The following is a 144,179-nucleotide window of genomic DNA, read 5'->3' on the forward strand; positions in this document are numbered from 1 at the left end:
TTGAATATTGATGGTAATGTAACACTCCTCAATTTCATTGAAAATTATTCTATATATGTCGTAAATATGTCTACAAGAAAGACTGTGTTAACCACTCAGAAAACAACAATGAAACTGTCTATCACTTTTAATGATAAAATTCCGAATGACACACTTGCATATATTGTAATGTATGGTAAAAAAAAATTTGACATTCGATGCACAGTGCAGAATTTTAACTCAGGATTTGTTATAGCATTTCGAATTTTTAAAATCAGTTGAAAAATAAACAAAAAACGATCTATTAAACTGCTTCTCAATGCCCACAAGCGAGAGTTGTAGCTTAACTCCACTCTGTATGAAGCCTCAAGGCTGACTGAATGCTTGAGCTGTGAGCATCGAGTTTCATCTAAGTTTGAAGGTCACACTCCTTGCTATCAAACCGCACCTTCCTGCAGAACGTGCCTGTTATCTCTCTCTCCATCTTATTCATGTGTATTTTGTGTACTGAACAACAGAAGCCTCTGATGTAAGTTCCATTTATATTAATACAGGAACATACTTCACTTCAAATGTAAATTATTCTTTTTCAATACTAATTTCTGTATTGTCACTGACATTTACATGTTGTTTGCAATTCGTGTCTTCCAAAAAAGGGATAATCTGAAAGAAAATAATTTATGTTTCATCCAAAATAAACAGATGAAAATGAGGAAATTAGAATCAACTTTGTCTCTCGAAAACTGACTATATATACAAACTGTTGATCTTTACTCTCTGAAACTCTGCATGAGTAAGTCAACTGAAGGACTGTGGCCATAGATGTGATGAAGTCTTAAATAAGTCAAATGTGGAAAGGGCTAGCCATTTGACAAAGCGTTTTATTTCGTGGCCTGTGTACTTAATAACGACCTGAAAAATACTGATGATCTTGCTGTTTGGTCACCTCCCCCAAATCAACCAACCAACCATCCAACGACCAAAAAAATGAAGAGTTTCAGTTAATTCTGAACTTAGTCTTTGTGATGCGTTGTGTAGACAGAGTCAGAGGCCTGAAACTCGGAAACGACCAGAAGGTGTTCGATAGGAAACGTTTTGCACATTTTAATTTGACTATGTTAATTGTAACCAGAAAAGAATGCTGTATAAAAGTTGTGAGTGAGTGTGTAAATATTAAACTGAGTTCTTCAAATGATTGTTCATGGTTGTTCATGGAAAACACTCCTAGTGCGATCAACCTGCCCGTATACTACTACTATGAGTGTTGTACAATGCCTTTTGGACTGAATATTGCACCTGCCACTCTCCAGTGGTTATTCAATGGAGTTCTCCAGAGTTGTTGTTGTTGTGGTCTTCAGTCCTGAGACTGGTTTGATGCAGCTCTCCATGCTACTCTATCCTGTGCAAGCTTCTTCATCTCCCAGTACCTACTGCAACCTACATCCTTCTGAATCTGCTTAGTGTATTCATCTCTTGGTCTCCGTCTACGATTTTTACCCTCCACGTTGCCCTCCAATGCTAAATTTGTGATCCCTTGATGCCTCAGAACATGTCCTACGTACCGATCCCTTCTTCTATTCAAGTTGTGCCGCAAACTTCTCTTCTCCGCAATCCTACTCAATATAGAGTCTAAAACCCAAAAAGTACATAGTCTGTTTCCAAGATATAGTGTTTTCTAAAGACTGGATTAAGGATGCAGAATCACTAGAAAAAGCGTTTGACAGGTTAAAAGCTGCATGCCTCACACTTAGCATCAACAGGTGTCATTTTGCTCACACACAGTTGAATTGCATGGAGCATATTATCTGCCAGTAGAGATTGAGGACCAATCACCATCTCACTTCTGCTGTACATGACTTTGCAGCTCCACAGACAGTTAAACAATTGCACTCATTAATTGGGTTGGTTAATTATTACCAAAAATTTGTCCAGGGGTTTGTGGATAGTGAAAACCCACTGACTGCATAATTAAAGAAAGGTGTAACTTAGAGAAATTATTCAGCGACTGAGAAGGAATTACTATCAGAAAATACCCCATTAAATGAGCTTATACATCCAATGATTACTAATAACAATAATAAATTCAGCATTATCAGCTTCATGTGTCATCACAGCCTTTTTTGTATAGTATGGTAAGAATGATAAATCTACTTTTCATTCATCATACATAGATTTTAGTGTCACAGAGTTTCATTAAAAATATGTTGATGCTAATCATTTAGGTCCCAGTGATTTGTTTTCTTTTAATAAGCATGAGAAGATGGAACAATGAAAACAAAACTTGGAAGCAAGAAAATATACTCTAGAAAAAGGCAGTAAGCAATTTATAATCAAAGAAATACACCAGTTATACAGTTAAGTAACTGATTTTCAAATTCTGATATTTGAAGCCTCATGGTTATGGGGCATATATGTTATGAGTCACTTTGCTTTTAATGGCTTCAGCGATTTCCTTCAATCCTTCCTTATTTGCCTCTTCAAAGTGGGGTATGTTACTGTTACATCGTTGCAACCACTCCCTTATCTTTGGGTATGCATCAAGTACTACTCCCATTGCCTGAAAAACAGAAAGTAGCTATGTCACTATGCCTTAACAACCAACATATTGTTATAATATTTGTAAAATTGAAACAAAAATGTTACAGTGGTTTTTTGTTGCAGAAAATCTTTACAATATATTTCCAAGCTGTTGCAATGGTGTATTAATTCCGACGCACTGACTAATAATTCATTTGGAGAAGAAACTAAAATTTCATTTTCTTCCTAACTGAATTAGATTTACTAAATGAAATCAATGGAGATGAAATCAGTGAATTGTGAGTACATGAGACGATAGCAGTGAAATAGATTCAGAAATCTTTCAGTAATTAATAGTAAATTGCTTTCCTTTTTCCAAATTTTGCTTTATGTTACACTGAGGTTGCTGAAAGTCATTTCTTAAATAACCAAGTTTCATTTACAGCCAGTCATTTGTTTAACTAGCAACTTAATTTAAATTTAATTTCGAAATTTTGTATTTCAGATTTTCTTGTCATGAACTGTAGTGTTGTGGAAAATCATGAATACCTTTGGCTCTCACATGAGTGATTATTTGCTTGAAGGACATTTTTGTAAAACATTTGGTTGACAGGTTGTCCTGGAGGAACGAATTATGTATGCACGATACCCCTACAGTCAAAACAGCAAATGAATATTTGCTTTGATCTTTGATTTGCTCATTCGAGCAGATCCTCAATTCACCACTTTGTCTCAGGATCGTGTTCAAAAATCCAGGTTTCATCACTTTTGATCACACGACTGAAGCATTCATGGCCATTGGTAATCCTCTCAAGAAGATCAACGTACACATTTCTTCAACTGTCCATCTGCTCAGTGAGGTTTTACGGCAGCTTTTTGGCATAAACCTTTCGTATGTGCGAAACTTCCATCAAAATTTGATCTACGGCGAAAGTGTTTAACTGGTCACCCATCATCCTTTTTCTTAAACGTCGGTCTGGTCTCACAAGAGCTCGCATACATTCGACGTTTTCGTCGCTTTTTGAAGTTGAAGGTCTCCCTGAGAGAGGATCATCTTCATCGTGTTCTCGGCCTTCCAAATTGATTTCAAAGGTCGCACTCGCGGATTCCCCAAGTTTAACACAAAACTTGATAGCATAACGTTGCTCTAAATTCCGCTGTCCCTTTTTCGTAACACGCAACAAAAACACAGCTTCCCTGATGGCGCTCTCAAAAATCACGTGATGGCTATACAGAGCTGAAACGCGGACTGAACATTTAGAAGGGATGAACATACAGATGTAAGCAAGTAGATCAACACAGCGTTGCCAGATCGCTCGCAGTGGTTCTGAATCTCATTACGTCTCTCACACACCTCTTATTTTGTATCATTATACGAGGGTTGCCCTGAAAGTAAGGCATTGCATTTTGTTTCTCATCACGTAGGTATCATTTGAAGTCTCCTGAGTGAGCGCGCCAAGTTTCCGTCACTTCCGACAGATAAGGTAGCTGCAGGACAGTTTCAAAATGGTGTCTGTAGGTGATGTACGTTACAAGCAACGTGCCATCATTGAATCTCTCACTGCAGAGGAAGAAACTGTGGGGAATATTCACAAACGCTGGTGCAAAGTCTATGGAGCGTCTGCTGTCGACAGAAGTACAGTTAGTCGCTGGTCACGGCGGGTGAGATCATCAGAAGGCGGTTCGGCGGACCTCCACGGTTTGCAGCAGTCGGGGAGACCATCCGGGGTTCTCGCATCTGATATGTTGCAGCGAGATGATGTTGTCATTCGCCATTAAGGGACGCCATTCCTTGAAGACATCTTGAGGACGATGAGGAGGTGATTCACTCAGTGAAGCACTGGCTCCGCCACTAGGACAAGCATTGGCACCGTCAGGGCATACACGCCCTTGTTTCGCGCTGGAGGAAGGCCATAGAACGGGATGGAGATTACGTGGAAAAATAGGGAGTGTAGACAAAGCATAATTTTTTCGTGTGTATAATTCCCATTACGTTCAGTAAAGATTGTTGAAGGAAAAACATGCGGTGCATTACTTTCTGGGTGACCCTCGTACTTGCAAAAGAAATAAATGCGAGCTCACTGATAATGCTACTACAGTGGTGAAACATATTTGGGTTTCAACAAACAAAATTGTGTTCTTTCAAAAGAACGGCCCCTCCAGATCATTAGTTATCTTTCTCCGATAATGTGTCGCCTTTCCAGGCGCACCGCCATGGTTTTATCACCACAGATCAACGCCCGTAGGAAACCAGAATCAGCTCACCTGCAGAGTGGCCGTAGTCACAGCGCAGGCGATGTCGGCCACCGTGACGTGGTCTCCAGCCACCCATCCAGTGGGCTCCAGGTACTTCTCCAGGATACCCAGTGCCTCGTATATTGCAGCTTTCTTGTCCGGTTCCACGTCAGTTTTTCCCAGGAACATCAAAGGGGCCTGCAAAACACGACATGATGACATTTGAGGAAATCTTGTTGACTGTAAGATGCGTTAAGAAATACAGAATACTGCGTTTGGCAAAACGGGGGAACACTTAGTAATTTCTTTGCCGTAACATCAAAAATCTACCGACAGGTTATTGTGAATCCATTTCTGACAACTGAACTACTGACTTGATAACTATGATGTCTGGTGATACGTTTGCACGGTAAATCATTTTGAAATAACGTGTCTTAAAAACTTCGCGCATCAAACGGCTAGTTATGTCATTCCACTTGAAGTTTTCTTATTTATATAACAGCTATATGTGTAAACTGAAACTGAGTGCTCGAATGCTACGCTGTTTACAGCGTAACACTGTGCTTTTACGTCATCGTGCAATTTTTCTAATTGGGTGTGTAACTTTTCTGTGTACGTCTATTATGACGAAGGTTCCCAACAATATATTTAAACCGGTTCATTTCGTATTGTATCAGTTTCTTCTTCTCCTGTTTTCGCAGTTCTTGCGTTGTAGTACAACACACTCCTGTTCCCAAAAGTTACAGTTTCAAACATTTTCTCCAAAATTCTGGAGAAATTTTTGTCATCAGTGGATTTTTTTAGTTAAAAAAACGTTCTGTGTTGACTTTTATGGGTACATTAGTTTACATCTTGCGTAAACTTAGTTCCTTAAGAAAATAATTATTTTAAATACTTTTTATCTCATCTAGCCTCCAGGTGAGATTGTGTATTTTAATGCGTGTTCCTGTTTTGCCGCATGTCGTAGTGGTATTATTTTGTAAATTTCTGCAAATGTTTTATTAGTCTGCATGAATCGAAAAATGTTAATATGGATGTTTTGTATGAAAATTTTGTGCTTGTTTGCTACCATGTCCAGAGTTAACTGCCCAAGTCATTCGAAAGAGTCTTCAGCGAAATAGTTGAAAGACTTTTTTATCGTGTCTGGCTCTCTCGGAAGTGTGGAATCTTTTTTTAGAGAAAATTTAAATACACACATCAAAAAAAGTTTTGTGCCACCCCAGTTCCCAGAACTCCTGAAGATAGACGTTGACTGTGGATATTGTTTCACAGACGCATTCCCTTTCGCTGTTCAGAGATGTCACTAAGCCCGCCCGAAGGTGTGAACAACCATGCATGAGCAGCACCTATTAGACGGAGGTGGTCCGACAGACGATCAGTTCCAGTCATTCCACCAGGAAGGAGGTACACGGCTCGTGTTGTCTGTAGTTCAAAAATGCTTAGATGACCAATACCGTGGTTCGGTCGCGTCCACATTGTTACATTGTGCCACGAAGGGCTCTCAACAAGGGATGTGTCCAGGCGTCTCGGAGTGAAACAAAGCGACTTTGTTCGGACGTGGAGGAGACATAGAGAGACAGGAACTGTGATGACATGCCTCGTTCAGGTCGCCCAAGGGCTACTACTGCAGTGGAGGACCGTTACCTACAGATTATGGCTCGGAGGAACCCTGACAGCAACGCCATCATGTTGAATAATGCTGTTCGTGCAGCCACAGGACGTCGTGTTACGACTAAAACTTCACTCCGTACGTCCAAGGCTGACGTCCATCTTTGCAACCACGATACCATGTAGCGCCGTACAGTAGGACCCAACAACATGCCGAATGGACCGCTCAGGACTGGCATCACGTTCTCCTCACCAATGAGTGTCGCATATGCCTTCAACCAGACAATCGTCGGATACGTGTTTGGAGGCAACCCGGTCAGGCTGAACACCATAGACACACTGTCCAGCGAGTGCAGCAAGGTGGAGATTTCCTGCTGTTTTGGGATGGCATTACGTGGGGCCGACGGACGCCGCTGTTGGTCATGGAAGGCGCCGTAACGGCTGTACGATACGTGAATGCCATCCTCCGACCGATAGTGCAACCATATCGGCAGCATGTTGGCGACGCATTCGTCTTCATGGCCGACAATTGGCGCCCCCATCGTGCATATTTTGTGAATAACTTCCCTCAGAATAACGAATAGAGTGGCCAACATGTTCTCCAGACATGAACCCTTCGAACATGTCTGGGATATATTGAAAAGGGCTGTTTATGGACGACGTGACCCATCAACCACTCTGAGGGATCTACGCCGAATCGCCGTTGAGGAGTGGGACAATCTGGATCAACAGTGCCTTGATGAACTTGTGGATAGTATGCCACGACGAATACAGGCATGCATCAATGCAAGAGGACGTGCTACTGGGTATTAGAGGTACCGGTGTGTACAGCAATCTGGACCACCACCTCTGAAGTTCTCGCTGTATGATGGTACAACATGTAATGTGTGGTTTTCATGAGAAATAAAAAGGGCAGAAACTATGTTTATGTTGAGCTCTATTTCAATTTTCTGTACAGTTTCCGGAACTCTGGGAACCGAGGTGATGCAAAATGTTTTTTGATGAATGTAGTTTACAATGCAAGAACACCTAAGGCGGTTAAATTGTCGTCAAGCTGTGGAGAAAGTATATCGATAAACATATAAAGTTTACGTTGAAAATAACACCAAGCTACACGAAAGTATATACACTGAAGAGCCAAAGAAACTGGTACACCTGCCTAATATCGAGTAGGGCCCCCACGAGCACGCAGAAGCTTGGACTCGACTAATGTCTGAAGCAGTATTTGAGGGAATTGACACCATGAATCCTGCAGGGCTCTCCATAAATCCGTAAGAGTACGAGGGGTGGAGATCTCTTGTGAATAGCACGTCGCAAGTCATCTCAGATATTCTCAATAATGTTCATCTCTGGGGACTTAGGTGGCCAGCGAAAGTGTTTAAACTCAGAAGAGTGTTCCTGGAGCCATACTGTAGCAATTCTGGATGTGTGGAGTGTCCCATTGTCCTGCTGGAATTTGTCCAAGTTTGTCAGAATGAAAATGGACTTGAATGGATGCAGGTGATCAGACAGGATGCTTACGTACATCATTACAGAGCCTCCACCAGGTAGAACAGTCTCCTGCCGACATGCAGGGTCCATGAATTCATGAGGGTGTCTCTATGCCCGTACACGTCCATCCGCCCGATACAATTTAAAAAGACTCGTCCGACCAGGCAAGATGGTTCCAGTCATCAACAGTCCAATATCGGTGTTGACGGGTCCAGGCGGGGCGTAAAGCTTTGTGTCGCGCAGTCATCAAGAGGACACGAGTGGGCCTCCGGCTCCAAAAGTCTATATCGATGATGTTTCGTTGAATGGCTTGCACGCTGACAAAAAAAAGAAGGTTCAAATTGTTCTGAGCGCTATGGGATTTAACATCTGAGGTCATCAGTCCCCTAGAACTTAGAACTACGTAAACCTAACTAACCTAAGGACATCACACACATCATGCCCGAGGCAGGATTCGAACCTGCGACCGTAGCGGTCGCGCGGTTCCAGATTGGAGCGCCTAGAACCGCTCATCCACCACGGCAAGCCGCACTCTGACACTTGTTGATGGCCCAGCATTGAAATCTGCAGCAATTTGCGGAAGGGTTGTACTTCTCTCGCGTTGAATGACTCTCTTCAGTCGTCGTTGGTCCCGTTCTTGCAGAATCTATTTCTGGCAGCAGCGACGTCGGAGATTGGACATTTTACCGGATTCCTGATATTAACAGTACACTCGTGAAATGGTCGCACGGGAAAATCCCCACTTCATCACTACCTCGGAGATGGTGTAACCTGTCGCTCGTGCGCCGACTATAACACCACGTTCAAACTCACTTAAATCTTGATAACCTGCCATTGTAGCAGCAGTAACCGATCTAACAACCGAGCCAAACACTTTTTGTCTCATATAGGCGCTGCCAATCTCAGGGCCGTGTTCTGCTTGTTTACATAGCGCTGTGTTTGAATACCCATGCCTATTCCAGTTTCTTTGGCGCTTCAGTGTATACTGGACCAAAGTTATTTGAGATAAATGGTGAGGAATTTCGCCTTGGCAGTTATTTACCGTAAGGGTAGAGTGATATAACATACGTTTTTTCTTGTCACACTGATCTTCGCTCTCACCAGTACTTAGAGGCTACGGTTGCATATTTTCTGGAGCAATTTCTTTGTGAATGAGTCATATACATTCTCTTCCTGCTTTTTATTATCCCTGATACCTTTCGGAGTCGAGTAATGCTCTTTTCACAACAATTACCGCAAACTTTATGTCACTTTGGCGTCACGTACAATACTGACGACCGCATGATCAGCTGTTCACTTTGTTACAAGGCAGAATATGAATATTATTGCTCCTGCATTCATTCGCAGCAATTCAATCTGTCCTCTTAGGTTCTTGCCTAACCGCACACTCGGAAGACGGCACATATTCCGAAATGTCCGCAGCTTGTAGTCTAGTGGCTAGCGTTGCTGCCTCTGGATCACGAGGTCCCGGGTTCGGAATTTTCTCTGCCCGGGGAATGGGTGTTTGTGTTGTCCTCATCATTTCATCATCATTTGAAACGTGGCGAGATTGGACTGTGTAGAGATTGGGAGTTTGTACGGGCGCTGATAACCGCGCAGTTGAGCGCCCCACAAATCAAACGTCATCATCATAGTCGGAAATATACAGCCAAATATTTCTGGAAGGAAGAACATGAATTACGTTGTTGCTCTATTCAGTCGCAGCAATTTAAGCTGTCCTCTTAGGTTCCCGCCTAATCAAATGCTCGGAAATCGCTAAATATTTATTTTATCCTTCGCTCTCAGATCAGACTGAATGTAAATAACATCCAACATTGCAGAACATACTTGTATTACATTCATAAGAAAGTAGCAGAGCATGCTGAGAACGCTAACATGAAAAAAAAAAAGAAATGAATGCATGCAATGGGATGCGAACCAACAACTTTCGATTCCAGCAACCACAACGGTATTCGTTCCCCTTGCACTTAACCACGCGATGTTTATCCCCGTCTTGGTTATCATATTTTATCTTGAAGGCTTGTATCGTTGATACGTTATAAAGTGACATTTAATGATGTTGTGTTTCCGATAAATTTTCACTGCTCCGTTACATTGAAACGGCATACTGCAAATTATAAAACAGGTGTGTTTCATTATTAATTTGTAAATTATTGATGACAATAACTCACTCCTAAGAGAGCACTCTTATATGAAGGCGTTAATCGTCGGTAAATCATTACGTGACATTTTATTGTAGCTATAATTGTAAGATATCGTTCCAAGGATGACGTGTTTTTATAAATCTCCGGTACGCGCGCATGAGACCTTGAGAAAGGTGGGTATCGAATGCTAAGGAAAGCAGATAGTCGATCATGCCGTCGTCGATATTGTGTGTGCCGTCAAAATGACGTCACATTTGCGGGAATTGTTGCGAAAGGAGTGTTACCCTTCAGAGTCGTTAATTGTGCTCATTATTTTGTTACCTAGAATCGTGAACGGCTGAAACATGGAGGTAAAATAGGATGTCCGTACGTCACGAGCTTGAAGCTGATGTCCAGTATCTTAACTAGCCCAAAACATCAGGTTCACCGCGGTGAACCTTCTCCGTGACGTCACTGAGACGTGCCCATTCGAAGTTTCGACAGTGTTGGGTGCATTGATTGTGTGGGGACGTGGCTGTTTCATCAAAAATGCCAGCTTGCGTTGTTTACGCGTGTACCAATCGATCCTATCGTAATCTAAAGCTTAAAGGAATCACATTTCACTCTTAAGTGGAGCAATTCAAGCAATATTTTCTTTTGTATACATGAATTATTGTTTAACTATTTACTTTTATTGTAGTGGTTTTATTTCTGTCATTTGACTTTAGATTTGCCTTACTTTACACAGTGTCCATTCTTTTCTTTCCTGAGTTTTTATTTGCCTTCCAAATCACAAATGCTCCTACATCCGAGCCACACAGTATCAACCGCCCCGTCCCCGCAAAACACAGGGCTACGTAACCGCGGATTGTTGGGGCACCATCTGCTGCCCTAAATCCCTGTCGCCTATAATTATTCAAATTGTTCACATTTCCTCTCCGTTCAAAAAGGATTCTGACTAGAACAGCCGGAAACAGCTGTCATGTGTGCGTGAGTTTTTTCACAGGTTATTTATTCACTCATGAAGGTTGCTGTAAATCTACTGCACTTCAACAGGAACAATGATGTAAATAATTACAATACTAGAAGAAAAAATGACATTCATTATGCCACATTAAGGTAGTGTGTAGCACGAACAGGGATTCACAATGATTCAATCAAAAGTTTTGATTACTGACCCACTGATATAACACGCCTGATACATAGCAGAGTAGCATGAGACATACTTACAAAAAAATTTATGTCAATATAATTATAATGACTCGTTCCATATAATTATGATTTATCGTGAAAATGATACATGGAACATAAAACTAAGTAACTAATGATTTGTATATCACAAAGCATGTATAGACACATATTCTTTGAAAACCACAAAATGAAATTCAAAAGTAAAATCGAGCAGTTGATCAAAGTAGATGTACATGCAAATTGTGCTATGTCTGGTTAGTCCTGAAAACCTGACAGTTACTGGCGAGAAATATTCTGGGAGAAGCAAATAGGCTACTGTTGGAAAGGTAGGCCTACATCTTATACAGGTTAGGCTATCATTACTAATGATGTCACATACATGTTAAAGCAATATATCTATTTTAAGAGGTCTTAAGCATTTATGGTCTTTATACGGCCCATCTTCCACAAAATGGAAACCACTGAAAATCAAAAATGTTTTATTTGCAACAGTTAGCTACAACTTCCAGCTCTTATCTACATAGTTGCCGCTCCGAGTTAGATATCTGTCGTTGCGTTGTAGGAACTTTCCAATACCATCATCATACAAGGCAACAGCTAGTGCTGTCCACCAATTCTCTACACTGGTCTGCAGCTCATTGTCTGTGCCTAAATGTTGTCTTCACAGCCAGCGGTTTATGTGAGCAGTGATGAAACTCAGAGAGAGCCAATTAAAGGATGTATTGTGGTGATCAAACACTTCCCATCAGAAACGCTGCAAGAGCATCTTCATTGCCCCTGCAGTATGTGGCTGAAAACTGTCTTGAAGAAGAAAATGCAAGACAGTTATGTTACGTGGGCTGCATAGCTTCAGGCAAAAATTCTCTCTGGGCCCTCGTATGACACAATTTTCTAGGCACCTTTATGTGCTCAGAAATGAAAAGAGTGACGCAACGCGATCAGCGGGCGTACTAGAGACACTGCCCAACACATCTGTGAAAAGCATTGTGTTTTCACAGTGGTTTCCATTTCACGACCGATCGGAAATTACTTTCCTAATAGCCCTCTTCAAAAAAACATGCAGCATGCAAAAGGCGTTTTTCTTTTGAACTACTGTAATTTACTTTACTGTGTTTCTTAATAAGTGCACCTTAGTGGCATTCTGAGACTTATATTTCAAATAGATTGGCTACTCGTACTTCGCCTTATAATCAGAGGTTACCTGTTTTCGTCTTCCAAAAATCTAATGTGCAGCTTGAACAGCTTCGAGGGACACGTTAACGAGAGAATCACAGAAACAAGTTCGAGGAAATCCCACTCGCCGGCGCATTAAAATAATCCAGGAAGGGATTAAATTGCACAATTTTGAGTGATATGGCATGACCAATTATACAGTACGTCACCTATACCGTTTTGTAAGGACTCGTCGCTAAAATGAGAAATTTTCACGGAGATTTTGCACCACGAGGGTATTTTTGCAGGATTCTAATCACCAGTGAGGGGTTTCAGATGGATATGGCACACCATAATAAACTTGTGGGTTCTCTTCGTCTGCGAAATGAGGCAGCTATCAAGGCTAGAGGTGGTGGTGCGAGGTATTAGCATCGTGACTCAGAGGATGTCCGCTATGCACGAAGGTAAAGATCAGTTAAATGTTGCTCGTAATCGAGACTGAGAGAGTCTTATAAATAATTATCCTAACTGCAGCAACTACGTCAAAACAGTAACAAAGCTGACAAAAATATCTACTTCACGCAGTACTGTCGGCTAATTAACGAACGATTTCAGCCAATTCACGTTTAGACAGCCCATGAACTAATTTATAGTTAACTCAGTGTAGTGTCCCATGCATCAGTTGACAGTGATGAGCTTGCGAGAAAATTCTCAGGAAGAGCGCATGTTGTTAATGTTGTGGTCGACTGCCACGCCAACGGCCAAAAGAAGGTCTGACAACATTCCACTTATGTCCCACGCCCAACAGTTCCAGTCTCTCTACTCATCCATCCATCCCCCCCCCCCCTTCGCCCCCAGCTAATTCTATTGCTCACTATGTATAATCACTTATTACAATCATACAATGTAGGCTTTGACGGCCGGTACTGGCTACACTTGAAACTTCCGGGCCGTGGTCGATGTACAAAACTTTCTCCTAACGTTTCATCTCCAACAGCGGGAGACGTCTTCAGACGTAAAGCGGCGAATTCTGCGACCAGAATTCGAGGGAGCACCGAATATATACGCTGTGTAGAGGGCACCACAGTCCATCACATGACGTCAGCTAAGACATTATATCTGGCATTGCCAACTTTTTCGATTGAAAGTAATCGATCGTCCTTCTTACAGTTGTAACGTTGACATCCAAATTTTATTCAATTTATCGCTTTCCTCTTTTCTGTTAAAATTATTACAGCGTTTATAAATCTCTATAGCTCTTCTAGAAATGTGTGCATGGTAATGCGATGTTTTCTATATGACGCTCGTCTCAAAGAATTATATTTCATGATCACCCTCTTGGTAAACATGTTTCGCTACGGCTGATTTATCCGTATCTCCCAGGCGGCAATTTCTTTTGTGTTCAATCAGACTGGAGTTAACACTTCTTTTCGTGATACCAAAATAAGCCAGTCCACAAGTACGTCGACCAAGGCCTATAAGCCGGAAAGTTTCAAGTGGAGTTGTTACAATGACATAATTCGAAACGTTTGTAGTTGTGTAATTGCGTGTTGGAAGTGGTTGCAAAGGTACTCACAGTAGTGGCTCTCAGACGAGGGAAAAGCGTGGTCGCGTCGAAGTAAAGTCGTTGGTCCACCAACACTCTCTTGGCAGGATCCTTCGGGTACAGAGAGTCGTCCTTCCCGTACTTGGACACAAGGTACGTGGCGATTGCGTGGCTGCCGCAAGTAAAGGCGTCATCAGCACCATGAGATTAAAAGTGGCAAGTAGAAATGCATTGCGGTTCGGGATAGAGTATGAATGTTGGGAACATTTTGAACTGTCCCGAGGCTGATACAGAAAGATCCTTTTTAAAATTTAATTTAATCAGGCATAGCTTAAGCACATACTATTTTATCATTGATGAAATTTTTAATGGTCTTGCCAATTTAAGCACATATATGTATTTTTCTTGCTTTATTTAGAATACATTAATAAAACATCATTACAGTAATTCATTTCTGACAGCTAGTGTGGCAGTGTGTTAGTTGACAGCAACGTTACACTCATACTGCCTAAAAACAAAAAGGAATGTGACGTGGTGCTAAGTGAATACCATTTTTACGCGAATATGATGTGTATGGGTCTTTGTCCTTCGGCACAAGCAGAACAAATTTTTAGTATTTTGAGCGAAATCTAATGGAGTCCCCCAGTGGTAATGCCAGCAGAATTCCGATTTTATCTTGTATGTGCTTTGAAGGATAGTGATGGAGTTCCATTGGCGGTCAGGTCACCGACACTGCATCTTGCACAAGAACTGAGGTGAGTGGATGAGTTAGTTTGCCTACTCAAGAGCACTGGGGTCCATTTTTCTGGTGCGCATCGCCACTGCAAGCAAAATTCCCACCTGCCAGGAACGTCAAAAACCACATTACATACTGCAATATATGTCCTACCATAAATGACTTTGGATTAAACGTCTCTCCATGTCACATTTGCACTTCACCGGGAGTGTAGATGTGTAGAAAGCCGACAGACTTAAGGGTTGGCATGTATTCTAAAGTTACTACTTAGGTGGGAAATTAACTAACAGAACTGTGTTGTAGTGTTCATTGCGGAAGAAAAATTATTGGTCAATCTTAATAATGTGAATTACAACAACACGAAATGGCTATATGAAACATTGTAAAAGGAGAAGATGAAAAATTAAAATCTATAGTATTAAAAGACTTCCAGTCAAAAAATTGAGATGTTCTGGACTGCACGTATTACTTGAGTAGAAATGGCATACATACTGCGTGTGTGCGTCTGTGTGTGTGTGTGTGTGTGTGTGTGTGTGTGTGTGTGTGTGTAGGGCGCCCTTTCCAAATTAGCCCGAGAGGAACGTAATTGAAAATCATTTAGGTAGTATGGCTAGCTGATCAAAAAAGATGAGCCAGCCACTCTGATAACACATTAAAAACCACGCCCTAATTTTGCAAAAAAAGAAAAAAAAAACGAAAAAAATTGGTTCAGATGGCTCTAAGCACTATGGGACTTAACATCTGAGGTCATCAGTCCCCTAGACTTAAAACTACGTAAACCTAACCAACCTAACATCACACACATCCATGCCCGAGGCAGGATTCGAACCTGCGACCGTAACAGCAGCACGGTTTAGGACTGAAGCGCCTAGAACCGCTCGGCCACAGCGGCAGGCCTAATTTTGTAGGGAAAAAGTCAGACATTCCAGGGAGTCTTAAAAGTCGTATAACATACATCTCATCGTCTGCTGAAATAGAGGGTGGATTAGCTGGTCAACTAATTTCTGCCCTCTTGTCAGAATATAAAATACGCTCTAAAACGAAGAAGAAGCCACACCACAAAGGAATTACCCGAATGAGACGGAAACTGGTAGATGTAATGTGCATGTACAGAGAAACAAACGTTTAAAATTTCAGAAAAGTTCGATGATATATTGAAGAATAAGAGCTTCCCTAACTGATTAAGTCAGTAATGCGTTGGTCCACCTTTGGCCGTTATGCAAGCAGGTATTCGGCTTGGTATTGATTGACAGAGTTGTTGGATGTCCTCCTTTTGGATATCGTGCAAAATTCCGTTAAACTGTCGCGTTAGAGAGTAGAAACCCTCACCGTTTATGGACGTACATTATCTTGCTGAAATGGTAAGCCCAGGATGACTTGCGATGAATGACGTATCGTCATGCTGTGATGGTGCCGCGGATGACAACGAGAGGAGTACTGGTTGTCAGACCGTATGGTGGACAACAGTCAGGTTATTGCACCACTGTCCAGGAGCGTCTCGAGAAATATGTTCGGCCTGAAATCTCATTGCCGGCCGAAGTGGCCGTGCGGTTAAAGGCGCTGCAGTCTGGAACCGCGAGACCGCTACGGTACCAGGTTCGAATCCTGCCTCGGGCATGGATGTTTGTGATGTCCTTAGGTTAGTTAGGTTTAACTAGTTCTAAGTTCTAGGGGACTAATGACCTTAGCAGTTGAGTCCCATAGTGCTCAGAGCCATTTGAACCATTTTGAAATCTCATTGACTGGAATATAATTGTCTTCAGTGATGAGCCGCTCTTCGAACTGAGCCCCAACGATCAGCGATGACGCGCCTGGAGACGGACAGCGGAGAGAAGCGGGATACCAACCTAGCTGTGGTGCGCCATACGGCCTGATAACTAGGAGTGGTTGTTTCAGGGGTCATAGCAGGACCCCTCCGTCATCCGCGGCACCGTTACAGCACAGCGATACGTCGATGATGTTCTACGTCTCTTTCTGCTGCCCTTCATGGCTAGCGGACCTGGGCTTACATTCCAACAAAATAATGCATGGCCACATACGGTGAGAGTTTCTGCTGCTGGTCTTCATGCTTGCCAAATCCTACCTTCGCCAGCAAGTTTAACTGGGAATGTTTGGAGAATTATGGGCAAGTCCTCCAACCAGCTCGGGATTCTGACGATATAACGTGCCAACTGGACAGAATTTGGAACGATATCCCTGAGGAGGACTTCCAAAAACTCTACCAATCAATGCCAGATCGAATAACTGCCTGCTCGGAATGTTGACGACCTAACGCGCAACTTGGACGGAATTTGGCACGATATCCCTCAGGAGGACATCCAACAACTCTACTAATCAATGCCAGGCCGAATAACTGCTTGCATAAGGGCCTGGAATGGACTAACGCGTTGTTGATCTGCTCAATTTGAGAAGCTCTGTCTCTTGAATAAATCAACCAATTTTTCAGAAATTGTAATCATTTGTTTGCTGCGCATGACCATCACATCTACCAGTTTCCTTTCCATTCGGATAATTCCTTCGTGGTAAGTACTTTTTTTTTTTTTTGCCTGAGAGTGTACGTTTATCTATAATGTGTACTGAAATCTGTACGTCACCATCAACGCATGTTGGAGAGTTCTCCGTCCGGAACAGGAATCCATGTGTCATCAGACTATGCCCTATCCGAAGTGGAGTGAGAAGTATTTCATGTCCCCTTAGTGGCCGGAAGGAGTTACTCCACAGCCTAGTAGTTGGTTTCACCAGTCTCAAATTATTGTCCCACACTTCCAGTCACTCTTATTCGCATGGATACATACCTGTGCTTAAAATACGAGGGCATAGCACGTAGGGGGCAGCACAATGATCCACTTGATTTAGATTGGACGTGTCCATGGATGCAACATCCGCCAGTTCATTTTTGTCAATCTGCTTGTGCTCTGGTACCCGTGAGAATGACAGCCCCGTCCTTTGCAGGCGATGAACAGACCTGGGTGTTATGGACTTATTTGTCTCCTGAGTACATTCGTTAAATACATTTAAGGGCACTCGGGGAGTCGGAACAAACTTGAAATTGGCTGGTATTAACACATTCCTCTTGATCCAGTAGGTTTAAGATTGCATGTAACTCTGCGTTAAAGTGGTAAATTGTTTTGGGAAGCGAATCTCGAGGACGTGATAAGGGTAAATCGTGGAACAGCCAAGAGGATCCCCTGCTTAGTCCTGTCTCTGAATACAGGTACGTGGTTGTGGACTTCCCTTAAAATTTAATCAAGAATTGAATTAAAAACGTAAGCAGTAGTGCAGTCTCTCCTCTACTCCCTCCTTTTCTTTTTGAGTCATCACCTTCTGACTGGCCTGATGCGCCGGCCACGAATTCCTTTCCTGTGCCAACCTTTTCACCTCAGAGCAGCACTCGCAACCTACGTCCTCAATAATTTGCTGCATGTAGTCTAATCTGTCTTTTTCTACAGATTTTACCCTCTACAGCTCCTTCTGATACCGTGGAAGTGATGTCTTAACAGATGTCTTATCTTCCTATCCCTTCTTCTTCTCGGTGTCCTCCATATATTCCTTTCCTCTCAGATTATCAGGAGAACCTTTACATTCTTTATCTTATCAGTCCATAATTTCCATCACCCGCTAGCGGCTCCGTACCACGAATGCTCTCTGTCACTGCGGTACAGCAGGGCCGACGGCAGCAACTCATCACACTTGCAGTTGGAGCCCCTTCGCTAATTCAACATAGTCCCTGTTTAGCACAGCGGGTCTCAGATATTCTACACACCAACATAAGTTGTTGTTTTGTTGCCTCTTCCCCCAACTATTTTAGAAATTCTGATGGGATGTTATCTATCCCTTCTGCATTATTTGATCTTAAGTCTTCTAACGTTCTTTCAAATACTGATTCTAATACTGGATCCCCTGCCTGTTTCCTGTCGACTCCTGTTTCTTCTTCTTCACGTCACCAGACAAGTCTTCCTCTCGTAGAGGCCTTCAATATGCCGTTTCTATCTCTCCGCTCTCTCCTCTGTATTTAACTGTGGAATTCCTATTGCGCTCCTTTGATTTACTAAGCTTAAAACCAGTTTCTTGCAGACACATGCACAGGGGTCCGCCCTGTGTCAAAACTCAATTCCTTCACATGAATCCTGAATCCTTTACGATACCACTGCAGTGTGAGAGCTATTTTATCCTGTCTTTTTACGTCTGCCTTTATTCTCGTTGCCAGGATTTCAGACGCAACAGTGGAGAAGAGGGACTCATTGATTCCCACCGACAAGATGGTTCCTCATTGGAATCATCATTCAACATTCGTATCAGATATTCTGGTGGCTTTTCATTTATCGTTTTAAGTATTTGTTCATTCTTATTGCGTTTGGCTTTCAGCGGTGATGTTGGTAGTGAGAGGAATTTGGCATGCTGGCTGTTGTATGTTGTGACATTTTTTGTTTCTCAGTGCTTTAATGGTCATATGGCAGACTATGGAACCAAAGGCCTCCTATTCGATTTGCAGTCAGTCACAGGATTTTCATCTAATGCGTATCTATCCTTGTTTTGTGATCTGGCAATGTTTGCTAATGTGAAAAATGGCGAGTTGCACTGTTTTCCAGAATAAACGTTAAGCTTTAGGTCCCCCTATAATCGGTTTGATAAGTCACTTGAAAGGCCTGAATAAAGGCAAACCTTACCACTTCCAATAGGACCATGCTCAGTAAAGCACTATGGTGTTCGTACCAGCCTTCGGTTGATAATGCCTTTACTTTCTTCTACTTTTCTTGTGGTGGAGGTATGTTTTGATGGCCTCTGTATTTTTCGTAACTTTTTTCCTTTTTACCTGAGAGGAAGTAGTGGTTGATGTTTTGTATGACTTTATACACAACGGTATGGAGATGTAGGCTACAGAATGTTGTGGCAACTGTTGTCGTAGGAAAGCTGGACAGAAGTACAAATAATTAGCGAACAAGTTAACACGACAAACAGAAGATTTACTTTTATTTCTTCAAGTGTACAAGGACTCATTACAAATAATGTAGCAAGAAATAGAGTCTACCTATCACAATGTCAACAAGGAGGAGACTCGCTATACTAACCGTAGATGATGGTATCATAGTGATGAGGCTCCAACAGCAAGTGGGGAGAGTTGCTGGCTGTCCTACAACCCAGTGACAGAGAGCACTCGTGAGATGGAGCCGCTAACGGCGTAGCGCAGCGGGCGTGCGCCATTGGGTCTGTCAGATTCTGCCTGGCCTCTATCAGCATCAAACGGAAATTTGCAATTCCATTGCAAACTGATGGCCGTGGGGTGGTACCGATGCATGATACCACAGTTGTCTTGCAAGTACACTCATAGGGGCATGTATCTATGCTTATGCTGCTGATCTGTCTGAGTGAGCATGGAGACCGTGACAACTTGCTTATTTATATATATACTGTCTGTTATTTTGAACATGTCCAAAAGAACAAACACCAGATAAATAATTAAGACGCAGACGACCATTGATCACTTCCGTGCAGATGTACACCACTCTCTAACTCTTATGGGAATCGGAGTAATGTTGTGACTAATGAGGATAATGAGCAAGGGCCACTACATCTGTAGTTTGTGAATAAGCTGAGAATTTTGGCCTGACGCGAGACGTGCTAGCGTAGTCCGTTGAGGTGTAGTGACCCCCGTGTCCGAATATGCCTGAGTATATTAAGGCAGAATTCTTAATTAATGCCATTAATTTCTTTATGTCTTGAATTGGTTTATTAACCACAGAGGCAAAGAATTTCGCCAGTGTAGGCAGCTTCAGCGACTTGTACAATTTTTATACCACAGCACAATGTACTATTTATTTTTATCGCTTGTAGTTTCTTCTTCTCATTAATTATTGTGCAGTATCGATTCCATGATGCATGATCACCAGAGCAACTGTTGCAGAATTCTGGAAGGGAGCAAGTGACTCTGGCTGCATTGGTTGCTTTGTCACATTTGCCACACCTTGCCTGCCCACTGCATGGCAACAGCTGTGTGCTCATATCGTTGACACTTAAAACAACATACGGGTTATAAAATATGGCCCCACTTTCAGTCGAAAGAATTCTGCCTTAATATACTCAGGCATATTCGGCGAGTAAAAAATTGTAATACAACCATCATGCTTTGTAACGTCGCCATTGATGTGGTTAACCATATTTTGTTTATCTGTTACTCCCCATACAATTCCACCAACATTTCCTTCATCGTTATTTTCTTAATATCATGGAAGGAGACAAACCTTTCCTTCGGGGAAGGGAAGCATACTGTTCTGTCACAACAGAGAATCCATTTGATAGATTCCATAACGAAAGTTTGTCCCGAAATGCGGCAAAAAATCCAGAGTCTGTAACACCAATACTCGATAGATTTATGTGTATTCCGTGTAAGTTCCCTGCTGACGTTGTACACTAGTGTATCTGCATAGTCAAGATCTTTCCTTATGTAATATGTAATAATTATGTTATTATTTTACCGTTTTAAGAATTGTATTGTAACTGTACCTCCAATTTTGTATATAATACTCTGTGAATGAGGTAATTTTTAAAAACTGTTTATTTTACTGGACCATACGCAGGGCAGCTGCATGTAAAACCTTTAGTAAAGCCCCGCCGTTACAGTAGTAGTTTGGCTGGACTGGGGGGCAATTCTAGTGTCCGATTCCGCCCGTCGTCTTTGACCAATGACGTAATGTGTGATGTTATTTTGTTTGTGCCATCGACTGTAGTTACGAACGTTAAATGCTTTCTCTGGATTTCCTCGTTACGTGCGTATATTAAAAATTCGATGTATATTGTTTTGTTTTCATATAGTAATTTGTTTTCAGTATCTTTTGTTGATGAAAGTAGTCGTGATTTATAAGATCTGGATTTCCCATGCAACTGCTATTCATTATGATGAGTCAGTTGTGTTTATAGCGAAAATTCTCTTTGAGGAAACGACTGACTGTAGCTAAACTATAAGATTTTTGCAATCATTGGGCATTATTGCAGAATTCTGCAAGTGCAGTGTTTGTGGAAATTATATGGTTTTGACAAAGGTTCCATCATCACAAACTTCCGACGAATACATGTGGAGGTGGAGAAAAAATAATACATAGAGATCTAACGCAGGGGGACCTGGTTCGAAAGATCGAGGTTGAATTTAGAAGTAATAGAGTCATGTTAACCTACTATTTTTGCTATCAATACCCTTGAAAATCTGTCATCCACGAAGCAGGGGTTTCGTGTGGCACTGTAGTTGACTGGTTTTCATTTCGTAGAGAAGTCTGGGAAGAATTTATAAGGTATAGGGGATCATTGATGGCTGGGGGGGGGGGGGGGGGAGGGGGCGGGGGGCAGTTGAAGTAGACGAGTCACAATTTGGACAGAGAAAGTACGAAAGGGGGAATAAGGCTGCTGCGCTTTGGGTTTTTGGAGTAGTAGTTTCTGGAGGGGACTGTGCTGATGTAGTAAATGTCGTACCAAATCGTACAAAGGAAGTGTTGACATCTTTAATAGAAGAATATGTTGAAGTAGCTTCCGTAGTCATGTCGGGTGGGTTTGCTTCGTACAAGGGGTTGGGTGAAAGGGGTTGTCATCAATTGGTCCGAATCATAACATTCAGTTTATGGAGTACAAGACGGGGGCATGTACCAATTCTATTGAGGGGGCATTGAGGGGCTGTAAAATCTGTTGTCGGGCGGGGAAAGAGAAAGATTTCAGTGTTGCAAAGCCATTTGGATGAATACTGTTGGAGGAAGAGTATTCCTAAAGGTTGCTGTGTCTTGTGCCGGTGGTCTCATGTGATTGACTTATGATATCATTTTTTAATTATTATTTTAAAATTTTGCTTGTGGATGAGGGCGCGTGGTAGGGGAGAACTGATTTGGGTGGTGTCTCTTTCGTGCAGGGTAGTTTGTGTTTCTTATTAATTTTTTGATTGGATTTTGCGTATTTCGTTATAGTTTCACCTCCTAACATTATTATTTCTCGTTATGTCCTTATTCTCTGTTTTTGGCAGCCTCGATTTCTCACTGCTTTGGAAGTTCATATGTGGTAAGTTTCGTTTAATGTAGCCACTTTTATGTTTTCATTTTCGATGCTTTTGCTATACTGTTCTTAATTTTACTTTCATTCCTCATGTATCAGTTTCACTGAGTGTTGTTTTGGAGCTACTGCAGCTGATGTGACTTTCGTGTAATACAGTTATCGGTTCCAAGGTTTGCTCATTTTTGCGTTTTATTTTATTTTATTTTATTTTTTGAGTGTGCAGTAATGTTTGTAAATATTTTTATTTTTTCAAAGTCTAGCCGTATTCTGTAGTTCTCTAACAAGATCGTTTTTTAAGCAGGTTTCTCATATGTTATAAGAGTCTTGCGCTTGTAAATGCTCTTTGTACTACCGCGAAACAGCAATATTTGAATCGGTAACTGGAAGTGACCTCCTCTATAGGTTACTTCTAGTTACCGATTCCAACTATTCGATGGTTCATTACTTAGATCCTTTTTTCTGCACTCGTAATTGCTCTCTGAAGTTGTGCGCAAAACTTAGTAATATTGGAATCGGTAACTAGAATTGACCTGTATATGAGGTCCATTCTAGCTACCGATTCAAACTATTCGATAGTTCATTCATTAGATCTTTTTTTTCTATTCGATGGTTCATAAACTGGATCGTTTTTTTTTGGTCTAGTGAAGCAAGCGATACAATCCGTCGGCTTTGACCAATGACGTCATACATTACTCATAGATAATGGTGTCTTCACTTTCTGCCACAGATAGTAAAACAGTTCTGTGTTCCGGATCATGGTACATCAAAATAATTGAATGTGATTTTAAAAGAGATCGCTACACGTTGCTCAAAATATTCTTCGTGAGAATTTATTTAAATAATTGGTTGTTTGCAATTCATTCGGTACTTAATTCCATTCTTAGCGATATTGAGGTAACTTGGACTATTAGTGTCTTAATTTAGGACAATTTTTAGCATCTCATTTTCGTTTGTGGGTATGGATTTATCTGTTGCGATGAACCTAGATGATATGAAAGAGGCTATGGGCGTAGACATGTTGGCAACGATTTGTTTTTCTTAAATGTGTCGTCTCGTTGCTGAGTATGTTCGATGTCGTGAGTGCGGCGGACATATGCGCCTCACAAGTGTATCTCGTCGCTGTACTCACTACTTATTCGTATGGCGCTGCAGCAAAGATCGGTTGTGGCGGTCCATTAGACGAGGGACGTGGTTCGAAAAATCTAAGCTCGCCTTGAGAGACACTATGAAAATCACGTACTGTTGGTGTTTGAGATATCCTGTGTGGCTGTGTGTCCATGAGTGTCTTTCGAGTAAGCTTACAGTTGTGGAGTGGTACTCTTTTTGTAGGGAAGTTTGTGGGGAAGACATGAAATATAGGGGGCCGTTGGGGGGGGGGGGGGGGGCTGTTGTGGTCGAAATTGACGAGCCGCATTTTGGCAAAAGGAAGTACAACAGGGGGGAACCTCCGGCGGGATGGCGGGATTATGGATTTGGGGGGGGGGGGGGGGTGCAGTTTCAGGTCAAGAGTATGACTATGTAGTATTTAAAGTCGTACCCAATCGAAGGAAGGAAGTTTTGGTCAGCTTAATTGGAGATCGCGTTGGAGAGGGCTCCATTGTAATTTCAGATGGTTTTTCTTCATATAGGGATTTAGGGGAAATGGGTTATTAGCATCTCGTAGTTAATCACAATATTGAGTTCAGATCATTATCCACAGGGGCTTGCACCAGTAGCATAGAGGGTTGTTGGTCAGCTGTGAAATCTCTTGTAGGGAAGGGGAAACGCCGGATTTACACACTTCAAAGTCACTGAGACGAATATTCATGGAGGCGTGGTATTCCCCAAACATATTGCCCGTTTAAATGTTTTGTTAAACGTGTTGGGCAAATGTACCGTCCGAAATATGTTAGCTAATTTCACATTAGGATGGAGGTGGGGGGGGGGGGGGATGTATCTCTGCCTGTATGTGTCTGTGTGTATGTGTGTGTGTGTGTTTGTGTTTTCGTAATGTTTTGTTTGTTGTGTATGTGGTTATGTGATTTTTGTTGATGTCTTTCTAGGCAAGCTTCGTTTCTTTTAAGATGTTCCCGTGTGTTAAGTTCAGTTTTCCATTTTTTTTTCTTTTACTGCATTTGACTATTTTGGCGTATTTTATTGTTGTATTACACCATTGCGTATGATTTCGTGTACTCCAGTACGTAATAGAAATTTCGCAACTGTCCTTCTTTCGTTTCCCAGCACTAGTACCAGTAAATTTTTTCCAATCTGTACTAGCAATATTATAGGCAAAACGCCCGACACAACTAAAATTTGTATCCCGTCCTTCAGCTGACCTTTACACTGCCTCTACCTACTCGAAAAGAACGACATACGTAACATCGATGAGATTTACCTATATATGTCAACTGGAGAGCAGAATACAAATGTTGTGTATAGCTATATAGCTCAACTAAGGAATGGGATACTATTGTCACTGCTGTGATCAAAACTATAACTTTCAGTCGATACTATTAGCATCGAAGGCGAAAGAAAACTTTACCCCATAGTGAAGTACGAGATACAAATTTTATATGAGTTGTCTTATTGGCTCTTCGCGTAGTTCAACTGAGGTACAGGTTGCAAATGTAACGTACGTCTATTTCCACGTTTTCGTTAGCAGTGTACATATATATAGATCAACGGAAGTACGGGATACAACATTTTGTACGTAGCTCCTTCTGCTATCGGTAGTACTACTATCTACGTAAGAACAGACTATTAGTGGTAGCGTAGGCGAAAGAAACAACACATGCAAAATCTGCATCCCGTGCTTCAGTTGACCTATATAGTTCAACTGAACAACAGGATATTAATGCTAACGAAAACGAAGAAATCGACGAACGCTAAACTTGTATCCCGTACTGCAGTCAACCAATGAAGTTCGAATGAGGTTCGAGATACAGTCCATGTATATGCGACGTGAGGTATTCTTTGCTATCAATATTTCCATCCATTTCTCCCCCTTCATTTTCCACAGAAATAATACGATACAAACACGCGATATCCTTAACGTGAAAATACTACTTGCCTAGATATATGTCAACTATCTTTTTCGTCTCTCGTATTTCTTTGTTTCGTTACTGGTCAAAGCCGACGATTTGTATCCCGTGCTTCACTAGACCCGTTTTTTTTCTAGCAGGTGTATCAAATGTAATAAGATATTCCGCTAGTAGTTGTTCTCTGATTTACTGCAAAACAGTTACAAACGTTCAACCTATCGCGGTTTCATTAATTAGATCGTTTTTCCAGGTTCTGTGTTAAATATAATACCATTTCTGCACTCGCAATTACTCTCTGAACTCCTACAGTAAAGTTAACAGTATTGGAATCGGTAACTAGAATTGACCTCTTATATAGGTTTAATTTCTCCCCGCCCGAAACCCCTACTTCGCTGCGCTTCTCCCGTTTGAATCAATAATCAATAATAAAATTAACGTAATTTTGCAATAGGATGACTTCACCATACTGTAATACAGTTGTAGTGACCTATTTCTGACAATCGATCCCTACAAGTGTACAGTGCTTCATGAACATTCCGTGAAGTGTTAATTTACGTGTAGTGATATAGTTATTCTTTGACTTAACTTTTGTTAGTTATTCCGTGCTGTTCATGTCTACACAATTCATTCAAGTGTGTAGTGTTAAGTTACTGCTAAATATATGTGGGAATAAAGGAATTGTTTTCTCCAACACCCACATTTGGTGACCCCGACGAACTACGTTAACATCCGCGTCGGCTTCAGCGTTTAACGAAGTTCCGCAACGTTCACGTTTGTAGCTTCCGCGCAAGCCGCGTCGCGCTCGTTTCAGCACGATAATGACCGATTCGCCAGTCTCAATTCAACCTGAAGCCAGCAGTGCAATTAACTGGGTGGCGATAAAATCTCCACCATTCTGGTTACATAGTCCTCTATTGTGGTTTGCCCAGTTAGAAAGCCAGTTCGTCCTCGCACAAATATCGGCGGATGAAACTAAGTACAGCTATGTGGTTGCAGCACTTACAGAAGATCTAGCAGCAGAAATACAAGATATCCTAGCCGCACCTCCGGAAACCGATCGTTATGCATCCATTAAAAACGCATTAATAACGCGTTTGTCACAATCAGAGGAAAAACGGCTAGAGGAGCTACTGCGCACTGAAGAACTCGGAGATCGCACTCCATCACAACTCTTACGACGTTTGCGCACACTGGCAAGTAACACTGTATCTGATGATGTGCTACCATATATATGGTTGTCTCGGTTGCCGTCAGATACTCAAAAAATTCTCACGGTATGTGCAGGCGATTTAAACGCACTGGCACAAACGGCCGACAGGTTAATTGAAATGTATCCCACATCAAGTGTCTCAACATTAACGCCACAACAAGAAAATTCGCCCACAGTGACGCTAGTCTCCCTACAATCACAACTGGCAGAGTTAACCGCACAGGTAGCTGCATTACAAACAACGCACAACCGCCAACGGCCACGCCGCCGACGGTCACGAAGTCGCAATCGATCACCATCACTGCAGAACTTATGCTGGTACCACAAGACATTTGGTAATGATGCACGAAAGTGTACGCCACCTTGCAAGTGGAAACACGAAGCAGACACCGTAGCAGCGATAACTTCCAGTGCAAACACTCGCCGACTTTTTGTGACAGACCGCGAAACAAAACTACAGTTTCTCGTCGATACAGGCGCAGAAGTGTCCGTATATCCAGCAAACCGCCTATCGCGCCGGAGCTGCGACGACTGTTATCTATTCGCCGCCAATGACTCCAAAATTAGAACTTACGTTCGAGTAACATTATTCCTTAGCTTGGGGCTACGCCGTGTGTTTGAATGGCAATTTACAGTGGCAGATATATCACAGCCTATTATCGGAGCAGATTTTTTGTCCTTCTACGACTTACTGCCAGATCTGCGACGTCAGCGACTAATAGATTTGACTACTAGTCTGCATACAACAGGAAAAGTCCGTTGTATCACACCACTAGAGGTACACACAGTCACAGGCGACACACCATATATACAATTACTGAAAGGATACCCCGAGATCACACAGCAATCGCCTACTCTCCCACCAGTCAAGCATACAACCGTCCACCACATTTTGACCACGCCAGGGCCGCCAACTCACGCTCGGCCTAGACGTTTAACGGCCGAAAAGCTAAAGGTGGTAAAGCAGGAATTTCGCAGCATGCTGTCACAAGGTATCTGCAGAGTTTCTAGTAGCAGTTGGACATCCTCAATTCACATCGTGCCTAAAAAGAAGAATGGATGGCGCCCCTGCGGTGACTATCGCCAACTCAATGCAAGGACCATTCCAGACCGGTACCCAGTTCCACTTATAGAAGACTTTTCTGCAAATGTTCACGGTAAGACTATATTTTCTACCATTGATCTAGTTCGAGCTTACTATCAGATCCCTATAGCTGCAGAAGACATTCCTAAAACAGAGTGACAACACCATTCGGTCTATTTGAATTCACCCGAATGCTATTCGGACTATGTAATGCCGCCCAGACCTTCCAACGTTTTATAGATGAGGTTACAAGAGATTTGGATTCTTGTTATGTGTATATAAATGATTTATTGGTGATGTCTGCATCGGAAGAGGAGCACTTACAGCATTTGGCACAAGTGTTTGACCGCCTACGCCCCCATGGACTAGAAATTAATCCTGCCAAGTGTGTTTTTGGTGAGAAAGAGGTCCACTTTCTAGGATATTTGGTGAATGCACAGGGTATTCGACCGCCACACAGTAAAGTAGAGGCCATAAACAAATACCCCCGCCCTGTCACAGTCAGAGAATTACGACGATTCATTGGAGTAGTGAATTTCTACCAACGCTTCATTCGCAATCATGCACTGATAACAGCACCATTGAATGAACTACTTAAAGGCGCACCTAAACCTAAGCACAGTGTGCACTGTACTATCGAGGCGGACACCGCATCACCATCTCAGCAACGTTGGACAACATATGACCGTGAGCTGTACGCCACTTATGCGGCAGTAAAAAATTTCAGACACGCATTAGAAGGGCGACAGTTCACGATTTACACAGATCATAAACCGCTTACCTATGCCTTTAAGGTAAAGCCAGAGAAAGCATCGCCCAGGCAGCTGCAACACTTAGATTATATCAGGCAGTTCACGACAAGCATTGTGTATGTGGAAGGGAAGCTAAATGTTCCAGCTGATGCACTTTCTCGCATAGAAGCAGTGTCCACAGTAGCAGATGACATCGCACAGGTGGAAGCAGTGACAAAGGCCATTGATTACGACGCCCTCGCGCATGCGCAACAATGTGATAGTGAGTTGCGTGATCTATTGCAACAAGAGAAAGGATTGAAGCTACAGTTCGTGACGTTTCCTGAAGCAAGCATTGAGTTGTACTGTGACGTAGCAAGAGGAAAGATACGTCCATTTGTGCCACAACAATTCAGAACACAGGCAATTGCATCAGTGCACAATCTGTCACACCCAGGAGTAAGAGCCAAACTCAAATTGGTCAAACAAAAATTTGTATGGCCATGTATGCACACAGACTGTAAAACATTTGTGAAGCAATGCTTGGCGTGCCAGAGGAATAAAATCACACAGCACGTCAGGGCACCATTAGGCACATTTCTTCCACCAAATCAGCGTTTTGACCATGTGCATGTTGACATCATCGGCCCACTCTCGACATCGGAAGGCAACAGTTATTGCCTCACGGTGATTGACAGATTTACTAGGTGGCCTGAGGCATTTCCAATGAAGGACATCACTGCAGAAACTATAGCTCAAACATTTTTTCGTGGTTGGATTGCCCGGTTTGGAGTTCCACTGAGAATTACAACTGATCAAGGACGTCAATTTGAAGCCTACGTTTTCGAAGCATTGGCTACGTTATTAGGTACGAAACGCATACGCACCACGGCATACCACCCCGCATCAAATGGCATGGTTGAGCGTCTTCATCGACAGTTAAAGGCAGCACTGAGATGTCACGCAACACCGAATTGGACAGAGACACTACCTATCGTACTTTTGGGTCTACGAACGTCATTCAAAAGTGATCTGAAAGCAGCAGTAGCAGAACTGGTGTATGGACAAACGTTACGCCTACCTGGAGAATTTTTGCACAGCATGGCAGATGATACAATCACAGCCTCAGAATTTGCCACAAGATTAAGAGAGCTTATACGCCAATTGAGACCAACATCGTGCGGTAGCGTTCTCGCTTCCCACGCCCGGGTCCCCGGGTTCGATTCCCGGCGGGGTCAGGGATTTTCTCTGCCTCGTGATGACTGGGTGTTGTGTGATGTCCTTAGGTTAGTTAGGTTTAAGTAGTTCTAAGTTCTAGGGGACTGATGACCATAGATGTTAAGTCCCATAGTGCTCAGAGCCATTTGAACCATTTTTTTGAGACCAACAATGCCTAGAAACCAGCTTGGAAGACACTTGTTCGTTTTTGCGGAGCTAGACAATTGCACGCATGTATTCTTACGCAATGATACTGTGCGTAAACCACTGCAGCCACCATATGACGGACCATATCTGGTAGTCAGTAGGGATACCAATACTTTCCGCATAATGATTAACGGTACACCCACCACAGTTGCAATGGACCGTATCAAACCTGCATTTCTGGACGCAACAGACACCACAGCTACCACTGAACACAAACCAGAGAAGACAGGAGAAGCTACAAGATGTGTTTCCTGTACCCCATGAACACCACAACGCTCAGCGAACACCAGTCACTGCAACACCAAGACCGACGTCGAGGACTACTACACCACTCCCTGACACAACAACTAACACACGTGACGCACCGCCCGGTTTCAAGAAAGAAGTAGTTACAAGAGCTGGACGGCGTGTGAAATTTAATCTGCGGTATGGTTAGCATTAAAGGGGGGAGTCATGTAGTGACCTATTTCTGACAATCGATCCCTACAAGTGTACAGTGCTTCATAAACATTCCGTGAAGTGTTAATTTACGTGCAGTGATATAGTTATTCTTTGACTCAACTTTTGTTAGTTATTCCGTGCTGTTCATGTCTACACAATTCATTCATGTGTGTAGTGTTAAGTTATTGCTAAAAATATGTGGGAATAAAGGAATTGTTTTCTCTAACACCCACACAGTTTATGGTTCTCTGTGCCCCTCCACTTGCTTAAATTATGATAATAATTCTAACTAGATAAAAAATTTTTACACTCCTATTATTTATTTCGGTTATTTTCAACTCGTTTGCATGTAATTCGTGCGTAAATAATAATCGCGTTAAATGTATTATTTTATCGCATGCTATATTTGTTTGTTTACGAGTATGATCCGTTCCCTTCATAGATTGCGGGTATGCAGCATCTTTGCCTTACATATGACGTCATTGGTCAAAGCCGACGAGTTGAATCGGACACTAGAGTTTATCCGTGGTTAATTTGGATGTATAAATTGAGACAAGCAGAGCTTGCGAACATGAAAATTAGCCTCGGATGGGATGTAAAGTGGCCCATCGATCATGGTATCATTATTGGCCCTGTTTGGTTAAATTTACGACGCCAAGAAGAGTTATATCAGAGTGTGGCTAACATCAAGAACCATAGTGGCTGTACCATAAATTTTATAGCCATGGTAATTTGGCACAAGCGCTACCATCTTCAGCAGAATTGTTATCTAAATGGACCAGGTATGTATTCAATAGCGAGTTTACATGAAACTTCTAAATTACGTGTACACACCCGTGATTAACCCCAGTCACATTCTCAGACAGAGTGCTTTCCAAGTGTTAATTCCGGGTACCCTTTTTTTTATTAAACTGAAACCTTTTTTAGTTTTACGTGCTTAGTTTTCTGTATAGTAGTAAATGATTCACTCCACATAATTTTTCATCTTAAAGTTTCCCAAAGTGTGTTCATAGAGAAAGCTTTTCACTAAATAAAAATCTGCCATCAAAATAATCAATGCCAAAAATGTGAAGTACTTATAGCTGTTTGCAGGTGAAAGTCATAAAAAAACAGCAGTATTATTTCACTTTGAATAGGTTTGTACATTTATAATTGTTTGTTTCTTTGTATGTATCGTTTCAAAGTAGTTTTTCAAGTTGTGTAGACATTTACAAAGCCAGTTTGACTTGGAGTAGAGTGAGTCAGTAGTTGCTATGTCCCTTTCCAACTAATGTTGCATTATTCATTGTATTAACGTTGTTACTAAAGATGTTCACCATTTTCTTAATTTTGTGTGTTACCATTTACAGTTGATGGTAGTTCTTCAAACCATACAATTTTAAGGGACTTCATAAGCTACTTAACTTATGTGATGAATGGAAGTAAAGGCTCTTTCTGAGCAAGTGCAGCAACCAGCACAATCATTTATTCTACACCAAAACATTTTTTAAAAAATAATAACAGTACTCCCTATTTGTATAGAGGAGATTCATGTGCAAATTTCTTAAGCCCCCAGTAATCAGCGCTGTTTCAAAATCATTATCTTATTTGTGATAGTTAATTAAAAGAGTAGTAGTTCATGCTATTGCCCGTCAGACTATGTTAGTAGGTTCATATGCCCTTCTGCATGTATTCATTACGCTGCATAGTAGTTTTTGCCAATAGCAAGTGTTATTGTGAGATAGTGAGTACTGCTGCATTTGTTAGCCACTCTGTGTTCTGCGTATGGGTTAGCTCTTGTGTTGATCCCTAGGGCAAGTTGCAGTATGATATTGACAGTAACTGTGTTAGAAGAGATTGGTATCAAGTACGGTTAGTTTTCTTAGGTGAAGTTTATTTCCGCTTTGCCATGAAACTTGACACCGTATTGCCTAATTAGGCTAATTATATGTATATATGTTCACCGTTTACTTTAGAATTAGTAAAACGTCAGTTCAAAACCCTTTACCTTTGCAGATTCTACTGTTTTACTTACGTCTCCATTTCGAAATTTTAGTCTGATTCCTTGTCATTAGGTACCCTTCAAATGGTTCAAATGGTTCTGAGCACTATGGAACTTAACTTCTGAGATCATCAGTCCCCGAGAACTTAGAAATAGCCGACTGGAGTGGCCGTGCGGTTCTAGGCGCTACAGTCTGGAACCGAGCGACCGCTACGGTCGCAGGTTCGAATCCTGCCTCGGGCATGGATGTGTGTGACGTCCTTAGGTTAGTTAGGTTTAATTAGTTCTAAGTTCTAGGCGACGACCTCAGAAGTTAAGTCGCATAGTGCTCAGAGCCATTTGAACCATTTTGAACTTAGAACTACTTAAACCTAATTAACATAAGGACATCACGCAGGTCCATGCCAGAGGCAGGATTCGAACCTGCGACCGTAGCGGTCGCGCGGTTCCAGACTGTAGCGCCTAGAACCGCTAGGCCACCACGGCCGGCCGGTACCCTTCACAGAAGGTTACTTGATCAGCAATTACCAATTTGGTAAGGGCCGGTAATGTTAAAGGTCTGGTCGTGTATAAAGTACACAAGTGGCATGACACAATCAGTACCTTTACGCTAGTCAGGATTGGTAATACACTACTGGCCACTAAAATTGCTACACCAAGAAGAAATGCAGATGATAAACGGGCATTCATTGGACAAATATATTATACTAGAACTGACATGTGATTACATTTTCACGCACTTTGGGTTCATAGATCCTGATAAATCAGTACCCAGAACAACCGCCTCTGGCCGTAATAACGGCCTCGATACGCCTGGGCATTGAGTCAAACAGAGCTTGGATGACGTGTACACGTACAGCTGCCCATGCAGCTTCAACACGATACCACAGTTCATCAAGAGTAGTGACTGGCGTATTGTGACGAGCCAGTTGCTCGGCCACCACTGACCAGACGTTTTCAATTGGTGAGAGATCTGGAGAATGCGCTGGCCAGGGCAGCAGTCGAACATTTTCTGTATCCAGAAAGGCCCGTACAGGACCTGCAACATGCGGTCGTGCATTATCCTGCTGAAATGTAGGGTCCCGCAGGGATCGAATGAAGGGTAGAGCCACGGGTCGTAACATATCTGAAATGTAACGTCCACTGTTCAAAGTGTCGTCAATGCGAACAAGAGGTGACCGAGACGTGTAACCAATGGCACCCCGTACCATCACGCCGGGTGATACGCTAGTACGAATACACGCTTCCAATGTGCGTTCACTGCGATATCGCCAAATACGGATGCGACCATCGTGATGCAGTAAACAGAACCTGGATTCATCCAAAAAAATGACGTTCTGCCATTCGTGCACCCATGTTCGTCGTTGAGTACACCATAGCGAGCTTCCTGTCTGTGATGCAGCGTCAAGGGTAACCGCAGCCATGGTCTCCGAGCTGATAGTCCATGCTGCTGCAAACGTCGTCGAACCGATCGTGCAGATGGTTATTGTCTTGCAAACGTCCCCATCTGTTGCCTCAGGGATCGAGACGTGGCTGCACGATCCTTTACAGCCATGCGGATAAGATGCCTGTCATCTCGACTGCTAGTGATACGAGGCCGTTGGGATCCATCACGGCATTCCGTATTACCCTCCTCGACCCACCGATTCCATATTCTGCTGACAGCCATTGGATCTCGACCAACGCGAGCAGCAATGTCGCGATACGATAAACCGCAATCGCGGTAGGCTACAATCCGACGTTTATCAAAGTCGGAAACGTGATGGTACGCATTTCTCCTCCTTGGTGTAGCAATTTTAATGGCCAGTAGTGTATTATCGATGACAGTACCACGAAAGTGGAGTTAAAGAAGCACAGGTTTCCGAAATACCATCACTAAAAAATACGAAGTAAATATTTTAATATCAGAATGAAGAACAGCTACCAACATATGTAACTCAGAAGTGGATATCCTCGGTGTAGCGAAGCAGCTTAAATCACTTAATAAAGGCAGGTCTTTCGGCACAGCCAGCATAGCAATTAGGTCAGAGGAGCGTACCGACAGGGGACCTCACATTCAGTGCATATTTCTAGATTTCCAAAACAGTTTTGACACAGTTCCTCACAGGACGCTTCTAATCAGATCACGTAGCTGTGGAGTATGGCAGTTGCGCGACTGAATTCGTGATTTCCTGTCAAAAATGTCACAGTTTGTAATACATCTACATCTATATCGACACTGTGCAAATCATACTTAAGTGCCTGGCAGAGAGTTCGTCGAACCACCATCACAATAATTCTCAGTTATTCCACTCTCGAACAGCCCGCGGAAAAAACGAATACCTATATCTTTCCATGCAAGATCTAATTTCCCTTATTTTATTATGATGATCGTCTCTCCCTGCGAAGGTCAGTAGCAACAAAATATTTTTGCATTCAGAGGAAAAAGCTGGAGATGGAAATTTCGTGAGAAGATACCATGGCAACGAGTAGCACCTTTGTTTTAATGGGGTCCACCCCAAATCATGTGTCATGTCCATGACATTCTCTCCCCTATTCTCGATAATACAAAACATGGTGCTCTTCTTTGAACTTTCTCGATATACTCCGTTAGTCCCACCTGGTAAGGATCCCACACTGCGCAGCAGTATTCTAAAAGAGAAAGGACAAGTGTAGTGCAGGCAGTCTCTTTAGCAGATCTGTGGCATCTTCTAAGTGTTCTGACAAGACAATGCAGTCATTGGTTCGCTTTGTCAACAGTATTTTCTGTCTTCTTTCCAATTTAAGTTATTCGTAATTGTAATTCCTAGGTATTTAGCAGAATTTACGGCATTTGTATGTGATTGATTTATCGTGTAACCGAAGTTAAACGGATTACTTTTATCACTCATGGGTATGGCCTCACACTTTTCATTATTTAGGGTCAATTGCCTATTTTCACACTATACAGATATCTTATCTAAATCGTTCTGCAATTCGTTTTGATCTCCTGATGACTCTACTAGACGATAGACGGCAGCATCATCTGCAAGCAACCTAAGACGGCTGCTCAGATTCTCCTAAATCGTTTATGTAGATAAGGAACAGCAGAAGGCCTATAGTGCTACCTTGGGGAACACCAGAAATCACTTTTTTTACCCGATAACTTTCCGTCAATTACTTCGGACTGTGATCTCTCTGACAGGAAAACACGAATCCGGTCGCATACCTGACACGATATTACATAAACGTGTAATTTGATTACAAGCCGCTTGTGAGGTACGGTGTCAAAAGCCTCCTGGGAATCTATAAATAAGGATCAACTTGAAATCCCTTGTCTATAGAACTCAACACTTGGTGTGAGTAAAGAGCTAGTTGTCTTGTGTTTTCAAAATCCGTGTTAACAATGTGCCAATAGACCGTTCTCTTCAATTAATTCATAATGTTCGAACACAATATATATTCCAGAATCGTGCTGCATGTTGACGTTTATGATATGGGCCTGAAATTTAGTAGATTACTGCTATTGTCTTTCCTAAATATTGGTGTGACCTGTGCGGCTTTCCAGTACGGATGAAGTACAGAGCTATTGCATCAGCATACTCTGAAAGGAACCTAATTGGTATATAGTCTGGACCGGAAGGTTTGCTTTTATTAAGTTATTTATGTTGCTTCACTACTCTGAGGATATCTGCTTCTAAGCTACTGATGTTGGCAGATACTCTTGATTCGAATTCTGCAAAATCTACTTCGTCTTCTTAGGTGAAGGAATTTTGGAAGACAGTGTTTAATAACTCTGTTTTAGTAGCACTGTCGTTATATTTTTTTCCATTGCTATCGCGCAGAGAAGGCATTGTGTCTTGTCACTTGTATACTTTACATACGGCCAGAGCCTCTTCGAATTTTCTGCCAGGTTTCGAGACGAAGTTTCATTGTAGAAACTATTGTAAGCATCTCGCATTGAAGTCCGCGCTAAATATCGAGCTTGCATGAAAGATCACCAATCTTGGTGATTTTGCGTACATTTAAATTTGACATGCTTTTTTGTTTGTTTCTGCAACAGTGTTCTTACTTGTTATCTGTACCATGATGGATCAACTCCGTCATCTGTTAATTTATTCGGTATAAATCTCTCAATTGCTGTCGACACTATTTCTCTGAATTCAAACCACATCTGGTCTACATTGACATTGGTAATTTTGAAGGTGTGGAGATTGCCCCTCAGGAAGGCGCCAAGGTAATTTTTATCCGCTTTGTGCAATAGATATATTTTTAGTTTATTTTTGGAGAGTATGAGAGTAGCGGTATTTAGTCTCGCTACGACACTGTGTGTTCACTAATTCCTATATCCGTTTTGATGCTCGTTATTAGCTCAGGATGAAGCAATAAGTGCTGTCGAAAAGGGACCACAGATCGATTCCATATTCCTAGATTTCCAGAAGGCTTTTGATACCGTTCCTCACAAGCGACTATTAATCAAATTGCATGCATATGAAGTATCGTCTCAGTTGTGTGGCTGGATACGTGATTTCCTCTCAGAGAGGTCACAGTTCGTAGTGATAGAAGGTAAATCATAGAGTAGAACGGAAGTGATATCTGGCGTTCTGCAAGTTAGTGTCATAGGCCCTCTGCTGTTCCTGATTTGCATAAACGATCTAGGTGATAATCTGAGCACCCCCTTAAATTGTTTGCAGATAACGCTGCAATTTACCGTCTAGTAAAATCATCAGACGACAAATCCAATTAAAAAATGATCTACAGAGAATTTCTGTATGGTGCGAAAAGTGGCAATTAACACTAAACAAAGAAAAGTGCAAGGTCATGCACATGGGTGCTAAAAGAAATCCGATAGATTTTTGGTACACGATAAATCGCACAAATCTAAGGGCTGTCAATTCGACTAAATACCTAGGAATTACAATTACAAGCAACATAAATTGTAAAGACCACATACACAATATTGTGGGAAGGGCGAAACAAAGACAGCGCTTTGTTGGCAGAACACTTAGAAGATGCGACAAACCCACTAAGGAGACAGCCTACATTACACTCGTCCGTCCTCTGTTGGAATATTGCTGCGCGGGGTGGAATCCTTACCAGGTAGGATTGACGGAGGACATCGAAAAATTCCAAAGAAGGACAGCCCGTTACGTGTTATCGCGCAATAGGGGTGAGTGTGTCTCTGATATAAGCGAGTTGGGATGGCAGTCACTTAAACAAAGGCGGTTTTCTTTGCGGCGAGATCTATTTACAAAATTTCATTCACGAACTTTCTCTTTCGAATGCGAAAATATTTTGTTGACACCTACGTAGGGAGAAATTATCATCATAATAAAATAAGAGAAATCAGAGCTCGAGCGGAAATATTTAGGTGTTCCTTTTTCCCACGCGCCATTCGAGAGTGGAATGGTAGAGAAGTAGTATGAAAATGGTTCGATGAACCTGCTGCCAGGCACTTAAGTGTGAATTGCAGAGTAACTATGTAGATGTTGATGTAGATTATTTGTTGCTAAGGAGCCAAGTGTCTTTTCTCAACTATTTACTATTTGAGAGGGCTCATGAACTAAATAATTGTCAGAGAATAAGTTTAGTACAATTTTGGATGCTGTTTGATGCGTACCTCCGGATTTAAACATGTATTTTGGCCAACATATCAAGGGTAAATTGACGTCACCGCCAATTGTATGAGTCGGGTAGGTGTTTGAAATAAGATACATACTTTCTTTCAATATTTCAGCAATTGAATCATCTGAGTAAGGATTTCGGTAAAAGGATCCAATTATTATTTTTTCCGGTTGCCAAGAATGGCTTATAACTCACAGGAACTATCTACTTAAATTTCGTTACAAGATAAGCTACTACTAATATCAGCAAGGACGCCATCGCCAACTGTGTTTAGTCTACCTTCCCGAACACCGTTAGATCCAACGCAAAAATTTCGGCTGAACTTGTCTCCAGATTTGAGCATCAGTGCTTTCTACCAACGCTTGGAGCTCTAGTACTTTGCCAACACAACTATGACAATTTACAACTGTTATACCGGTGGTTCCTAGATCTACGTTCTTACTGAGTTCTACTTGCTCCGTTTGAGATTGAAGCCCTTGTTGAGTTTCGCGAGACCCTCTAACCTAACAAACCGCCTAGTCCACACCACACAGCTCTCGCTAGCCGCCTCCTGCGTATAATGGACTCATGACCTCTTTAGCGGTACTCGAAACCCCACCACCCTATGTCGCAAGTCGCGGAATCTGCAGCCTACGCGGTCGCAGAACTGTCTGAGCCTCTGATTCAGACCGTCCATTCGGATCTGTACCAGAGGTCCGCATTCGGTCCTGTCCATCTCGCAAGCAAGACTGGCAGCCTTTATCACTTCTGGATAGCCGCTCAAAACCAGAGAGTATCTCTTCCGATCCAAAGCGACACACGTCATTGGTACCAAAGTCAGCCACCACCTGCAGATGGCTGCAGCTTGTGCACTTCGTGGCATCTAGGAGGATTCGTTCCACGTCTGGAATGACTCCACCCGGCATGCACATTGGCTTTCTTCTTCTTCCCCTCCTAGGCAGAGACGTCCCTAAGGGGCCCCATAATGCACCTAAAATTGGACCTCCCAACTACGAAAAATCGCACCCTCTGTGACCGCCCGGATCTTGCATTCTGAGAAGTTTACTCTCAAACAAGACAAGCGACAGCATCTGGCTGGGGGACAGAGGCAGCCACAGTAAGTGACGGAAAATCATCGGGTAAAACAGAAGCAATATTTGGCGTTCTCAAATGACGTGTTATAGGCCTTTCCTGTTCCTAATCCACATAAACGATTTACGAGACAATCTCAGCAGCACTCAAATTGTTTGCAGATGATTCTGTCGTTTAGGGTCGAGTAAAGTCATGAGAAGATGAAAACCAATTGCAAAATGATTTAGACTAGATATCTGCATGGTGCGAAAAGTGCCAACTGACCCTAAACACCAAAAAGTGTTATAAAGAAGCATCGTAATAAAATAAGAGAAATCAGTGCTCTCGCGAAACGCTTTAAGTATTTGTTTTTCCCCTGTGCAGTTTTGAGAGTGGAACAGTAGAAGAGTAGTATTAAACTGATTCGATAAACCCTCTGCCGAGCTCTTAAGTATGAACCATTTGGGTATAGACGTAGGTTTAGATGTAGATGTTTCATATAAGCAGCTGGTCGGATTGTAAGCCGTTTCACTGATTTTAGCGGTGCAGTTATACATTCTAGAGTTTTCTGAATATATTGACACACAATTTCGAATATCCCTTCTTCTTTTCCAGAACTGTAAATAGATTTTGATATAAATGAATCCTTTCATTGAGCATATTTTTTGTAATTATTGTTGGCTGGTCTGGATGACTACCCTGCCGCGCTGTCTTTGGTGGCTGGGTGGTAGATACAACCAGTGGATGTGACACTACAGTGCAATTCTTTTATCTTGGCGGCTCGCGCATGCCCGCCCAGACGCTGGAGATAGCTGTGTTGCCAGTTGCACACGACGCACGCGCCAATAGAAGCAGCGCCATAGTATAGGATAGTTCGCAAGCTTACGTGTATGGGGGAGCGCTTAGTTCATGAAGTAAAGCCACCACGGCCGCGTTAACCCTTTCGCTGCTACAAAGACGTGCTCCCTGCATTCCGCGCTGTGGGCGATTTTGTCACTGCACTGCTCGCCTGTGCAGACACATTGTGTTCCGACTGCTTTGACACTCTTTATCATTCGATTCCACAAAAACTATTTGGCTCAAAAATTAGATTTTTACCTATGTTCTTGACTGATACCTTCCCCCCACAAATAACTTAATCTTGTTCCGATGTTCAACGCAGTTATTATGCAGCATTAAATATAGTAAACCTTTGCACGAAATTTTGAAGAGTTTGCTGAGGTAAAAGTCCATAGAGTATACTTTCCGTATGGTCGATTTTAGTTGCCACAATGTCGAGAATGAAATGTGGACAAGATACCTATATATTTCATTTCATTTAAGTACCACATAAGTGTCGTATGTAATATTGAGAAATATTCCACCTTTCGCGACTGTAACAAACGTTTTACTTACACTGGGCACGTTTGGCTTTATTTTAAAGCACTTCAATCAATCAAAAGGAATTAGACAAAATACATTAAACAAAACTGTGGACTTACAAAAACATTAGGACTTGAATATACCGTCTGTCAGTGAAGTACTCAGAGCTATGTCAAATATAATTTAGTGTGTGGCACACACAAACAGCATTTATTTGCTAAAACACTGATGAGCCAACACAAACGTTGAATATTGTGTTACCGCAGCACAAAACTACGAAAGGTGACTTGGCAATGGAGGACACAAAATACAGTCCTCTTATGATGCTTCAAAAGAGAGAAACGCGTCTGGTCTAAATAAGTCGTTTATTACAGTTGCAGAAGAGGGATATATTTCAATACCATTGGTAAAACTGCGACCGTGGAACAAAAACAAGAAATAGAATATGAATACCATTGTGTATGTGCCATACCTTTCACCGATGGAAGTGCTTTAAAATAAAGCCAAACGCGCCGTGTGTATATAAAACTTTTATTACAGTCGCGAAAGACGGAATATTTCTCAATATTACATACGACACCTATGTGGTACTTAAATTAAATGAGATATTGTTATACAGTAAATACTATATGAAATTTAGGTATCTTGTCCACATTTCATTCTCAACATTGTGGCAACTAAAATCGACCATATGGAAAGTATACGCTATGGACTTTTACCTCTGCAAACTCTTCAAAATTTCGTGCAATGGTGTACTACATTTAATGCTGCACATCAAAACAAAATTAAGTCATTTATGGGGGGAGGTATTAGGCAAGAAGACGTGTAAAAATCAAATTTTTTGGCCAAATAGTTTTTGTGAAATCGAATGATAAGCGTGTCAAAGCAGTGGGAACACCATGTGTCTGCACAGTCGAAAAGTGCAGTGATGACAAAATCGCGCACAGCGCGGAATGCGGGGAGCGCGTGTCTGCAGCAGCGAAAAAGTTAATGAAGAGGCAAAGCACTAGAAATTTCATTCAAACGAATAAAATTCGTGAAGTAAGGCACTCCAATATTGTTTTTAAATAAAGAAAATATTAAGCACCGTACAAGGTTTGAACTCATAACCTTTCACTTGGCAGCCCAACACCTTAACTGTTCCGCTACCTCAGCTCATCGAAGAGGGCTCCTCCATAATGACTCTAACACCTCACGCAACTACTTACAAACACTGTTGGTATGACTATGAATTACTTACGCTTCGTCGAAGTACAATAGGAAATAAACAATTACCGCTGTTCTTTATTGCGAAAAAGCAGTTCGTGAGATTGAAACAAACACCTTTCCTTGCTATCGCCTGAATTAGGAGTCTTATTGCTTGTTTGGTTTAATTAATTAATAGAATATGAAGCAATTGGTATAAAGAATGCTTTTTCCAAACTTTCTGTAAAAGAAAGTCTGCTATCAAGACATTGCTTTTGTTCTATTACTTTATTTATGGCTGAACGTTTCTAAAACTGAAGACACTCGTCCGTGCTCTGCACTGCTGTCGAGATCTGGCAACGTCGTTCTCTGTTCATTGGCCGACTGTGTTTTGTGACGTCAGATGCGCAGAACGAACCTAAACTCGGCCGCCAAGATACATGACGCGCACTTTAGTAGCCATGGAAATAGGTGTCCACCAAGACAAAGCCCCGTTTTGCTGTATAAGCCTTATATAACTGAGGTGTGGCAGGTTAATTACAGGATGCCCACTAACTGCTCTTTCGTCTCAGCAGCCATCCATCACATCGACACGTAGCACACCCAGAGGTTGAGGAGTTTCTTCTAGAAATCTGTACTATCTTCGCGATACAGGCGGTTAAGCCAAGGTTTCCGTCCTCTGTGACACGCAACGTTCCACTGTCGCGTCTCAGAGTGCTCGCTGAAGCCTGCCCAGAATGTACGGTTATAAAGGACTGGCAGCGCTCGCCAGTCCAATGCTAAACTCCAGATTTTCCAAACCCGCACCCAGCAACGTAACCGAGCTTCCTAATTTGATCATTTGGCGTGATTCACAATACATGTATGACTTGTCGAATACCATAGATGCAATGAGCAACCTCCATTTCCCCTACGAACATGTGCAAGAACCGATAATCATATTATTAGATGGCATTTTACCACTTACATTACACAAGCCCTTACGTAACGGAGGAAATATCACCCCACTGGACTATGTACAGGAACTGATGATATTCCACACTGTCTGATGAGGTAGGTCCCAGCTTGATAAAGGCATATTGCGGCATTAAGGGAAACTAAGTTGATATTTTAGTTGAGTTCGTTAGCGTCGATAATGAAAGAAGGCTACACCGCAATTTCAGTTATTTTTTACGAAGGGAAGCTTAAGCACAAATATACGCTTTGCTTGCAGCGTGACACTGCTATGACAGTTTTTCATCTTCCACGAGTTTTTGAAATACGTTTGAGCATTCGTGGCGGCTTCCATAAACATCTGACGACAATGACGACGACGACGACAACGACGACGATAGTGAAGAATTAAACAGTCAACCAGGATATCGGAATTGTTAATGAAGAAAGACACGGACTGGGTCACTTGATATATTTTATTCAGTTTAACTGAATCTTTGCCACGTCGACTAGCTGAGCTTCGCTGTACGGACCTGAGGAAGACCTGCAACGAAGGCCGAAACCGTTCAGCATGATAAACCACACCAAGTGACGAAGACTGTGTCTTTATTCATATGCATTTCAGTAGGTGTGTGGAACACAGCAGAAAGCATGGCTGCAGATAGTGTCGAGACCTAACTACTCAAGACTGAGCACGTCTGCTTCATATCCCTTCACTAGCTGACTGTTATAATAATGCGACTTGGCATTATAGTTTCAGAATAGAAAGAATCTTATTCACTATAGAAATTATCATTGAACAAAATATGCTTACCTATGCCATATGATTAAACCATTGTCGTCCAGAGACGGTATTATGTGCTCTGGATTCATCTGAAACGAAGGGATTTGGTCACAACTCGCAGTCACAGTTACTCTTAAATAATACGAAATTAAATATTTCATCCGTGCTGTAGGAGATACAGATTATACCAAAAAAAATTTAAATTAGTCATTCCTGAACATATATTATTCGTTACATTATAAAATTTACTCATTCTCAGAGCTCTGAGCTACCAGTGGTTTGTTCGTGTGAGTAATCTCTGCAATGCATGGAAAAATTACTCGGAGACAGAATATATACGCTCACATTTTAACAGACATAAAGACAAATGTAAATATCAAGACATATGATGGTTATGTCAATTTGGAATGACATAACCAACTTAAGTAGCAATCTATGGCAAATCATTTCTCGGCTGGTTAGAGTTTTGTCCCGCTTACTAGTTTCTGAATTCTGTAGAGTTGTTCTAACATTCAGAATCAAACTGTTGCTTGTAATAAGGCAAGGTGGAATTATCCGCGTCTTTCTTGTACCACTCTTGAAGCCAATATTATAGTTTTCTTATCTTTTTTTCCAATACTAGTACACATACAATAGTTACACGAAGTAATTTCCTATTCAAGCGACATTTCATTTTTCACTGTGTGATTAGTCTACTGCTGATGACCATAACATATTTAATTCATCTGGAAATATTTTATTTAAATAAATAGTCATAATTTAAAATAACTAGGGACCATGTGCACTTCAAAATTCATTGATGCTAGAGTTATTTTATTTAAGCCCTTATTCCCCACTTTGCATCATAGGTTATACTTTTTCCAAAACTTTGTTTCAGAAATTCTTTATGTTGAAAATTTCCGTGTTCCAGAATATTCCAATCTTAATGTGAAATTCTTTCCAAAATCTAGTGCCAAAGTTTTGTAGCACCAAATGTTGTGTTTCCAAGAATGTATACTTTCACCAAGATAACATATTAGTTCGTTAATTATTCAGATTAAGAGAGTACATTTTTAGACACTTTTTGGCGAACTTTGGCGATCCCTGTGCACATTAAAATTTCTCACCCGCAAAATAGTACCGATAATTTTTGCTATTCGTTAGTCAAAAAACTCTTAGTTAAACAAACTTGCACTGAGGTTACAAAACTCAAGGATACCTCCTGATTTCGTGTCGGAACTCCTTTTGTCCGGCATAGTGCAGCAACTCGAAGTGGCGTGGACACAACAAGTCGTTGGAAGCTCTGCAGAGCTGCCTCTATAGCCGTCCATAATTGCGAAATTGTTGCCGGTGCAGCATTTCGTGCTTGAAGTGGCCTCTCCGTTGTGTCCCATAAATGTCCGATGGGATCCATGTCGGGCGATCTGGATTGCCAAATCATTACCTCGAATTGTCCACAATCTTCTTCAGACCAATTGTGAACATCTGTGGCCCGATGATATGGAGCATTGTCATCCATAAAATTACATCGTTGTTTTGGAACATGGCATCCATGAATGACTGCGAATGGTGTCCAAGTAGCTGAACCTCCAGACGTGTAACGTTGCAGAGTGATATGAAATGGAACGAGCATGTGAGGATTTTGGTAGGAAAGGTGAATGGTCGATTTCTGTTTCCTGGAGAATTCTAGGGAAGTGTGATTCATCTGTAAAGTAGACAGATGTAGGTCTCTAATGCGACCTATTCTTGAGTACTGCTCGAGTGTTTAGGATCAGTACCAGATCGGCTTAAAGATAGGCACTGAAGCAATTCAGAGGCTGGCTGCTACTTTTGTTACTAGTTACGGAGATGCTTCAGGAACTCAAAAGGGAATCTCTGGAGGGAAGGCGACGTTCTTTTCGGGGAACACCACTGAGAAAATTTAGAGAACCGGCATTTAAGCTCACTGCAGAGCAGATCTGTCGCCTCCAGCATACACCATGCCTAAGGACCACTGAGAAAGATAGGCGAAATTAGGGCTCATACGGAGGCATACAGGCAGTCGTTTTTCCCTCGCTCTATCTGGGAGAGGAAATAACTAAAAGTGGTACGGGATACCCTCCACTACTAGCCGTAAAGTGGAGTGAGGAGTATCTATGTATGTGTAAAAGTTGGCTCAGTCCGTTCCACGTAAGCACAGCCCATACTATCATGGAGCCACTACCAGCTTGCACTGTGCCTTGTTGACGAATAGCCGGCCAGAGTGGCCGAGCGGTTCTACGCGCTATAGTCTGGGACCGCGCGACCGCTACGGTCACAGGTTCGAATCCTGGCTCGGGCATTGATGTGTGTAATGTCCTTAGGTTAGTTAGGTTTAAGTAGTTTTCAGTTCTAGGGGACTGATGACCTCAGAAGTTAAGTCTCATAGTGCTCAGAGCCATTTGAACCATTTTTTGTTGACATCTTGGATCCATAACATCGTGGGGTCTGCGCTACACTCGAACCTTAGCTTCAGCTCTTATCAACTTAAAACGGGACTCATCTGACCAGGCCACGGTTTTCCAGTCATCTAGGGTCCAATCGACATGGTCACTAGCCCAGGAGAGGCACTGCAGGCGATGTAGGTAGACACTTGCATCGGTCGTCTGCTACCATGGACCATTAACGCCAAATTTCGCCGCACTGTCCTAACAGATACATTCTTCGTACAGTACGTCCAAATTCGCCTCTGCGGTGATTTCACGTAGTGTTGCTTGTCTGTTAACACTGACAACTCTACGCAAACACCACTGTTGTCAGCCGTTAAGTAAAGGCCGTCGGGCACTGCGTTGTAAGTAAGTAAATGGAAGTAGTGACTGAAATTTAGTATTCGCGGCACATTCTTGACACCGTAGACCTCGGAATACTGAATTTCCTAACCATTTGCGAAAGGAATGTCCCATGCGTCTAGCTCCGACCACAATTCTGCGTTCAGAGTCTGTTAATTCCTGTCGTGCTGTCTCAATCACTTCGTAAACCTTTTTACATGAATCATCCGAGTGTAAACGACAGCTCCGCCAATGCACTGTCCTTTTATAGCTTCTATACGCGATACTACCGCCGGCTGGACATGTGCATGTCGCTATCAAATGGCTCTGAGCACTATGGGACTTAACTTCTGAGGTCATCAGTCCCCTAGAACTTAGAACTACTTAAACCTAACTAACCTAAGGACATCACACACATCCATGCCGAGGCAGGATTCGAACCTGCGACCGTAGCGGTCGCGGGGTTCCAGACTGTAGCGCCTAGAACCACTCGGCCACCCCGGCCGGCCATGTCGCTATCCCATGGCTTGTCACCTCAGTATACCGAGTGATCAAAAAGTCAATATAAATTTGAAAACTTAATAAACCACGGAATAATGTAGATAGAGAGGTAAAAACAAAGTTCACAAAATGTCCGACAGATGTCTTGCGAGCGTCGTTTGGTGATGATCGTGTACTCAGCCGCCACTTGTGTCATGCTTGGCCTCCCAGGTCCCCAGACCTCAGTCCGTGCAATTATTAACTTTGGGGTTACCTGAAGTCGCAAGTGTATCGTGATCGACCGACATCTCTAGGGATGCTGAAACACAACATCCGACGCCAATGCCTCACCATAACTCCGGACATGCTTTATAGTGCTGTTAATAACATTATGATGTTGGACATATTGAGCATTTCCTGTAAAGAACATCATCTTTGCTTTGTCTTACTTTGTTATGCTAATTATTGCTATTCTGATCAGATGAAGCGCCATCTGTCGGACACATTTTATGAACTTTTATATTTTTTTGGTTCTAATAAAACCCCATGTCATTCCAAGCATGTGTGTCAATTTGTACCTCTCTATCTACATTATTGCGTGATTAATTCAGTTTTCAAATTTATACTGACTTTTTGATCACCCGGTACTTCTGTACCTATTGTATCTTTGACCCTTTTGATTTTTATGTTTCTTGCGTTAATGTTCAAAATGTAATGACTTCGTATTTCACTAATTAATAATTTCTGTAATAATACGCGCGTCTATAAATTGGCGTCGCACAGAAAGTGTATATCAGTTCATGTCCACTGGTCAAAAGATGAATGTCTGGTGACGTCCGTGTTTAAAATGCATTGCTACTATGTGTCAGTTTGGTACATTTCAGAGTGAGTATCCAACGTGTACACTTATTCTGCTGATGTTGCTGTGCCACCTCTGAAAGGACTCAACATTTTTCGAGTTTGTGTAACTTCACATAAAAGTTTTCCGTGTATCGTACCCCGTCATAATGAAAGAAACTACAGTGAAGAAACCGATGTGCTTTAGCCGTGAAGAGGTGCTTATATTTTGTCATTGCCACTCTCTGAGCATGACGTTACGTCATAGCTTTAAAAGGTGGTAGTTACACTGGTCATTTGAGGCGGAAGGAGCAGGAACTTAGGTTGCTATTGTGGAGGGAATGGAATGAGTTATCTGTTGCTTTTTGCATTGTTTGCTGTGACTGGTGCTCATTGGCGAATGAGGCGAGGCCCCGTGTATTCCTTCTGTTGGCCGCAGGAGGAAGTTACTCGCCGGTAGCGCTAGCGTCACGTGATGTTGGTGCGGCCTTGTGGATGCCTAGGGTTGGCAGCCAGGATGGGGCAAGCCTGTATCCGTCCTCTCTTTTCATGCTGTTGGATACAAGCTCGCTCCATCCTGGCTGCCAGCCTTCAGTGTCCTAGAGACCGCACAAACAACACGTGACGCGAGGGCTACCGGCGAGTAACTGCCTCCTGCGTCCAGCAGAAGGAAAACACGAGACCTCGCTAATGAGCACCAGACATAGCAAACAATGCAAGAAGCAGTTGACATCAGCTAATCCCCACTCCTCCCACCGTAGCAAGTTCCTATTTCTTCCGCCTCAAATGACCAATGATAATAACGATCTTCTAGAGATGGAGATGTCATTTTGATTTTTGTAAGTTATCGATGTGAACGTCAGAGACAGAGAGCTAGTTATATTACTGTTAAACAATCTTTGGTCTTGTTGTGGCACAGGCTTTGCCTCTGCGCAGCTCGACTCGGTCTTAGTTGAAGTGTTGTACATGATGGACGTTGGTTGGTTGATTGGTTTGGGGGAGGGGACCAAACAGCGTGGTCATCGGTCCCAGCGGATTAGGGGAGGATGAGAAAGGAAGTCGGCCGTGCCCTTTCAAAGGAATCATCCCGGCATTTGCCTGAAGCGATTTAGGGAAATCACGGAAAACCTAAATCAGGATGGTCGGAAGCGGGTTTGAACCGTCGTCCTCCCAAATGCGAGTTGGAGGTATTCAGTCGTATTGTTACCTTGTGATGGTATCTGTTAGATTAAGAAAGTTTTATTGTAAAGGACAGCAAGAATGAATATGAAGTATATATTAGCAACAATTAATCCTGATTTAATAACGAGCATCAAAGCCGATCAGGGATTAGTGAACACAGGGTTGTCGTAGCGAGACTGAATATTATAATCCCCAAATCCTCCAAAAATAAGCGAAAAATATGCCTATTCAAAAAAGCAGATAAAAATCCACTTGATGCCTTCCTGAGAGTCAATCTACACTCATTGCAAATGAATAATATAAGTGTAGACCAGATGCGGCTTGAATTCAGAGAAATAGTATCGGCAGCAATTGAGAGATTTACACTAAATAAATTAACAAACGACGGAGCTAATCCTCCTTGGTACACAAAACGGGTTAGAACACTGTTGCAGAAACAACGAAACAAACATGCCAAATTTAAACAGACGCAAAATCACCAAGGTTGGCGATCTTTCACAGAAGCTCGAAATTTGGCGCGGACTTCAATGCGAGATGCTTATAACAGTTTCCACAACGAAACTTTTTCTGGAAACCTGGCAGAAAATCCAAAGAGATTCCGGTCGTATGTGAAGTATGTTAGTGGCAAGAAACAATCAATGCCTTCTCTGCGCGATAGCAATGGAGATACTATTGAATACAGTGCTGCCAAAGCAGAGTTACTAAATACAGCCTTCCGAAATGCATTCACAAAAGAACACGAAGTAAATATTCCAATATTCCAGAATTCGAATCAAGAACAGAAGTAAATATCCTCAGAGTAGTGAAGCAACTTAAATCACTTAATAAAAGCAAGTCTTCTGGTCCAGACTGTATACCAATTAGGTTCCTTTCGGAGTATGCTGATGCATTAGCTCCATACTTAACGATCATATACAACCGTTCGCTCGACGGAAGACCCGTACCCAAAGACTCGAACGTTGCACAGGTTACACCAATATTCAAGAAAGGTGGTAGGAGTAATCCACTAAATTACAGGCCCATATCGTTAACGTCAATATGCAGCAGGATTTTGGAACATATATTGTGTTCAAATATTATTAATTACCTCGAAGAAAACGCTCTATTGACACACAATCAACATGGGTTAAGAAAACATCGTTTCTGTGAAACACAATTGGCTCTTTATTCACATGAAGTGTTGAGTGTTACTGACAAGGGATTTCTGGATTTCCGGAAGGCTTTTGGCACCGTACCACACAAGCGGCTTGTAGTGAAATTGCATGCTTATGGAATATCGTCTCAGTTATGTGACTGGATTTGTGATTTCCTGTCAGAGAAGTCACAGTTCGTAGTAACTGACGGTAAGTCATCGAGTAAAACAGAAGTGATTTCTGGCGTTCCCTAAGGTAGTGTTATATGCCCTTTGCTGTTCTTTATCTATATAAACGATTTGGGAGACACTCTGAGCAGCCGTCTTAGGTTGTTTGCAGATGACGCTGTCGTTTATCGACTAATAAAGTCATCAGAAGATCAAAACAAATTGCAAAACGATTTAGATAAGATATGTGAATGGTGCGAAAATTGGCAGTTGACCCTAAATAACGAAAAGTGTGAGGTCATCCACATGAGTGCTAAACGGAACTCGTTAAACTTCGGTTACACGATAAATCAGTCAAATCTAAAGGCCGTAAATTCAATTAAATAATTAGGAATTACAATTACGAACAACTTAAATTGGAAGGAACGCATAGAAAATGTCGTGGGGAAGGCTAACCAAAGACTGCGTTTCATTGGCAGGACACTTAGAAAATGTAACAGATCTACTAAGGAGACTGCTGCGCTACACTTGTCCGTCCTCTTTTAGAATACTGCTGCGCGGTGTGGGATCCTTACCAGATAGGACTGACGGAGTACATCGAAAAAGTTCAAGTAAAGTCAGCACGTTTTGTATTATCGCGAAATATGAGAGAGTGTCACAGGAATGATACAGGATTTGGGCTGGACATCATTAAAAGAAAAGCATTTTTCGTTGCGACGGAATCTTCACACGAAATTCCAATCACCTCTGAACCCTCTGCAACATACATGCATCCACCATCGCCGAAGAGGCATGCACGCGAGCTATTAGGTGTTGTACATCTATGGGTGGAGTACTATAAACGCGTTCCTTTGACTATCCCCACAAATGAAAATCTAGTAGATTAAGGTCTGGGGAACGTGGTGGCCAGAACATTGGACCTCCATCACCAATAAATTTCCCTGGTAACGCTTCATTTAATTAGTTATGCATGTCCATTCCAAAGTGTGGTGCTGCACCATCATGCTGAAACTATAGCTATCGGCTAATGCCATGTGGAACGTTTGCTAATGTGTCAGGCAAAGTATTGCAAAGAAACGTACGATACAGGGTCCATTCAACTTGTCAATCATTAGGTGAGGACCCAAAAGCACGCCTCCTAAGATTCCAGTCCACAGGTTTATGCCAAAGTGTGCTTGAAAGCCACGCTCACAGGTGGCATTCGGGTTTTGTTGCAACCAATAACGGCTCTTGTGAATGTTGAAAATATCTTCAAGAGTGAAACTAGTTTTGTCAATCCAAATTATGTCATTTATAAAATGTTCATTATCTTTCACTTGGTGCAAGAGCCGTTCACAAAACTACTCCTCGAATGTGATCTTATGGCCACTGATGTTGAGTTAGCGTGTAATAATACGAATGCAGTTCTTCGTCGCGTATCACTTCAAGGACCAGTCTTTGAGATATCCGGAACTGTCTTGCAGTACGATGTGTGCTTCGCCGAGGTGACTGGTGAACTGTGTCAAGAATCGCGTCCTCTGTTCGTGAAATACGACTAGTACTTGGACTACCTCTGTCCATTATTTATGGATGAAGATTACCAGTTCACCGAAGGTGTTGCTCCAGGTCACGAAAAATTTACGTAGCAGGAAAGCGCCTTTTAGGGTACTGTGCAGCGTACACTCGAGCAGCAGAAGTAGCAGTTTGTTTATCAGACGCATTCAGCATTAAAGCTTATTGACTTATTCATCGTTTGTGTACTCCATTTGGAATCCGCTATATGAACTTGGCGGCACCACTTATGTTTGTGCACTGCGCGGTTAGTACACACATACATGCAGTTTAATGGATCCCACTGTCATTTGATAGGCTATTGTCATGAGACAAAATGATGACCTGCTTATAAACTACGAGACCTAGTGATCAGGTATCTAAAAATAAAAAAGGAACCTGACCAGGATTCGAACCAAAACTCCATTGTGAATGTATGTAGGATGTCCCAACAGTCTACTGTATGAGCTAAGGTGACCAGAAAGGCAATGTGCAGTGATACAGGTTCCTCTGTACATTAAAATGTGCTGCGCGATGTGACACTGTTGCAAGTTCCTCGTTTACATAAATGTGTTTTCAAAATGCACCTGATCTTCTTTTGCTAGATAAACTTTTGTTTTCAGTATGTTTGAGGAATCGTAAGCCGACCTCCAGGTGCAGCATTTTTTTTCTTCACCGTATATAAAGGTCTCATCTCACAACTGGCACAAATAATAACTATGTTGCAGGAAGTCCAACAGATTTTATTTTCAAGTCAACAGAACCTCCATAAGGATTACAACACAAACGGTTCTTGACACAAATCCCGAAATTAGAAAATTCCGCTAAAACTGATTGTTGATTAGAAGCATCATCTGTAACTTCACTTACACTGTTTGATTACTTTTTTATGCACTAGAGGGTGTGTCCATTTCACTCTTTCCAACACTACAAATGTCAGAACTTTCACTGTCAGCAGCTGATGAAACGGAACCACTTACACAAGAGGTGTCTGTAAACTGATTCCCAGCGAACTTACGCTCTTTAACTAATGCTGCACACACAAGAGGTGTCTGTAAACTGATTCCCAGCGAACTTACGCTCTTTAACTAATGCTGCACACCTAGGCATCGTAGAAACTATGACACTCAGCACTAAAAGTAACAAGACAGATAAACTCCGAATAAGGCACAAACGATACTCAAGACTCAAAACACTAACTCACAGATCAAAAACTGAACTGTAAACACAGCTGGTTGCTATGACAATGATACCAAGCGAAAGGTAAGAGTTTCTACAACAGAAGAGTGAAATCCACAGCCTCCTATATGTAACGTTTCCAAAAATGCGAAGGGTTGAATATGAACACACCATAAGTTGATTAGTTTTCCTGAGCACACACACAGTTTTCAGAAATTAAATAAAAATATTTCGAACTAGAGTTTCTTAACAAATTTTGCAGTATTTTAACTAGAAAATTTCAAATTATTTTATAGGTTTAACAACTGTAAATGCGATTTTTTACCATTTTTGCGACATTGACTCCTCTGAAGTACATACGTAACATTTGTCCCCACGTATAGCAAAGATACTACCATCAACTTTATTACACTACCCATTTATATTGGTAACGTATACATTATAGCAATGTGAACCTCACAGCTGGCATGCATCAGACATACTTCTCTGTTCATGGGTAAGGAACAGGAATACCCACATGCTTCATTTCCGAAGTCTAATACATGTAATATTTTTTGCAGAGCTTAGTTGCGTATGCCTAATAACAGTAATGTCAACAATTTCATATTGCGTATCGCAAGAGATATAGAATCCACATTTAAAACCTTGCTTGTAGCTTCATATTGTACAATTATAGAACTGCATAAAACGTGTCTAAAAAAATACTTAAGCGCGCATCTGCGTTACAAACATGAAAGTGAACCCAGTCCAGGTTATACTGGCCGCCACCTTACCTTAACAAAGTCTTCACTGAGGTGTTCCTTCGCGAAGAGGTTGACGATTTTGATGGTGACGTCGAGCCCAAGAGCCTTAGTGGTGCACAGAGCTGTTCTGCAAGGCGGGCTGACAGGAAAATGGTACAGAACTATCGGCATCTTCTCAAGCTGCGTCTGAAAACAGATGTAAGAAGTAACACCATTATTTTAAAGATTAATTACTGTAGAAAGATGTACTCCTCCAACTGAACGGGGTATCCTCCAGTATTATCCTCACTCACTGACTCTAAACTTCCTTCCTATCTTCGTAATTTTAGTATTGTTCTGAAATATTAAATATGAAACAGCCATTTCATCTTTTCTTTCGAACCAAAATAGCGAGACACTGCTAATAAGCCGTTTCTTAAATTTCTGTCTTAATCTTAGTGGTAGACCTGGGGATTTTTTATGTTGAGAAAAGACTAATTCACGTGAGCAATCTTGCTTCGACTTTGCAGATTTCTAGAATTCTCGGCGCCATCTAATCCACAGAAGTGTACCCGAAAACTTACATTACTCTCAACACTCTCTGCGTAAAACAAATAAAAATAATCGCATATCGTTCCGCTACTCATTTGACAACTTTCATTAGTGTCATTTAGGGACGATGCAGCTATATTAGCCCTTTTCATAGATTTTCTGGCGAATTTGATGAACAATAAGCTATTAACAAATTTGATTTCTGGGGGTCAGACAATGAGAGATTGCACAGTCAGGAATGGAGGAGACGTGAGATTCTCAAGGCGACGACACAGGGGACGCAACAGCTGTAGGCAAGCGGGGTACCCAACGTTACAAGACACCGCGCCGGCGGCACACGGCTTGTAGCAGGTTAACGTGATATTTATAGTCTGATTTAAACTAGTTGTCACTTGACGTTTAAGCTCCGAAGTTGCGGCGTTGTCTCGCCGAGTAGTCTCTGCAGGCAGGCGCCACAGCGCACTGCTTTCCGCGGCGATGGTAAAAGCCTCTACCTTCCACAAAAATCAAGTAAAAAATTAATTTCGGTTAGAGAAAGAGTTACATTAATTAGGTACAATTTTCGCATTCGTAAACAGCTTCAAATGTGTCACGTCATATCTCAAAAACTAATGCTCTCACAGCAATACTTGTTTCCTTTTTACCAAAATATCTCCCTTGGCAATAATTTTTTAAAATTTTCGAACAGCACTGCCTCTCCTATATACAAGGTGACTCAAAAAGGACTTTATAGCTTTGGAATGATACAGAAATTTATTGAGAACTTGCAGAATCGGTGCATGTGTCATTTTGTAGCAAACAGCCTCAGCTGTCACATAAGTATCAAGTGTCATTCGATGTGACTAGCATCTGTGATGCAGCGAAATTCCACCGGTTATCTGCTTCTCCCCCACATTCGTTGTAGCAAATGGGGGTAACTTGTGCAATCGCAGCGTACATTCGAATTTTCATTTTGGCTAAATTGTCTGATGGATGGTGGGTGGGTGGAGGAGGGGAGGGACATATACACGGTCTTTAATGAAACCTCAAAGAAAGCACACAGCGAGCGCTCTCGTCACCAGTGGAAGCAGACATTTTAACGGTGCACTGCGCTGCCGCTACTGGTGGAGGAATGGGGCACTGATGGGCTACGTGAATCAAACTTGAGGTTGAGATTTTCAGTCTGCAGCGGAGTGTGCGCTGATATGAAACTTCCTGGCAGATTAAAACTGTGTGCCGGACCGAGACTCGAACTCGGGACCTTTGCCTTTCGCGGGCAAGTGCTCTACCAACTGAGCTACCCAAGCACGACTCACGCCCCGTCCTCACAGCTTTACTTCTACCAGTCCCGAGTTCGAGTCTCGGTCCGGCACACAGTTTTAATCTGCCACGAAGTTTCAAACTTGAGGTTGTTTGCTACAAAATGACACGTCTATTGTGAGGACATCATAACGTGGCAGTTTTAAATGTTTTGAACTATGTTTGCGTAAGATACCGGTAGAGGTCGGGTCTGAATCACCACTGCCAACCGCAGCAAACATTTGTGCTGTAGCCACTTCCAAATGCATTGTGTACTCCAATTTGCTTTCTGCTGTGGATTGCTTTTTGTTTCAAGTGAAAAGAATTATCCCGGTGCATACAGCGATTCGAATGCGACTCGCACGACAACAAAAGGAATCAGAGCAATCCCTATGAACTTTGTCAGTTTTGATTTCGTGTAAGCACGGAATGCGGGCGTTGGATGGCAGCTCTTCGAGAGGGGGCGGGGCTTATTCCCCTACACCTCTCATCTTCCCTTCGACAGCTAAGTTCACGTTTGTTTCCTGCTGCGACCGAATGGCACGATATACTGTCCGCATAATATCGATTCTGTAAGTTATCTCAATATCTTTCTGTATCATTCCAAAGTTTCAAAGTCTTCTAGACTCACCCTGTCTATTAGCCTTCTGAAAATAGCGTTTTCTTGGAACTGTGTCGGTATTTAACTTATAACACGTATGAAGTTTGAAACACGTATGTAACGCAGCAGCGATGGCGAGGCATTGTAGCATCTGTGACCAGAGAGTATGCGCTTGACCGCGCGAGTGTTGCGAGCGGTTCTCAGTCAGTAGTAGTCTTTGCGAGTTAGTTGTCGCTATGCAGAGTAGCAGTCAGTCGGTCGTTGCGAGTCTGTAGCTCTGTCTAGTTGAGAGCAGTACTCAGTCTGTAGTCGTCATGCAGAGCGGTCGGTCAGTAGTAGCAGCCCAGTGCGGTTGTGTGATGTAGGCGGTCGGCAACAATGGTCAAGATGAGGAATAAGGTATACTGTTAATTAATATAATCATTAGATAATGAAAAATTTTATTTATTGTAATTATTCTCCAACAAGTCTCCCAATAATAATTTTTTATTTCAAAAGCATTTTTTCAAAAATTTAATTTTTTGAACTAAAGATCTCGTTGCACTTCCCATTTCATTCCACTTCTTTTTGAAGAAAAATTTCACTAGAATTACAAAAAAAAAAGGAGAATATTATTATTTGCAATGTAGTTCCTCCAAGTGGTGCGCAACAACAAGAGCAGATATGTGACATCCATTTATTCTGAGGTAAGACTTTAATTCTGATTGTTTTTACACAGGGCCAAAAACCGATATTTCGGTTTAATTGAATTTTCTTGTCACTGAATGGACTTTAATTTTTTTGAAGGATTTATAATTGAGTCAGATTGCGAATTTCACATTTGTTGCCATTGTCAGTACATTTGATTGTGGGCAAGTTACGCATAGAGTAATGTCCATCAGCATTTCTAATTAGTATCGTTATTTTCTTTTAAAATTTTTGTGGGGAGGTTACACTTGGCCCCCATTTCTATTAAGTATTGCTATATTTTCTTATAAAAATTGCGGTGGGGAGGTTACACTTGGCGACACCCAGTCCAGGATCGTATTTCGTTGAGAGTCTTTTGAGCGACAGTCAGATATCTGCTCTTGTTTGCTTAGATATAATTAGGATTTAGCGCAACGCTGTTAATAATATTGTGACTTTCTCTCTACAGGTCAACGGCAGTTTGTTGCTTTGTTGTATTTGTGTGTTGCTTTTGCACTGTGTTGATTTGTTTTGTGAAAAATTTTGACTATTGTAAAAATGCCGCGAAAGACTGTGAATAGTGTATCGCGAAGTATTGTGAATGAAATTACCGACTTAAACAACGTGACCGATAGTAATTGTGATACGCAACGTAATGATGACAATCCTGCGTTCACTAACAATCAGTGCATTCCAACCACTAATGATGACTTTCACCTTAATGATGAACAAACGAACTCAATTGCCTCGTCTGTTAACTTGACGACAATTGATGACGCAGAATGCTCTATTGTAATGAGCGCTGCAGAGCTTAACACACCCGATTTGGAAAACCCAAGTAACGAACAGACAAATTTGTCTAATGAATATGAACAGATCACACAAAGTAGGGCGGATTTATCTAATTCCGAAACAATGACCGACAGTGTACATTCGTCTGGCAAACCTTTTTGTAAATCTCAGAATAACCAAATGGTTACAGAAAGCGAGAGAATTCCAGATCCACCACTAAACAGCACAGAGAGTATAAACGCTAATTTTGGCTTTGATCGATTTTTGGCACTAGTGTTGCAACGACTTGACCAAATTTGTGAAAAATTTGATGAGCAGCACAAAGAATTTATAGAACGGAACAAACAATTTTCTGAAAATTTTAAACAGCAGAACGAACAACACGACAACGTTAATGAACAGAAGAAACAAGTTAGTGAACAGATTACAGCTGTTACCGTTCAATGTCAGGACAATAAAGAACAATTACGTGAGGATACTGAGGATTGTGCTAAAAACAGTAATAAAGAAGTTGGCACTTTTGCACAAGAATTAAGTAGCACACGTGTAGACACAACAGAATCACATAAAGACGAGATTATTGCAGTCACCGAACAATGTTCGGCAAACGCAACATTGATACACGAAATTAATGCAGTCACCGAACAATGCCGTAAAAACGCAGTACAGATTCGCGACGAGGTTAATTTAGAGTCAGTGGAAGTTTCACACACTCCGAATACGGAAGTTGACGAGAAATTTGCACGACAGATCAACCAAATTGACGAAAGTGTTACAGTAACAGAGTTGAAAACTATTCCAGTCACCAATACGTCACAGAATTCGCCAGTTTGCGAACATTTGTCTGACTCACGCAGCGTGTATAATGCGAACAATTTACAGCAACTACGCGACTTAAAATCCGAAAAGCCACGCGACGTAAAATCTGAAAAGCTACGCAACTTGAAATCCGAAATGACACAGACGAACAGATTCACACACAAACCTGAACGTGTTATCAAACTGAGTGACGAGAACGTAGATTTCGAGCAATTTGCATTTGTAAGCAAATGTAAAGAATTTAATAATGACAGAACACAGATACACGATTTGCACTGTATACGACAATTTATCTTTGTACATTCACCGCTATTATCGGTAATGCAGAAGCTAGCTTTGAACCAGATGCGACAATTTATTTTTGTATTTTCATCAGCATTGCCTGTAATGAGGAAACTTGAATTAGCACGGATACAACAATTTGCCTTTGGAATTTTACCGCTATTGCCTGTAACGCAAAAACTAAAATTTATTCTCAATGCGTAATAGACCTCAGGGGATTCATTACGCTTTAATGAATATGTGCCGTAGCGAGCATAGGGCCCCGAGCTGTAGTAGTGCTGTTTCATCTTTAGTTTTCTGCACTGCTGCCTTCTCTTCTACTATCCTTTATATCTATCCAAACTGCTCTTTAACTATTGCTCTTTGTAGTATTAAGAAACATGTAATGAATATCCGATGTGACAAACTTTTACCGAATGTGACAATTTTCAGTAGGCACTCCCGTAATGACAACTACCGCCGTAATTTTAATTACAGATAAAATCGTAATCATCAGTATGTGTAAAAGTAAAATTAACAGCAAACGCATTTTTTGGTAACAATAGATGTTTTTCACCACAATAGCATGAAAGTCAACCGCTTAGCATACGTAACCAACAATGCAGTCTACAAGGTCAACCAAACTTTAATGTTTCGCCGCGTGCACGTATAGTCCCAGCCCCAACAAATAGTAACGCATGGCAGCAAAGAAATAACTACGTACAGACAACACTCTATTTCAATTCCTATCGCAATACACCGTATAGGAATGATTATTAGGACAGACGTAAAAAGAATGATGAGCACAATTTTCAGCGTACATTTAATAACAGTCGATCTTATGAGCAGCAACAACATCAGCAACAACAAATAATCATGAATGGAACAGACAATAGGTGTCATCCATAGCGTAACACGTCAGTAAGAAATAACAGAACAGTTCATATAGTGGATATGCCACAGCATCCTCCCGTAAATAACAGGACGAACGATAGAATTTAACCAGATACAGCACAGATTGCATACTACAGTAACGCAAACATTACTTTTGACACGCAGAATTTTGTTCACGAGAATGTTATTTGAAACATGCTTTATTGAATGCTCTACTTTTATCGCACCCAGATCTCACCAGAAATTTTTCCATTGCCACTGACAGCTCTAACACCGCTTTAGGTGTACATATTTTTCAGGAAATTGAAGAAGATGGTTCTACAGTAATTAAAAACATCGCATTTGCAAGTCGCATTTTGTCACCTGCTGAACGAAATTATTCCGTCACAGAACTTGAAACATTATGTGTTGTATGGGCTTTCACGAGATTTAGGCACTTTCTTTACGGCAGACATACCACCGTCTACACAGACCATAGAGCGATACAATTTTTACTTTCAGCTAAATTCACTCACGACAGGTTAAGCAGATGGAAACTATATTTACAGGAATTTAATTTTACGATTGTTCACATTCCCGGTACACAAAATGTTATAGCAGACGCACTATCGCGTTCTCTCGGCAACAATCAGCAAGACGTAGCAACCAACTTCTGCAAAACAAATTTCAGTGTCATGTACATTCAGCAAGTTGCATTTGAAAACTTTATTTCATCGTCATTACAGGACATAGCACAAGAGCAAAATAAGGACAATGTATGGAAAGAAATTAAACACCTTTGGCAAGATAGAAAAAATGTTACGATTAGAAACCACTACACTGTACGCAATGACATTCTGTTTCGCCGCTCTCATCCTGACAGCAACAATTGGTTATTATGCATTCCTGACGAACTGGTTAACAAACTAATTTGGTACACTCATTTAAGTTACGCACATTACGGAGCAAGAAAATGTTTTCTTATACTGAGACAGAACTGTTATTTTGCCAACATGGAGAAACGTATACGACGAGTTTTAGCGTCTTGTAAAATTTGCCAGAAAGCTAAATCAGACACCATTTCACATATTCCTCCTTTATATCCCATTATACCTGTTAAATTAAGACACATGGCCGCAGTAGATATTTTTGGTCCGATTCCGAGAACTAACAGAGGTTTTTGCTACATTTTTGTCGCTGTTGAGCTCACTTCAAAATTTGTTACTTTCACTCCGTTACGCAAAGCTACTGCTAAAACTGTTTCGAAAGCATTTGTAAAACATTTTCTATTTCATGTAGGGCATGTAATGAAAGTAATTTCTGATAATGGATCTCAATTTCGTAGTAGTGTATGGACACGCATGTTACGAGCTAGAAACATTTCTCCGATCTATATATCCAAGTACCACGCTTCTTCGAACCCTTGTGAAAGATTAATGAAGGAAATTGGTAAGCTGTGCAGAATATACTGCCACAAAAGACATATTGATTGGGATACACACATACTCTCATTCCAAGATGTAATTAATTCCATTCCAAATGAATCCACTATGCTATCTCCGACTGTTATACTGAAAAACGTTGAACCACCGAACAAAATTAAAGAATTAATAGAATTCCCCAAAAATCGTCGCCTACGACACCACGAAATAATTGACATTGCGCTGAACAACATCAAACGTGCCGCAGAGCGCCGGAGAAGACAGCAAAAACAGGTTTGTACACGCCGCGACTTTCACGTTGGATAGAAGATATTAGTACGTACACACTATTTATCCAGCAAATTAAAAGGTAAGTGCAGTAAATTTGAACTTCTATACGCAGGTCCGTATCGGATTCGCAGCATCCCTCACCCCAATGTTGTACACGTCGAAACTTTGAGAACCAGAAAATCGAAAGGCAATCACCATATCTCAAACATTAAACCGTTTATTGAGTGAAACCACTGTATGATTCAACACACTATGATGCCATTTACTAATGCAATTAATTCACCTGACTAATTATTGATGATTATCGTATTTTTTTTTCTTGGCAAGTGCCCGGCAAGGTAAGGTTAGCAGGTCGCTCTTCTTGTCGTTACACATCAGACCATGCATATTTTTCCAGATGAATTTACACATTTACGACTATTTCTGCAATTATATTTATGTGACTACTTATTGATGATTATCGTATTTTTTTTTCTTGGCAAGTGCCCGGCAAGGTAAGGTTAGCAGGTCGCTTTTCTTGTCGTCACACATCAGACCATGCATATTTTTCCAGATGAATTTACACATTTACGACTATTTCTGCAATTATATTTATGTGACTACTTATTGATGATTATCGTATTTTTTTTCTTGGCAAGTGCCCGGCAAGGTAAGGTTAGCAGGTCGCTTTTCTTGTCGTCACACATCAGACCATGCATATTTTTCCAGATGAATTTACACATTTACGACTATTTCTGCAATTATATTTATGTGACTACTTATTGATGATTATCGTATTTTTTTTCTTGGCAAGTGCCCGGCAAGGTAAGGTTAGCAGGTCGCTTTTCTTGTCGTTACACATCAGACCGTGCACATTTTCCATTTTTTGTGTATATGACTGTACTCCAGTTTTGCTTGTATGCACGATGAAATAGTTAAGATATAACACACACCAGTCGACTTTGACATTTTTTTTTTGCCTTATGACATCTCAACATCGTGACTGTTTCACATTTTTTTTTTTGCTACTGCATTGTATTATTCTGTGTACATTTTTTCGCATCCGAACACTGTCAATGTCTTGGACATATTACGTTTTCTGTCATGTTATGCTGTATGGTTAATTGTGTCACCATAAACCAGTCATTATTTAGTGGGTATAGGATTTAAATGCAAGACATTAATCTTTGTTCATCAATTTCAGAAAGGAATGATGATTCTAAGAAATAAATTTAACATAAATGGGAATTTCACCTACGGAATAAACGAAAGGAGATGCAATAACTTTATGAGGAAGAGTAAAGGGATCAGGATTAACAAGCATTAACAAGACTATACTATACTCATCACAGAATAGCAGTCTTAACTAATTTTTTCTTTCAGAATACAAGGTGATTGATGCAGGCTGTCAGAGAGAACTACACATCTTAGTTTTAGTGATGAAGTATGCTAGAGATAAGGAATAGTTAGGTAATGAGTAATGAAGTGATTTTTTGCAGATGATAGTGAATACTGATGAATAATGATGAAGGAAATGGTATTATGAATAATGAAGTTTTTCTCTACAGGTGATGATAATGGTGAAGTTATGATGATATGGATAATGAAGTTTTTTTTTCTTTATGCCACGTAGTTATTTAAGTATTTGTTGCGGTTTGCTTTGACAGCAGGTGTTACATTGCATAGTAGGATGACGGAAAGTTTTGGAAAGGACAGCTATGGAACACATTTTATACACATTTCACTACTTGTTAATTCGAAGTTCACTACTTTTCAGCATAGTGTGCGTTTCTTCTTTCAGGTCAATAATCCGTTTTTGTATTTTTTCCAGGAGAAGTTTTTCATGACACTTACTAAACCTGTTACTTATTATACCTGTTCTAGTACTTGCATTTTTATATTTTTTTACCCATTTGTGTTTATCATTTATAAATGTGATCACATGTACTGCCTTGTTACATAATCTTGCTACAGCTGACTCATGACGAATGACGTTACCTATCCTCATTTGCAGCAATAGGTCAAAAGCAAAAAGTATTATGCCTCAGCAATTAATTATCGATCCCAACGCAATGCATTGCTACCAAAAAAATGTATTACCAGTCCCACATAATGTCACTAGTTTATGATAATTCTGAATAATACTGATCAACTCTGAATAGCATGCCACTCGAGTAATGACCTCTTAATGAGACTATATTCAAAATAATGCTTTGTCACTAGCTAATAACTGCCACTGTTTATTGTAATGCCTGTGATTACTAATGATTTGACTGTAATTAACTGATTTTTAATAATGACTTTGTAATGATCTGAATAATACTGAATGATGAACTATGTTTTATTCTATTCAATACTTGATGGCCACTGAGCGCCAATAATTAATGTCAATCAACGAAATTGTTATTAATTATGCCATTAATTAACTCTTGTTTTCAATGTTCATACTTTGTAATTGGAAATGAATGTGACTGTTTCATAATGCTTTGTAATTAGGAAAAGACTAATGATTCTTAATAGATTGGAATGACACATAATTAATTAACTATGGTACTATTTAATAATGCTTTGTAATTAATTAAGGCTAATAATTCTTAGTATATTGAAATGACAAATGATTAATTAATTAACTGTAATTAGACAAATGATTAATTAACGACAAATGATTAATTAACTGTAATTAGACAAATGATTAATTAACGACAAATGATTAATTAACTGTAATTATACAAATGATTAATTAACTGTAATTAGACAAATGATTAATTAAAGACAAATGATTAATTAACTGTAATTAGGAGAAGGTTAATGATTCTTGATTATACTCTGTAACTGAAAAGAATGCGATTATTTCATAATGCTTTGTAACCAGGAAAAGAAGGCTACTGATTCTATGTAAAACAATTAATGAACATTTTTCTGTAATACTACATACTTGGTACAGAAATGTTCAATAACTGGGCTATGAATGCCACGAACTATCAATGAAGACTGTAATTGTCAATATTATGTGACTTGATGTCCTTCACCTCATAAGCTGACTACCCTGAATTACTGCAATGTCCATTTGTCCTGTTTATCCCAGTGATCATGGAGCACTATATTTAGTTTTGCACTAATTCTACGTTGGTGTGCCTTGTAAGAGTGTGGTGTTGACACGACATGCTGTCCACCACCATGAGCGATGAAGACATTATTATGGTCCCACTGTTTGGTGTACCTAATGTACTGCCAAAATGAAAACATGGAACATTACTACGACAGTTCAGTGTCTTGGCTACACTGATAAATTCTGATGGGAAAAGAACTTCAAGTTGTGTCACTTGGTGTTGTACTACTGTGGAAAGATATGGACTTTCAGAGCAGCTGTGTGCAATCTAAAGTGCTACAACCATGATGCAATCCTTCCCTTTCCTATCCTGATTCTTGTCACATAAAAAAAAAAAAAAATTTTTTTTTGGTAACATCATTTATGTTCATAGGTTATACATTTTTCGATTCGCTAAACTCCAGTGTGAGTACACTTATGTCACTGGTCGACATGATGTTTGCCATTATGTTTATTTGTTGTGAAAATACTAAAGACATTTTTCAGTGCATGTGCACTTTGGACATGAATTTTTTTTGCCATTATGTTTATTTGTTGTGAAAATACTAAAGACATTTTTCAGTGCATGTACACTTGTCAACATAATATTTTTTGCCAGTCTGTTTATTTGTTCTGCATATGCTAAAGAATTTTTTCAGTGCCTGTGCACTTTATCTGTCAAAAAGTTTGTATATACTTTTTTCTGATTTGCTACTATGTTTAGTATTCACATTTTGTCCTTGTCTGATATATTTTGTACTTAGTGCGTGTGCACAACATTTAAATATTCTGTAAGTTGTAGGATTTTGTTAATTGAAGAAAAATTTTGCCGCGCTTGGCAAGTCCAAATGACTCACCATCGCTGCCAAATTTTTGCCCCCCGAGTGGAGGGTTATGAAACACGTATGTAACGCAGCAGCGATGGCGAGGCATTGTAGCATCTGTGACCAGAGAGTATGCGCTTGACCGCGCGAGTGTTGCGAGCGGTTCTCAGTCAGTAGTAGTCTTTGCGAGTTAGTTGTCGCTATGCAGAGTAGCAGTCAGTCGGTCGTTGCGAGTCTGTAGCTCTGTCTAGTTGAGAGCAGTACTCAGTCTGTAGTCGTCATGCAGAGCGGTCGGTCAGTAGTAGCAGCCCAGTGCGGTTGTGTGATGTAGGCGGTCGGCAACAATGGTCAAGATGAGGAATAAGGTATACTGTTAATTAATATAATCATTAGATAATGAAAAATTTTATTTATTGTAATTATTCTCCAACAAGTCTCCCAATAATAATTTTTTATTTCAAAAGCATTTTTTCAAAAATTTAATTTTTTGAACTAAAGATCTCGTTGCACTTCCCATTTCATTCCACTTCTTTTTGAAGAAAAATTTCACTAGAATTACAAAAAAAAAAGGAGAATATTATTATTTGCAATGTAGTTCCTCCAAGTGGTGCGCAACAACAAGAGCAGATATGTGACATCCATTTATTCTGAGGTAAGACTTTAATTCTGATTGTTTTTACACAGGGCCAAAAACCGATATTTCGGTTTAATTGAATTTTCTTGTCACTGAATGGACTTTAATTTTTTTGAAGGATTTATAATTGAGTCAGATTGCGAATTTCACATTTGTTGCCATTGTCAGTACATTTGATTGTGGGCAAGTTACGCATAGAGTAATGTCCATCAGCATTTCTAATTAGTATCGTTATTTTCTTTTAAAATTTTTGTGGGGAGGTTACACTTGGCCCCCATTTCTATTAAGTATTGCTACATTTTCTTTCTTCAAAAATTGCGGTGGGGAGGTTACAAGTTTAAAGTCACTATCTCCTAAAAAAATAATGTAAAAACTTTGAAGTTTACGTATAGTATCGCTTTCAGTAGTATCTCTATGCACATCCAAAATCTTTTCTTTATTTTAATTAGGGAGCGTGTTACGTTGATTATTGAAATAGTTTTCGCGTCGAGGGAGGTACCCTTCTTATCTCTGCAATCTCGGTAACTATTTCACAGATGAAATAACGTTTAGTGTCTAGACAAAATTAAATATATTTAAAATGCAGTATAACTACCATAAGGAGGTGATGGGAGGTGGTTGAACAGTATCGCTTAAAAGGGAAACTCCGCATCGCATCCCCGTCAGATATGGTGGCAAGGCGACCCATTGGATGGCCCGTCAAAATCTGGACGCAGATCAAGCACGAAAACAGGAAGAAGGTGAGCCGAACTGAAAAAAGAAGCAAAATCGAAACGGTGAACGGTCCAAGCTCAAGATCTGCAACATTGAGCGCACTTAAATGGCCACGGTGTCATACTTATGTGGCCACGGTGTTGGACCGCGCCGGGGGAGCTCCGCGTTCACATCTCAGTCATGCCACATATTTTTTTCACAACATTATGAACTGTCCGTCCGGTCATTGACGTGTCTGTTCGCTGTATTTAAATTCGTGTTTCTGTCGTGGTGCAGTGTCCATTTGCCACAGCTACCGGTAAGGAAATGACCTCCAGAGGTACGTACCTCCTATTTGTTCTGCACAAGTTATGACCCTTGCATTCCGTTCTGGAAGTTTAGATTCCTGAATTCCTTTCGTGTAACATATAACACCATTATATTTGTTGTTTTCATTGCTGTGAGGTTTATTCGGCATCTCGCCAGCTCTCACTATTCACACACTTACTTGCGACGATAATACATTCTTATCACATGACTCGTATTATACACTGAAGAGCCAAAGAAACTGGTACACCTGCCTAACATCGTGTTCGGTCCCCGCGAGCACGCAGAAGGGCCGCAGCAGGTCGTAGCATGGACTCAACTAATGTCTGAAGTAGTGCTGAGGGAATAGACACCGTGAATCCCGCATGGCTGTCCCTAAATCCGTAAGAGTACGAGGAGGTTGAGATCTCTTCTGGAAAACACGTTGTAAAGCATCCCAGATATGCTCAATAATGTTCATGTCTGGGGAGTTTGGTGGCCAGCGGGTGTTTAAACTCAGCAGAGTGTTCATGAGGCCACTCTGCAGCAATTCTGGACCTACTGGGATGCCGTATTGTCCTGCTGGAATTGCCCGAGTCCGTCGTCATGCAAAATGGACATGAATGGATGCAGGTGATCAAGCAGGATGGTTACATACGTGTCACCTGTCAGAGTCGTATCTGGACATATCAGGAGTACCATATCTCTCCAATTGTACACGCCCAACACCATTACACTACCTCCATCAGCTTGAACAGTCCACTGCTGTCATACAGGGTCTATGGATTCATGAGGTTGTCTCCATAAACATATACCCCCATCCGCTCGATACAATTTGAAGTGAGACTAGTCCGACCAGGCAACATGTTTCCAGTCATCAATAGTCCTATGTCGGTCTTGGCAGGCCCAGGCGAGGTGTAAAGCTGTGTGTCGTGCAGTCATCAAGGGTACACGAGTGGGCCTTCGGCTCCGAAAGCCCATATCGGTGATGTTTCGTTGAATGGTTCCCACGTTGACACTTTTTGATGGCCCAGCATTGAAATCTGTAACAATTTGCGGAAGGGTTGCACTTCTGACACACTGTAAGATTCTCTTCAGGCGTCGTTGGTCCCGTTTATTGTAGGATCCTTTTCCGATCTTAGCGGTGTCGGAGTTTTAATGTTTTCCTGGATTCCTAATATTCACGGTACACTCGTGAAATGGTCGTTCGGGAAAATCCCCACTTCATCGCTACCTCGGAGATACTGTCTCCCATCGCTCGTGCGCCGACTGTAATACCATGTCCAAACACTGTTAAAGCTGATGCCGGCCGGGGTGGCCGAGCGGTTCTAGGCGTTACAGTCTGGAACCGCGCGACCGCTACGGTCGCAGGTTCGAATCCTGTCTCGGGCATGGATGTGTGTGATGTCCTTAGGTTAGTTAGGATTAAGTAGTTCTGAGTTCTATGGGACTGGTGACCTTAGAAGTTAAGGCCCATAGTGCTCAGAGCCATTTGAACCATTTTAAATCTTGATAACCTGCCATTGTAGCAGCAGTATCCGATCTAACAACTGCGCCAGACAATTGTCTTGTATAGCCGTTGCCGACCGCAGCGCCGTATTCTGCCTGTTTACATATCTGTGTATGTGAATACACATGCCTCTTCCAGTTTCTTTGATGCTTGAGGGTATAACCACTGTATGTACTGCCACTGCCAAGACTACAGTAGGAGAACAGACACGTCAATGATCAAACGGAAAATAAATAATTTTGTGAAATAAAGCTGGTGCACGAGGGAGATTTGAACCCGTATCTTCCACTTGGAGGGCCAACACCATGACCATACAACCACGACTCCGTGATGCGAGCAATTCACTCGATATGGCACATCTTAGAGTTGGACCGCTCGCTTTATATTTTACTTCTTTTTTCACAGTTCGGTATACCTTCATCCTGTTTTAACTATGATACGTGTTCAGTTTTTGATGGGGACTTTCCCTTGTTAGTCTCACTGTTGGAAAATGTCACAAACACAAATATAACGGAATTAAGACGTTCTTTAAAGTACGCTTTACCTCATATATTATCAGACAAATGGAAGACATGCTTCATTCAGTCATATTCAGCAGAACTGTGTCGCTGCTCCTAGTGGCAGATATTATTAGGTCTTCGACGCACGCTTTGTATCATACGTTTCACATGATCCACTACCTTTCGCCAGTCGTCTGGTGTCACTTTTTCAATTGTCGCCTTCAACAGACGTTCCATTTTGGTAACCGTAACAGTAGTTCTATTGCGCCGAAATGTGATGTAAGATGGGTTCCTTTCCTTATGTGACACAGGTTCTAATAATTCTGCCTTTATCAAGTTACTGTCAAGCTGTAACTTACGTTTCTCGAGCCAACAAACGAACTCATTTTTCTTCGTTGACTACGTGGGCGCCATATCTTGCACAAGCGTATGAAATGGAGCGTACTGAGTTTTTCGTTAGGTTTCGAAACTCAGTGTCCTCAAACCATTTCACAACACTATTGTGGTTCATTTCTTTGTGGTAGTCGGAGGTCTTTGAAATGAACAACAGCAGACAATTAGAAGTGAAACGTTTTGAATTTTCGGCATGCGCTAAAATTATAATTTTGCCTCTGCCGATCGTAGCTGCCTTACTACCGCTGATGGTATCATCTGTCCAACCTTTTTTAAACTATGTCCCACATTCATACATGTTTCATCAAGTCAAACGATATATTCAAAATTTTTCCCACTAATTCTCTAAGAAAGCATCATCGCCAGGTGCAACATCTTGGCGTCCCATTAATACCTTGTGGCCAGAAATGGATTTATAGCGGAATCCTAACTTTTTCACGACTTGTAACAAGGAGCATTTCCTAACTTGAAATAGGTCCGCTACTACAACGGTAGCATGCAACTTCTTGAGGGTCGGAGCCTCCTTACTTGAATAATATGCGTAAATCTGATTATGAACCGCATCTTGCTGAAAAAGACTCGGCAGACATCTTGCTGAAAAAGATTCGCCAGACTCTTCTTTCGCGAATTTCTCCTTGCACATTCTTATCACTGATCGTTCGCTTTCTAGAGCAGCTGCAGTTTGCTCCACCACTTTATCCAAAAGAAGTAGAGGCGATACTGAATCTCTCTGTCTGAAAATACTCCCTCAAGAAACACACGAATTCACACGACTGACCGACATAATTACACCATCTCCGACATTTACTGAAAGTTTTCTAGGCATACGCTGCCTCCGTCTACCCCTCTTTGGACTACATTCGTCACACATCGCAAGGCACGAAAGGGGACGAGAGCGACCGCGGGGCAGAAGCCTCACCGGCACGGACGCTACAACCTAGACAAACAGCTACAGGGGAACTGACACAGCACTTCTGCCCACATCAGGAAGAAAATGTGCTTACTAGAAGCCAAGCGCTGATTTGCAGACTGTCGCCAATCACTGCAAGCTGGCTAGCCCATCAATAGCTCCCCCCCCCTTTTCCCCCTGCGGGCCCAGGGGTTACAATAGGCCTGAGGTGTTCCTGTCTGTCGTAAGAGGTGACTAAAAGGAGTCTCACAGCTTTCGGCCTTTATGTGATGGTCCCTTGCAGCGTTTGACCTCCATTTTTAAAATTTTCCCGAAGAGCGAGCCTATTGGGGAAGGGCGCCTTATGTGGTGCATCGTGTCCATCGTGCAATGAGATATTTAGCCCACTTTCACGTCGTGGCATTGCAGTCCCGCTCATCCTCCATCTCTTGAGCGAGGACACCTTCCTGGGTGCGTTTTCCCCCGCCCACTATGCTGTGTCATTTTCTGTGACGACGAGGACCGTGGAATTCTTTGCACCTCGTACACAGCACGGTAGCCAGTACATTGTGGTGTGGCCATCATGTACCCTGTTGGTTGTAGCCCCCTGACTACACAGGGATCGCTCTGCTGAAGCCTGCACCCTTAACTCCCCATGTATGCCAAGGAGTAGACGCCCGTCACCCTGGGGCATCGGGACTCCCGGCAATGGACATCCTGCCAGATGGCCTTACCTATGGCTGGGTGGCGCCTGTGGGGAGGGCCTCTGGTCGGAGTGGATGGTACCAGGACAGATGATGTGCGATGAAGTGTATCTCGTCATCACTTGATGGTGATCCAACGCCACCAGTCTCTAAGAGATCCAAGTCTCAGTACAATGCAAGGAAGTATGAGCCTAAATCATTGCCCACCCTGGCCACACCATCAGAGGAACGCCAGGATAAGGATGGCAGCGAACCTTATTCATCCCGGTACCTCTAATGTACGAGAGCTGATGGGGACTCCTCTGTCTTGATGAAGCCTCAGTTTTTTGTAGAGCATTTAGAGGACAAGTTAGGGGAGGCGGAGGGCTTGTCCCAAATGCGGTCAGGGTCATTCTTGATAAAAATGGCATCCTCTGCCCAGTCATGGGCATTACTCGCTTGTGACAAGCTGAGGGATGTTTCCATTACCATCACGCCTCGTAATGGCTTAAATACGTTCCAGGGTATTATATTCCACAGGGACCTTATTTTGCAGCGAGCTGCACGCCAACTTAGAGCGACAAGGAGTTCATTTCGTCTACCGCATCCATCGGGGCCCGAGGGATAATAAGGTTGCCACCGGCGCCTTCATCTTGGCCTTCAAGGCTGACGCATTACCGAGAAGGCCAAGGTGACAGTCTACTGCTGTGATGTCAACCCATATATATCTCCCTCAATGCAGTGCTTTAAGTGCTGGAAGTTCAGCCATATGTCATCCAGCATCACATGTCGTGATTGTGGATGTCCATCCCATCCCAGTACCCCATGTGCCCCGCCTCCCATCTGTGTCAACTGTGGAGAGCATCATTCCCCTTGCTCACCAGACTGCAGGATTTTACAGCGAGAAAGGAAAATCATGGAATACAAGACCCTGGACCAACTAACCTACACTGAGGGCAAGAGGAAATTTGAGTGTCTACATCCTGTGGCTATGATCTCCTCTTATGCCGCTGCTATGAGATCAGTTGTAGCCCCATCAGTTCCACGAGTTCCAGTCGGCTCTGAACCAGAAGACTACACCTTCCCCCTTGATGGTAGGGGCACTTGCCTCCCTGTTGCTCCTACACTACCTACCTCAGCAGCATTGTCTCCCCAACCATCGTGGACACCAGTCCCCACTTCTCAGCTGGAGAAGCATAAATCATCTTCGGTTCCTCTCTCTAGGAAGGCGAACGCTTGGGTCACTCCCTTCTCAGGTTTCTGCTAGTGGGAAAGATGACACCCGCCAGTGACTGAAGTCCCCAAAAGCAGCTGGTCATAGAGCTTTACGATCATCCTCAGTCATGGAGACTGAATCAGTGAAGCTCTCCCAGCCAGAGAAACCCAAGGATGTTGTTGTTGTTGTGGTCTTCAGTCCTGAGACTGGTTTGATGCAGCTCTCCATGCTACTCTATCCTGTGCAAGCTTTTTCATCTCCCAGCACCTACTGCAACCTACATCCTTCTGAATCTGCTTAGTGTATTCATCTCTTGGTCTCCCTCTACGATTTTTACCCTCCACGCTGCCCTCCAATACTAAATTGGTGATCCATTGATGCCTCAGAACATGTCCTACCAACCGATCCCTTCTTCTGGTCAAGTTGTGCCACAAACTTCTCTTCTCCCCAATCCTATTCAATACCTCCTCATTAGTTATGTGATCTACCCATCTAATCTTCAGCATTCTTCTGTAGCACCACATTTCGAAAGCTTCTATTCTCTTCTTGTCCAAACTATTTATCGTCCATGTTTCACTTCCATACATGGCTACACTCCATACGAATACTTTCAGAAATGACTTCCTGACACTTAAATCAATACTGGATGTTAACAAATTTCTCTTCTTCAGAAACGCTTTCCTTGCCATTGCCAGCCGACATTTTATATCCTCTCTACTTCGACCATCATCAGTCATTTTGCTCCCCAAATAGCAAAACTCCTTTACTACTTTAAGTGCCTCATTTCCTAATCTAATTCCCTCAGCATCACCCGACTTAATTAGACTACATTCCATTATCCTTGTTTTGCTTTTGTTGATGTTCATCTTATATCCTCCTTTCAAGACACTGTCCATTCCATTCAACTGCTCTTCCAAGTCCTTTGCTGTCTCTGACAGAATTACAATGTCATCGGCGAACCTCAAAGTTTTTATTTCTTCTCCATGAATTTTAATACCTACTCCGAATTTTTCTTTTGTTTACTTTACTGCTTGCTCAATATACAGATTGAACAACATCGGGGAGAGGCTACAACCCTGTCTCACTCCCTTCCCAACCACTGCTTCCCTTTCATGCCCCTCAACTCTTATAACTGCCATCTGGTTTCTGTACAAATTGTAAATAGCCTTTCGCTCCCTGTATTTTACCCCTGCCACCTTTAGAATTTGAAAGAGAGTATTCCAGTCAACATTGTCAAAAGCTTTCTCTAAGTCTACAAATGCTAGAAACGTAGGTTTGCCTTTCCTTAATCTTTCTTCTAAGATAAGTCGTAAGGTCAGTATTGCCTCACGTGTTCCAGTGTTTCTACGGAATCCAAACTGATCTTCCCCGAGGTTGGCTTCTAATAGTTTTTCCATTCGTCTGTAAAGAATTCGTGTTAGTATTTTGCAGCTGTGACTTATTAAACTGATTGTTCGGTAATTTTCACATCTGTCAACACCTGCTTTCTTTGGGATTGGAATTATTATATTCTTCTTGAAGTCTGAGGGTATTTCGCCTGTTTCATACATCTTGCTCACCAGATGGTAGAGTTTTGTCAGGACTGGCTCTCCCACGGCCGCCAGTAGTTCCAATGGAATATTGTCTACTCCGGGGGCCTTGTTTCGACTCAGGTCTTTCAGTGCTCTGTCAAACTCTTCACGCAGTATCATATCTCCCATTTCATCATCATCTACATCCTCTTCCATTTCCATAATATTGTCCTCAAGTACATCGCCCTTGTATAGACCCTCTATATACTCCTTCCACCTTTCTGCTTTCCCTTCTTTGCTTAGAACTGGGTTTCCATCTGAGCTCTTGATATTCATACAAGTCGTTCTCTTATCTCCAAAGGTCTCTTTAATTTTCCTGTAGGCGGTATCTATCTTACCCCTAGTGAGATAGGCCTCTACATCCTTACATTTGTCCTCTAGCCATCCCCGCTTAGCCATTTTGCACTTCCTGTCGATCTCATTTTTGAGACGTTTGTATTCCTTTTTGCCTGCTTCACTTACTGTATTTTTATATTTTCTCCTTTCATCAATTAAATTCAATATTTCTTCTGTTACCCAAGGATTTCTACTAGCCTTCGTCTTTTTACCTACTTGATCCTCTGCTGCCTTCACTACTTCATCCCTCAAAGCTACCCATTCTTCTTCTACTGTATTTATTTCCCCCATTCCTGTCAATTGCTCCCTTATGCTCTCCCTGAATCTCTGTACAACCTCTGGTTCTTGTAGTTTGTCCAGGTCCCATCTCCTTAAATTCCCACCTTTTTGCAGTTTCTTCAGTTTTAATCTACAGGTCATAACCAATAGATTGTGGTCAGAGTCCACATCTGCCCCTGGAAATGTCTTACAATTTAAAACCTGGTTCCTAAATCTCTGTCTTACCATTATATAATCTATCTGATACCTTTTAGTATCTCCAGGGTTCTTCCACGTATACAACCTTCTTTCATGATTCTTAAACCAAGTGTTAGTTATGATTATGTTGTGCTCTGTGCAAAATTCTACCAGGCGGCTTCCTCTTTCATTTCTTAGCCCCAATCCATATTCACCTACTATGTTTCCTTCTCTCCCTTTTCCTACACTCGAATTCCAGTCACCCATGACTATTAAATTTTCGTCTCCCTTCAAAATCTGAATAATTTCTTTTATTTCATCATACATTTCTTCAATTTCTTCGTCATCTGCAGAGCTAGTTGGCGTATAAACTTGTACTACTGTAGTAGACATGGGCTTCGTATCTATCTTGGCCACAATAATGCGTTCACTATGCTGTTTGTAGTAGCTTACCCGCATTCCTATTTTCCTATTCATTATTAAACCTACTCCTGCATTACCCCTATTTGATTTTGTGTTTATAACCCTGTAGTCACCTGACCAGAAGTCTTGTTCCTCCTGCCACCGAACTTCACTAATTCCCACTAAATCTAACTTCAACCTATCCATTTCCCTTTTTAAATTTTCCAACCTACCTGCCCGATTAAGGGATCTGACATTCCACGCTCCGATCCGTAGAACGCCAGTTTTCTTTCTCCTGATAACGACATCCTCTTGAGTAGTCCCCGCCCGGAGATCCGAATGGGGGACTATTTTACCTCCGGAATATTTTACCCAAGAGGACGCCATCATCATTTAATCATACAGTAAAGCTGCATGCCCTCGGGAAAAATTACGGCTGTAGTTTCCCCTTGCTTTCAGCCGTTCGCAGTACCAGCACAGCAAGGCCGTTTTGGTTATTGTTACAAGGCCAGATCAGTCAATCATCCAGACTGTTGCCCTTGCAACTACTGAAAAGGCTGCTGCCCCTCTTCAGGAACCACACGTATGTCTGGCCTCTCAACAGATACCCCTCCGTTGTGGTTGCACCTACGGTACGTCTATCTGTATCGCTGAGGCACGCAAGCCTACCCACCAACGGCAAGGTCCATGGTTCATGTGGGGATAGAAAGAGAAATCCAGAAAGAAGATCGCCAAGACCAAGGGAATTGCGGTGGCACCCACACCACCACTGCCTACAAGCTCTGTGTCTGAGAATGAGGTGAAGATTCTGGCGTCTGCTGAGGATCAAGATCTCGCCAGACCCTCAGACGCAAAGGATATAGATTGTTCAGGAAACAAGTCAGTGGCAGCAGGTGACTCTGAGGCGTAGATTACCTCACTGAGTGTTTCATGCCTTCCTAGTCTCACGATGACGTCATCCTCAAGCGGAATTTCAGCGGTTTTTTCCACCACCTGGCTGAGGTACACCAACTGTTAAGCTTTACACCTGCTTTCTGCATTGCCCTGCAGGACACCTAGTTCCTGGCAATGTGGACCCCTGCCCTTCACAGCTACAGGGGATATTACAAGAACCATAGCGAATATAATAGTGTGTCAGGTAGAGTTTGAGTTTATGTCCTGAACTTAGTATGTATTGAACCTGGCCCCCTTCAAACTCCTCTTGAAGCTGTGGCAGTCAGGATACGGATGACACAGGAAATAACTGTCTGCAACATATACCTCCTTCCAGATGATGCGGTACCCCTGAGCGTATTGGCTGCACTGATTGATCATCTCCCTAAATCTTTCCTACTTTTGGGAGATTTTGACGCCCATAACCCCTTGTGGGGTAGCACCATGCTTACTGGTTGTGGCAGAGATGTCGAAAATTTAATGTCCCAACGTGACCTCTGCCTCTTAAATGATGGGCCACCACGCATTTCAGTGTGGCTCATGGTAGTTATTCGGCCACTGATTTATCAATTTGCAGCCCAGGACTCCTCCCATCTATCCAATGCAGAGCACATGACGACCTGCATGGTAGTGACCTCTTCCCCATCTTATTGCCACTCCCCTGGCGTCAGGCCCACGGACGCCTACCCAGATGGGCTTCAAACAAGGCAGACTGGGTAGCCTTCACCTCTGCTGTCACCATTGAATCCCCCCACGTGGTGCCATCGATGTTGTGATTGAGCAGGTCACTACAACGATAATTTCTGCAGCAGAAAACGCGATCCCTCGTTCTCTAGGGTACCCCTGGCGAAAGGCAGTCCCTTGGGGGTCGCCAGAAGTCGCTGAGGCAATTAAAGAGCGTCGGCGAGCTCTTGAGTGACATAAGCAGCACCCTTACCTAGAGCACCTAATAGCCTTTAAGCAGCTCTGTGCCCGTGTTCACCTGCTTATAAAACGACGGAAACAGGAGTGTTGGGAGAGGTATTTGTCGATCATTGGGTGTCATACGTCACCTTCCCAAATCTGGACGAAGATCAGACACCTTTTTGGGTACCTGACCCAACAGGTGTTCCTGGTGTTAACATCAATGGCGTGCTCTCTAACGACGCAAACGCGATTGCCCATCACTTTGCTGAGCACCACACTCGATCCTCTGTGTCAGAGAACTACCCCTCAGCCTTTCGCACCCTCAAACGGCGGATGGAAAGGAAAGTCCTCTCGTTCACTACACACCACAATGAACCCTATAACGCCCCATTTACAGAGTAGGAGCTCCTCAGCACACTTGCACATGCCCCGACACAGCTCCTTGACCAGATTGGATCCACAGTCAGATGATTAAACATCTCTCGTCTGATTACAAGCCATCTCTCCTCGTCATCTTCAACTGGATCTGGTGCGATGGCGTCTTTTCATCGCAATGGCGCGAGAGCACCATCACTTCAGTCCTCAAACCCGCTAAAAATCCGCTTGATGTGGATAGCTATCGGCCCATCAGCCTCACCATCGTTCTCTGTAAGCTGCTGGAATGTATGGTGTGTTGGTGGTTGGGTTGGGTTCTGCATTCACGAGGCCCACTGGCTCCACGTCAGGGTGGCTTCCACCAGGGTCGCTCAACCACTGATAATCTTGTGTCCCTCAAGTCTGCCATCCAACGTCAACATCTGGTTTCTGTATTTTTGACTTATGTGAAGCATACGACACGACCTGGTGAAATATCCTTGCCACATTGTATGAATGGGGTCTCTAAGGCCCACTCCCGATTTTTATCCAAAACTTCCTGTCACTCTGTATTTTCCATGGTCAAATTTGTGCCTCCCATGGTTCCCTCCATATTCAGGAAAATGGGGTTCCACAGGGTTCCATATTGAGTGTATCTCTAAATTTTGTAGCCATCAACGGCCTAGCAGCAGCTGTAGAGCCGTCGGTCTCCCCTTCTCTGTTTGCGGATGACTTCTGCATTTCGTATTGCTCCTCCAGTACTGGTGTTGCTGAGCACCACCTACAGGGAGCCATTCACAAGGTGCAGTCATGGGCTCTAGCCCACAGCTTCCAGTTCCAAGCCATGAATTCACGTGTCATGCGTTTCTGTCAGCATCGTATCGTTGATCTGGAACCTGAACTTTATCTTACTCACGATACACTCACTGTAGTGGAGCTTATAGATTCTTGGGACTGGTTTTCGCTGCCTGATCGACTTGGCTACCTCTTCTTCGTCAGCTTAAGCGGGAGTGCTGGCAGCACCTCAATGCTCTGCTGCCTGAGCAACACCAACTGAGATGCAGATCGGTCTGCGCTGCTGCAGCTCTACAGATCCCTTGTTCAATGCCAGCTTGACTATGGGAGTCTGGTTTACGTTCGGCGGCGTCCTCAGCATTGTGTTTCCTCGATCCAGTGCACCACTGTGGCGTTCGCCTAGTGATGGGAGCTTTTAGAACGAGTCCAGTGGCCAATGTCCTGGTGGAAGCCAGAGTCACTCCATTGCGGATCTAACGTGCACAACTGCTCTTCAATTATGTTGCATACATTCGTAATTCTTCTGAGCATCCGAATTACCATCTCCTTTTCCCACCCATGGCAGTTCATCTCCCCCATCGGCAGCCCAGGTCAGGGTTCACGATTGCGGTTCGTGTGTGATCCCTTCTCTCCGAACTGGAACTGGACTCCTTCCCTTTACTACCTCTACTTGAGGTCCATTCACGTACATCTCCATGTTGTACACCTCGGCTGAAGCTTCGTCTGGACCTTCTGCATGGAACTAAAGACTCCATTAACCCCCATGCTTTCCGCTGTCACTTCCTCTCGATTCTTGACGTGTCCCAAGGCTCTGAAGTTGTTTACACCGACGGCTTGATGGCCTATGTCAACAAACGCCATATTGAACAGCATCTCCTGCCAACTGGCTGCAGTGTATTCACTGCAGAGATTGTGGCCATATCTCGTGCACTTTATCTTAATGTATTAGAAACATACCGATTCTTAGGAATGGTTTTCGATGCCCGATTGACTTGGCTACCTCACCTTCGTTAGCTTAAGCGGGAGTGCTGGCAGCACCTCAATGCTCTGCTGCCTGAGCAACACCAACCGGGGTGCAGATCGTTCTACGTTGCTGCAGCTCTACAGAGCCCTCATTCAATCCTGCCTTGACTATGGGAGTCTGGTTTACGGTTCAACGGCGCCCTCAGCGTTGCATTTCCTCGACTCAGCGCACCACTGTGGCATTCGCCTAGTGATGGGAGCTTTTAGTACGAGTCTGGTGACCAGTGTCCTGGAGGAAGCCAGAGTCCCACCATTGTGGATCCGATGTGCACAACTGCTCCTGTTCTGGTGAGTCGTTTCTTCTCTGTTCTGACTCACTGAGCAGCTTACAAACTATCGACCAGTGCTACCCTCGACATCCCTTGGTAGCGAACATCCAGGAGTTCATCTCTGCCCTGGAACATTCCAGTCGTTCAATGGTGTTTGTGTGGACCCCAGGACACGTCGTAATCGCAGGCAACGAACTTGCTGACAGGATGGCCAAACAGGCTATGCGGAAACCGCTCCAGGAGATGGGCATCTCTGAAACTGACTTGTGTTCTGTCTTACGCAGCAAGGTTTTTCGGGTTTGGGAGACGGAGTGGCATAACAGTACGCACAACTAACTGCATGTCATTAAGGAGACTGCGAACGTGTGGAAGCCTTCCCTGCAGGCTTCTCACAGGGAATCAGTTGTCCTTTGTCGACTCTGCGTTGGCCATACGTGGCTCACACATAGTTACCTCCTCCGTCGCGAGGACCCACGTCAGTATCGCTGTGGCTCCCAAATGACAGTCGTCCGCCTCTTGCTGGACTGCCCACTTTTAGCCACTCTGAGGCGGACTTTTAACGTTCGCAGCACTCTACCTTCGGTGTTGGGCGACAACGCCTCAACAGCAGCTTTAGTTTTACGTTTTATTCGTGAGGATGGGTTTTATCATTTTAGCTGAGTTTTAGCGCATGTCCTTTGTTCTCTGTGTCCTCCACCCTAGAGCTTTTAAGCTGGAAGTTTTAATGTGTTTGGTTTTCTTGTCCTGTTTTGTCCATTGTAGTGTTTGTTCTTCTTCTGTCGTTCTTCTTATTCTTTCTTTCTCCTGTTATTGTGCCATACCTCTTCTTTGTTTTCTTCTTTCCCTTGGATAATTGTTCTACTGGGAACAAGGGAAGAATGACCTCACAGTTTAATCCTTTCCCCCCCCCCCCCCTTTCTAACCATCCAACAAAACATTAATATCTTCTTTTTTAACCCTCTTGTCTTTCGTCATGACTAGCCTATTACGATATATTCTAGGACCAATAAATTTCACAGATATCATGTGTTGACACCTATCATCTGCGATGGAACAACCTTTCCTCCAAGAAAACCGGTCTTGCCGTGAGGGAGACTGTTGTTTTTACAGTTTATAATGAAAGTATTTTACACAGTGACGTGGTACAGTAACCACAAGAATTCTAATCATCACGACACCGGCTGTGGAAGCCTACGTAGTAATGACTATGAATAATACGAGGGTTGGAACTTAAATAGTGGCAACTATTTATTCACAACCGATACAAAAGAGTTACACGTTTGCACCTCTTACTATCCTCCGAAGTAATCACCAGCGTTGTGTAGAACCCGTTGCCAGCGATATGGAAGGCGTAGTATACCGTTAGCAGAGCCTCTTCTGTTGGTGGTGCGAATGGAACGTTTTTTTGTGATAAAAATCTGGTGCACGAGGGAGACTATGAATAATACGAGGATTGGAACTTAAACAGTGGCAACTATTTATTCACGACCGATACAAAGAGTTAAATTTTGCACCTGTTACTAACCACCAAAGTAGTCAACAGCGTTGCGTAGAAACCGTTGCCAGCGATGTGGAAGGCGTAGTATTCCGTTAGCAGAGACTGTTCTGTTGATGGTGGAAATGGAGCAGTCTACTGCCTGTCTAATCTCTGGAACAGTTCTGCAGCGAATTCCACGAAGTGTTTCCTTCATCTTTGGAATCAAGTCAAAGTCACAAGGACTTAAATCCGGGGAGTATGGTGGACGTTACAGTACTTCCCAGTCCCATCGACCGAACAGAACAGCCACGGCTTGTGCTGTATGCGCCCGCGCATTGTCGTGCAAAATGATGGGAGGGTTGCGCAGAAAGTGTCGCCGCTTCTTTCACAAAGGTGGTCGCAGGTGATGCTCCAAAAACGAGCAGTAATACTGGGCACTGACGGTCTGCCGTGGACGAACATAATGCCTTAGGGTAACACCATCACAGTCGCACACAAGAATCCCCATAACTTTCACCATACTGGGGCTTCGACGCACTTACACTTTCGCGGCGACCTATAATGACTCCATTCGTTGGATTGGCGTTTCAGTTTTGGCTCGTAGGATGTGACCCATGACTCATCCAGTGTTACGATACGGCCTAACGAGGGAACCTCCCCATCGCACCCCTCTCAGATTTAGTTATAAGTTGGCACAGTGGATAGGCCTTAAAAAACTGAACACAGATCAATCGAGAAAACAGGAAGAAGTTGTGTGGAACTATGAAGAAAATAAGCAAAATTTACAAACTGAGTAGTCCATGGTCAGATAGGCAACATCAAGGACAAATTGGGATAAGGAGCGCCGTGGTCACATGGTTAGCGTGAGCAGCTACGAAACGAGAGGTCCTTGGTTCAAGTCTTCCCTCGAGTGAAAGTTTAATTTTTTATTTTCAATTATTATATGACAAACTCTTATGTTTTAATCACTTTTTTGGGAGTGATTATCACATCCACAAGAAAACCTAAATCAGACAAGGTAGAAGAATCTTTTTACCCATTCGCCAAGTGTACAAGTTTGGTGGGTCGACAACATATTCCTGGCATGTGACGCACATGCCCTCGCCAATGTCATATAGAATATATCAGACGTGTTTACCTGTGGAGGAATCGGTTGACCTATGACCTTGCGATCAAATGTTTTCGGTTCCACGTCCTTTCGTCTATTAATCGCACGGTTTTGCGGTGCGGTCGCAAAACACAGACACTAAACTTATTACAGTGAACACAGACGTCAATGAACGAACGGACAGATCATAACTTTGCGAAAATAAAAAAAGTAAACTTCTCACTCGAGGGAACACTTGAACCAAGGACCTCTCGTTCCGTAGCTGCTCACGCTAACCACGGGACCACGGCGCTCCTTACCTCATTTTGTCCTTGATGTTGCCTATTTGGCCATGGACTACTCAGTTTGTATATTTTGCTTATTTTTTTCATAGTTCCACACAACTTCTTCCTGTTTTCTCGATTTTTCTGTGTCCAGTTTTTCAAGGCCTATCCACTGAGCCAACTTATAACTAAATCTGAGGGGGGTGCGATGGGGAGGTTCCCTTGTAAGAAAGCCTCTCCTTCGCGCTCACAGCGGTTCAAGTGCGTCTGAGTAGCGTCGTAACGCATACATTTCTTCCGTCAATCGTGATGCAAATTTTCGCATGCCCAGGCGATCCTTCAGGATGCGAAACACAGTCGTAGTGCTAATCTGGTTTCGTGGGCGAGCTCACGAATCGTATAGCGCCGATCAATGTCCACTAATGCGGCAAAAGCATGTACTTCTTCTTCATACATGCTAGGACGACTTGCCCGATTCATGTCTGTCACAGTTTGCCGACCTTCGTTGAATCTTTACCCAACGTGCCACTGTTCTGTACGGCAATACTGATTCCCCGCACGCCTCATGAAGACCTTGATGACACTGTCGTGCTGTACGACCTCTGGCACATTCAATCCTGATCCAACTCCGTTGTTTCTGTTTCGAAAACATGGTGACACCATTACGTTAGACAGCTTGCTCACAAGTGACTGTGTTTCCCTCGATTGTGCGCACGCCGATGAAATGGAACGGGAGAGTCCATTTGCTCGGAGGTTAGGTAGGTATGTCAACAACGTGTGCTATAAGCGGCAATAGTAGATCCCATTGCATAGTGTCTCCACAGTAGGGTTCCAACCTACGTATATTGTGTTTCAGTATTATCAATCACCTCGAGGAAGTCTGCTGATACACAGTCGACACAGATTTAGGAATCATCGTTCGTGTGAAACACCATTACTGTAGCTCTTTACTCACACGAAGTGTTGAGTGCTACCCAAAGGGATTTCAAATTGATTCCGTATTTCCAACTTTACGGAAGGCTTTGACATCGTACCTCACAAGCAGCTTGTAATCACACCGCCTGCTTTTGGAATATCGTCTCAGTTATGGGACTGAATTCGTGATTACCTGTCAGAGAGGTCACAGTTCTTAGTAACTGACGGAAAGTCATCGAGCAAAACACAAGTGATTTCTGGTGTTCCCCAAGGTAGTGTTATAGTCCCTCTGCTGTTCCTTATCAATACAAACGATTTAGGAGACAATCTGAACAGCCGTCTTAGGTTGTTTGCAGATGGTGACGTCGTCTGTCGTCTAATAAAGTCATCAGAAGATCAGAACCAATTCCAAAACGATTTAGATAAGATATTAGCGTGATGCGAAGAATGGTTAATGTCTTCACAAATTCATCCCCAGTATGTACACTAGCTACGCCGTTAATCAGTTCCATAGGAAAAGTGAAACTTTTTGCTGGTCTGAAAGCTAACAGGTGCCGTTTGATGCTTTAAAGCTGATTTTAAGTAACACACCTGTTCTAGCCATCTCAGATTTTGGGAGTATAATGCTGGGGTCACAGCAGTTTTGTTTCAGGAGCAAGAGGGATAGCAGCGGCTTATTGGTTAAACCTCTTGGTCTTCATCTGTTCTCGAAATGAAACTAACTGTAGACTCTCGCTGCGTTATTTGGCTTAATGAAGTTTCGATTGTATCTCGAACATAAATGTTTCATATTGAAGACCGATAACCAAGCCCACAGCTGGGTTTTGACAAGACCCCAAAAACCGGGAGGATAGCCCTTTGGGCATCCTACATGTCTGCATTTAAGTTTCCAATGAGGCATGTAAAAGACTCTGATAATCAAGTGGCGGATGCCTCAAAGTCGTATTTTAGAGTCTGAGCAAACGGTCACCGGCCGCTGTGGCCGAGCTGTTCTAGGCGCTTCAGTCCGGAGCCGCGCTGCTGCTGCGGTCGCAGGTACGAATCCTGCCTCGGGCATTGCTGTGTGTGATGTCCTTAGGTTAGTTAGCTTTTAAGTAGTTCTAAGTCTAGGCGACTGATGACCACAGATGTTAAGTCCCATAGTGCTTAGATCCATTTGCATTTTAGCAAAGTGTCGCTGAGGTACAAGGAACCGGAGAACAGGTTTTATCGAATGCTGCAATTTAACAGAGAGCCTTTCTCCATTCGAAAATTTACAGGAAGAGCAGGATGGGGATGAGATCTTATGGGGTATTAAGAGGCAGTTTAGGGAAGGAGACTCAATAAGTGAGTCATACAATGAAAATCCAGGCCAGAGTTGCAATTTTTGATTTTTTTATTCATTCGATGACTAGCTTTGGGCCGCAACCCATTTTCAAATCATTGTAACATAGTCAAAAATGGTATTTCCGAAGATGTGAAAACCATGTCGAAAATGTGCAACGAACATTTACACAGCAGCGCAGCAGTATGCTGGAAGTTCGTCAATAAGTGGATTCCAAATCATTAAAAGATTCTTGTGCTATTGTACCCGCCATGACGGGAGACCAAAGAATTGTTTACCCATGCAGCTTGCAATGTCCATTAGACATTGTGTGGGGGAACACTGAGGGACCTACAAAACTATTCCAAGAATTAAGGAGCATCCGACATTGCCCACGTTGGATTTTGACATGATAAGGTAACAATGTCCGGAAAGTACAGAGCCGAAGTGGAATCCGAATAACCGTAGAGATATTTTTAGTTCTAAGTGAAAACAGAAGCACATGAAAAATTTGTTCGTCGGCTATATGGGGCCACTTTCTTGGATCTTTAGCCGTTTTCTCTGCTTGTCCCCTAGCAGGTGAATGACCACTAGTATCTCCATTAAACATCTGGGAGGTCTATTTTCTTGCTTTGGTCCACTGAAGGTGCTGGTGAGTGATAACGGCTCATCTTGCATCTAGGGAGTTTCGCAGCTTTATTTTGGCAATGGGATATCTCATGTCACCATCGTTCCCTGTTACCTGCAGTCCTCATTTATTCAGATGATCAACCGTAATTCAAAATCTGCCGTAATAATATTTCATGACAAATTGCAAACTGCTTGGGAGAGACCTCAGTGCTGGCTCAACTTTTCCCTGAATGCGGCGGTCGCATAAAACCATGCCAGCAAGGTTGATGTTCACATATCTGCTTAATTCACCATTAGGAAATTAGTGGAATACGATTATTAGCTGCTGGAGAAAACTAAGGGGAGGTGCCCTGCCTCAGTGAAAGTTGGGGTTTTAGGTAGAGTCAAAAATCTTCATCCCAAAATTAAGGATGCCGAAAAAATTACTGAGAATCTATTGCGGCATTCTGTCGGTCCCTATGAAGTTGTAGAGGTCCTTGGACTAGTCACGTTTTGGGTACTAAGTACAACAATAAGCAAGTTAGCAAGGAATCATTTAAGCCAGATGAAAGACGTAAAGAGCTCAGACCCAGAAGGCCTCCCCACCCCACCACCAGCCCTCGGATTAGGGCTGGAAGGTTGAACCGTGCGCCTACTCTTTATCTATACCTGATGAGAAAGGTCAAAGGCAGTGTTGCTGCACTGCGTCGCAATGGTCTTCGGCGCGGGCAGGTAGGAGGCATACAACAGAGGAAAGTGAGGATTTTACGCCGCTTGGCGGAAGGAGAAAGAGAAGAGGTCGTGCGCTAAAGCTTTTGTTTCGTGCGTGACCTGACGTGGAAGAGTGCAGAGGAAACATACGTTGCAATGTACAGGTTGTACCCGCTGTTTACAAGAATACGGTGTACCATGATGGAGAGTTTTGTCGATCAGTGTCGTCTGTCAGCGTGTTTGCCGCTTGCATTGAAGATTTCTGCCAGATAAGGTTTAAACTTGGCTCAGGGTGACTGAAGCATGGTTACTGCTGATTTACTGCAATCTTATCTGCACAACACGATTGTATTTCACTTGATGAGGCTTCATTCGATAATCTGATCCAGTGCATCTAGTTCTGTGTGTGACCTGTTTTGGCGATATTAGAAGTATTTCTGTAGAACATTGTTGGTGGTTCCAACCAGGTGCAATCCATTTTATTTAACGTGTCTTTGGCGTCTAGACTATCAACGTCACTGTCTACGAGAGGAAAGTTAATTTCGCAGCTCTTCAGCGAACCGCTGTTCTGAGATAAGAAAGATGCACGTTTTTCTTCGATTAATACACATAGTCAAATGTTTTCACTTTTGGTAATCGTTCCCTGCAAAGTGGATATACAAAATACTCCATATGGTACACCAAACGATCTTGAACATGGCTGCTAACGGCAACTGTCAGTAATAATCGATTAGTGAAGGAAACAGCCAATCAGCCACCGTAAGTTTGTTTATTTAAACTTTACCTATGCTTCGATGTTACTATGCGTATCTTCTTCAGAATTACATGTTACTGGTTACATTGATTAAAACATGTTACATAGATCACGAGCTAACCAGCTCAAGTCACTTCCAGTATTTCAAATTAAATGTCCTGTAACACTAAATTGTCCATTGTTGAACAACAATCTTTTCCCAGCCACCATAAATATTTTTTACGTCAATTTGATTGATCTGATGGGACCCGAATCTACACTGAAGAGTGAAAGAATCTGGTACACCTGCCTAATATCGTGTACAGCCCCCACGAACACGCAGAAGCGTTGTGACACAACGTGACATGGACTCGACTAATGTCTGAAGTACTGCTGGAAGGAACTGACACCATGAATCCTACAGGACTGTCCATCAACCCGTAAGAGTACAAGGAGGTGGAGACCTCTTCTGAAGTGCACGTTGCAATGCATCCCAGATATGCTCAGTATTGTTCATGTCTTTGGAGTTTGATGACCAGCGGAAGTGTTTAAACTCAGAAGAGTGTTCCTGGAGCCACTCTGTAGCAATGCTGGATTTGTGGGGTGTCGCATTGTCCTGCTGGAATCGTCACAGTCTTTCGGAATGCACAACAGACATGAATGGATGCAGGTGATCAGAAAGGATGCTTACGTACGTGTCACCGGTCAGAGTAGTATGTAGACGTATCAGGATCTCATATCACTCCAGCTGCACACGCCCCATGCCAATATAGAGCCTCCACCAGCTTGAACAGTTCCCTGCTGACGTGCGGGATCCACTGATTCTCCATACCCATACACGTCCATCCGCTCGATACGATTTGCGAGACTCCTCCGACCAGGCAACATGTTTACAGTTATGAACAGTCCAATGTGGGTGTTGACGGGCCCAGATGAGGCATAATGCTTTGTGTCGTGCAGTCATGAAGGGCACACGAGTGGGCCTGCGGCTCTGGAAGCCTATATCGATGATGTTTCGTTGAATGGTTCGCACGCTGACACTTGTTGATGACCCAGCATTGAAATCTGCAATTTGCGGATGGGTTGCACTTCTGTTACGTTGAACGATTCTCTTCAGTCTTCGTTGGTCCCGTTCTTGCAGGATCTTTTTCCGGCCGCAGTGATGTCGGAGATTTTATGTTTTACCGGATTCCTGATATTCACGGTACACTCGTGAAATGATCGTACGGGAAAATCCCCATTTCATCGCTACCTCGCAGATGTTGTGTCCCATCGCTCGTGCGCCGTCTATAACACCACGTTCAAACTCATTTAAATCTTGATAACCTGTCTCTGTATTTTAAGACGCATGCCTATACCAGTTTCTTTGGAGCTTCAGTGTATTTGCATCCTGTGTCAATCTCTTCGTTTTACAAGGAAATGCTCTAATCCGGCATGTTGAAAAATGCCCTGAAATTTTTTATGTGAGAAGAATACACTGAAGGAAAGACGGTGTCAGAATTTTAGCTGCTAAGTACTTTAGAAAATGTTGAGAATTGCCATATCCATAGCTCGCCCGGCGGCTGGAGAAATGTACTCCCGCTACTGGAGTTGTAGCGGCCAGCGCCTGCGCGATATGACAGGCGCATATCCTTGGCTAATGGCGAACGGTAAGCAGATAACACGACACGGAGAGACTTATTTGTAAAGCAAATTTGTTTCCCTTGGCATATCCTTGGCTAATGGCGAACGGTAAGCAGATAACACGACACGGAGAGACTTATTTGTAAAGCAAATTTGTTTCCCTTGATGGTTGCTCTGAATCAATTGGCCACAGTCAATGTTCATTCAAATTTGCGCATCATTTAATATCTATAATAATTACCAGCTGTGTTTGTGGTATCGTAGGTGTTAACAATGGAGATAAACTGAATTAATATTGATCTCATGTAATTACATTTTCCTGGAGACGTATTGATTCTCAGCTTTATCTTACTTTGAGTGTCTTCTTCAGAAGTACATAACGTTACTTGGTTACATCAATTACAAAATGTTACATTAATCATGAGCTAACCTGTCCAACTCGCAGGCAGTAATTAAATTAAATATGCATTAACACGACGAGGGTAAAATACATATGACTGTTGAACTAACATTATTGAATCAATATTAATTGTGATAATGCTTAATGTCAAGCAGTGTGCCAACTTTTGCTTCGTAAAATCTAACTGAAAACAGTGTAAATGGAAGAAAAATTACACGAAGTAATAAGTATACGGCAAAATAAAATACGTAGAAGTGGTAGAGAAAAACAGCAATTTTCTAAAGATTTACTACAGAACTTCTCGTGAGAGGCAGTGTACCATTACTGATGGAGAATTACGACACCAGATCCTCCGAATCGCAAGTGAAATGAATATTGCTGATTTCAAGCCTTATTCGAACTAGTTACGCAGACTCAAGAAATCTTACAGTATGGCAGGTCCCAAAACTATTAATTTTAGTTAAAATAAACGTGTAGAGGAAATGGCATTAATTCGTAGCTGAGGGGAAGATGAAGTGTGCGTATCTCCACGTTTCCAGGTTTCGTGAAAGAACTGTGAGCAAACCGCACTTTATCATCTCGAGCCGAAAAAGTCTGTCGTGCAACTGGTTAATCCTCTGACACATTCGTGTACAACAATGCCAGTGATAAGTAAGAGTGGATTACTGTTTATGCGGTTCTGGCGCTGCAGTCCGAAACCGCGGGACTGCTACGGTCGCAGGTTCGAATCCTGCCTCGGGCATGGGTGTGTGTGATGTCCTTAGGTTAGTTAGGTTTAAGTAGTTCTAAGTTCTAGGGGACTTATGACCTAAGATGTTGAGTCTCATAGTGCTCAGAGCCATTTGAACCATTTGAACTGTTTATGCAGCTTCATATCCGTCTTCAGAGCCCCAACGCAAGCTAGGACCAAAGATAAGACTGTTTAGTGGCAAAAATATTTTCGTCTGAACATTGTTTTTGACGAAATTGTTGGACAATATAACTTAGGATAGGTTCGTGTCATTTGAGGTTTAGTAGGGAACAATATTCTTAAATTTCAGTTATTTGTTCATAAGCAGTTTACATCGGCACATTTTACAAATTTCGTATACTTGCTATGCAACACAATAAGCGGAGCAACGACCAGAACCATTTCTTACTCCGCCACAATTCTGTCTAAATAAGATTAGCAAGTATTTGAGGTGCCTGGATGCATTGATTTTCTTTCGTCGGGTGTGCCTGGTGTAAGGAAACTGTTTGTGAGGACTACGGGTGATAAAGAAGGAAGGTGTGCCTGGTGTAAGGAAACTGTTTTCATCATTCAAATGGCACTTCGTTTTTTTGTGACGACTCCGGTTAATAAAGAAGGAATTGTTTCGCTATTGGCAAACTGTGCATTATTCAAAAATTATCATACGAATTGCGCTACAGGAAATATTATAAAACTATGTGTCTTTAAGAAATCTTTCAAATTTCCCGTTGATGGACGTCTGCAACGTAACATCAAACTGCCACGATTTATCTTCGTCTGTTAGATACCTTCGCGAGAATTACATCTCCAACAGTTTAGCTGGCAGTATGAACAGCCTCTTACTCAAAAAATGACACGTAGCATTTTTTGTATGGTTTAGATGCATCAAAGTCGCGTGTGTCACCTTGGATATTTGAGCTGCGCTCTAGTTGCGGCCAATCGTGCGGGAAGGACTGTACAAACCGCTGTCAAAAGCAGTTCCTCATGCAGCAAAAACGAGTAGCTTTTACTATTTTTAAAAATACTTGCAGTGCGTATTAGCAGCTAAAATTTTGACCGGGCATTTCGTTCGTTGTATTCTTTCGGCATAAAAAGATCAGGGTTCGTTTCGAGGTGTCGGATTAGACAATTCCCTTGTTAGTATAGCGCTTACTCAGGATCCTCGGCTATTTAGTGTATAAATTATAATTTGTCTTCCCTACAATTTTTTCCTTCTACGGCTCCATCTTGTGGCAAGAAAGTTATTGTTAACGTCTTAAAAATGTCCTTTTATCCTATACCTTCTTCTAGTTAGGGTTTTTCACACCTGTTTTGTCGCAGTTTCCGCGGAGAACTTCATTTCTCATCGGTTCACTTAATTTTCAGCATACTTTTGCAACATCACATCTCAAGCACTTTGACATGCCTCTGGTCCGTTTCTTTACATGTAGGTGTGAGAACAAGTAGAAGTCAGGGAGTGTTAAATCAGCTCGGCTGCTCCACCATGTGTATTTCAAATCCCTCTCTTCCCATCGTAACAAATTAGCTTTATTATGCAGGCGCACTGTCCAGAAGAAAGACAGTTCTAATCTTCTGCAGACTAGATCTCATCTGAATAAGTTTTTCATACAGTTAAAACAGAAAACTTGGGTGCTGCACCGTTCTGTTTTCGTTCCTCTATCGGTGTTCTAATGTACTGCGGCGCGGCCATTTCAGTATGTACCAGGACTGCAGATTGCAAAACAAAAAATGTATTTTTTCGAGATAACAATAAATACTTCATTACAGTTCCTCGCATTTTCTCCAAATTTCTGCGCGTGACTACATTTTGGGTTGCCCTTTATGTTATTTTAAACAAAAATGCCGACACGTTTTGGTTCGCCTTCCCATTTCTTAACTACTGAAAATGAAGAAGCAGATTCTTTATGAACCCTCACCGTTTTTGGATGAATTCCCATTGGTTGTAAATGTCTGACACACAGTACTTTATGCCAGTAGATATTCCTGTTCATTAATTCCAATTACACACACACACATACACACACACACACACACACACACACACACACACACACAGAAAAGCGCCGTAGACAAAACTTCTTCACATATTAATTTGATACCTACATTATTGGGTAACATGCGCCAGTACAAGGTTAAAATGTCCCCGATGAACACCTTCTCTATATTTTTCGTCTTGCTCTTACTTACGCAACCGGTTTCTCATTTTTAGTCTGCGACCCTCCCACCGCCACAAGAACCTGTGGTTGTCATTGAGACTCGAACTTGATACGTCCGCAGCTGAGATCTCGAATCCGGAGGCGTTGTATTGGCAAGTGAACACGAATGCAAAGGGGGGAAAAAACAAGTATCAAATACAAGGCCTTTGAGATTACATCTCAAGTCAGATGAAACGTGAATGACGGCCCGCTAACTCAGTATTCGGCCACCACACTGCCTTTAAATCGCACTTTCTCTGGCCAAACGGCTAAAAATGACTGCTTTAGCTAACGGGAGAAAATATTTTGTTGGAGCATAACTTCTTTGCGTTATGTTTTGTATGCTAGTATTCCGGTTGCTATGGCTTTATTTATCGACTGTAATTTTTTGTTTGTAATTACTGTTGCTGTTTGAATTTACGTACTATCATGTGCCATTTTAAGACAGTGAATAGAGCTGTGGACGCAAGAAAATGGAGTGGCAAGTGGAGAAATAGGAACATTTCCGACGTATTCTTCTGTTTGAATTCAGCAGATGGTTGACAGCAGCGGAGGCAGCAAGAAAAGTTTCTGTCGTGAATGGGGTAATGCCATTGGGCAGAGCACAGCAAGAAAATGGTTTTCCAGTTTCAAGGAGGATCGTTTTGATATTGGTGACTCCACATTCAAGATGATCTTGGGGGTTTAATGAAGAACGTTTAAATGCATTAATCCACAGCAATCCACGCCAGTGTATTCGAGAACTGTCAGATGTTATGAACTGCGATCATTCCACCACCTTTGCACGCAATGGGGAAGGTTCAGAAATCTGGTTTATTGATACCGCATGCTCTAAGCCCAAATCACAAAAATAAGAGGTTCAAAATGGTTCAAATGGCTCTGAGCACTATGGGACTTAACATCTTAGGTCATCAGTCCCCTAGAACTTAGAACTACTTAAACCTAACTAACCTAAGAACATCACACACATCCATTCCCGAGGCAGGATTCGAACCTGCGACTGTAGCAGTCCCGCAGTTCCGGACTGCAGCGCCTAGAACCGCTACGACCATCACGGCCGGCAAAAATAAGAGGGTGGGCATAATTTTGGAAGATCTATTGATGCATGATCAGGATCCAGAACCTGAATATTTCGTTTAAAAGTTTTCAGAAATGCATTTTATATCTTTCACTTACTTCGTCATTAAAGTTTACTAAGTCTAATTGTCTTGAGAAACATTAGTAGTAAAAGTCGTTATAGTACTATTGAAGTAGACTTCATTACTTTTAAAAAATATAACAAAAACTTGAGGTAATATACAAAGAGCTTAGGTACATAACATAGTTATGTGAGAAAGATTATTCACTGCTTTCTTCGGAATCCTTCACACTTGGAACATATAACAGTTCTTTTGCTGTGTTTACCACATGTGTATCTCTTAAAATTGTTGCAGTTTATTGTTGTTTTGTTCTCTTTGTTGTACTTTTCTCCTTTTGAACGGCTTTCACTAACACAAAATGACATCTATCTTTACCTCCACGAGCTTCCTTTGTACCTTAGTTCTGCTTGATTTTCTGTCCGAGAATACCCTCCATACTTGAAACTACAGGCTTTGGCAGTCCTGCAATATTTGTAGCCCTTTCTTCAATGTATGGTTTCGTGGCAGTAGCCCCAGTTATTGAAGAAAAAGTCGTCGCTCATTAGGTTTTTTCTTATCCCAATCCGGGAAGTTTAACAAAAATAGTGTATAACTATTTACCAAATGGCTCTGAGCACTATGGCACTGAACTTCTGAGGTCATCAGTCCCGTAGAACTCAGAATTACTTAAACCTAACCAACCTAAGGACATCACACACCCATGCCCGAGGCAGGTTTCGAACCTATGACCGTAGCGGTCGCGCGGTTCCAGACTGTGGAGCCTAGAACCGCTCGGCCACTCCGGCCGGCTAACTATTTACCTCTGCTATGTCCACAAGAGTATAGAAAACAAACAGCGGCCACCTTCTTGCAGCCCTCTTAGTTGAATGTTTCCTCACTATTTGACCTATCGTGTCAACGTCACCTTTAGTCTCATTATAATATCAATTTATAACTCTTTTCCTCTGAGTGTCATAATGTTGAGATGATAAAACAGCAGATTTCTTTTGGGTTTTTCACGGGGATATCAAAAACAATTGTGATTGGTATATTTCCAGTACTAGTACCACTGAAACCAAATTTACTAGATTATAATTCTCGTCTTGAGATATCTTTCAGTTCTTGAGGCATATGTTTCCTATTAGCTTGTAATGTTCCCACGAGAGTTAGCTTGTGATTCCTCCATAGATCTTCGGCCTTCCCAACTGAAGTGTAACATCTGTCTATGGTGACATTCAGCCCTGGATTATGTATAGGAACCACCAAGCGTTTGACCACAGCTGCAGCGGAATTTGATTGTTGTGTACCATCATTTCTTTTCCCAGCATAAGGCTCCATACTGATAACATATCTGGTTTTAGCGTCTGTGAGTATGCGTATAATTATACCGTATTTACCAGGTTTTTCCTTCATGAAGAGTGGCCGAGCGTTTCTAGGCGCTACAGTCTGGAACCGCGCGATCGCTACGGTCGCAGGTTCGAATCCTGCCACGGGCATGGATGTGTGTGATGTTCTTAGGTTAGTTAGGTTTAAGTAGTTCTAAGTTCTAGGGGACTGATGACCTAAGATGTTAAGTCCCATAGTGCTCAGAGCCATTTGAACCATTTGAACCTTCATGAAGACTTGGAAGGGACGCCTGCCACGGAACAATGACAACATTTCATCAAAAACAGTGCGCATCCCAACAGAATAATATTTTAGCAGTAATTCATTCATCTTATCAAAAACTTCTGGTATTGCAGCAAACTTATGAAGTTTCCTGCGATCGCTTCGCAACCCTCTGTCACCAAATTTTACTATCTTAGTAAGCTGCTGGAATCTGGTTCGGCTCATGGTAGCAGCGTAAATAAATTTCCTGAAGTATAGGACCAAAAATCTGTGAAAGATGACTCACTATCGTTTTCCTTCCCCATAATAATAAGTAGCCCTATATATGCCATGAAATCAAGTCTGTCTGTCTTGGATATTTTCTGCCTCAATGCCTCTTCATTCGTATGCTTTATTATGATGTTGACAATTTTTGGAAACAAAAACTTTTCAAATGATTCTCTTATTGTTTTTACTTTGCCTTCGTCTCTTATGCCTTCTCTTTATGTCACTATGTTTTGTGCTGCTCCTCTTCTAATGTGTGGAGGTTTGGAGCTATAAATTTTTCCAGTGCTTGTAATATTCTTGTCACTAACCTCAGAGGCTGCGTCGTCATCAGTTTCAGGCGCCCAGAGGTCATCTTCAGTGTCTGTATGTACTCTGTCATTGTCCACATCCTCGCGCACAACGCATTCCTCTTCACGTTCACTCTCTACATCGTCAGTTTCATCAAATTCTATTTGAGAATCTGTAGATTCTTCTAAAATATGTGACAGTTCTCTGTCAGTAAGTGACTGTCGATACATTATCAATCACAGTTGTGTCTAACACTGGACTAAGTGCCACTGAACGGGAAGCAAAAAAGAACCAAAGGGAAATGAACCATTGTTGAGTCCACTGTTGCTCCCAACTCAGATAAATATAATGTCCATGTGTTCTAAGTTCTAAGGTCACGTAATGCTATTATTTATGGAGTAAGACGACAGTTGTGGAAAGTCGCATCTACCACCAAGGGGGGGGGGGGGGGGAAAGACTTTATGACCACCTCCCATAAAATTAAATTTTCAGATTAAGCTTAAACGAAAAATGTAAAACAATCATAGCATTTGGAAGAAGACTTCATTAAAGACAATAAACATTTTTTACAAAATTTTGAAAAGTAAAGTACCTGAGTAGATTCAATATTTTCAGAAGGTAGGGATAAAGTACTCCCCCCCCCCCCCCCCCCGAGTGTTAAAGACAAGGTGTACAGCAATAACCTCAAAACCATTGAAACCATCGCTGAGCTGAAAACAGCCATTCTGGAGGTCATCGACACCATCGATGTTCCAACACTTCAGCGGGCCATGCAGAATTTCGGTGTTGATCTGCGACACATCATCACGAATGATGGCAGGCATATCGAACGTGTCATAACATAAATCCGAGTAACTGTACTGACGTTTACATGTTGAATAAAATGTGTGCATGACATAGTTTGTAACTAATTTACGTTTTCTTCATATATTTCAATAATTGTCGCCCTGTAGCTACAGTATGCCATTTCTTCCTTTTCACTAGTTAGCAAAAGCCGAACTATGCTCTCCTATTCGTTGCGAGAGCTAACTTCGATGTTAGAACCACGTTCCAGTTCAATCCAGTGTTGCATGCTTCAAGCAACCAGTTATCTGGCCGCGCTAAAGTACGCTGGTATCGCACATAGCTTGTCTGTGCTAATGACGGTTCGTATGAGGTCTGACGAAATGCAAGTTACGTGACACGACGGTGTGTCGACCAGTAGAACAGTAAAACGTAAATGTCGTATCACACCAAGAAAATTAGAGTTCTGCCTTCCAAAAACGAGATGAATTCTGAAGTTGCTTTTTTTTTTGTCCAGATTTCTGAATGGGAATTCAGTCGTGATGAAAAGAAAACCACCGATATTTCGGACTTTTTTCTATTTCTTCTTTCGCATTCCAGCGAAACTATTAATCGAAAGGAAAATTTGGTAATTTGTGGTAAGTTCCTATGGGACCAAACTGCTGAATTCATTGGTTCCCAGGCTTACTCACTACTTAATCTAACTTAAACTAACTTACACTAAGGACAAAACACACACACACACACACACACACACACACACACACACACACACACACACACACACACACACGCGCGCGCGCGCGCGCGCGCGCGCGCGCGCGCCCGAGGGAGTACCCGAAACTCCTGTAGAAAGTTACGACAGAAAAAAAGTAATTTTTCACGTTTTTCGAAAAACAGTCGTTTTGTCGTTATAAAAAAAAATGGTTCAAATGGCTCTGAGCACTATGGGACTTAACATCTATGGTCAGCAGTTCCCTAGAACTTAGAACTACTTAAACCTAACTAACCTAAGGACATCACACAACACCCAGCCATCACGAGGCAGAGAAAATCCCTGACCCCGCCGGGAATCGAACCCGGGAACCCGGGCGTGGGAAGCGAGAGCGCTACCGCACGACCACGAGATGCGGGCGTTATAAAACATGCAGCATCTGAGAACTGGCAAATTTGACGCAATATTCTATTCCTTTCTCCTTCACTGTGATGACGTCCACCTCATCCACAACGCTTCATCCAGACATTGCACTGACCTCCATTAACAAACGTAACTAATTAAATGAATGCGTGGTGTCTGTTCTTTCGGACACGTCCGACTGATTGGCCTCGATGGGCAATGAATCCACCACACACCGTGCTGTTGCCCAATTACTTTCGACCTACTGCGGGAATTTCAAACCGCGAGCATGGAAGACATGGCGGGGACTGCGGATAGGTGGCATTGGTGGGAGTGTAGGCCGGCTGAGAGGTGCGCCAAGGTAGTCTGAGCAACTGCGATGGACACTGTGTCCGAGTGGCGCAGTGGTTAACGCGACTGCCTAGTAAGCAGGAGATCCTGGATTTGAATCCTGGTCAGACATACAGTTTCACTCGTCGCCGCTAATTCTGCACGAAGTCCCGATACTGCTGACATCAGTAGTTCCTTCCCTTCCATTTCCTTTCCACCCCTCCGCCTTCACTTTACATAAAAAGAACGAAACAACGGTCAGCTGACTATTGGTGCCTGCAAGGAGCATCAACAATACGCGTCCCGGCAAAGGTATGCCGCGCGGTATTAGCCGAGCGATTTAAGGCGCTGCAGTCATGGACTGTGCAGCTGGTTCTGGCGGAGCTTCGAGTCCTACTCGGGCATGGCTGTGTGTGTTCGTCCTTATGATAATTTAGGTTAAGTAGTGTGTAAGCTTAGGGACTGATGATCTTGGTAGTTAAGTCCCGTAAGATTTCACACACATTTGAACATTTTGCAAAAGTACGTGTTTGCGACACTAATGGAGCAACAAATTGTAGAGAATGAGTATCTGATACGTAAACGAAAAACAGTGAACACTGGAAGAAATCACTGAACTGAAAGTAAAAAAAAAAAAAAAAAAATATTTGTCGTTAACTACGTGATTAACGTAAATAATTGAATAATGGTGATATTTACTTACTAGTTAGGTTTTATGTTAGTTTCTTTGATTTATTGGAAACATAATTCGATGCTCCACATGTTTTCTCCTATAAAATTTTGCGTCAAACTGGCTAGTTCTCAGGTGTCGCACATTTTATTGCAGCAAACGACTGTCTTTCGAAAACTGAAAATAACAGTTTCCTCACGAAGCTTTTGTAACTAACCTCAGTCGATGCAGAATTTATTGCTCTTCAGTCTTAGTAACCTTGGAATTTCCGATTTAGCGTTTAGTTTCGCAGGAATTTTAAAAAATTTTCCTAAATTTTGGTGGTTTTCTTTCAATCATGGCTGAAGTTCCGATCAGAAATCGAGGCAAACTCAGATTACTCATATCAGAAGCCTACCTGAGTGATTAAAACAGTTTCTAGGATTCCAGTATCTTTTGAAACGCAACTCCATTTTTCGAGGTAATTTTACTAACTTATATGGCATTGTTGACTGTAATAGACCCTCACCCCACCACCCCCTCCCCCACCCCCCGCCATCCCCAAGGGTCGGTTCAGCTGCCTGTAAGGTGTTTTTCCTTCGCACACATTGGCCCCTTTCTTTTTCGAAAACGAGATATGTGAGAGTTGTGTTATATGCGTATTCTGTGGTGGGTAAAATAAATGTAATGGGTGCGTATGCAGGGTGTCCCAGAAATGTTGCAACAAACTTCGAGAGGTTGTAGAGTGTATCTTGAGGAACAAATCGAGGGTAGGAACTCATGACTGGAAACGTCGTCCAGCGACGCTACAGGGTGTCGAAATTACAGGCGCCGGCGCTCCACTGGGCAACCTCTTCGGTAATAAACGTGGCTTTGTACACTGACGGACAATAGGGGATACGTCTCGCAATGTTGTTTGGTATTCAGTGATCGCAACTAATTGCAACGGTCACCAATGGAGAAGATGGAGCGAGCTGCTGTGTACAAAGGCCTTATCTTCTGTGAATGAGATACTCTGTTGCTTCTGTGGATGACGTTCTCGGCCTTGGGATTCCACCTGCAGTTTATTTTCTCCTGAAACACTCTAAAATCTACATTCATAGGAGATGAGGCCTATCTATGCAGCAGCTAGCTCCGTCTTCTCCACTGGCGATCACGGCAATCTGTCACGATCATTGCAAAACAACATTGCGAGACGTCCCGCCTACGGTTCGTCATCGTACAAGCTCACGTTTGCTGCCGTAGGGGAGACCTACAGGCATGTGTCGCCGCCAATAACTTCGACGATAATTCCACAGTTAATAATTGTCCTATAAAGCAACAATGACCTAGTCGTCAATTTTGGTCTGTTTTGCATTTTTTATTTGCTCAGTAGTATACTCTTTCGACAATTGTTGGCCGGCCGCTGTGGCCAAGCGTTTCCTAGGCGCTTCAGTCTGGAACCGCCCGACCGCAACGGTTTAAGTAGTTCTAAATTCTAGGGGACTGATGACCTCAGATGTTAAGTCCCATAATGCTTAGAGCCATTTGAACCATTTTTCGACAATTGTTGCGAATGATTTCTAGTATCTAATAAAGCCACAGAGCGAAGTAACAAAGTTTTATGTGACCGCACTCGTGTTAGGGCAGGAGCAGGGTTCAAATTCAACGTCTCGGAACACTAGTTTATATTCTACAGCTACATCTACAATCTGCAAACCAATGTGAAGTGCATAGCGGAGGGTACATTCCATTGTACTAGTTAGGGTTTCTTCCCGTTCATTCACGTATCGAGCACGGAAAGAATGATGGTTTAAATTCCTCTTAGTGTGATGCAATTAATCTTGTTCCTCACGATCCCCATGTGATCGATAAGTAGGAGGCTGCAGTGAATCATCCCCCATAGCACTTCTTGATGCTTTGCAGGTAGGCTTTCTCGACATAATTTACGTTTATCTTCAAGAGTCTGTCAGTTCTGTTTCTTCAGCATCTCTGCGAACACTCCCACGAGGGTCAAACAAACCTATGTCCGTAATATGAGAAAAAGTAGCACTGTAGCTGTATCTTGAGAATATCTTCATTCTATCAGACGACTAGTTTCGGCGGCACATTACCACCGTCCCCAGGCCCACCACTGCCAAAAAAGTACTTGATTTCCTTGGCGCACAAGGAAAACAAATACTCTTTTGGCAGTTGTAAGATCTGAGGATGGCGGTAATGTGACGCTGAAACTATTCGTGTGACAGAATTAAGACATTCTCAAGATACAGCTGTGGTGGTACTTTTTCTCATATAAGTCATTAGCTGATGTCCCTCCTCCATGCAAAAAGATGGACATCCATAAATTAAACCTACGACCGTTTGAGCTACCCTTCTCTGGATATGTTCAGTATCCCCCATTAGTCACAACTGGTGCATGTCCCAACACACTTGAGCAATATGGGTCGCACGAGCGATTCGTAAGCAATTCCCTTTGTAGACTGACTGCATTTTCCCAGTATTCTACCAATAAACCGAAGTCTACCACCTCCTTCACCCATGACTGTGCCTATGTGATCATTGCTTTTCATATATGTACAAACTCTTACACCCAGGTATTTGTATGAGTTGGCCAATTCCGACTGTGACTCACTGATTATATAGGATACAACGATTTTTCGTTTTGTGGAGTGAACAGTTTTAGTTTTGGATTTCTTGAGGGTATTTTCGTTCTGTGGTTGCAAATACAAAAAATATGAGACTTCAATAATTCACTGTCGCCTTGAAAGAATTACAATGATTTTTTCTTAAACGTTTTGAAAACACTGCCAACCTAATCTTCTTCCGAACTGTTTTCGAGGCCGTTCGCAGTTTGAACTGAAAGGCTCCTGTGCATCTCTCGATGGAACTGAATGACCTGCAATGTTATTCCCTTTTTAAAGCCAAAGCTTTTACATTAAAACTGTTCAGGACATCTACATTGTTCCTGTAGGTAGAGTTCCTACGTCTCTATAATTAGGTTGCAAAAGTACTTCAATATTTTGATCAACTCAATTGTTTGAAAAAGCTTTTATGATTATGGAACTAAATAAATCACAAATTACATGGTAACCTGAGTGCGCAAATCTGTTGAACTGTCTGTCCACATAAAAATTAAGTCTTCACCATGCAAATAATAAATAACACTGAAAATACACTCATGCTCATAAATTAAGTATAATGATGATACGTGGTGAAACAACGCTGTGGTGAGCGGTTTTGCGTCTTTAAATCACCTCGGGGTTTGACCATGCGGTGAATTTGACCTGCGGTCGTCGCCCGGTGGCGCTGGCAGCAGTCTACATATGCAGAGGTGTATTGGTGAGTGTCAGAGTACGGTGCAGCGAGTAAGTGCGCAGACATTTTCAGACGTGCTAATGGTGACTGTGTGTTGGAAATGGCTCAAAGCACACATATTGATGACGTTATGAGGGGTAGAATACCAGGGCGACTGGAGGCTGGTCAAACACAGCAGGTTGTAGCAAAGGCCCACCGTGTGCCACAAAGTGTGATCTCAAGATTATGGTAACGATTCCAGCAGACAGGAAATGTGTCCAGACGCTACAGTACGGGACGTCCACAGTGTACAACACCACAAGAAGACCGATATCTCACCATCAGTGCTCGCAGACGGCCATGAAGTACTGCAGGTAGCTTTGTTCGGGACCTTACCGCAGCCACTGGAACAGTTGTCTCCAGACACACTCTACAGACGACTGAACAGACATGGTTTATTCGCCCGGAGACCTGCAAGGTGCATTCCACTGACCCCTGGTCACAGGAGAGCCCATAAAGCCTGTGTCAAGAACACAGTACATGGGCATTGGAACAGTGGTCCCAGGTTATGTTCATGGACGAGTCCAGATATAGTCTGAACAGTGATTCTCGCCGGGTTTTCATCTGATGTGAACCAGGAACCAGACACCAAGCCCTTAATGTCGTTGAAATGGACCTGTATGGAGGTCATGGTTTGAAGGTGTGGGGTGGGATTATCATTGGTGCACGTACACCCCTGCACGTCTTTGACAGAGAAACTGTAACAGGTCAGGTGTGTCGAGACATTTTGCACCAGTATGTCCGCGTTTTCAGGAGTGCAGTGGGTCCCACCTTCTTCCTGATGGATGATAACACACGGCGCCACCGAGCTGCCATCGTGGTGGAGTACCTTGAAACAGAAGATAACAGACGAATGGAGGGGCCTGCCCCTTCTCCAGACTTAAACCCCAACGAGCACGTCTGGGATGCTCTCGATTGACGTATCGCTGCACGTCTTCACATCCATAGAACACTTCAGGAGCTCCAACAGGCACTGGTGCAAGAATGGGAGGCTATACCCCAGAAGCTGCTCAACCACCTGGTCCAGAGTATGCCAACCCGTTTTGCGGCCTGTGTACGTGTGCGTGGTGATCATGTCCCATATTGATGTCGGGGTACATGCGCAGGAAACAGTGGTATTTTGTAGCACATGCGTTTCGGGACGGTTTTCTCAACTTATCACCAATACCGTGGACTTACAGATCTGTGTCGTGTGTGTTCCCTATGTTCCTTTGCTATTAGCGCCAGTTTTGTGTAGTGCCACGTTGTGTGGCACCACATTACGCCGGCCGCGGTGGCCGTGCGGTTCTAGGCGCTGCAGTCCGGAACCGCGGGACTGCTACGTTCGCAGGTTCGAATCCTGCCTCGGGCATGGATGTGTGTGATGTCCTTAGGTTAGTTAGGTTTAAGTAGTTCTAAGTTCTAGGGGACTGATGACCTAAGATGTTAAGTCCCATAGTGCTCAGAGCCATTTGAACCATTTTTTTTTTTTGTGGCACCACATTCTGCAGTTATTCTTAATTTATGAGCATGAGTATAATTAGCTTCGTTTGTGTTCTATATTGTTGACAAATAAAGTATAAAATTAAGTCTTATGCATTGTGACTGTATTGCAGTCTAGATATCGCTCAGACATCATGGTGTGGAGGTGGGGGGGGAAGTGTGCAGACAGGCTGAGCGCTGTGGCACACAAGCCAGGGTATGACTTGTGAACTGAATTCTTGGCCGCCCCTGCAACAGGTGATTTCGGTCTGCTTGCTAACTTTTTAGAATTTTTAATCATATGGTTTGGTGAAATTTAACTTTGAAATTCATTAACTGCATGTCACTTTGCTCTCTCATCCTCACTTTGCTCTCTCATCTTCATTTTTACTTCATTCAGCCATTGTGCCAAAGTTAAAAATTGGTACTTCAGAAACAACTTGAGCAAATACAGCTTTCACTGGGAAAAAAACACAAGGAAAGCTAAATGCGCCAGATAAGATATGAAATACGGTTTTATTCTTGTTAAGTTGAAATAGGGATAAGTTTTGGTAAAAGCTTTCCAGCTAGTGAAAATCCTGTATCTTAGTGTTGCTTTCAGTGATACCTTTCGGTAGGGGATAGGTATTGTATGAGAGGGCCGCTTCAGTTGCATACAGACATCGTATAAAACATTTCCCATCCCTAAATCAGTAACACGTGCCTTTCTAGTAATCACACATCTGTCTTGTGATCGGTATTGTAGCATCATAGAAAGGGCCAAAGAATCGTGATACAAAAAATAGGTTCACATGTTAAAAAAATATCTGTAACAAGATACTTCATTACAGTGAATAGTATAGTTTGAAGCAGTTATGACAGTACACCAGACGATAGGTTTCAGAAGAAGCTAAAGCAGAATGATCGAAAGTCAGGTGATAGAGATTTAATCATCATAATCCTTCAGCTTAATACGCGTATAATAACACAAATTGAATAAGTGCATTCATCTTGCTGGATACTTTAATAAATGACAAAAACTACACTACTGGCCATTTAAATTGCTACACCACGAAGATTATGTGCTACAGACGCGAAATTTAACCGACAGGAAGAAGATGCTGTGATACGCAAATGATTAACTTTTCAGAACATTCACACAAGGTTGGCGCCGGTGGCGACACCTACAACGTGTGGACATGAGGAAAGTTTCCAACCGATTCCTCATACACAAACAGCAGTTGACCGGCTTTGCCTGGTGAAAAGTTGTTGTGATGCCTCGTGTAAGGAGGAGAAATGCGTACCATCACGTTTCCGACTTTGATAAATTGCGGATTGTAGAGTGTCGCGATTGCGGTTTATCGTATCGCGACATTGCTGCTCGCGTTGGTCGAGATCCAATGCCTGTTAGCAGAATATGGAATTCCAACGGCCTCGTATCACTAGCAGTCGAGATGACAGGCATCTTATCCGCATGGCTGAAACGGATCGTGCAGCCACGTCTCGATGCCTGAGTCAACAGATGGGGACGTTTGCAAGACGACAACCATCTGCACGAACAGTTCGACGACGTTTGCAGCAGCATGGACTATCAGCTCGGAGACCATGGTTGCGGTTAGCCTTGACTCTGCGTCACAGACAGGAGCGCCTGCGATGGTGTACTCAACGACGAACCCGGGTGCACGAATGGCAATACGTCATTTTTTCGGATGAATCCAGGTTCTGTTTATAGCATCATGATGGTCGCATCCGTGTTTGGCGACATCGCAGTGAACGCACGTTGGAAGCGTGTATTCGTCATCGTCACACTGGCGTATCACCCGGCGTGATTGTATGGGGTGCCATAGGTCACACGTCTCGGTCACCTCTTGTTCGTATTGACGGCACTTTGAACAGTGGACGTTACATTTCAGATGTGTTACGACCCGTGGCTCTACCCTTCATTCGATCCCTGAGAAACCCTACATTTCAGCAGGATAATGCACGTCTTCATGTTGCAGGTCCTGTACGGGCCTTTCTGGAGACAGAAAATGTTCGACTGCTGCCCTGGCCAGCAGATTCTCCAGGTCTCTCACCAATTGAAAACGTCTGGTCAGTGGTGGCCAGGCAACTGGCTCGTCACAATACGCCAGTCACTACTCTTGATGAACTGTGGTATCGTGTTGAAGCTGCATGGGCAGCTGTACCTGTACACGCCATCCAAGCTCTGTTTGACTCAATGCCCTGGCGTATCAAGGTCGTTATTACAGCCAGAGGTGGTTGTTCTGGGTACTGATTCCTCAGGATCTATGCACCCAAATTGCGTGAAAATGTAATCACATGTCAGTTCTAGTATAATATATTTGTCAAACGAATACCCGTTTATGATCTGCATTTCTTCTTTAATGGCCAGTAGTGTAAATCGTGTTAATAGTTATGAGGGTTCATCTAAGCAGTGTGTATTGGTAACATCGGCTACAAGCGGTCAGGGGAAGCTAAGATGCTACAGTAACAGCGGCTGAGAAGCCAACTACTTAACGATGAGATGATTCTTCTCGATCGCAGCATATACAGGTTGCTTTTAAGCAAACTAACTTCAAATAACAGAGGCCAGAGTGCTAGTAAGTCTTATTTACGGTCAGCTGGGGAAAATAGATAAACTCGCAGTAATCGCTGCTAACCACAACCTCGAAAAGAGATCAAGTCTTCCCCATTAAAATCCTTCAGGGCATTCTACATCTACATCTACGTGATTACTCTGCTATTCACAATCAAGTGCCTGGCAGAGGGTTCAATGAACCACCTTCAAACTGTCTCTCTACCGTTCCACTCTCGAACGGCACGCGGGAAAAACGAGCACTTAAATGTTTCTGTGCGTGCCCTGATTTCTCTTATTTTGTCGTGATGATCATTTCTCCCTATGTAGGTGGGTGCCAACAAAATGTTTTCGCAATCGGAGGAGAAAACTGGTGATAGAAATTTCATGAGAAGATCCCGTCGCAACGAAAAACGCCTTTGTTTTAATGATTGCCACTCCGTTTCAAGTCTGTGGCACTATCGCCCCTATTTCGCGATAATACAAAACGAGCTGCCCTTCTTTGTACTTTTTCGATGTCATCGGTCAGTCCCACCTGATGCGTGCCCCACACCGCACAGCAATACTCCAGAATAGGGCGGACAAGCGTGGTGTAAGCAGTCTCTTTAGTAGACCTGTTGCACCTTCTAAGCGTTCTGCCAGTGAATCGCAGTCTTTGGTTTGCTCTACCCACAATATTATCTATGTGATCGTTGCAATTTAGGTTATTTGTAATTGTAATGCCTAAGTATTTAGCTGAATTTACAGCGTTCTGATCCGTCATGTTATAAAACCATAAAATAAATCAAAGTTTCGCTAGAGCTACAGCGGTCCTCTGAGTGCAAGGATTTTAACGACCTTTACACCGGACTTGGAAGCCTACATATTAATAAGCGCAAGTCTGCTGTCAGCTTGATCGCACCGCTCGACCCGCTAGCTTAAAACGGAGCAATAATATCCTAACGTCGGCACAATCAATAAATAATCTTATCACAATTACAGCAGTCCAGATTTTCTGTTTATCAGCAGTCGGTTTGCTCGTTGGAAACACGCTGTAGCTCGTACTCTCCTACCATTTTTTGTTTCCTCCAAACTGACGCTATGCATACAGCTGGTATCAGCTTCAAGCGTTCGGTGTTGATGACCTCTGCAAACTTTAGCACTGAAGATATTATTACATATTCTATCATTCTGAAACGAGTACTATACCCAAGATATTCCTGTTGAATTGTTCGATCCATAAGACAAGAGTAGTTGTGACCGGAAATTTACAATAGTATCTGAATTCGTGTTTGTTTATATCACGTTTAAAACTAACACGTTGTGACAGAAAGGAAATTCAAAAAATATTATAATGTTAATATAACAAGTTTTGTACAATGACATTTTACAATATCTCGTGGTTTTTCCGCAGTCTCCCTCATCAATGTAGGGAAACTCTGGGCCATTCCCCATGCCCATCTTTCGATACGCGCCACACAAACATTTGTAACATTTGAACATGAGAGTCCTCTAGACACAGGCAGATGGGGTACACAGATTTCGTCCCGGGGAGAGTGGTGGTGTCATCAATATCAATTTATACTATGAAAGTAAGTATACATTGTGCGTGCCGCAAAAACTCAGAAATGAGGCCCGGTACGATCAAGGGAGTTATATGGTGTGCTAGCCCGTTTTTACCTGAATGACGTGCTTTTGAAGACATAAGGGGTGGGAAGTTTCCCCTCTAGAAATTTCTAGAACATTCCGGTACATTCGAGGGTATTGTAGAGCATTCCACAACACTCCAGCGTGTTCCAGAGTGTTTGGAAACATCCCAGATCATTGTGGAACATTCCAGAACACTCTAGAATTTTGTGGAATGTTCTGGAACATTATGGACCATTCGAAGCCTTTTTGGTACATTCTGGAATTCACCACTTGTGTGGCTACCCTTTGGTGTTGATACATAAAGCAAGACCCATCGTGGGTTCGGACGTCAGTTTCTTATCAGTGAAGAAGGGAGGAACCAAAAACGTAGTGCAGTGAGTGAATGGCAACGCCCAAACGTAAAAGAGATCTTGCCTGGTCTGGAGCAAAACGGCGAAAACAAAAAGAACAGCGAAAAAACGAAACAGACGAAGACTGCGAAGCACATTTAAGTTCCCAACGAACGAGAATGAGCACTGTGAGAAGCACAGAAACCTAAGGACAACGAAATGAAAGACTGAAGAATCAAGAACCACGACACAATCTTATAATAAGACTTTGAACTCAAGCCACCCATAAAAATATCACCCTATGAGAAGCGTGGATGCGGACAAGTAATTGAACAACGATGATTGTCAGAAGCCGAACTTATAACTGGAAAGTACAAAGGACACACACTATTTACACCCAGAATACCACTGATCTCTACTGAGCTGCCATTCTAATTTAAAAGACTGCAATTTCCAGTCAAATTATCCTACACTTTTACAATTAACAAAGCAGAACGACAAACTGTAAAATATTGCCGCACAACCTGAAAGACTCTTGCATCTCTCACGGCCAACTATTCGTAACTTCCTCTCGAGTAGGAAATTCGAAAAACTTGTACATACATCCCAGGGTAACAAAATGAAAAATGTTGTTTATAAACAAGAATCCTAAATAGCTAGAATATGTTTCCAATAATTTTTTACCTCTTATACTTTAAAGTTTATCTTTTTATTCCAACTAATCTGATATCACATCCCTGAGCGAAGCCGGGTACCCCAACTAGTATAATTATATAACAATGCCGCTCCGAAAGAGAAACGGGTAAAGGCAAAAAATAAGAAGAAGAATATTCCACATTAATTGAAAGCGTACAAATGACTTACGTGACACGTAAATAACTACGAAGGATGTAACAGCGCGGAGGTGTCCAAGCGGCCGTCTGGCAGCAGCGGCGAAGGAGCCGGGAAGGTCTCTGGTCCGCTTGGCGGAAACTCCCGTGTCTTGCCGACATAACACGAACAGCGCCTGCGCTGGCGACCACCCTTTGGACAAATTGCCTCGGCTCCAACGAACTCGTTGTCACTGTCTGCTATCCCTACTGCCAAGGCCCTCGTAAATTACGGTAAGTTAATCGTCTAATGTTACTTGTGTAAGCGTACAAAGTACACTAGACACTGAGTCGTGGGTGTCCGCAATTTTTCAAATAATGGATAAGATTCTGAAATTCAATTTTTGGTGTTACTCATTTTGTGAGCTTCAAAATATGTCGTGCGCCAAAAACAAAATTCGAAAGCAGCATACAACAGCTGTTGCATCTCAGTCGTTGATACTTACCCACTTATTGTGTTGAACGTAGATTACGTTGATACCTAAACGATGAAAGGCAGAATGTTGCTGTGCGGGTCGTGGGACATTCAAAGCTGTTTGAGATCCATAGGTTTAGAATTAACAAGCGCAAGAGCATTTGTTCGCGGGATGCATACTTTGCATTGCTTTGTTAATTGTATGTAATGGGTGTCAGTGCGTTCAACGTGATACTTGATAAATAGTTAAAGTTGTCAAAAAAGGGCTATCGACAAGCAATAATAAGTTAACGGATAAAAATTTTGCTGTTTGTTTATTACAGAAACCTACTGTCTGTCTTAACACAATACAAATAGTTTTAACGTCATTCAGTTCATCTTGAAATGAGCACAGTTACTATCAAATGCTTAAGACTTTAAGACCTCGCTGTATTACTTTGGAGGCACCATGGCAACACTTTTACTTATGAGTTATGCGCAACAGCCAACGTTTCACAGAAACAGACATAGAATGCCTGAGCCGGTTCTCACGCCGCCATACCCTCCCCCTCTCCTATGAAATCGTCGACGACGTCATCGCATCTCCCTCCCCTATGACGTCATTGACGACATTATTGCACTCCGCCTCCCACTCTCCCTTGATATCACGTGCTATTGTCAGATTTCTCATAATAGGCCAATTTCTCTACATAAAAAATGGCAGGAGAATCTAAAAATGGTGGGAAATTCAAAACTCCTATGATTTCTCTATTTAAGTAGGTTCTCGCCCTAAGTATAAATTAAATTGATGTGAAATGCAAGAAGTTTGACAGCTGACCAAGCATACAGCTGTGTCACCAGAATCCTAGATGGCGACCTCTGCGTGTTAGTCAAAGCAGAAGCAACCTCTCTGAGCTTGCCTGCTATTTACAGCTGACCTACTTTCAGCGGCATGAAAAACCACTTAACATGGTTTCCTCATGCAGGTACCAGGTGATTATATTAGGCTGGTGCATAAAGTCGTAGCGTTTTTACTCTGCGTGTTGACATTCCCGTTGCTATGGGTTTATTAATCGAATGTTATTTTTATTTGTATTGTTGCTGTTTCAGTTTACAAACTGTTATTTTGTCATTTGGAGATAGTGAGTGGAACTATGGACGCTAGAAAGTGAAGTACCAAGAGGAGAAACTGGAACACTTCAAACATATTCTGCTGTTTGGATTCAGTATAGGGGTAACAGCAGCAGAGGTAGCCAGAAGCATTTGCGTCAAGTATGAGGGTAATGCCACTGACACGGCACAGCAAGAAATGGTTTTCTCGTTTTAAGGACACATTAGTGACCACGTTCAGGAACACCTTTGGGTTTTGATGAAGATCGCTTAAACGCATTAATCCACAGCAATCCACATCAGTATACTCGAGAATTGGCAAATGAGGTGAAGTGAGATCATTCCATCATCGTGCGACATTTGCACGCCATGCGAAGGTTAAAAAATCGGTTGTATGAGTATCGCATGCTGTTAAGTCAAAATCACAAAAATCAACAGGTGGCCATATGTGCATCTCTTCTTGCTCGTCATCAGCTGGCTCGAGAACAACACCGACCATTCCTACCCCGTATCAGTGCTGGTGACGAGAAATGGTGTCTTTATGCTAACACAAGGAAAATAAAGGAACTGTTGAGCGCAAACAAAGCAACAACTCCCTGTACAAAGACCTGCGCGCACCCACAAAAGATAATGTTATGCATCTGGTGGAACAGCGACGGTGTTGTGTCCTACGAATTCTTCCCCGAGGTGTAACCATCACTGGTGACGTTTATTGTCAAAACCTGAGACGCGTTGTTGAAGCAGTCCAAGAACAACGACCAGGAAGATTGCGTGAATAGACACTATTTCACGATGACACCCACTCCCATTCTACTAGTCTGATAAAAAAATACGTGCTATACAAGAGTTGGATTGTGTAGTCATTCTGCACCCAGCGAGTCACCTGATGTTGCCGACTCAAATTTTCACCTTTTGCTCTCCCTATCCAACTGCCTTTCCAGATGAAAATAATCTCCGAACGTGGCTCTACGCGTTCTTCGCCTGAAAACCATGTGATTCCCACAATCGCGGAATCGAAGGGTACCCCAGCGTTGGCAGACTTGTAAATAGTGAAGGAGTATATACTGGGTGATCAAAAAGTCAGTATAAATTTGACAACTGAATAAATCACAGAATAATGTAGATAGAGAGGTACAAATTGACACACATGCTTGGAATGACATGGGGTTTTATTAGAACCAAAAAATACAAACGTTCAAAAAATGTCCGACAGATGTCGCTTCATCTGATCAGAATAGCAATAATTAGCATAACAAAGTAAGACAAAGCAAAGATGATGTTCTTTACAGGAAATGCTCAATATGTCAACCATCGTTCTTCAACAATAGCTGTAGTCGAGGAATAATGTTGTGAACAGCACTGTAAAGGATGTGCGGAGTTATGGTGAGGCATTGGCGTCGGATGTTGTCTTTCAGCATCCCTAGAGATGTCAGTCGATCACGATACACTTGCGACTTCAGGTAATCCCAAAGCCAGTAATCGCGCGGACTGAGGTCTGGGGACCTGGGAGGCCAAGTATGACGAAAGTGGCGGCTGAGCACACGATCATCACCAAACGACGCGCGCAAGAGATCTTTCACGCGTCATCCTGCATAAACATCGTACGTTCCAGCAGGTGTTTATCAGCGAGGCTGGGGATGATACGACTCTGTAACATACCGGCGTACCTCTCACCCGTCACGGTAGCAGTTACAAAACCAGAATCACGCATTTCCTCGAAGAAAAAACGCCCGATAACTGTGGATGTGGTAAATTCAACCCATACCGTGACTTTCTCGTCGTGGAATGGAGTTTTTACGACAGTTCTAGGATTTTCGGTAGCCCAAATTCTGCAGTTGTGGGCGTTGACAGACCCTCGGAGCGTGAAATGAGCTTCGTCGGTCCACAACACGTTACTCAACCAATCGTCATTTTCCGTCATCGTTTGAAACGCCCACACCGCAAATGCCCTCCGCTTCACTAAATCGCCAGGAAACAGTTCATGATGCCGATGGATTTTGTACGGATAGCATCGGAGGGTACGCCAAAGTGCCAACCAAACAGCAGTGTATTGAATGCCGGTGCGACGTGCGACTGCACGAGCGCTGACTTCCCCGTGCATGGACGAACCCGCTACAGTCTCCATTTCTTCCTGAACTGTCTCAGCAGCATTATACCTTGTGCTCGGTCGGCCACTACGGGGTCTATCGTCTAAACAACCCGTGGCTTCGAACTTCGAAATCATTCTCGCCACAGCTGCATTTGTCAACGGACCTTTACCCGTTCGAATCCCCTTCCTATGGCGATAGGATCGTAACGCTGAACTAGCACATTCCCCAATCTGATAATACAGCTTCGCTAAAAGGTAACGTCAACATGCTGCGACTGCTGGCGCAACAGATCCTCTCTCTCATTACAGCTCCCGTTATACATCATTATCATGCGCAGTCACTGAAGTTTTGCTGTCCAGCGCCATATGTCGGACTTTTTGTGAACTTTGTTTTTTTTTTTTTGTTCTAATAAAACCCCATGTCATTCCAAGCTTGTGTGTCAATTTTTACCTCTCTGTCTACATTATTCCATGGTTTATTAAGTTTTCAAATTTATACTGACTTTTTGATCACCCGGGATTATTATGTACTAAAGTCTCTGTCATGTGTATCTGTTGTGTTTATTAAACTTAGGGACGCTGCGAACTTATGAACTAACCTAACAATTAAAGTGCAGTTACTCACAGAACTACAGTATGTGCTGTAATAATCGTATGGCAGCAAAACTGGATAGATACGCCGGTGCATTAACGCGGAACCGATTTCTGCTCGAGAAAAGTTAATTCCAGTTTTGGCCAACAGCATCAAATCTAGCACTGTGCACTGTTCGTATGACAGTACCACATCCACACAGCATCTGACAGGCCATAACATGACTTAACAGTATGACTATCACGAAGAAAGACGGTGTGCTGTTAGTGGAACTGTTTTATGTGGACGGCAACAAGTACAGTGCCGCATTGAGAGAGTATCGCCGACTGAAAGGTCTGTTGAGAGGCCTGATGTCATCAAATGGTTTAAAGAAAATTATAATTAAATTCGAAATCATTGGTGAGCTTCACGTGACACCTGGTAGAGGAAGGATCCTATCCTGGCGGTCGTTACTGACGGGGTTGCTGCTATAACTGACTTATGCAGCGTGTGCCCCAGGTAATGCTAGTGCTCGAGCAGTTTCAGGAGAACTGTCCATCCCATGGTCAACGGTACAGAAAGCTTTGCGGTCTATATTACACTGGGACCTGCACAAAATGCACACAGTGCAGCAACTGAAACCTTACGGCCCGCAGCAACATTCTGTATTTGCTCTTCGTTTTCTGGCACGGATCAACCTTGATGAAATGTGACCGGGCAGTATTCTAAGGGGTGACGAGGCACAGTTTACACTACAGAATGCAGCGAACACACAGAACTGCCGAATTTAGGGTAATGTTAAACCGCGTGTTCTGTACAAAGAGCAACTGTACTCGTCATATGTGACTGTGTGGAGTGAATTCACATGCATCCTTATTCTCGTTCCATTCTTCTTTGAAGAGAATACACTGAAAGGGCCTGTCAGGTGTACCATGATGTTTGCACATCACTGAGTCCTCTTTGTACATGACGTGATTTCTGCTTTGGAAGAGCACAACTGCGAGGAAACCATTGTGCTCAAGCAAAATGAAGCAACATCTTTTGTCACTCGCGCAGTGAAAGATATGCTTAATGCATCCTTCTCCAGATGCTTTCCAGATGCGTAGCCAGCGGGATCACCTGATCTGAGGGCTATGGGGGATATTTACCAGGGACTCTTTCAGCGTCTAACTGATCTGATGACCACTATACAGCAACATATTGCTCAGATTCCACCGGAGCTGCTGCGAGGAACTGTTCATCACGTCGTTTTATGGATGCAGTATATCGTCGACGTCGCTGGTGCTCATACTGAACAAACTGTGTAAGCGGCAGTTAATAATAAAATCAATATAATACGTTTCTCACTTGTTTCACCTTTTATACCCATATCTCGTTCCTAATTCATCACATATAGAAAAATTCCGTTCTAATTCGTCACATAGATAAACATTTCGATACGTTTTTCTGGCAGTTACAGCGCCAGATTAGCACCTAATGGCCAAAATTGGAAGTAATTTTTTCCAGCGTGAATCGGTTCCGCAATAAAACGTCAGCGTATCTTCCAAATTTCTCTGTCGTACGATAACTACTGCCCACGCTGGACTTCTGCGGGAAGTCGCACTTCAATTATAACTACTTGGTAGAAAGCTATTATTTACGCAGATACGTAGAAACCTGCAAAACTATTTACAGCAGTCACGACTGTCAGTTCACTTGTTCTAAGTACAGAATTCAAGATGGTCTCTGGTTTTCTCCTGACCTCACACACACCACTTGTTGCAAGTTACAGTCCATTAGTGCTATGTGTAAACACTTCTCATCTGATTCACAGTTTAAACGATTTTCATCGACAGTTTTGATCTTACTTGTCCAAACCCCACTTGTACTACGCTTAAACAGCTGCTGAGAAAGGATAGGCACCTTTATGTCTTTATTTGAACAACAATCCAGGAGGTGGACCCACTGCTGACAAGCCGCCCGGTGTGACCGAGCGGTTCTAGACGCTTCAGTCCGATACCGCGCGACAGTTACGGTGGCAGGTTCGAATCCTGCCTCGGGCATGGATATGTGTGATGTCCTTAGGTTAGTTAGGTTTAAGTAGTTCTGAGTTCTAGGGGACTGATGACGTCAGATGTTAAGTCCCAAAGTGCTCAAAGCCATTTGAACCAGTGCTGACATTAGAATTCACTTGACCTAAATGCAAATATTGCTAGCCCACTTGTCAACTGTTTAAACAATTGCTCCTATTAGATCACAATTTAAACAGATTAGCGCATCCCAGATACATTAAATTTGAAATATAAGAGCTCACTTCACCTAAATTTAAAATGATAAGAAAAATTTAAAAAAATCACTGGAATCAAGTTTAAAATGGTGAGATATTCAGTCATCCTAAGTTAATAATGGATGGAAGCCTGCTGGTTGTCAGAACTAGACCATTTGTGCTAACGTTAAAACTATGCACCATGCATGGTTGTCACTATTATGTGCAGTAGAAAAATGATAGGAAGACTTACGTCTTTATTTAAACAAACATATCCCTGCTGCAGTTTCCGGATGCATCAATACAAACCATAGTGCTACTGCTGCTGCTGAGTCTCCAGCCGCCAACTGGACAGGACTTCGACTGTTGCACTTCGCTCCGGGTGGCGGCCGCAGGATGCTATGCTGTTGTGCATGCTCCACAGGTGTCAGCCCAGGTGGGCGCCCACATCTGACTCAGCGCCAATATGCTTGGAGCTCTCTGCACACTGAATGGCCTGACGCATTCCCACGTCAGCGACGGCTTAGTATCCCAGACTGGCCGCTTTCTCCTACAGAGTACAAATCTGAAAAGGTTGGTACCGTGTCATCAGTTTATATGATTAGATGTATGTCAGTCTCCTGTTCTTCGATCATAGCTGTATACCTCGACGCAACCAGTTATGTGAGACCGCACTCTAATTTTATAACTGATTAATTCAAATGTTCAAATGTGTGTGAAATCTTATGGGACTTAACTGCTAAGCTCATCAGTCCCTAAGCTTGCACACTACTTAACCTAAACTATCCTAACGACAAACATACACATCCATGCCCGAGGGAGGACTCGAACCTCCGCCGGGACCAGCCGCACAGACAACGACTGCAGCGCCTAAGACCGCTAGGCTAATCCCGCGTGGCCATTCATTTCCTTCACATCTATTTCCATTTCTTCCAGTGTAATTTGTCTTAATTCTGCTTCCCAACTTCTCTCAAGTTTAAAATGGTGAGAAATTCTGCTGGTTGTCAGAACTAGAGCATTTGTGCTAACCTTAAAACTATGCAACGAGTATGGTTGTCACTATTATGTGCAGTATAAATATGATAGGAACACTTACGTCTTTATTCAAACAAACATCTCCCTTCTGCAGTCTTTAGATGCATCAATAACAAGCATAGTGCTGCTGAGTCTCCAGCCGCCAGATGGATAGGGATTCGACTGCAGCACTTCGCTCAGCCGTGTAGCCGCCACAAGATGGTATAATGTTGTGCATGCTCCACACGTGTCAGCCCAGGTAGGCTGCCCTCATATAACTCAGTGCCAATATGCTTCGAGCACGCTGCACCACACTGAATGGCTTGACGCAGTCCCACGTCACCGACGGCTTCATGTCCCAGACTGGCCGCTTCCTCCTACATGGTACAAATTTGAAATGGTTGGTACTGTGTCATCAGTTTATGATAGGATTAGATGTGTTCTCCGATCATGGCTGTATACCTCGTCGTAACCAGTTATGTAAGTCTGCACTCTAATTTTAGAACTCTAAATTTAGAGTTTGGCTTGATGGGTGTCCACACAGAGAACTGAGACAGGAGCCGGCACTACCAAGCACAATCGGTACAGTGCCGTCGCAATGTCTTCCTCTGGCGTGTTGGGGTATACAGGGTCGTACAGAAGTACACCTAAGGGGAGACAGCAGAACGATATACCGCTGTGAACGTACACTCTGTGACATAAAACTCGACCGGCGGCCGGCCGCTTCAGAGGCTAAGTCCGCGCCGATCGCGACATGGGACAATAAAACTGGCCAACTCGCTAATTCTCTAAGTCCGGTTATCTGCACAATCTGGCAACACTGCAGACTGCGGCACTTCCTGGAGGAAAACTTGTCCCATGATAGAGAAACACTAGGCTGATTACGCCTGTGGTCTAGCGGTAGCGTGCGTTGTTTCTGTTCGTAGTGTCAGTGGATCGAGAGCAGGTGGCATAAAATATTTTTATAGCCTCTTCTGTCTGAATGCTGAAGACGTGAATGTAATGGTAGCGCAGATTCAATCTATTTCGCTTTCTGACACACCGATATCAAAATTTTATCCAGTAACGATTTTGCGGCACATTCCCTGCAGACTGTCCTCCTCTGGACGCCGTATGCGGCAAAGCTCCGGGATCCATTTGCTGGCTACCGGCAGCGGCCGTGGCGACAGCAGCGGCGCTGCACTCCCCCGTTCTTTATCGAAAGCGCCTGCTCCCGCTCATCGCTTTTGATGATTTAAAACGCTTTATTATTAAATGTTGCTCCACAGAAAATTTCTACGATTTCCATTCACGCTCAAAAGCAACGGAGACAGACGCCCTGATTAGTAGGCGGGTATTATATTACATTAATCGGCAAGAGCTGAGTATGGCCCGAAATTAATTTTATAGACTGCGACGAAATTAAACCACCTCGCTACATTCGATGAATTTATAAATGCTTCATACCTCGTTTCTTTTCCTTTCAAACTCAATTATTTGTGCAACTTTTGGTCAATGTTCGGATGTTTTCGTCAAGCCGGGGTGAGCGTCTGTGGTGTAAAGTGTATTACAGTTCTTGTTTCATTCCTTCTGGTAAGTGTATGCGATAAACTGTGTGAATACCTTGCAATGCATGCTCTGTAGCAGTGCAGGAACACTGCACATTTGGAGTTCCATGTATGGGTTCATGAAGTATTTAATGTTGATCGGAAGTGATAGTTAAGGTCATCAGATTTAGACCAGAAAAATTTGTCGTTTTGGAGGTTTCAGAGAACGGAGAGGAATTGCTAACGCCGGTGTTAGAAAACGTCTACAGTTAAATGCTATTGCAAAAATTTAGAAGAGGGGAACTATATTAATCAACATGTGCACTTCATAAACAACCTTCTGACATGTTAGACCTATATGACGAACAAAACTCAAATTTATATCGTTGACAGTCGCTTTGAATCTTTTCAGGATCTATTTTACAGTGAAGCACCTTGGCATTTGCAAAGCAGACATCCATGATAATAACTTAATTTACTAAGTCGAATCGGACGAAGATTGATGTTTAAAGGCATTCTTCAGATTTCGTATAAAGAATTTTTACTAGCCGTTTGCAACTCCATTAATTAAAATGGAAAATAAAAGGTTGTAGTCAGCGGCTTCCACCGAGATTGGAACTGCTATGTCATACAGTACGACCACCGCAATGCACAAGGGAACCTCTTTTTTTTTAATTTTGCTTTTTTTTCTTTTACTTTTTTTGACGATTACCCCTTTTTTCTCTCTTATTTTAAAGCCCCTTAGGAAAATGGCAATAAAAAAAGAAACTAAGTGCCACCGCAACTTTTCATCCTATAACAAAAAAAAAAAAAAAAAAAATCTGGTCCACTTCAGGTGTTGGCTCCTGACTAAACCTATCCCAAGAGCTGCCTATATACCAGGGGAAATATGGGAATTCAAGGTTAGGGCTATCATTACAAACAAAACAAAATCTTCCTTTTTCTGAATTTTATTTTTATTTTGATTTTTATTTTGTTTATTTTTGTTGTGTAATTGATCAGACGCCTTCTGCGCCCCGCTGGTAATATGTTGAGTCACGTCTTGTCGAAATTGGTGTGTTCCGTTCAGTAGTTCAGAAATGTTCATTGGTTCAAACTGGAAACCTTCTTCACTCTTGTCTTAACACATTCCAGCTGCGAGGCGGGTCGTGGAAAGCACTCCCAAGGAAGTTCGAGAAAAATTGTCTGTATTTTGGGTGGCGGACAACGACATAATGACGGTCGTTGAGGTATGTCCAAAAATCGAGTACAGAGTCTACAGTTTGTCCAACTACGTAGTGAATGGCATGTCCTCGAATCCAATTCACAGCATTGGTCTTTGTCCGAGGAAAATAGTCACGTCCCGGAACTTATAATGAAAGGGGAGTATTCCGATTCAGAATGTCCCGCGTTAGAAAAGCCACAATATGACGAATAACCTCTGAGCTAACGACACACTGGCGACCACAGACGGACTATAGTCACTGCGATGTTGCCTGAGCCTCAAAACGCAACCTTAAAACACACAAACAGGTGTTACTTATGTGAAGAACGCCGTTCTTGGAGTCCAGAAATTAATTATACTTTCTAAGTGTCTCATCTTACAGTGAATTCTATCGTACAAGTCTTCGATGTGGAAAACGAATGTCAAGTGAATTTAGCGAGGTAACGCCGGCCTACACCCGGAAGTAAATGCACTATCAGAGTGTTGACAAATACTTGCTACGACGCTGCCATTTCTCGGTTCTCTTACGAGGCAGCTCTTCAGCGAAATGCTTGCCGTGATTCTGCGATACGGTCCTTCAAAGTGGAACACAACAGGTAACGCCTCTTTCCGCTGCTGACAAGCGAATTTTGGGTTTCTAGGAATACGTAACTATATTTATGAAATGCCACATTTGCATACCTCTTGAGTACGACACAGCATACCAATGAAACACAGACCCAATCAAAATCTAAGTGAGTAGTATTTTACTAATTCGTGTCGATAGAGGCACATTTGTGTACAGATACTCGGTTTTATTAAAACATACTTTCGTCGTAAGGTTATCGTGGTTAGTTTTATTTCATTTCTTATAATACAGTGCACAATTTTCATAAGGTTTCCTTTAGTGTTGTTAAAACAATAGTTAACATGAGAGAGAAATTAATCATCAACGATATATGCGAATTCTCTGATGTTATCTATGACAGTATGACAATGCACGTGCAGTTTATTGATTACATGCATGTAGAAAACTTGTTCTGAAAAAAAATGGCCCTGAGCACTATGCGACTCAACTGCTGAGGTCATTAGTCGCCTAGAACTTAGAACTAATTAAACCTAACTAACCTAAGGACAGCACACAACACCCAGCCATCACGAGGCACAGAAAATCCCTGACCCCGCCGGGAATCGAACCCGGGAACCCGGGCGTGGGAAGCGAGAACGCTACCGCACGACCACGAGATGCGGGCAAACTTGTTCTGAGTTAAAGCTGTCGAACATAGTTTGCAGAAGAATAAAATCTCACTACCACACGACAGCTAATGTAGAAAATACTTTTCTGACATATTATGGCATGATGCGCTCTCCCTACACATCTTCGAGATGCATCTGCTGCCTGCTGTCTGTTAAACCTGAACAGAACAAAATGTCACAGTAGTTAGCCCTTTTTCCACATGCGACTACTTTGGGTTGAGAAGTGAAGGGAAGTATGTTCAAAGTTCCATTATATTGACAACTTCAGCAGACAGCAGAATTGCGTTTAAAAAAATGTAGCACTGAATGTATTCGAACTCGCGACATCTTGTCTACGCTACTAGCTGACACGTAGCTACAACAGCTCCAGAGCTCGACAACTATTCCTCCAGAACTTTTTGATTCCACAGCACTGTGAGATTATGCATATGGCCAGGTCTTGACTTCTGAGAGACAAACAGTTACAGCTTTTCTTTTCTTTTTACTGAACGACGTTTTCTACAAACAGATAGCGCAATAGAATAGCTCAAGTGGAAAGGAACACTTCCTATTTAAACTTCTGCATACTACACTGTTGGCAGTTCTGTGTAGGTGGCAGTTACGTGATTTTATTTCGGTGATTACAAAATATAGAGTGGAATGTATACACTGGGTAGCCGAGGCAGCTAGTTCATGGTGATTCGGTCAATCAAGTAAATGAATTTACTGAACATGGTGCAAATTACTACAGGACGCCTGTGTGTCCGAATTCTCATCCAGTGTGGCGCAACGGCGTTACGATAGAAAAATGAGAGAAGAGGATTTCGTGGTCTGTTGGACGGATGGTAGGTTGTTATACCTATGGTCTGGGTTGGATTCCCACTTCTGTTAAAGATTTTAGATAGGGAGAGACAGAGTCCATTCTCTCCTGGCTACGCCAAGTGAAGAAGGTGTAATGGCAGTGTGGTCTGAAAATTCACATTAAAGATGATTTTCCTTCTCTACCAAGTAGACGGTAGGTTGAACCACAATTAAGTTTGGAGTGGCGACATGTAGAAACTCTATCACCAGTAACCTTTCTTATACTAGTTATTTATTTCAAGTGACGAAACAAACGCTATGTATGGTCACAGGACACTTATTCCATCTTTTATCTGACCTTCTGTATGTCGATAAGATTGGTTCTGAACTGGGAATGCAACTCAGACCGCCCTTAACGCGGAATTTGATCCCTTCGTGACAATACAGCTCGGCTACAATTTGTTGTTTGTTCAAAACTGCAGATTCCTCAACATCTCCACATATTACGCGTGAGTGGTATCGAATCCTGGCCCGGCACTAAAGATTTAATTATGTATTATCAAGCTCTAGCATGAGAACACCTATCTGCTGGTGGATAAGAATTTTGATTTTTAATGTATTTTCATTCGTTGTCAACACTAACGATATCTGACGTTTTTAACTCCCAGTGAGACACAGAACTATTTGCGAGATGACTGTAAGTTCAAGATGTTATTCTGAGCAGCTGGTGGAGAAAAATTCGACGTCTCTTTGTGTCTAGTCAACAACGATATATGTGGGGCTCTATTCCCAGTGAGCGCTGAACTCTTCGTCATATTATTTCTAGTTCAAACATGCTCACATATCACTGCTGGCGCAACAAACCCATATTTAACGTTCGTTTTCTCTAGAATATAACAGCGATAGGTGCCGGGTAGGAGTCCTGGGAAGGAAAAAATTAATGTTTTGTCTCGTCATTTCAGTTAAAACATCTAGCTACTGCCGCGAAAATCCGATATGTCACATTTGACTGTGCTTCGATAGCTGGGTTCAAATCCGTGTCCAACACAAAGCTTTACCTCACGGCATTTCAAGTAAGTTACTTGTGAAGAAGCAATATTTAACATCTCTCGTAGTTCGTTAACAGGGACAATAGATGATGGGTAGGAATTCGCGTCTGTTAAACATGTTTGCGTTATGCAATTTAAAGTTGATATTTGCTAACTGATACTGTCTAAAATCGAGGTATATCACTCTCTGTATGCTTAATCAGGAATGGCTGTTAGTTTCCGTCAGTAACGAAATCTTTGCTTAGTCTGCATGAGCTGGGTTTGAATCCATATGCGGAACAAGACGGTTCGTCGTGTCATTTGAAGTTCATACATATTCTCAACTAGCTGCTCGTGAATAACTTAAATTTTTAATGTCATTTTGTGTTAAATAATAAGTACGGTATGTTACTTTGAAGAGGAAATCATGAATACGACGAACTTACTACGTGCATTACCAATCTGACGTAATAATGAGAGTGGTAACATTTCAGGTATGTCATTTATTGTAATAAATGTGAGCCTACAAGCCTTAAGGACAGTCTTATCTGTGATAAGGTCTTCCCTGATATTTGTAGTATCGTGGTATTACTTTACATCTTGAGTTATTGCGGTACAGAGCAGTGTTTTCTAGTGGTGACTTGTTGGAACCATTTTCAATAGTCAAACGACTGTATCAAGGAGCGATTAGAGGACCTGGTGGACAGCTTTTTTTGAATAGGACAATGTTCCTGTCCAATAATTTTTAGATTAGTTACAATAAGCTTACGCTGCAAGAGAACTCGCTTGTATTTTGCAATATGTGGTCTGTTGTCGGTTTGAAGGCCTTACATTGCATCGGCAACTTAGTGCAACTCCACCGAGGGCTGTCTGGAGTAGGGTGGAGATAGCAATGTGAAAGTTGCGAGCTGTCGAAGACGATCTTCATATTCCTAATGCGATTAGCACATCGTATACTCTTGACGACGTTTAGCACCTGTGCGGTCAGTCAACCAATTTCAGAATTCATGTTCAGTAATCCTGCTAAATTCCCATAATATTGTCTTTTTATATTGATGAGTAATATGGATAGTCGTCACGTTCATGTGCCGTCTACAACGCAAATTTAATGTTACTATCCTAGGAACTAACCTGCAATACGTTTTGTATTTCATAATCGGAACTATCTGCATTAACCGTCATCAGAGCAATGTCAGGGAACAGAATGCAGCAGTGCCTTGGTACCTACTTGGGGACCTGCTTGAGTCGTGTTCTAAGGAAAGGGTAGTTGCTGGTTCACATTATATTACACTAGCTAGAAGTACCGACTTTTCCTTTTCTCTGCAAACATCCCGAACTAAATTCAGTAACTAAATGCTAAGAATATATTTGCATTGTGCCAACTCAAAGATCAATAGATATGGATATAGATATAGATTTTTATATTTAAAGCAATTCTCGTTCTGCGTTGGAATAAACATCATTCATTATTTGATTGTTCTTGTTACGATTGTTATTGTCATTCTCTCACTCGCAAGAGTTTTCACATTCCTATTTGGTATCGATGCACATGAAGAGTGGCTATGAAAGAAGGGAATACTGAATGTTACGTCATGCAGGATACACTCATTTACTTCTGCTCCTCGTGATCAACGCTGCAGGAGAAGTGAGATACATAAATTTGGCAGTGTGAGGACAGACATGCTGGCACAACTCTGCAACTACACAGTGTTACCAGATAAAATGGTGCTGCGGAATCGAAAGTGTAGTACGGACTTTGCCACAGTAGCAGACAGCTGCTAATTTCGGACCATGACCGTGGATTACACTTCGGTCAGTGCTGGTTAGAGTGTTGCAGCTGTAAATGGAAGGCTTTGTTTGACAGTCTTGTGCTGATGCTGTCTGAATAAATTATGCCATTGGATAAAAAGCGGTTTAGTTTTGAGACCTAACCCACAAGGGGAGAAGGCACAGTGGTCTGCTTCAGGAATTCCAAGCAATAAAACACAAAAAGCAACCCAGGAAGGGTTCGAACAGCTACTTTCATGCAGAGACATGCATTTGGAATCTGTTCATCGTTACGGGGTCGAACAAGAGGGTAACATTACTGAAACAATGATCAGGCTACTTAGTATATAAGAGAGCATACAGATTTCAAGGAGGAAACGTATGAAGACGCAGACTTCCTCGTTATCAATATGTGCGGCATCTCTTTCGTGTTAACGAAAGTAATATCCCGCTTTAACTCTTCTTACGTCTCAAATGAAATGAATGCCATGAGGAATCGAATATTTGTTGACTGCGTCTCTCCTTGCTTCCATCCGTACCAACATATTTCTTCATTCTCGTGGTAATCATGACATTCTTTTTGTATGCTGCAAAAGATTGCACGTGGACATATTCGACATCGAGGTGTAAAGCGTTTGGTATCTTACATTATATTCAATTCGAATAAGCTTCAGCTGTATTTTTACTTCGTTTGTATTTTTAGATGATTATGAACGTTACGGAAAATTATCTCACATGCTTTATGTTGAATGAGAAACATTGAATGACCCGTTTTGCTTTCCCTACGTTGAAATGATATAATGTCGGCGTCAACAGCCTTCTTCCACGCCGGAAGCTGAAACTTGTTTCATTCTGGATTAATGATAATTGAATGTCTCAAATGTAGACATAGCCCACAAGGCGACGTCAGAAACCATCAGGGGAGAACGCCGCATAAAAACCAAATGTGCGCGCGCGTTTCCACTCTGAAGGACCGTATCGGAGAATCACGGCAAGCATTTCGCTGAAGAGCTGCCTCGTAAGAGAACCGAGAAATGGCAGCGTCGTAGCAAGTATTTGTCAACACTCTGATAGTGCATTTACTTCCGGGTGTAGGCCGGCGTTACCTCGCTAAATTCACTTGACATTCGTTTTCCACATCGAAGACTTGTACGATAGAATTCACTGTAAGATGAGACACTTAGAAAGTATAATTAATTTCTGGACTCCAAGAACGGCGTTCTTCACATAAGTAACACCTGTTTGTGTGTTTTAAGGTTGCGTTTTGAGGCTCAGGCAACATCGCAGTGACTATAGTCCGTCTGTGGTCGCCAGTGTGTCGTTAGCTCAGAGGTTATTCGTCATATTGTGGCTTTTCTAACGCGGGACATTCTGAATCGGAATACTCCCCTTTCATTATAAGTTCCGGGACGTGACTATTTTCCTCGGACAAAGACCAATGCTGTGAATTGGATTCGCGGACATGCCATTCACTACCTAGTTGGACAAACTGTAGACTCTGTACTCGATTTTTGGACATACCTCAACGACCGTCATTATGTCGTTGTCCGCCACCCAAAATACAGACAATTTTTCTCGAACTTCCTTGGGAGTGCTTTCCACGACCCGCCTCGCAGCTGGAATGTGTTAAGACAAGAGTGAAGAAGGTTTCCAGTTTGAACCAATGAACATTTCTGAACTACTGAACGGAACACACCAATTTCGACAAGACGTGACTCAACATATTACCAGCGGGGCGCAGAAGGCGTCTGATCAATTACACAACAAAAATAAACAAAATAAAAATCAAAATAAAAATAAAATTCAGAAAAAGGAAGATTTTGTTTTGTTTGTAATGATAGCCCTAACCTTGAATTCCCATATTTCCCCTGGTATATAGGCAGCTCTTGGGGTAGGTTTAGTCAGGAGCCAACACCTGAAGTGGACCAGATTTTTTTTTTTTTTTTTTTGTTATAGGATGAAAAGTTGCGGTGGCACTTAGTTTCTTTTTTTATTGCCATTTTCCTAAGGGGCTTTAAAATAAGAGAGAAAAAAGGGGTAATCGTCAAAAAAAGTAAAAGAAAAAAAAGCAAAATTAAAAAAAAAAGAGGTTCCCTTGTGCATTGCGGTGGTCGTACTGTATGACATAGCAGTTCCAATCTCGGTGGAAGCCGCTGACTACAACCTTTTATTTTCCATTTTAATTAATGGAGTTGCAAACGGCTAGTAAAAATTCTTTATACGAAATCTGAAGAATGCCTTTAAACATCAATCTTCGTCCGATTCGACTTAGTAAATTAAGTTATTATCATGGATGTCTGCTTTGCAAATGCCAAGGTTCTTCACTGTAAAATAGAGCCTGAAAAGATTCAAAGCGACTGTCAACGATATAAATTTGAGTTTTGTTCGTCATATAGGTCTAACATGTCAGAAGGTTGTTTATGAAGTGCACATGTTGATTAATATAGTTCCCCTCTTCTAAATTTTTGCAATAGCATTTAACTGTAGACGTTTTCTAACACCGGCGTTAGCAATTCCTCTCCGTTCTCTGAAACCTCCAAAACGACAAATTTTTCTGGTCTAAATCTGATGACCTTAACTATCACTTCCGATCAACATTAAATACTTCATGAACCCATACATGGAACTCCAAATGTGCGGTGTTCCTGCACTGCTACAGAGCATGCATTGCAAGGTATTCACACAGTTTATCGCATACACTTACCAGAAGGAATGAAACAAGAACTGTAATACACTTTACACCACAGACGCTCACCCCGGCTTGACGAAAACATCCGAACATTGACCAAAAGTTGCACAAATAATTGAGTTTGAAAGGAAAAGAAACGAGGTATGAAGCATTTATAAATTCATCGAATGTAGCGAGGTGGTTTAATTTCGTCGCAGTCTATAAAATTAATTTCGGGCCATACTCAGCTCTTGCCGATTAATGTAATATAATACCCGCCTACTAATCAGGGCGTCTGTCTCCGTTGCTTTTGAGCGTGAATGGAAATCGTAGAAATTTTCTGTGGAGCAACATTTAATAATAAAGCGTTTTAAATCATCAAAAGCGATGAGCGGGAGCAGGCGCTTTCGATAAAGAACGGGGGAGTGCAGCGCCGCTGCTGTCGCCACGGCCGCTGCCGGTAGCCAGCAAATGGATCCCGGAGCTTTGCCGCATACGGCGTCCAGAGGAGGACAGTCTGCAGGGAATGTGCCGCAAAATCGTTACTGGATAAAATTTTGATATCGGTGTGTCAGAAAGCGAAATAGATTGAATCTGCGCTACCATTACATTCACGTCTTCAGCATTCAGACAGAAGAGGCTATAAAAATATTTTATGCCACCTGCTCTCGATCCACTGACACTACGAACAGAAACAACGCACGCTACCGCTAGACCACAGGCGTAATCAGCCTAGTGTTTCTCTATCATGAGACAAGTTTTCCACCAGGAAGTGCCGCAGTCTGCAGTGTTGCCAGATTGTGCAGATAACCAGACTTAGAGAATTAGCGAGTTGGCCAGTTTTATTGTCCCATGTCGCGATCGGCGCGGACTTAGCCTCTGAAGCGGCCGGCCGCCGGTCTAGTTTTATGTCAAAGAGTGTACATTTCGCCTAAGGCAAGTGAAGACCCATTTATGAGTGGAGTAGAACCGACAACACTGAATTTTGTGTTGAAATCATTGAACATAGTACCGAAATCAATTTTTTATTTTAAGTAAACCAGAGATTTCCTGCTTCAGATCTACTCTCTTATCAGTGAACATGTATACTGAAGAGTCAAATATAGTTATTCGCTAGGCAAACGCCAAGTAACAACCATATCACAGAACTTTTACATCCCTAAGTTGCTGCTTCAACAAGTGTTTTCTTTCTTTCTTTTTTTTTCACGCATACCATCAGTCGCCTCCACAGGATTTGTAAAGAGAAACAACCGACATATATACAACAAATCATCTAATTTTCACGCCAGTTCTATGCTGATATCAACGAATATTGCTTCAAAACCATTGAAACTTATAGCTAAATAGGTGAATCGACACTGTTACAATTTCATCTGGGCGATGCATAGCTGTTAAGATCCTAGCAGAGCATTTCTGACGTTGTTCCATATCCGTTGTCATGCTTACTTCATAGGTACTCCAAACAAATCTCTTTATTTCATCTTAGTAGTGTCTCCTATGTCATTTCCTTTACGGTACATGATATTTTCCAATAACTGTTACAACAAATCTTAGTATTCCATCTCTCTCTCTTGCACTCTTCAAACTCAAAGAATGATTCCTCTGCAACTGCAGAAAGTTTTCAGGAACATAATCGTAACGGTTTAATATGTTTTATGCAATTTCATATGTTGGTGATACTGAATCTCTCAAGTACATTACGTTTATCTTTGTAACTGGTGATAAACCATTCAATTCTCTTGAAATCTCGAGAATGATCCTGTACACAGTGTATTTCAAACATGCTTTTGGTTTAAGCTATGCCTATGGTAAGCTGTCACCTTGTTATTTGTCACAGTTGATCATCGTTTGCAAGTACAAAAAATGTCTGTAACAGATATACGTCTCACTGGACAACGCAGTGAAAGCGAACTCCTTGATAGAAGTAGAGATGTGCAGGACAGCAGCATTTGAAACTTGAACATAACAGTATGTTACTGATATTTCACTAACATCGTGAACAGAAAAGAAAACTGAAGCACTCTGATCTCTCTCTCACTATAACTGTCAAGCACATGGTTACAGAAATTTGTGCATAGTGGTGCTAGAATTTCACTAATTCCTATCGTTGACTTAGAATCGCTACAGCCATGAAACTGAACGATTCTTACGTCCAAATACTTTTAGTCTGTGACAGATAATGTTGGTTATATTTAATTTGGTAGTATTCTTTTAGAGATTTGAGAAGTTGAAAGGTTTATTCATGAAGGAACTCCCCACCCCCCTATTATTTATTTTATGTTGACATGTGGTTTGAGTTGTGCTTAGTGCCACTACTGGCAATAGGTATAGTATGGCAGTGAAAAAAATTTTGGGGTTTTTAAAAAATAAAAAAATTTAAAAAGTCCTTGAGTGTTAACGTGTACGGAAGTACTACTCCGGTTGCTAGTCGTAATTACGCGCTGTTAGATGTTATATGCTGAGTATATTATTATTAAATTACATGTGAACTCATGGAGCACGTGACCATGCAGCGCCCCCTAGCGAGGGCGCTTCGCTGTTAGTTGACTAGTTTAGCGTCAGTATACGCTCTGCTTAAAGACTGCTTGTGTCGCAGTTAGTCATATGTTATTCGACACTTTCTTTGAATTGTCAAGGCTGTACGCCTGGTTGGCTAGGAAGGAGTTGAAGTCTGTGGTATGTAACTCATATGACCAGATCTCATTTTCTGTAACGTTGAGACGTGTTGTGTGCTGTTCACTTATGTTTTGTACTCTTTGGAACAGATGTCTGAAGATGGGTGTAATCCCGAGACGCGTAACATGTTCTAACTAATAAAAGAGTCAATTGAACATCTCATGACTTTATTGCGAGTGTACAGCATGGGTTGCCAATAATTAACATAAAAATGACCGCAGGCCTCAGACGGGATTTTATGTCCTGTATATGACAAATTATGTTAGGTCTGTTCTGTTGCTCGAGTGGCTGGGTGGTAGGCAGTTGGTGGCCAAAACCTGATGTCCAGTGTTGTATTCTGCTGGTGTTGAGCTGTGCCTCATTAGTGTGTCTGACGTCAAGGCTGCGCGGGGGCAGACAGTTTTGTACCAGTTGTTATGGTGTGATAATCGTGTGATACACTTTTTTATATGTCTGTTGTTCACTTACGCTTTTGATCTCAAACGATGTCTGCCTGGGAAAAATAACGCTTCCAGCTCTTCAAGGATACACATTTTTCCACTCGTGAGCGTTGTCGAATACTCAAAATGTCATACTTTTCAAATGGATACGCACTTGGTGTTTTAGGACCAACAGCTGTTATAGCTTCCTAAAGTTCAATATTAGCCGCACCCCTTATTGTAACTAATACGTCTTTGTTCCTACATACAGCAATACAAAATAATTTTTTCATGAAATTTACTCCACATGTGGCATTCCTACAGTACATGTGTCAAAACACGGCTCTGGTCTTTGATATGTTTTCGGAAGAGAGTAAGGTCAAAGGCTGCCTGTTCCCATAGACCAGTACCAGCAGCACAATAGGCAAAATACCATGCAATTTTTCTGTGAGCTGCAATTCTCCCGATAGATGCATTATATTTTCTCATGCCAAAATGCGCCCTCTTTCAAGCTCACTGATTTGACGGTACGGTTCGCACATACGTCTGAGAGGCATCCTGCACATCTACTTAAAACACACTGTTGACCTTGTACCCGCCGTCCGACAAGCTTCAAATGCTTAAAATTTCTGCAAGACATACTAATGCACGTGTCCTGTAAATATGAATGTCATATCTTTAGTCGTTCAAGGTGTTCTGTTTTTTTCTGAACATGAGTGCACGTCACTTTTGTGTGTAAAACTTCTGTCATTGCGTAATATATAGTACTGCAATCGACAAATGACACAGTTATTTCCACAATGGTATTATCTAGAGAAAAATTAACAAAAACATAAACACAGGCGTCTGTGGCAAAAACGACTCAGTTTTCGCAGTTTTCTCTGTATCGCTGTTTTGGAACATTCATTGATTGATTGTTTGACTTGATATCATTATGTACACGTCGTTCCTCATTTATTAAATAAATTCATTAATAACCTGAGAGCATTATTAGCTAGAGTGCGGGCTACTACGATAGAAGAGAAAACTGAAAAGGTTTACATTTATGGAGAAAGTGGCATTAATGTCGATAATGTTGTAACCCTTTGTGCTCGTCACTTTCCAAACAGGGTGCCATCACGCACTTCTTTTTGTCGGGTTATTCGACAGTTCTCCACCGAGGGAAATGTTCAGCCATGGAAAAGGAACCGTCGGAGAACAGTTTCTCGAGAAAATAACGAAATTTCGATTTTAGCTGCAGTGACCCATAATTAAGACTCGGCAATTATGTCGCGAATCGGAAATTAGTCGGACTACTGTTTGCTGAATTTTGAACCGTAGAAATATCCGTTTCTTACTTCTCTCCATAAAGAAGTTTATGACAGTGATTTCCAGAACTGGGTAACATTTTGCCTTTGATCAGTTCAGCAAATATAGAGAGAGCCCAATTTCTTTGCTCGAGTATTGTTCTCCGACAAATCGACCTTCACAAACCATAGTACGATTATTCGATACAACATACATTAATAGAATGTGGAAAACCTACATTGAACATCAGGGTCCGTGGAATGTGAATGACTGGTGAGGAATAATTTGTGACAGACTCATTGGTCCATTCGTTATCGATGCACCTTAATTGTCGATAAATGTCGAACATTCTTGGAGGACGATCTTCGAGTATACCTGCAGACCTTACCTAGGACTTGCGACAGACAAACTGATTTCAACATGATGGCTGTCCAACGCAATATTCTGTAGCGGCTCGGGATGTATTAGATCGTGCGTGCGATGGTTGGCGGATCAGAAGAGACTATCCAGTGTTTTGACAGCAAGGTCGCCAATCTTACTTCGCCTTACTTTTGTTTGCGGGGTTACCTGAAGAGTGAAATCATGACATGCCAACAATGCGTGAAAACGTCATTCAATGCGTGTTAGAAGATTACATTGGAAATACTTCTCAGTTGTATCAAATCATTCCATGTGCGGATAAATGAGTGCATAAAAGTGGGCAGTGATATTTTTAAGCCACTTGCTGTGAAATAATTGTTGCAAATAAGCACCTCGTTGGTGAAAGGTGAGAGGACAAACTTCAGGCAACTTTCTTCTCGCAATTAACTGAACAATTCTGGATTTCTTTTTTTATCTAATGCATTTTTTTCCAGTTGCAGCACTAGCTACCGCACACCGAAAACAGTGTTACATACAAAAGGTGAACCGTTCAAGACGTTTATGGAAGGGAGAGAGTCCTCCCTCTCTCCCATCGCGACTGAATTTTTCCACCTAATAAATTCAGTATCAGTGAATGCAACATCTGAACTGTTAAGTTTCATCTAGTGTAAAAACGTGCTACGTCTCTTCGACAAGGCAACAACTGGATTGTGAAGTCTCTCTGACATTGAAAATGTGTGGATTACTAAGGCAACCTCTCTGACAGCTGAACTGTTTTGTCTCACCGGATATATGTTTGCTGGAGTAAAACATGTTAATACTTGTAAAATATGTGATTTATTATTTTAAATATTTTGATAAAAGTTGTATACATTGTTAATATAGTTTTTTGTATTATGAGAACTGTGGAAAATAAACAACTTTTGTTAAAATTTTGTCAGTCTCTTTTTACTACATCAGCCCTATCCATGACTCGGCAATATTTTCCACGTAACTGTTCTTATATGCTTTGAATTCAACTTGCGTTGCACGCAGACCAACTGGAGCCCTAACAGATTCAGGTATGTCATGTGTAAACTCAGCTGTTATGGCATTTCTGTTTGCTGACGTACTTGGCTACATCATCGTATAGAGGCTTAACGTACACTATGTAACCAAAAATATCCGGACACCCCCAAAAACATACGTTTTTCATATTGTGGCATTGTGCTGCCACTTGCTGCCAGGTAATCCATGTCAGCGACCTCAGTAGTCATTAAATATAGTGAGAGAGCAGAATGGGGCGCTCCGCGGAACTTACGGACTTCGAACGTGGTAAGGTGACTGGGTGTAACTTGTGCCATACGTCTGTACGCGAGATTTCCACACTCCTACAAGTCCCTAGGAACCCTGTTTCCGATGTGATAGTGAAGTGGAAAACGTGAAGGGACACGCACAGCAGCCGGCCGCTGTGGCCGAGCGGTTCTAGGGTCTTCAGTCCGGAACCGAGCTGCTGCTACGGTCGCAGGTTCGAATCCTGCTTCAGGCATGGATGTGTGTGATGTCCTTAGGGTGGTTACGTTTAAGTTGTTCTAAGTCTGAGGGACTGATGACCACAGATGTCAAGTCTCATAGTGCTTAGAGCCATTTGAACACGTACAGAACAAAAGTCTACAGGCCGACCTCGTCTGTTGAGTGACAGAGACCTCCGACAGTTGAAGAGGGTGTAAGTAGGCAATTTGGGTTTTCTTATTGGTAACGTTACGTAGCGCTCCGTATGAAAATCACTGGCTGTGCTGTGTGCAGTCTGTGGCTAGTTTGCATTGTTGTCTGCCATTGTAGTGTTGGGCAGCGGCAGCTGGATGTGAACAACGCGTAGCGTTGCGCAGTTGGAGGTGAGCCGCCAGCAGTAGTGGATGTGGGGAGAGAGATGGCGGAGTTTTGAAATTTGTAAGACTGGATGTCATGAACTGCTATATATATTATGACTATTAAGGTAAATACATTGTTTCTTCTCTATTAAAATCTTTCATTTGCTAACTATGCCTATCAGTAGTTAGTGCCTTCCGTAGTTTGAATCTTTTATTTAGCTGGCAGTAGTGGCGCTCGCTGTATTGCAGTAGTTCGAATAACGAAGATTTTTGTGAGGTAAGTGTTTTGTGAAAGGTATAGGTTAATGTTAGTCAGGGCCATTCTTTTGTAGGGATTTTTTGAAAGTCAGATTGCGTTGCGCTAAAAAATATTGTGTGTCAGTTTAAGCACAGTCATGTATAATTTTTCAAACGGGACGTTTCAAGGGTCGTAATGTGTAATAGGCTGACATCGATACAGACCATCACACAGGAATTCCAGACTGCATCAGGATCCACTGCAAGTACTATGACAGTTAGGCGGGAGGTGAGAAAATTTCATGATCGAGCGGCTGCTCATAAGCCACACATCACGCAAAACGACGCCTCGCTTGGTGTAAGGAGCGTAAACATTAGGCGATTGAACAGTGGAATAACGTTGTGTGGAGTGACGAATCACGGTACACAATGTGGCGATCCGATGGCAGGGTGTGGGTAAGGCGAATGCCCGGCGAACTCCCATCTGCCAGCGCGTGTAGTGCAAACAGTAAAATTCGGAGATGGTGGTATTATGGTGTGGTCGCGTTTTCAATGGAGGGGGCTTGCACCCCTCGTTGTTTTGCGTGGGACTATCACAGCACAGGCCTACACTGATGTTTTAAGCACCTTCTTGCTTCCCACTCTTGAAGAGCAATTCGGGGATGATGATTGCATCTTTCAACACCATCGAGCACCTGTTCATAATGCACGGGATGTGGCGTAGTGGTTACACGACATCTCTGTAATGGACTGGGCTGCACAGATTCCTGACCTGAATCCTACATAACACCTTTGGGATGTTTCGGAACGCCCACTTCGTGCCAGGCCTCACCGACTGACATCGATACCTCTCCTCAGTGCAGCACTCCATGAAGAATGGGCTGCCATTCCCCAAGAAACCTCCCAGCACCTGATTGAACGTATGCCTTTGAGAGTGGAAGCTGTCATCAAGGCTAATGGCCGGCAGATACCATATTGAATTTCAGCATTACCGACGAAGAGCGCCACGAACTTATAAGTCATTTTCAGCCAGGTGTTCGGATACTTTTGATCACATAGTGTACGTTCGCCATAGACTTAGTCTCTGTATAGCCATCCATACTGCAGCATACAAGCCACGCATCTGCGTGACACTTGGATGCTTTAAGGGGAGTTAGAGCGGAAATTTTTTTTCACAAAAAAATGGTTCAAATGGCTCTGAGCACTATGGGACTTAACATCTGAGGTCATCAGTCCCCTAGAACTTAGAACTACTTAAACCTAACTAACCTAAGGACATCACACACATCCATGCCCGAGGCAGGATTCGAACCTGAGGCCGTAGCGGTCGCGCAGTTCCAGACTGTAGCGCCTAGAACCGCTCGGCCACCCCGGCCGGCCTTTTTTTTCACATTTTCGTATTTTTATCTCATTACAAAATTTGCAATTTTCCGGTTAAAATTATATATATATATATATATATATATATATATATATATATATATATATATATATATATTTATATTTATATTTATATTACCTGTTTATATTGGTAACACTGTCAAAAACATTATCGTGTCGTTTCATAGGATAAACACGATTTGTATATCGAAGTGCTAACGTTTCTCCGAGGAAAACTGACGAATAGATTGGTAAATCTCTCAAAATTATGACGCCAAAACGAAATGTTTTTAAAAAACGTGGGTTTCATGATAGTAGATATTTGAATAAAGCAAAACTTTGTGTTCAACATGTGGCGTGTGAAGTTACAGACAATGAAATACAGGCAAACTCGTCAGTATCTAGAGAAACACTCATTAGTGCTTCGAAGATAAAAATAAAACGTGGTGATAAACAGTTTCCTCAAAACGAAAGTGATGTAAATGGCAGGTTATATTATATTCTGATAGACATACACATCCTCACAAGGTTGTTAGGTAAATCATGTGTGTTGTAAAGTATTTGGTGGGCCAGTTAGTTTACATGAAAACAGTGAAGTATCAAATGGACTAGCCAGAAAACTTATCATTAATTGTGCCAGTTGTAAATATACTCAATCATTTTGGAATTCTGATAATTGTAAGGATAATTATTTTGAACTAAATATTAGGTGGTTTTATGGATGGAGAGCTATTGGCAAACGACACACTGCTGCAGAAACAATGTGAGCCTTGATGAATATGCCACACCCTCCTTGTAAAATCAACAAGTATGCAGGATTTATGGGAGCTGCTGTGGAAACTGTTGCATGTGAGTCAATGACTTGTGCTGCAAACGAAGCAGTTGAAATAAATAATAGTATGACTGACATACCAGTAGCTTTCGATGGCACTTGGCAGAAGCGCAGCTACAGTTCTAAGAATTCTGTTGCAACAAGGACCAGTGTGGATACTGAAAAGGTAACAGATTTCCAGATTTTATCCAAACATTGATAAGTGTAAATCAGGAAATGAAGATGGGCATATCTGTGATAGAAATTATGAAGGAACAAGTGGTCGTATGGAGGCCTCTGCAGCTATTGAAATTTTTAGTCGATCTGTGAACGAAAAGGGAACGTGTTACACTAAGTTCTTAGGCGATGGAGACTCAAAAGCACGTAAGCCTAGTAGCCGCTCAACCTTATCTACATATACATACATACTCCGCTAGCCACCTAGCGGTGTGTGGCGGAGGACACTATTAGCACGGAAGTCATAATTCCCCCCTCCCCCTCTCCCCTCTCTGTTCCGCTAATGGACAGCGCGAGGGAAAAACGCCTCAGTGCAAGCTCTAATTTCCCTTATCTTTGAATGATGATCATTGCGCGATCTGAAAGTTGGTGGTAATAATATATGCTCTACATCCTCGGCGAAGATAGGATTTTGGAATTTAGTGAGCAGCCCCTTCGGTTTGGCGCGCCGTCTATCTGTAAGTGCGTCCCACTTCAAACTTTCTATGACCTTCTTTGGACCTTCTCAATCTCTTGAATGAGACCCAACTGGTAAGGGTCCCATAGAGACGAACAATGCTCTAAGACTGGACGAAATAAAATATTGTAAGCAATTTCCTGTGTTGAAGGACTGCATCGATCGCGATTCTACCAATAAACCGCAATCTAGAGTTCGCCTTACCCGTTACTTGCGTAATCTGATAGTTCTATATGAGATCAATTCGAATAGTCATACCCAGGTACTTGACGGATGTTACCGCTTCCAAAGACTGGGCATTTATATTGTACTCGTACATTAATGGGGGTTTTCGCCTTGTTATACGCAGTGCGTTACACTTACTAATATTGAGAGATAACTTCCAGTCATTACACCACGCATTTATTTTCTGCAAATCCTCATTCATTTCTTCACAACTTTTCTGTGATACTAATTTCCTGCACACTACAGCATCATCGGCGAACAGTCTAATGCCGTTGTCAATACCATCAACTAGATCCTTTATGTAAATCGTAAAAATCAGCAGACCTATTACGCTGCCCTGGGGCACACCTGATGTTACGCTTGTTTCTGTTGAAGTCTCCCCATTCAGGACGACATACTGCTGTCTGTTAGAAAACTTTGTATCCAACCACATATGTCATCGGACAGACCGTAAGCGCGCATTTTTAGGAGCAAGCGTCAGTGCGGAACTGAGTCGAACGCCTTTCGAAAGTCCAGGAATATGGCATCAACCTGGGAGCCGGCATCTAGAGCACGTTTTAGATCATGCACAAAGATGGCCAGCTGTGTCTCCCATACCGCTGTTTCCTAAAACCGTGGTGGTTTCTGCAGATGCCCTCCTCAGACTCTAGAAAGGTCATTATGCCTGAACACAGAATGTGTTCCATGACTCTACAACAAATCGATGCCAATGAAATTGGCCAGTAATTATGTGCATCCGATTTTCTACCCTTTTTATAGATTGCTATGACCTGGGCCTTCTTTCAACCCCGTGGAACTTTCCGCTGTTCTAATGGTCTCTGATAAATGCTGGATAAGAATGGTGCTACATTTGTAGCCTAGTCAACATAAAATCTTATGGAGATACCGTCTGGGCAACATGCCTTCCTGGCGTCTCTTAACTGTTTTACAATCCTAGATACACTAAACACTGTGTCAGCCATCCTTGCGTTTGTTCGATAGTTGAAAGGGGGAATGGTGCTGCAGTCCTCTACCATAAACGAGTTTTTGAAAGCTAGGTTTAGAATTTCGGCCTTCTGTTTATCATCATAGGTTACATTATCCGTACTGTCAGCAAGAGAAGGTATTGAATTATTTGTAGCGTTCATAGATTTTACTTACGAGCAAAATTTTTAGGGTTATTTTCAGAATCTGCAGATAAAATACTGCTTTCAAATTTGTTAAAAGAATCTCTCATTGACCTTTTGACAGCTGCTTTCATTCTGCATAATTTCTGTTTGTCAGCGGGCAGTGGCTACCTTTAAAACGACTGTGCAAAATTCTCTGCTTTCTCAGTAACTTCCTAATATGTTTGTTGAACCAAGTTGGATTCTTTCCCTCCCCTATATTTTTGCTAGGCACATATTTCTCTAGCACGTGGTGGACAATACCTTTAAATTCCGACCAAAGATGCTCAATATCTTTGTGTCCCGCGGTGAATGCCTGGAGCTGACTATGAAGATATTCATTAATGACACTTTTATTTGCTTTCCCAAACAAGAAAACTCTACGCTGTTTCTTTGGCTTTTTTGCAACTTCCACTGACATAGAAGCCACAACAACATTATGGTCGCTAATACCTTCTTCTAGATTAACGTCCTCGAAAAGATCAGGTCTGTCTGACGCCAAGATATCTATTATGTTCCCATCTCGAGTTGGTTTTATAACCAATTGCTCAATGTTGTATGTTGAGAGAACTCCTAGAATAATTTCACGGGAGTCTTTGCTTCTGCCCCCTGTATAAACGTGTAATTTTCCCAGTCAATGGACGCCAGATTAAAGTCTTCACCTATAACTAATGGATAATTTGGATACTTATTTCCTATGTGCTCAAGACTTTCCCTGAAACGTTCTACGACGTTTGTTGCTGATCTGGTGGCTATAAAAAATAGTATTACAATCGTCACTCCTTATCTGATTTACAGCTTTATCCAGACTATTTCACAGTCCGACCCAGTATCGATCTCAGCTGCGTGAAAGCAGCTTTTAACTGCAATGAACACACCACCTCCCATAGCATCAGTCCTATCCTTCCTAAACATTGGCCAATCCGAGTTCAAAATTTCACTGCTGTTTATGTCTGGTTTCAACCAGTTTTCGGTACCTAATACAATATTGGGATTACTACTGTTTATTTCGGAGAGTAACTCGGGGATCTTACTACAGACACTTCGACAGTTTACTAACATGAGATTTAGCATATTTTAATCCTTTGGAATGACCTGGTGGGAAGATTATCACAAAACTGGAATGTGTTGGTCATGTCCAGAAGAGAGTGGGCACCAGGTTGAGGAAGTTGAAACAAAATTTTGAGAGACAAGACGCTTTCTGATGGTAAAACAATAAGAGGCAGGCTGACAGACAAAATGATTGATGAACTACAGCAGTATTATGGCATGCTCATTAGAAACAATACTGAGGATTTGTTGAAAATGACGTAGGCAGTATGGGCTACCTTCTTCCACAGACCGTCAGCTGATGAAAAACCAGCACACCGCCTTTGGCCTCATGGACCTGATTCATGGTGCAATTACCGCAACGCCCAGTACTCAAACAGTTCATACAGCCAGCAGCAGCCATCAATATCATAAAACCCATTTACAGAGACCTGGCAAATCCTGAATTACTGAAGAAGTTTCTGCATTGTCAGACTCAAAATCCCAATGAGTCGTTCAATAATGTTACATCGACTCGCTTACCAAAAAATGTTTCTGTCGGAATGAAGACACTAAAGTGAGGGGGGGAGAGTGTCAGTGATGCTGTTATTGCTTTTAATGATGACAACATTGGTAGGGTGAAAGTGCTACAGCATATGGGAATTATCCTGGAGCAAACTGCAACAGAGAACTTGATCGGATGGACAAGGTTCGCATTGTTGAAGCAGAGTATCAAGAGGATGATATACAGTATGGTGCAGGGTGCTTCTGTGTGACTAAAAATAAAAAATTAAGTATATATTAAGTGAGTTACGGTCTTTAATGTGGTGTCACCGCCAGACACCACACTTGCTAGGTGGTAGCTTAAATCGGCCGCGGTCCATTTAGTACATGTCGGACCCGCGTGTCGCCACTGTGTGATCGCAGACCGAGCGCCACCACAAGGCAGGTCTCGAGTTACGGAATAGCACTCGCCCCAGTTGTACAAATGACTTTGCTAGCGACTACACTGACGAAGCCTTTCTCTCATTTGCTGAGAGACAGTTAGAATAGCCTTCAGCTAAGTCCATGGCTACGACCTAGCAAGGCGCCATTAGCCTTACATAGTTTGATAGTTGTCGTATGAAATGTCTCATCAAGAACATCGTAAACCAATGACGATTAAAAGTTAAGTATTAAAACAGCTACGTACTTTTCTTGTTACCACTTATTACGTATCCTGTTTCAGACCTCTATCTAGCCTAAGTGAGATTACGCGTGCCTTTCGGCTACTTCAGTATGGCGTAGCTGTCTTGTTACGCTACAACAGTTGACGACGAGACAACAAAAAGGGTCTTGTTCTTTCTAATTGCTTACATTTACTTGTGTCATGGCTTCACCACATTCTCCAGATGTACTGTCCGAATATTATCGCTTGCGGAATCAGCAGACGCAGGCGTTATTGGATGCCCTTGGACAGCTCGTCCAGGGTCAACGTGCCATTCAAACCGATGCGGCCGCCGCCGCTTCATCGCTGCCGCCGCCACAACATGCAGTTGCACCGCCGTTTCGCAATTTTGACGCGGCGCAGGAGTCCTGGACGGAATGGTCACGCCAGTTTGGATTTCATCTCGCCGCCTACAGAATTCAAGGTAACGAGTGGCAGCCTCATTTATTGGCGTGTGTAGGGGTGCAAACATACCGTGTGATAGTGAAATTATTTCCCCGCCGCGACGTAGCAACTCTGTCCTATGAGGAAATTTTGTCGGCATTGGACGCCTATTTCAAAGAAACAGTTATATAGTTGCAAAAAGGTATACTTTCTTTCATACAAAACGTATGGCCAGTCAAACTAATAGGGAGTGGGTAGCAACATTGCAAGGCCTTACAAGGGATTGTGCTTTTAAGTGTGAATGTGGACTCCCTTATTCAGATACAATGGTACGTGATGCAATTGCACAGAACATTTCTGATGTTCGTATACAGGAGCAAATTTTGAAACTAGTCAATCCCTCCCTTCAACAAGTGATAGACATATTGGATAGACAGGACACGCTTGACTTTGCTCAGGACTCATTTGCATCTTCGCCAGCCGTGTGTAACATTAACCGGCCCGCCGGGCGCTCTGCGCGGCCCGGTAAACTGCCCTCGCGCACGTCCACGCAGCTGCCGCCACGCTCTAAACCAGGTGTGCTGCGCCAGCATTTAAATGCAGTGAAATCATGCCCGCGGTGTGCTACTAGACATTCGCGTGAACATTGCCCGTCACGCCAAGCTATTTGTTTTTACTGTAATAAAAAAGGACATGTTCAAAGTGTTTGCCAGAAAAAGCTCAGATCAGACACTCTTAATCATTCCAGGCCCTTTTCTTCGCGCCGGAATCGAACCAAGAATACTCAGGCTCGTGAACCTTCGCCCATGGACATTCATGCAGTTAATTCCACTTCGTCCAGTGCCACTGTCTCTAACAGTGACTGTGTTCGTCCCACAAAAAGTGTGCGTCGACGTCGCCGGAAATCACGTCAATTAGCAAGTGATTCTGTACCTGTATCAGTTCAAATTGCACGAGACAGTCGCTCTTGTCGTCAGCAGGACAATAAACTTTTTGTAGATTTGGACTTTAATGGCAAAGTGATCCCATTCCAGCTCGATACCAGAGCTGCAGTTTCATTGCTCACTCACGACACGTACAAACAACTGGGCAAACCTCCGTTGCGTTCCGCAAAGGTTAAGCTCACTACATATTCAGGACAGCAGATCCCTGTGTTAGGACAGTGCACTCTTCTTGCAACATACAAGGGACAAACAAAACTTGTGTCATTTTACGTTCTTCGTTCTTCTTCTACAGTGAACTTGTTTGGTTTAGATTTATTTCAGTTGTTTAACATGTCTATAGTAAATCAGGTCCTATCAGTGAATCAGACTGTGCCTTCAGACGGTGTTTCTAGTCTCGGTGAAGAATTTGCAGACATTTTTGCACCGGGCCTTGGTTGCGCTAAGAATTATGAAGCACATTTGGAACTGAAAGTAAACGTGCAACCAAAATTTTTCCGAGCACGCAATGTTCCCCGCGCATTGCGTGATGACGTCGCAAGAACATTAAACGATTTACAATCACAGGGTGTAATTGAATGTGTGCAAGCTTCTCTCTGGGCCTCACCCTTAGTAATTTTGCCAAAACCTTCCGGAAAACTGAGGCTTTGTGTGGACTTCAAGGCAACAGTGAATCCACAACTCATGATTGCAACTTTTCCCTTACCCCGCCCGGAAGATCTTTTTGATAAACTGTGCCCAGGTAAATACTTTTCGAAGTTGGACCTAGCAGATGCGTACTTGCAAATCCCAGTGGACGCCGAATCCCAGTGCGTCTTGGTGGTTAACACGCATCTTGGTTTGTACTGCTTCAAAAGACTGCCATTTGGGTGTGCATCCACCCTTGCATTGTTTCAGCAATATTTACAAACTGTTTGTGCGTCGGTCCCTACTGCTGCGAACTATCTGGACGATATTGTGATCTCCGGAAAGACAGCCGACGAGCATTTAGCACACCTACGAACATTATTTCAGGTGTTGCGACAAAATGGTCTTCGCTTGCGGAAGGACAAATGTGTGTTTTTTGCTCGTGACTTACCATATCTGGGACATGTCATAAATGCACAAGGCATACATCCCAGTCCAGAGCACCTCCGTGCCATACAGGATTTGCCTTCGCCACAGACTGTGAAGCAGCTACAGAGTGTGTTGGGTAAAATTAACTATTATCATCGCTTTCTGCGCAATGCCTCTTCATTTCAGCTCCGCTTCATAGCTTACGCCGTCAGGGTGTTCCGTTTGTCTGGACGGCGGAATGCGAACGCGCCTTTCGCCAGTTGAAATCGGCGTTCCTTTCAAATACTTGCCTTACGCCATTCGATCCCCAGAAACCCCTTTTGTTGATGGTAGATGCATCGGATTTCGGGATCGGGGCTGTGCTTGCGCACAAAGATGGGTCGCATGATCGCCCTATTGCCTTTGCGTCCAAATTGCTCTCGTCTGCGCAAAGAAATTATTCACAGATAGAGAAAGAAGCTTTGGCTCTCGTGTTTGGTGTTACTAAGTTCCATGATTTCTTGTATGGTCGTCACTTTACCATCATCACAGACCACAAAACTTTGACATCGCTTTTTCATCCGAACAAGCCTGTAACTCCGCGTACAGCGCAGAAATTCATTCGCTGGTCTATTTTCCTCTCGCAGTACCGCTACGATATCTTGTATCGGTCCACTTCTAAGCACGGCAACGCCGATGCGTTGTCCCGTTTGCCTGTTGCTGAGGATACAGCATTCGATTCTTCTGAACTTGCTTGCATGTTCATTGATGCGGAAACCGATGAAGTGGTCGAATCGTTTCCGATTGATTTTCGTCGAGTAGCTACAGCCACAGCTGCTGACCCTGTCCTTGCTACCGTTTTGCGTTTTGTTGCTACGCAATGGCCTTTGTCAAAGTCTCGGATCGAGGATCCGTTGGTTCGCCGATTTTTTGCTCATAAGGAGAGACTTTATGTACAACGTGGTGTTTTGTTGTTGCGTTCTGATAATTATCAGTCCAGAGTCGTGGTCCCACGTTCGTTACAGTCCTCTGTTTTACGGCTTCTTCACCAAGGACATTGGGGTATAGTGCGAACGAAACAACTTGCTCGTCAGCACTGTACTTGGTTCGGCATCAATGCTGCGATTACGAATATGTGTTCTTCTTGCATGGCGTGTGCCGAACAACAGTCAGCACTGCCGCGGAAAGTCTTTGCATGGCCAAAAGCCACTTCCCCTTGGCAACGCTTGCACATAGATTTTGCTGGTCCATTCTGGAATGCTCGTTGGTTGGTTCTGGTAGATGCCTTCAGTAATTTTCCTTTTGTTGTCCGGATGTCTTCCACGACGTCATCTGCCACCATCCAAGCCTTGTCTGCTATCTTTTGCATTGAAGGTCTTCCGCAGACTATTGTTTCCGACAATAGCCCACAATTCATGTCCGCAGAATTTCAGTCATTCTGCAAGGCCAATGGTATTCAACATCTGACATCCGCGCCGTTTTCGCCTCAGTCAAACAGTGCCGCTGAACGATTGGTCCAGACTTTCAAGTCACAGATGTTGAAGTTGAAAGAGTCGCATTCTCGGGAGGACGCGTTGTTGCTCTTTTTGTCGTCGTATCGCTCTCAGCCCCGAGATGGTCGCTCGCCGGCTGAGTTGCTCCACGGTCGTCCTCATCGAACCTTGATGTCTTTGCTGCATCCGCCGCGTCAGGTTCCTGTGCAGCGGCAGACTCCTGCTTTTGCTCCAGGCGACGTTGTATTTTATCGCAACTATCGAGGTTCACGGCGTTGGCTCGCAGGGCGCATTCTTCGCTGCCTCGGCCGCGCGATGTATTTGGTTTTGGGGGCCTCTGGTGAGGTGCGTCGGCATCTCAATCAGCTGCGCCTCTGTCGTCGCACGGGTTCTGCCGCTCTCCGTCTGCTTTCAGCGACGGTGCCGTCCGGTCAGCGCCCTGGGGACCCATCTACTGGCTCGCCTCATCCCCAGGTGTTACCGACGATGCCTTCCATTTTGCCCCATGGCGACGCGCCCTCGCAGCCGCCGCCGCCGCCGGCTGTTCTCCCGCCGGCGCCGCCCGCATTCGACGCTTCGCTGCAGCCGCCAAGCGCCTCCCTGGGTCACGCGCCGCCGATCGCTTCCCGTGACCAGCTGTCCTCCGCCATGGCACTCTTGCCCGCTCCGGACCACATGGCGTCTTCGCGCGTCGGGTACCCCGACGCAATGGAGGTCGACCCTTCGGTCCCTCCTGTCTCTTTACGGGCGCATACACCGCATGTTGACGTGCACCCTGCAGTAGGTTTTCAGACGTTTCCTAGCTCCCCTCAGACCGAATGGCCGGGTGCGGGTGGCACAGCCTCGCCTGTTGTTAGGCTCCCCACCTCATCGCATACGTCAACATGGGGTCCTCCCCACGGCGGGCGGAAGCCTTATCCCACGACCGTTCGCCGATTTGCGGGGGAGGAATGTGGTGTCACCGCCAGACACCACACTTGCTAGGTGGTAGCTTAAATCGGCCGCGGTCCATTTAGTACATGTCGGACCCGCGTGTCGCCACTGTGTGATCGCAGGCCGAGCGCCACCACAAGGCAGGTCTCGAGTTACGGGCTAGCACTCGCCCCAGTTGTACAAATGACTTTGCTAGCGACTACACTGACGAAGCCCTTCTCTCATTGGCGAGAGACAGTTAGAATAGCCTTCAGCTAAGTCCATGGCTACGACCTAGCAAGGCGCCATTAGTCTTACATAGTTTGATAGTTATCGTATGAAATGTCTCATCAAGAACGTTGTAAACCAATGACGATTAAAAGTTAAGTATTAAAACAGCTACGTACTTTTCTTGTTACCACTTATTACGTATCCTGTTTCAGACCTCTATCTAGCCTAAGTGAGATTACGCGTGCCTTTCGGCTACTTCAGTGTGGCGTAGCTGTCTTGTTACGCTACAACATTTAAAACCTTAGAAGCCGTTCCTGAAAATTTACATTTTCTATTGCATTTTTTCCTAAATCTCAGAAACCACTTCGAGTAGAGGTTTTAAATTTTCAGGGAGTAATAACATACATATCCTGAGTCTACTGAGCTCAGAGCTTCTGACGTAGTGTCAGAGAGAGACAGAAACTATGGCAGAGATAAATTCCGAAACGTCAGCCATCTACAACCCTTCACTTGGCTTTGGCCTAGTTCCTCGCCTCATATCGCAATAATTTCAAACAACGCTTTTGTGACGGCTCCCAAACCCTAGGCCCTCGGCGGTACTTTTGGGGCAGCCACCACAAATTGTATAAAGCGTGGGTAGTGACCAGGATGTAGCTATGTCTGTTGGCCGAAAAATAATTAATGACAAGAATTGCGCCAGGTGGAATGAACAGAAAACTTATCTTTATTTCTGACGAAACGTGCACCAGCAATACAAGTCCAAGTAATATCCAAGAATAATCCGTGTACTGAGCCTAATCGAATACAACAGCAAATATCACACTGCAATGGCTCCGTCCGCCCCTGGTAGCTGAGTGGTCAGCGCGACAGAATGTCAATCCTAAGGGCCCGGGTTCGATTCCCGGCTGGGTCGGAGATTCTCTCTGCTCAGGGACTGGGTGTTGTGTTGTCCTAATCATCATCATTTCATCCCCGTCGACGCGCAAGTCGCCGAAGTGGCGTCAAATCGAAAGACTTGCACCCGGCGAACGGTCTACCCGACGGGAGGCCCTAGTCACACGACATTATTATTATATGCAATGACTCAGCTATAAACTCCACGAAAGGCTAGCAATAGACAATCGA

General features: G+C 42.6%; 1 protein-coding gene across 1 annotated transcript; it reads right to left on the reverse strand.

The window, feature by feature from the left end:
• Positions 1 to 2,286: 2,286 nt before the first annotated feature.
• Positions 2,287 to 107,181, reverse strand: LOC124621972 (glutathione S-transferase D7-like). The gene is made up of 6 exons (XM_047147506.1): positions 107,102 to 107,181; positions 53,442 to 53,597; positions 43,426 to 43,484; positions 13,873 to 14,014; positions 4,762 to 4,929; positions 2,287 to 2,536 (listed from the first exon to the last, which is right to left on the reverse strand). Exons 2-6 carry the CDS (start codon positions 53,580 to 53,582, stop codon positions 2,378 to 2,380), a joined length of 669 nt encoding a protein of 222 aa, XP_047003462.1. The 5' UTR covers positions 53,583 to 53,597; positions 107,102 to 107,181; the 3' UTR covers positions 2,287 to 2,377.
• Positions 107,182 to 144,179: the final 36,998 nt, after the last annotated feature.

Source organism: Schistocerca americana, chromosome 7 (genome assembly GCF_021461395.2).
Source record: "Schistocerca americana isolate TAMUIC-IGC-003095 chromosome 7, iqSchAmer2.1, whole genome shotgun sequence".
Lineage (NCBI taxonomy): Eukaryota > Metazoa > Arthropoda > Insecta > Orthoptera > Acrididae > Schistocerca > Schistocerca americana.

Coding starts and splice junctions, on each gene's coding strand:
- LOC124621972 (XM_047147506.1), bottom strand. CDS start 53,582: ATGCCGATAGTTCTGTACCATTTTCCTGTCAGCCCGCCTTGCAGAACA. Junction 43,485..53,441: donor TCAGTGAAGACTTTGTTAAG/GTAAGGTGGCGG, acceptor CCTTCGTTTCAG/ATGAATCCAGAGCACATAAT. Junction 4,930..13,872: donor CTCGTCTGAGAGCCACTACT/GTGAGTACCTTT, acceptor CGTGTTTTGCAG/GCCCCTTTGATGTTCCTGGG.